Raw genomic sequence first — 144,179 nt, 5'->3', positions numbered from 1 at the left:
TCCACTGCACCACCTAGCTGCCCCTAAAAAATGTTTGTTTGTTGTTGTTTTTAAATTATTCCCCCTCCGCTATGGAATTTGAATTAGCATTTCACATGCAGAAATGGGATGTGGGGAGGAAATGGGACCTCAAGCACCTCTACAAAATCTTTGATTACTCACTTGAGACAATAACCCAAGTCTATTCTAAGAATTTACAGATAATTGTCTTGTGTCCTTCAAGTGTTAATTGTCCCTAACTTTTTTGTTTTCACCCCTAAAACCATCAAAGATCTCTCCCTCTTTTCATAATAACCTCATAGATATCATAGCACCTGAAAGTACCAATAAGGCCCCACACTTCTCCCTTGTTAGTCAACCTTGAGTAAATCAGGGAACAGTCCAGTCTCATATTCTTATCCCTGTCAAACAACTATCGTGTGCATCAAATATCCCAGTGTAGCTCTGAAAGAAGTGGTAGCAAATAACACCTTGTTCCTCACCAATCACCATCATGGAACCTTGAAAAGAAGAGAGCGTTTCTAATATATATCAAAGATGAGACTCTCCCTATACTAAAAAGAGAAATCTGGGAAGCCATCTATGAAGCTATCATGTCACCACCCCAATTTAGACATGAATTTGAAGGACTATAACATCTCATTCCCATCTCCAGCCTTCCTCAGGCCTTGGTTGGCTGTATATAATAGACATATACATACACATATACATCTACATACATACATACCTGCACACACATAAGTCTTATGCATGGGTTTCCTTTTTCTTTCCCTAGTGACACCATAGATGCTTCTTTTAGAGAAGCATTTGCTGCAAATAAAGAAACTTAAGTGGATAAGAGAAACTGATCAAGCATTGTCATTTCTAAAATCAAACTCCAGGAGCCTTCATTCCAGCTGCTTCAGCAAGCAGCCCTAATTTACTCTACTGCATAACCTCCTTCACATATGTTCCCTTCTCTCTAGCACATGTCTTCATCACCTCCCATCTGGATAATTGTAGTAGCCTCAAAATAGGTCTTCTCTTCACTTTCTCCCCTTTCCAAAACATCCTTCTTATTGATGAATTAACCTTCATACATAAACCTGGTCACTCCTCTGCTCAAGAATTTTTAGTAGCCTCCTTAATTTCTACCAATTAAAATTCAAACTCTTCTGCCAGACATCCAGGGCCCTCTACAATGACAGCAGCCTAACCTCAAATACCAAAGTTTGAGAGTTGGAAGCAGTCATGTTATCCAACCCACAGGAACCACACCACTCCACCCTGTTGCTAACTGACTTTCTTTGGACCCTGACTGACCAGGTCCACAGGACCTCCTCTCCCTATACTTTTGCCTGTCTGCCTCCAATAACCCTGACTGGCAACCCTAAAACCACTGATTCCCTGGTCAGCACAGCAAGGGAGCCTAGATACATTGTACTTTTTCTGTTGAACACTGTAAGAAAAAATAGAACAGCTTTCACATATAATTACAGAGTGGCTTTGCTATTTGATGAAAATAGTTACATCTTAAAATATGGAAATCGTGACCCCTTTAGAATTTGAAAACCTTACTTTCAGTCAAATTTCACTGCTACAACAATAACTTTGTTGTGTCACCTTTTGCTGTTTTATATTTTCTATTTTAAATGCTTGTCATTTTTAAGAGTTGGCCATGGTAAAAGGATCCTTTAATGAGTAAAATGGGACTGGCTTCCCACATGCCTCTTTCAATGCTGTTAGAAGCACTTCTGTAGAGTATTTCTGCTGACATACAATTAACAATTGTTCTGAAGAGGGGGAAAAATGTGTTCAACTATTTCTAACTGTTTCAAGCTCTTGAATTTGGGAACATTTATAAACTGTGTAAAATGAGGAGGTTGGACTAAATCTTTAAGTTTCCTTCTGGCTCTAACTCCCATGACTTTTGTAAGACTTGTTCTCTTTGTGATTCATTTCCATGTAAATAGTATCTATGCACTAAGAACACACCACAAGAAGTTTTGGGGGGAGAAAAAAGTGAATCTTCTCTACATTCACTTTAATAGACAGAAGTAAGATTTAATCTAACATTTTCCGAATGGCATAAGGCAGTGGGGAAGAATTTTATATCAAAGGCTACTGAATCACAGTTTATATATGACAGACCCAAGACAAGTAAATATCTACCTATGTGTATGTGTCCCTAAAGAGAGGCAAAATGGAATAGAAAACCAAAATCTCCCCTTGGAGATGCCATTCTGGCTTCCAATCCTACCTCTGACACATACTGGCTGTGTTACCCTGGGAAGTACCTAATCAATGCTTGTAGACTTCTCAACTTGGCTCAGTACTATCAAATACTATAAGTTGCACAGATGGGGCTTATCTAAATTCCAGATGTCTTTATTTCTTAATCTGGAAGTTGCCAATGCCAATGTGGCAACAGGTCCAGGCACACACACACACACACACACAAACACACATATATGTGTACATGTAGATATATGGATATTGTAGGAGAGAGAGGAGCACACACAGGTTCAAGCCTATCTATATGTGTGTATGTATATGTATGCATGCTATGTGTACCATATATATATAAACATGTTTGAGATATTATCTATAGTATATATGTGTGTGTATGTATATATACATCATATGTATAATATGTATAGTATGTTGCTGGAAAGGGAATATGTATAAGTATGTGGATAGGGCCTGGACCTTTCATTGCATTTGTATAGAGAATTTCCTAATAAGGAAATCTGTAACCAATTTCCTCCATATCCACATATCTATTTGGATAGGAATGTGTGCATGTATAAATACATACAAACATATTTAAATGATATAGATATTAGAGATGTATTATTTATATATAAACATGTGAATATAAATATGTGTGTATATCCCAGACGGTTGTAGTTTTGTGTGTATATGTGTTTGTATCTGTGTATACATGTATATTTGTATGTATGTATAAAGCCATAACATCTGGGCCAAAAAAACCCCTTATCTATTGAAATTACAGATAGATAATTATTAATGTATGTATACATATGTTTGTGTATACATATACACATATGTATGTGTCTCAGAGCTATAACTAGCAAATGTAGCACTTTGGCACCTGGGGCAAACAGCATGCAAGGACCCCAAAGGTGTCTAATCAACTGTGTATTTCCTAAAGTGAAAATAATACAAAACATAAAGAATTCCATTGAAATAAGGGGGGATTACTTTCAAGCGTTTACTTTCTCTCTTTCTCCAGGAGGCAGCTCCATGCATTTGGAGGTAGGCTCAATTCAGTCCTGGAGTCCTAGTCCCTAAAGAGAGATGAGACTCCTTTTCTCACACCCTACAATCCAAAGACCCAGGAAAAATTACTTAAAACTTACATTTGGATAATGTCTATGGTCTTCTCAAAATTGGAGAGTAGTAACCTCTACACAAAGAAATAATAAATACTAAAAACTCACAAGTACACATTGACAAAATGCTTTAAAGAAGGGTTTAAAATGATAAAAATGCACAGTCATTTATGGGACTACTGACATGGAACTTGACATTTAGCCTCACCTCTTCACAGTCCAAATAGTTCCCAGTAGGTCCGTATCTTTAGACAAGCTAAACCAGGAGTTGGGCTCATTCTCATGCCACCTCCTCCAATGTGCACTATAATAGATGTAGAAAGGTTGCCTGATACAGTGCAACCATCACTAAATGAGGACCCAGGATCCAACCTCTCAAAATCACAAGGCTGCCTTCAAGCCTGGACACATCCATTTTAGGATTACTGTTCAGTCAAGTCAACAAAGTCACAAAAGTGACTTTGAGAGCTTTTTGTAATCATTCTGAATCTTGACTTGTCCAGATCCCAGTGAGGAACCTGTCACAAAAACCTAGAAAGAAGAGAGTCAATGAGAAGAGGCTGATTGACTAGGTAGCCAAGAAGAATGAGGACTGAGAAAAGGCTATTAGATTTGATGATTAAAAGATCGTTGGTAAATGGTCAAAGGATATGAACAGGGAATTTTCATACAAAGAATTCAAAGCTATCTATAGTCATATGAAAAAATGCTCTAGATCATGATTGATCAGAGAAATGCATATTAACACAACTCTGCGGTATCACCTCACACCTATCAGAATGGCATATATAACAAAAAAGGAAAATATTGGATGTTGGGGGAGATATGAGAAAGCTGGGACACTAATCCACTGATGGTGGAGTTGTGAAAAGATCCAACCATTCTGGAGAGCAATTTGGAACTATGCCCAAAAAGCAATAGAACTGTACATACCCTTTGATCCAGCAATACCACTGCTAGGTCTATATCCCAAAGATATCCCCCAAAAGAGAAAAAGACTTATTTGTACAAACATTTATAGGAACTCTTTTTTTAGTGGTTAAAAATTGGAAATTAAAGAATGTCCATCAATTGGGGAATGGCTAAACAAGCTGTGGTATATGACGGTGATGGAATATTATAGTGCTATAAGAAGCAACAAGCAGGATGATTTCAGAAAGGCCTGGAAAGACTTGTATAGTGAAGTGGGCAGAAGCAAGAGAACATTGTACACAGTGACAGCAATGTTGTTTGATGAAGAACTGAATGACTTGACTATTCTCAAAAATACAATGATCCAAGACAATCCCAAAGGACTATTGATGAAACATACTGTCCACCTCCAGACTGAAGCATGCTATTTTTTCACTTTCTTTCATTTTTTCTTTTATTCAAATTTTCTTGTACAAAATTACTAATATGGTAATGTTTTACATAACTCCACATGTATAACCCATATCTGATTTGCTTACCACCTCAGGGAGGAGGGAAGAGAAAGAGGGAAGGAGAGAGAAAATTTGAAATTCAAAACTACAAATAAAAATATTTTTTTAAATCATTGGTAACATTGAAGTTATCAACATCAGTTCTGATGAAATCAGGACCCAGACTGCAAAAAGTCTCCATTAATTGGGCAAAGAAACCAAAGAAGAGGCATCCAAAGGCCCAGGCTTAAGTTCACCTTGACTCCCTGTTCAAACTACCATGTGGAAGTAGTGCCATAGAGATGAAAAGGCTACTTTCACAATAATTATAATGACAGTGGGGATGGGTTATTGTTGTTGTTCAGTCGTGTACAACTCTTCCTTACCCAACTTGGGGTTTTCTTGGCAAAGATATTAGAATGGTTTGTCTTTTCCTTCTCCAGTTCATTTTACAGATGAGGAAACTGAAGCAAACAGAGTTAAGTGAATTGCCCAGGACCACATAGCTGATAAGAGCAGATTTGAACTCAGTTCTTCCTGAATCCAGACTCAGCACTCTGTCCACTGTGCCAACTAGCTGGAGATGGGTTGTCTAAAGAAAAAAAAATTGAGGACATAATTGCTTATTCAAATATTCAAAGGGCTGTTCTTTGGAAGAGGAATTAAACTCATTCTTCTTGAATCTGGAAAGAAGAGCTAGGAACAGTGGGTAGAAATTAAAAGGAGGTACTCCTCTCTGACTCAAGAAGGGAAAAAACAACAATTATAGCTGTCCAAAAATAGTATGCTCTTCCTCATGGAATATTGAGTTTCCTATTATTGGAAACTTCAAGTGGAATCTGGGATGTTGTAGGCAAGGATGTCATGGACAGGATTCATATTTTGAGTTCCTGCAGACCACACTTCTCAAAGGAAGCTGTGGCCTTGTTTGCAAGCTGGCCTGTTCCACATAGGTTTGTTTCACTTTTTCCATTTGTTTGATCAGTGTTAAATGAGTGTCACACAACTCATGGCAATGGTAACTAATGAAGGGTTGAATGGGATGAAATGTATGAGACCCCTGACTCCTAGTTAGGTGAGTGGTGAGAAATGAAGTAAAAAATACCAGTGACTGAAGCAATCACCAACACCGGAGGAAAGACTCTTTCATGGGGGAAAAGGAATGTGGTCCAAGCCATGATATGAGAGAGGATAAATGAAAGGACATACGAGATCACTGGAAATGCCTAATCTAATGGATAAGCCAAAAGGAGGGAAGTAGGGCATAAAGCAACAGTCTAAAGCTGGGGGAGTTAATGGGGAATCAATAGGTGTTGGTGAAATAATGTTTTGTCTGAGGCAACTTCCTTCCCCAAGGCAGTGTTCCTTTAAAAGGTTTGTGGCTATAAGCCAACATGCTTGCCACACCCTTTCCTTGCTCTGCCACATGAGTAATGCTGTGAGATCAGACATGATACATTGGAGGATGAAAACTGTAGTCCACAAAAGGGGGGGGCAATAGGATGAGGGAGCTATGAAGGGTAGGGGGTATATGAGGAATATTATGGAAATTTCTGAGAAACCAGTCATCCTGCCTATACCTCCAGGAAGCTTGAGCATCTGATTTACTCTCCATCTGTCCACTCACTTGTAGTTGGTAGGTAGATTTTGAACAAATATATATGTGTGTATGTCACAACACACATGTGTATGTATATAATACACGCACATATACATGCATATGCACATATACACATAGATATGTATATGTACATGTGTATATACATTGCACACACACACATAGACACACAAAAATATGTAACCTATTCCAGAAGCTCAAAGCAAACATTGGCTTTGACTGGAAAGGGTATCTTGAAAGGATGCATGCAAGTAAAAGCCATATGTAACAATACCACCATGCTCATGGCCTTCCTAGTTTCAAGGGTTTCTTTACTTCTGAGTCAGTTCAGTTCAGTTTAGTTCTCTGACCCTTCTATCTCTCAGCTGGTATAAATGTCCAGGAGAAGGACATGTGTGTATGTTTCCCTGTGATGTGTCTTGTCCGGGGCCACAGAAGTAGGCAGCTTGAACATGTAGACAAAGCAGACACTAAGAGGGAATTAACCAGCATGTGTTGTAGCAGAAATATTGGGCTTGGATTTGTTGTCAGAGAACCTAGGCTCCAAAGCCAACTATATAACTGCTTTTTGATGTTAGATAAATCATTTAATCTGTCTTGGCTTCAATTTCCTCATCTGAGGGAGGACAAGGTAAAACAAAAGAATTCCTGTGGTTACTTCTAGCTCCAACAATCTATGAATCTATGGAATAGATTCTTATGGCCACTGGTATGTGCCAGAGATTAACAAACTGGGAGAAAGAAAAAATTTATTTAAGGGAAAAGTGCATGGTTTCAGTAAAATGTCCAAATATCAAGAGGCTAACCAACTAAAGATAGAAATCCATGAAGGCAATAGGCACCTAGGCAGGGCAACATGATAACAATAATAATGAAATAATTAAAATAATATACATTTATATTCTAGTGTTTTAAGATTAAAAAGCACTTTCCTCACAACCACTCTATAAGTTAGGAAATATAGTATTACCATCTCCACTCTGCAAATAAAAAACTGAGTCACAGAGAAGTTATATAACTGGCTCAAGATCATACAGAGCCAGCACCTGGGTCTGTGAACAAGAAGACCAAAACTAGTGGGGAGTTGGGGCACATTCCACACAAAGAAAGATCAGGAAAGAATCAGAGGATTCTATAAGCAACTAGTAATTTGTCTCACATAACATGTCAACCTATGACAAATGTTTTATATTGCCTTTGAAACATACCTCGGGGCTTAGATGATGTATGTACCATAGGTCCTGGAGTTCCCTGCACTGGGATAGGATCAAGCCAGTGACTTAGATAGAATCATCTTCCTTTATCCTGAGTTACCAAGTGGGACAAGATGGATGGTAAGTTAAAAGCCATCTTGAGTTAGGTAAAGTTGACCTAGGAGTTAGGATTTACCAAAAACATGTATTTTGTTTAAAGAAGTTCAAAATAATCTCAATGACCTGAGAATGCGCATACAAAATACATGTAGAAATTTGATAAAGTTGTGAAAGAGCTTGTTGAACTTAATGTATGTTGGTTGGCAAGCCCCATTTGATTACTATAGAAATATTATGATGTCCAACTTCCACATTTCAGGCAAGATGATATATACTAGGAGCTCTTCCATCCCATAGATAAATAAACATTTTTTCAAACTTCTTTGTGTAACAGATATTCCCAATTTGTGTAAAGGTGGGAAAAGGCAAAAATCAGAGGACATATATAGGAAAATGTGGTTCAGGAAAAAGAAATTAGAGAAACCAAAGATATAGATAGAAAGACATCTTGTGCCTCTCTATATTATGAAAAAAAAAGGAAGTGGAAGCCAAAGAATATGCTAAGTGTCAAATAACATAATAAAACAAATTATATTATAATCGGTTGTTGTTGTTCAGTTGTTTTTTAATCATATCTAACTCTTTGTGACCCCATTTGGAATTTTCTTGGCAAAGACACTGGAGTGGTTTGCCATTCATTTCCTTCTCCAGCTCATTTTATAGATGAATAACTGAGGCAAACAGGTTTAAGTGACTTGCCCAGGGTCATGTGTCTGAAGCAGGATTGAAATGAAAAAGATAGTCTTCTTGACTCCAGGCATGGCACTCTATCCATTATGTCACCTAGCTGCCCATAATAGACAGGAAAAGACTTCTAATGGGCAATCCAACTATAGACCAGCACCACTGACTGCCATGACAGAAAGCCTCAGATCTTCCTCATCCCCAACTCAACACCCATTGACTGGTTTCCACCAGGTGCTGGATGCCCACCCACATCCCTCGCATACTAACCTCTGCCCAAGGTATTCCAGAGCTCCAGTGGCCTACTCCATCGTCACACTGGATTCACCATCCCCTTAGTCAAGGACTATATTATACCCTGACATTGCTTCCCAAGGTTCTCAGAGCCTGGAAATCTACCCTAATACTTTGCCTGAGAAACCTAAGTACTTCCTGATCTCTCAATCTTCCATGCAATTGAAACCCCCTTTAAGTGCTATCTTACTCTTTTAGGGAGTGAGCTCCATAAGAACAGGCATGATTTCTATTTTCTGTTTGTATTTCCAGAACTCAGCACACTTTCTGGCACATAGTAACAGTTTAACAAAGCCTTTTTCATTCTATTCGATTGTGCGTGTCAGTTGTCTTACAGAGTCAGACAATCCTCTTGTCAGAGATAAGATCAGAATTTGTAGGAGCACAAGAACAATACCATAGTTCATGTTACTGTCCCAACTCATACTTGCACTGATGAGCCAAAGCTCCTGAGCATTGCTATTAAGTCTCAGTCTGACTCTAGTGTAATCCTTGAGGGGTTGAGGTATCTTTCTGATGAGCTTCCTTCGATGTGTTCCTCCTCTCCCATGATTATCAGTTGATTTAGACAGTTGGACATAATTAGCTTCCAGAAAAGGAGTATTTACTAAAGTAATGTTGCTACAATTTGTACAAACATTTCCCCTAAAAGTCTGACACACATGCTCCCACAAACATATACAAAGCCCAGGGAAAAGTGAGCTCAAACTTAGAGAGCACATGCTCACAAGAGTAATACAGTTGGGGCAGCTAGATGGCGCAGTGGTTAAAGCACCGGCCTTGGATTCAGGAGGACCTGAGTTCAAATTCAGCCTCAGACACTTGATACTTACTAGCTGTGTGACCCTGGGCAAGTCACTTAACCCCCATTGCCTGCCCAAAAAAACCCAACAACAACACAAACAAACCAAAAACAAACAAACAAAAAAGTAATACAGCTTTTGGAAGTCCTTTGGCTGAAGTCTTACAGAGACTAGATCACTGGGGTGAAACTCAACCAGAAACAGGAGCTACTCAATCATACAAAAGAGCTTAGCACACAGGGGCAGCTAGGTGGCTCAGTGGATAAAGCACCAGCCCTGGATTCAGGAGGACCTGAGTTCAAATCCAGCCTCAGACACTTGACACTTACTAACTGTGTGACCCTGGGCATGTCATTTAACCCCCATTGCCCCAGAAAAAAAAAAGAAATAAAGAAAAGAGCTTAGCCATAATGCCTGGCACATAGTAGGCGCTATCTAAATGTTTATGCTCTTCTTCTCCCTCTCTCCCTTCTCTACTTGAGGATTTGAACAAAGTATGTCAGAGCAGAATAGGGGAAATCATATAGTGATGATAGCACCACTTGGTGTGTGATAAATCTGAAGACAAAGAGGCTACTGTTGATGCCCTCTATCTCAGTGAGGGATAACTTTGGAACTTGATGACTGTAGCCTTCACAAACAGGGCATCTGTAGTTACCTGAGGTTCCTAAATCTATCACAGCTTGGGTGAACACAGGTTCCCAACTCAGAACAGGCTGACTAAAGGAGACAAAGGGTTTTTAGGATTTAAGTCCAAGCAGCTATACCCTGTCAAAGCCTATGTGAAATGTTTCCTCAGGGATAGGACCCTGAGGCCACACCAGGCAGGATCTGATCTAATTGATGGACTGCCTTCAATATAGATAGAGGTCTAGGGCTAGCAGCATGCCTCTCAACTTTCAAAGGTGGTTTGGTTGTTGACCACAGTGGAATCTGAAAACCAAGAATGATCACAGACTTTGAGTGGGTGGGTGACAACTAGAATAGGAACAATGATCTTTACACTTTGCAATGTCCTTCCTCCTCCCAACCCTCCATGCATAGTCTTTGACCTAGTGGCACTGGTCTTGAACAAAACATTCCATCTCTTGGATCCAGGCATGTTCTCCCTTGGCTTCCTTCAATACCCAGCTAAAATCCCACTTTCTACAGGAAGACTTTACCAATCCCTCTTAGTTCTAGTGCCTTCCCTCTATTAATTATTTCCTTTTTACCCTGTATATTGCTCGTTTCTACATATTTGTGTATTGTCTCTTCCTTGGATTGTAAGCTCCCTGAGGGCAGGGACTATCTTTGCCCTTTCTTTGTCTCCCCAGTACTTAGTACAGTGCCTGGCACAAGGTAGGTGCTTTAAAATGCTTACTGGCTGATTGATATCCTAGGACAGAAGCTATTTGTCTTAAGGACTATTCTTGATGTTGCTGCATAAGGGTTAACAGATAATGTGCTGCTTTCCAGAGTAAGATGTAGTTCTTTTGATGTTGGTGGCTAGTGATAATAAGCACAGATGGAAGACAAAGTCCTCTAAGGAGTCTTCAGAGTTTGAAGTTGCTTGCATAAAACTTCAGCTGCTATCAGTTATTACTTCAATTAACTCTGTATGTCTTATGTCTTCATTTTACTCTTAAGGGAGAATCTTTGACTCAGGTATAGCCAAAAAGGCCCTGGCTTTGTCCTGTTGACAGCTACCTAAGAACTTTTTTCTTTAGTATGCTTTTCCTGATGCAGGTTCAGTATTACAAGAAACAAAGAAAGAAAGAAACAAACAAACAAACAAAGAAGGAAAGAAAGGAAGAAGGAAAGAAAGAAAGGAAGGAAGAAAGAAAGGAAGGAAGGAAGGAAGGAAGGAAGGAAGGAAGGAAGGAAGGAAGGAAGGAAGGAAGGAAGGAAGGAAGGAAGGAAGGAAGGAAGGAAAAGAAACCCCACAATCCTATGATTGCAATTTACTAGAAACTTACATTTGTTGGTGGGAAACAATATGATAAGTAAATACAGAATACAGAATACAAAGTGATGAGAAAGCAGTAACAACTGAGGTAATTAGGAAAGACCTCTTAAGGGAGGTAGTACTTGAGTTGAGTCTTGAAGTGAGTTAGGGGTTTCTTAAAGGCAAAGATGAACTAGAAGAGCTTTATCTGCATTGGGAGATAGCCTGTGTCAAAGAGATGGAATGAGAAGGCAGCCAGGTGATGGAGTGAATCCAGAATGGGACCCACAGTCAAGAAGACCTAAGTTCAAATACAGCCTCAGAGACTAATAGCTATGCGATTGGACAAGTCATTTAACCGGTCTGCCTCAGTTTCTTCAAATGTAAAATGGGGATGATAATATCACCTACCTGTAGGGTTGTTGTGAAGATAAAATGAGCTAACAAACTATAATGTGTTTAGCAAACCTTAAAGGTAGCATATAAAGGCTAGTTATTATTATGTAAGGTAAATCAATCCACAAACAGTTATTAGCTCCTACTAGGCTCCAGGCAGCTAAGGGCTTGGGATACAAAGACAAAAATGAAAGTCCTCCCCCTCAGGCAACTTCCCTTATAGCTATATGTAGGCTGGTTTGGCTGTACCACAGAGTGAGGGAGGGGCAGTAATGTGTAATTAGCATGGGAACATATATAGCCAGATCTTCAGCCAGATTGTGAAGGGTTCTAGTTGCCAAATAGAGGAGTTTGTATTTTATCCTTGAGGCAACAGCCACTGGGGCTTTTTGAATAGTGGATTGGAGAAGGCCAAATATTGGATATGGGGAAACCAAGCAGAATAATGATGATGATGGTGATAATAATTAATACTTAATAATAATAATAATAGCTAAGTTTATTTTTTATATATTACCATCTCACCTCCCATTCATTTCCCAGATCCTTAGTTTGCCTTTCTTAGGTAACAGCTAGGTGATTCAGTGGATAGAGTGCTGGGTCTAGAGTCAGGAAGACTCATCTTCCTGAGTTCAAATCTGGCCTCAGACACTTAGTAGCAGTGTGACCCTGGGCAAGTCACTTAATCCTGTTTGCCTCAGTTTCCTCATCGATAAAATGAGCAGGAGAAGGAAATGACAAACCACTCCATTATCTTTGCCAAGAAAACCCCAGATGGGAGCACAAAGAGTCAGACATGACTGAAAACAACTGAACAACAAAAACATTTATATAGCATTTATTACGTGCCTGGCACTGTGTTGAGCACTTTACCATCATTATTTCGTTTGATATTGCAGTGGTCTGGATAATAGGTGACGAAGATCTGAATTTTGGTAGTTGTAGTGTGAGTGGGAAGAAGGGTCTAGATGTGAAAGGTGGTGAAGAGGCAGAATATACAAATCTTGGTAATGATGGGGTTGGTGTTTAATAAGTGAGAGTCAAAAGTTGGGAATGACTCCAAATTTGAGTGATTAGAAGAATGTTGGCATCTTCAATAAATAGGAAAGTTGGGAGAAAGCATTTAGGATGAAAGGTTATGAGTTCTGTTTTGGACATGTAGAATTTGGGAAACCTTTGAGAATCTAGGTGGAGATAGTCTAACAGGTAACTGAAGAGACAGTGTTGCTCAGCAGAGAAATAAGGGCTGGATATATAGTTCTGAGAGTCATCTGTATAGAGATGACAGTTTAATCCATAAGAGCTGATGAGATCACCATGAGAGAATGTAAAGAGAAAAAAGGAGGAGACCTAAGAAATGGGCTCGGGTATACCTAGGGGATGATGCTACAGAAGAAACTGAGAAGAATCAATCAGACAGGTATGAAGAGAACCATGACAAAGCAGTGTCACAGAAACATGGGGAGGAGATAATGAAGGAGGAGAGGGTGATGAACAACATCAAACATTACAGAGAGGTTATGATGAGGACAGAGAAAAAGTCATTTGGATTTAACAACAGAAACATCATTGATGACCTTGGAGAGAACACTGGGGAGGAAAGGCAGATTGTAAGGAGCTGGGAAATTAGTAGGGGGTGAGATAGTAAAAACAACTAGTGTATACAGCTTTTTTTTTTTCTGAGAGTTTAGCCATGAAGGGAGAAAAGCTATGGAATGGTAGGACACAATGAAGGTTTTTAAAGGATGGGCAAAATCTGGGCATATTTGAAGGCAGCAGATAAGTGAATGGGCAAGAGAGGCTAAAAATGAGAGAGAGAAGATGAAGGGAGGCAAGGAGGAGAGAGAGAGAGAGTGAGAGAGAGAGAGAGAGGGAGGGAGGAGGGAAAGAAGGAGGGAGAGAGATCAAAGGAAAAGAAAGGACAAGGGGGGGAGGGAAAGGGAAGGAGAGGAGAGGAAAGGAGTTTGGAGTGACTACTGTGAGGAGTGGGGCAGAGAACCAACCAGGGAAGAGTAAAAAACTTTCCATGCAATGAGGGCCCTGTTAAGATTGGATAAAATAAATTTTAAATTATTTCCTCCCTTTTCCAACCTCTTCTTCCTCCTTGTCCTTCCCAAAACTTTGCCATTTCGATTGAGGACACTATAATATTCCCAATCACTCAGATTCCTAACCTTGGAGTCATCTCTCATTTCTTCCTCATCACCCCCATCAAATTAGTTATCCAGTCCTGTCAATTTTATCTCTATATCTCTCATACCCAGATCTTTTACTATAGTCATATAGATACCATTCTAGTTTAGACACATGTCAGCATTCACCCAAACTATTGTAATATATTCTTATTTTGTCTCCCCAACTGGAACAATCTTCTAGTCTCTTCTATCTTTATTCCATTCTCCATTTAGCTGCCAATATAATCTTCGTATGTCACCCTCTTGGTCGTGACTTATTGCCTCCCAATTGCCTCTAGTATATCAAATATAAATGTCTTAGCCTGGCCTTTAAATCTCAACCAAAACAGAACTCAATTTATGGGTTCCTCCAGGCAGAAGATATTACTCTGGTTCCCACTTACCTTTAGAGCTTCCCCTTCCTGAACTCCACATTCCAGCCAAACTGGACTGCTTTTTGTTCCTCAAACTACATACTTAATTTCCTGCCTTCATGCATTCATGCAAACCACATTTCATGCCTAGAATGCATGCTTTCTCATCTGTCTTCCTTGAAGGTTTAGCTCAAGGAACACCTCCATGATCCTCCCAGTTAGTACTTTCTCCCTCAATTTTTCTTTTACTATATAGTACAGTTATACCTCATATGTAGCATGAACAGAGGGAGAGGGATAGAGGAACCCAGAAGATAGCCCACATGACAAAACCCTTTTCCTTTCCCTCTTCATCATCAGGGAAATTTATGGCTTTAGATTATAAATCTTTTTCTCTGCTTTCTTGACTCCTGCTTATCACCTTAGTTTGGCTTAGAAAACTGTTGCAGGGAGCATTAGAAGAGAGAATAGATGCAACTTTTGATCATATTTGAGATTCATCTTTCCTATGGCTGCCACTCAACTAACACCAAACATACATATTATTTGTTTTCTTTCTAATCTGGTTATGGGATAATCCATAGTATGTGTATGTGGGGGGGGGGATAGAAAGTGAAGAAAAGGACAAAAAAGGCCATCACCATCCACTGTAAATACACCTGCCAAGAAGATAAAACTGATAATTTTGATTATATAAAATTTAAAAGATTTTGTACAAACAAAACAAATGCAGATAATATTAGAAGAAAAGCAGGTAAATGGAGGGGGAATCTTTGAAGCAAATTTCTCTGATAAGTCTTATTTGTAAGATATGTAGGGAACAGATAACAATAAGAACCATTCCCCATTTGATTAAAGATCAAAGGATATGAACAGGAAGTTTTTAGAGGAAGAAATCCAAGCTATCAATAGTCATATGAAAAAATGCTCTAATACATTATTAATTAGAGAAACTATAATTAAAACAATTCTGAGGTTCCACTTCACACCTATCAAATGGGCAAGGTTGGGGGGCAGCTAGGTGGTGCAGTGGATAAAGCACCGGCTCTGGATTCAGGAGGACCTGAGTTCAAATCCGGCCTCAGACACTTGACACTTACAGGCTGTGTGACCCTGGGCAAGTCACTTAACCCCCATTGCCCCACAAAAAAATAAATGGGCAAGGTTGACAAAAAAGAAAATAATAAAGCTAGAGGGGCTATAGGGAAATAGGTACATTGTGGTAAAAATGATTGGAGTTTTAGCTGACTCATTTGGGAGGGGCCACACCTGGCCTACCCTGAAGTTATGTATGCTACTGAGGTCAGAAGGAGAAACCTCTCCTTAGGCAGCTTTTTGAAGGACCTCCCCTTTTGGGGAGGGAGATTGAACGCTCACTGAGGGGAGGCTGGAGTCGCTTCCAGAATGCTCACACTCACCCTCTCTCTCTCCTCAGTTTTCCTGGTGATGTGAAAAACTAGCAGATGTCCCGGGTGTGGTGAGTGAACACAAAAGCCTTGCATTCCTTTGAATTAGCTTAATTGGAAATAATTTGGAGATTGTATAGACTTAGGTTAGAGTTAGGAGGATTTATCTATATTTCTTTCTCCCTATTTCCTTATCTTTGATTTTTTATTAATTTCCCCTTTCTCCTTTTTCTGTATTATTATTAACATATTGTTTGTCAGCATAGGGTATTATATTCTATTATTTTTGACTGTTTCATCAAGCAAACCACACGTGCTTCTCGAAGAAACAAAGGGGGGAATGTGGTAAAAATTATTGAAGTTTTAGCTGACTCATTTGGGAGGGGCCACACCTAGCCCACCCTGAAGTTATGTATGCTACTGAGGTCAGAAGGAAAAACCTCTCCATAGGCAGCTTTTTGAAGGACCTCCCCTTTTGGGGAGGGAGATTGAACACTCGCTGAGGAGAGGCTGGAGTTGCTTTCAGAATGCTCACGCTTGCCCCCTCTCTCTCCTCAGTTTTCCTGGTGATGCGAAAAACTAGCAGATGTCCCAGGTGTGGTGAGTGAACACAAGAGCCTTGCATTCCTTTGAATTAGCTTAATTGGAAACAATCTGGAGATTGTATAGACTTAGGTTAAAGTTAGGAGGATTTATCTGTATTTCTTTTTCCCTATTTCCTTATCTTTTATTTTTTATTAATTTCACCTTTGTTGTTTAATTAATTCCCAAGTAATAAAATTTGATCCTTTTTGTGGAAAAGAAGCTGTAAGGCTCCTTTCTTATTGGCCTGGGAGAAATATCTAAAAGGGCAGTTTGGAGGGGAGGGAACTTTGAACCTAGAGGTCCCTCATTATTTCCAGGACCCCAATGTTTGGAGAGTCACACAATTAACTCTCTATATATTAAATTCAGCCCCTACAACATTAATGTATCAATGGTGGGGCTATGAACTGATCCAGCCATTCTAGAAAGCAATTTAGAAATATCCCAAAAAACTATTCAACTTTGACCCAGTGATAGTAATAATAGGCCTGAAAGATAGAGGAAAATATAGCTGCTCTTTTCATGGTGGCAAAGAATTATAAACTGAGGGGATGACCATGAATTGGGGAATGGATAAACAAATTATTGCATATGAATATGATGAAATATTATTATGCTATGAAAAACAATAAAGGAAATGGTTTCAGACAAATCTGACAAAATCTATATGAATTATATGAACCTTCTGACCTCCTAGATTTCATGATCTCTAGAAACTCATCATTTTGCAAGATTGAAATCAACTCTGAATCCCATACCTCCTTAGCACTCTCTGCCCCTGGGTGTCCCTCCCTCTGGAGAAGGCAGGGGTGGTAGATATCTGGGAGCTCCTCTCAATCCCTCTGTCTGAGGACAGCAGCCAAGGAATTTCCCTTATCATTTCTCACCCTGCTGAACCTTCTGAATTTCATGATTTCCAGGAACATATCATTCTGTAAAATGGCTTCTTTTTATGAGTTGTGAGTCCCATTAGATTGTGAGCTCCTTGAGGGCAGGGACTGCCTTACACCTGTTTGTTTGTTATTTGGTATACTCAGTGCTTAGCACAATGCCAGGCACATAGTAGGTACTTAATAAGTGTTTGGTAATTATTAATGTTTGTTGGGTTGTTTTTTTACTAACTGATGAATAGTAAAGTGGGCTGAGCCAGGAGAACAATCTATACAATAACTATATTGTAAAGACAATCAACTGAAAGTCTTAGGAAATTCAATCAATACAATGACCTGCCACCTCCTGAGAGATAAGTGAAGGACTTGGAGTACAGAATGAGACATATATGGGGGAGGGGGTGGTGAGGAAGGGGAGGAAATAAGCATTCATATAGTGCCTACTTGATATAAGCAGCAGCTACATGGTTCAGTGGATAGGGCCCTGGGCCTGGAATCAGAAAGACCTGAGTTCAAATCCTGCCTCAAACACTTACTAGCTAGCTGTGTGACGCTGGGCAAATCACAACCCTCTGTCTGCCTTAATCCACTAGAGAAGGAAATGATAAACCGTTCCACTATCTTTGCCAAGAAAATCCCATGGACAGTATAGTCCATGGTGTCATGAAGAGTCAAACATAACTGAACAATGACTCTGTGTGTGTGTATGTCTATATATGTATATGTATATATGTGCATATATATACATATCTATGTATATATAAATGTGCAAAGCACTGTGCTAATTGCTTTATTTTTTTGTTTGTTTTTGTTTTTGTTTTGTTTTGTTTTGTTTTTGGTGAGGCAATTGGGGTTAAGTGACTTGCCCAAGGTCACACAGCTAGTAAGTGTTAAGTGTCTGAGGCCAGATTTGAACTCAGGTACTCCTGATTCCAGGGCCCGTGCTCTATCCACTGCGCCACCTAGCTGCCCCTGCTAATTGCTTTATAAATATTATCTCATTTGATCCTCACTACCACTCTGAGTTCAATGCTATTATTATCCTTATTTTACAGTTGAGGAAACTGAGGCAAGCAGAAGTCAAATTACTTGCCCAAGATCACACAGCTAGTAAGTATTAGAAGTCATATTGGAACTCATCTTCCTCACTTTAGGCCCACCACTCTATCCACTGTACTCCAATCACACTAGCAGCAAAGATGGACAAAGCAGGGGTGTGCTTTGCTTTGATTATACATGTTCATAGTGGAGGACTTGGGTTTTCCTTTTTTCTCAGTGAAGAAGTGAAAAGTTGACAGAGGGCATATCTTCATTTGAAAAAAAATAAAACAGTTTAAAAAATACAGGAGCCAGAACTAAGTTTCTAACTAAATGGACAGGAAACACATTTCCTGCTGAGAAGGAGGACAGCGAATGCAATGACTTCCTCCATAGCTTAGAGTAATAGAAGGAGGGAAAAGGTCTCCGTAGGATTAGTCTCCCCAAATTGGGTATATTCAGCACTACAGCATTTCATCATCCTCAACCCAGAATCAGCCATTCTGCAGGGACAGAAAGCTCATCATCATAGTCAGTTGAATGAAAGAACTGAGGTGAACAAGCCTGTTTGCCAATATCTCCCCACATATTCCCTTCTTTCTCCCTCTCTTTCGGGTGCCTCTCTCATAGAACTCTGAAAAATTCCAAAAGCTTTCCCTGGGTTCTTAACTTTACAAGCCAGTGGAATCTCAAGAGAGCATCTATAGCTTCATGGCCACCTTGATTTTATATATATATATATATACACACACACATACATATATACATGTATGTGTATACATACATGTACACATACGCACATATACATATATGTATGTGTGTGTAGAGAGAGAGAGACCATATTTTGTCACAGGTTTACACCTGTAAACATGTTGTATTCCTCCTGTAGAACTGAAGCTCCTTAAGGTACAGACTTGCTTTTTTTGTTTGCTTTTGCATTCCTAGCATCTAGCCGGCTTACGCATAGTAGGTACTTAATAAATGTTTGTCAAATTGTATTGAATTGAAGAATCTCTTCTTGAACTTGAGGTTTCTACTTCAGTTTCCTCATCTGTATACTAGGTATGGTAACAGCATCTATCTCCCAGGGTTATTGTGAGAATCAAATAAGATAATAAAGTACTGAGGACAGTGCCAGGCACATAGTAAGTGCTATATAAATATTGTTGCTGCTGCTGTTTTGACTATTTTCTTTTGCATAAGCCAACAGAAAGAATAGAGAAAGATCATGTTATATAACTTTCTCTGGGTCTTTGTAAAATCCACAATGACATTTTTCCAATCAGGAAAAGGTTACTCTGGCAACCATCCTTTTAAGTCAAACAGCTGATTTTTCATCAAAGCTTAATTTACAGTGAGAATAATTTCTTTAATAAGCTTTGCCATTTTATAAGCTAAACCTTGCCAGAGATCGCTTCTAATTTTAACTAGCACGTGAACATAAAACCATAAAATTATAGGTAAAAGGTACATGGTTTTGTTTTGTTTTGTTTTGTGGAGCAATGAGGGTTAAGTGACTTGCCCAGGGTTACACAGCTAGTAAGTGTCAAGTGTCTGAGGCCGGATTTGAACTCAGGCCTTCCTGAATCCAGAGCTGGTGCTTTATACACTGCGCCACCTAGCTGCCCCCTAAAAGGTACATTGGAAACGATTTAATACAACCTTCTCATTTTACAGATAAGGAAACTGAGGCCCATTCTTTAAAAGGTCTTGACTTTGATTTTTCCTCTGAACATTCTAAGTCTACTTGAACAGGTTTTGCAGAATAGAGATCTGAATAGTTTTGAGAAGAAAAGAGACAGTTTTCTTCACAGGACTCATCACAGTTTTTGATTACCTATAACTAATGGCTATTCAGTGAAATATCTTACAACAGATTCTTTATGATATAATGTGATATGTTCCTCGAGGTAGCTAGGTGGCTCAGTGGAGAGAGTGCTGGGCCTGCAGTCAAGAAGACCTGAGTTCATTCCGGCCTCAGATACTAACTAGCTATGTGACCCTGGGCAAGTCACTTAACCCTGTTTGTTTCAGTTTCTGCATCTGTAAAATGAGCTGGAGAAGGAAAAGGCAAACCACTCCAGTATCTTTGCCAAGAATATGACTTATGGAGTCATGAAGGATTGGTCATGACTGAACAACAATAAATGTGTTCCTGCTGGTAGCAATTGTTTCATTTTTATCTTTGAATTCCCTGTGCTTGGTACATTGTAAGTACTTAAATACTTTTTGGTTGCTTGCTTTATTTATTCTAGTAGGATAAGGAAACATTGTAGTTTAATAAGTTGCCTGATACTTCTCAGGGGAATAGAGTTCTTTTGTTGTGGCTAAAGCAGAAGTATATAGTTGATATTAAGAAAAAAACAGTAAGACACAGTGCCTGCCCTCAAATTAACGAGCAATTATAGAGTATCTATGTGCCAGGGACTGTGCTACGTGTTAGGGTTACAAAGAAAGGCAAAACTGTCCCTGTTCTCAAGGAGCTCACAGTCTAACAGAGGTAATCTCAGGGAAAGGCAATAGTATGAAGGGGGATTGGGACAGGTTTCTTGAAGAAGAAGGAATTTTAACTTAGGCTTAAAGGAAGCCATGGAAACAAGGAGAAGATGAGGAGGGAGAAAATTCCAGGCATGAGGGACAGCAAATGAAAATACAGATAGTGAGGAGATGGGTTGTCATGTGGAAGGGAACAGCAAGGAGGCCAGTGTTACTGGATCATAGAATATGTGGAGAGGAGTAAGGTAAGAGAAGACTACAAAGGTAGGAAGGGGCCAGATTATGAAGGGCTTTAAAAGCCAAACAGAGGATTTTTAGATTGATAATTGAGGTGATAGGGAGCCAATGGAGTTTATTGAGTGGGCTACAGGGATGGAGCTGGCATGTTCAGATCTGTGCTTTAGGAAGATCATTTTGATAGCTGAATGGAAAGAGACAAGGCAGGGAGACCAACCAAAAGGAAATTGCTGTTGTGTTGAAGAGACAAGAATTATACAGATGAAACAATCATACTATAACATAAGATATATAATAGATTGCTAAATTGTGTGGTTCAGATTATACATAATCCTTCCCCTTACAGGGTACAGTAGAAAGAATTTTGGTTCTGGCATCAGAGAGCCTGGATTCAAATTCTGTCACCTTGGGCATGGGCCTCAGTTTCCTCATCTATAAAATTAGTGGGGGTATGTGGACTAGAGGGAGTCGGAGATCCTTCCTCACTCTAGAGCTACAACCTTTCTTCTTAGTAACTTGTCAGGATGACAACAGCCCAGCTAGCTCAGTCGGTAGAGCATGAGACTCTTAATCTCAGGGTCGTGGGTTTGAGCCCCACGTTGGGTGCCAAAATGTAAAGGGGGAAATGGGGCATGGGGTTTGGTTAGGGGTTGGGGTTCTTAGGAATTCCTCTTTAAAGAATTATACCCTCTTGCACACAAAAGTAGTTAAAATAAGGTGGTAGTTTATTTAGGGGCAAGGGACGGGAAGGGGTGGGGAGGGAAACCATGAAAGAAATCCTTGGACTTCTCATGGGGAGAAAAGCACGTGGCTCAGAGGTACTAATCTCCTGGAGCAGGAGAATGGCAGGTACTGTTATAGAGGACTGATGGGGGGAGGGGTGACCATTTGACTGTGGAAAGTTCCTTTAGTGAGGGAGGACCATCCCCCACTTGAAGTGACTGGAGGAATTGGGTGAGGGGTGGCTACTATCACTCTTCAGGACACAAAGGCCGCAGCCACACCCAAATTTATCTCCCCAGGGGTAAGGGAGACCAGAATGAATGGCGGAGATGGAAGCTAGCTCTGTCTGATTTGGTTCTGCTTATCTCTCTAGGTGTATTTGTCCTCTGGTTTAGTTTCTCAAGGAGAAGATTCCTTGATGTGCCCCAGAGAATTTCTGGGGTGCTCTGCACCCCATGACAATTCTTTATAAAGAAAACCCAAAACAATTTCACTACTAGTAGTGAAGATTTATGAGAATACAAATTATGTATAGGTGGACAATACTAGATTTATGGACAGTTTTGTACAACTTAAAGGATGTCTTACTGTGCATCCTCAAGTTATGGTTCTCTCTGATGTCTTGGGTTCCCTGCTCAGAGATCCATGATGGCTTTCAGTTACTTATAGGATTAAGTCCAAACTCTTTTTCCTCACATGCTGGTCCTGCTGTGCCTAACAAATTATTCCTCCACATAATCCTCTGTTTCTGTAGCAAGTTTCCTCACCAAACCATGTTAATTTTTGTCCATGAAATGCCTTCTACAAAAAACCTTACCCATAATTCACTCCTCTCCCACCTCTGCTCTTGACTTTCTGGACTTCCCCTCCATGTCTTAGCAGCTCTCACCTTAGAATATGCTTCTACTCTGTAGCCTTTTCACCCTGGAAGATCCCTCCTGTCCTGTGGCCCCCTTCTCTGATTGGTGAATTTCTCCTGGGCGGACCTCCATTTTGAGGAAATGTCCAGGACAACCATGCTCACTCTACTCCTTTCCCAGCTCTGACCTCTATTCTTTTTTTTTTTTTTTTTGCAGGGCAATGGGGGTTAAGTGACTTGCCCAGGGTCACACAGCTAGTGTCAAGTGTCTGAGGCCGGATTTGAACTCAGGTACTCCTGAATCCAGGGCGGGTGCTTTATCCACTGTGCCACCTAGCCGCCCCTCTGACCTCTATTCTTCCATAAGGTATCTTGTCTCCTGAACCCTCACCCCCACTTACTTTTCAGCTCCTTTTAATGTGTTCTCTTCCTCCATTAGAATGCAAGTTCCTTATATGCAGGGATGGTCTTTTTGCTTGTATTTGTATTCCCAATATTTAGTATAGTGCCTGGCACATAGTAAATACCTTATAAATTCTTGTTGACTCAAAGTCTGAATCAAATCCTTTTTCTTGTATTACTGAGTACTCTGGCCTACACTGATTGCATCTTTTAAAAAATTCTTTGTAGCACACATAATCTGAACTCCCAAATTAGGAACATATATACTATATTGTATTGTTGTTGGGTGATTCTTATCTTCTCAGCCACACAGCAAGTTTCTTGAGGGCAAGGACTTTGTCTTGATCTTCTTTTGTATTAATTACAGTGTACAATATAATAAAAATGGTATCTGATTCATATAAAAAGATCAAGGGTTTTTGGTTGAGTATAAACTTCATATGAGTTTATTTTATGAATCACCTGCTTTAAAACTTAACGAAATAGTGGAGTATATATTGTTCAGATACCAAAAAAATTAGTTTTATTATACTCTTCGTTGGCCAAAATATTTCTGGAGAACTGTGTTCAATTCTGTTTGGGGGAGCAACATTTTAAGAGGGATATTAACAAATTGTAATGCAAACAAAGGTAGTAAGGGTAGTAAGGGGTCTGAAAACTATCACATATGAAGAATGGTTTAAAAAATTGTAATTGGGGGCAGCTAGGTGGCACAGTGGATAAAGCACCAGCCCTGGATTCAGGAGTACCTGAGTTCAAATCTGGCCTCAGACGCTTGACACTTACTAGCTGTGTGACCCTGGGCAAGTCACTTAACCCCCATTGCCCCGCAAAAAAAAAAAAAAAAAAAAAAGAATTGTAATTGTTTAGCCTGAAGGGGATTAAGGGAAAACATATCTGTCTTCAGGTAGAAGAAGGGATACATTTGTTCTCAGTTGTTCCAGTTATCAAAATAGTACCTTTGAATGAAAGTTGCAAGGAAGATTTCAGCATAATGTAAGAAAGAATCTTCTAACCAGAGCTATTCAACAATGGAGTTACTTTTTCAGAAAGTTCTTGTTGACTAGAGTTATTTAAGCAGAGGTTAATTAAATATTTGTAAGCGATACTACAGAGAGCTTTTTGTAATCAATTTGAGGTTGGATTTATTGTTGTTGTTTAGTCATTTTCAGCTGTGTCTGACTGAACCCTCATTTGGAGTTTTCTTGGCAAAGATACAGATTTGCCATTTCCTTCTCCAGCTCGTTTTACAGATGAGGAAACTGAGGCAAACAGAGTTAAGTGACTTGCCCAGGAACACACAGCTAGTGAATGTTTGAGGACAGATTCGAATTCAGGAAGATAAGTCTTCCTAACTCTGGGTCCAGTACTCTATCCATTGTACCACCTAGCTGTCCCTAAAGTTAGATTAGTGACCTCATTGGATTCTTCCAACTTTAAGATACTGTAGTTCAGGGTAGAGTGGTAGGGAGTAGTGTAGTGAACTCTCACCCACAAACTTCTCAGAACAGATCTAGGAGATACACCAGAACAAATCCTGATAAGGAAATGCAGAAAAAGTCAGAGAAAGTCATTTATACAGCCCAGTATGCATAAAGGAAACAGACAAGGAGGTCTAAGGACAAGGTGGGCTAGGGGCATGCCATATGAGCTCTCTAGTGCCTAAGGAGAGACTGTGTACCAGGGCAAAAGGAGGTCTCAGACTCACCATAGCGCCTCTAGACTCATACTTAACATTGAGATGGGGACAGGTGCAAACTCGCAGCTTTGTCACCCACTGCCCAGTTCTGAGTCATTAAAGAGACCCAGAGTAGACTGACAAGAGGACCTGCACAGGGGAGTGGCATTGCTGGACACTGAGGAAGGAAGAAGCTAGCAGCAGCAGCAGCAGCAGCAGCAGCAGCAGGAATGTGGCTGAGTCCTCAGACTAAGAGTAGAATTTGGTCTCACTTTTAGCATCTGGAGCAACCTGCAGAAGAATAACCAAGGAAGGAATCCCAGAAAAGGGAATCTACAATTCTGCCACTCTGAAGCAACAAAACTTTCCAACTGGTTAATAGGGGTAGATTCCAGTAGCAGTCTACTCTTGCGCAGACCCAAACCCAGCTCTGGAACTTACAGAACTTAGACTGGGGAGAAAGAAAACAGTTCTGGATCACACCATTTGGGGAGTACTGAAAGCTTCCAGGTCCCTAGCCTGTCCATGAGACCTTGGAATAACACAATATTCAATACTCCAAGAAAGCAGCAATAGGACCAGCCCAGACCATCTCTCCAGAAGTGGGGCATAGCCGTACCCTAACATCAAGTCTGAAGTCAGGAAGTAGGCTAGGAGAACTTGCAAACAAACAAAAGGATCCCATCATAATGAGCTATTATGGTGGCAGGGAAACTCAAGATACATAGAAGAGAATATGACTCAAAAGCATCTATAAGCAATGCCTCAGAGAAAAGCATAACTTGGGCATAAACTCAACTAGAATTCCTGGAAGAGATGAAGAAAGAGTTCTTTTAAAAAAAAAAAACTTTTTTTTTTTGCAGGGCAATTGGGGTTAAGTGACTTCCCCAAGGTCACACAGCTAGTAAGTGTCAAGTGTCTGAGGCTGGATTTGAACTCAGGAACTCCTGAGTCCAGGGCTGGTGCTTTATCCACTGCACCACCTAGCCGCCCCCCCCCCAATTTTTTTTTAAATAAATGGAATGAGAGCACTTAAGGGGGGAAAATGGAAAAGAAATGAGAGCTATAAAAGAATTGGAAAACAAATTAACAGCTTGGTGCAAGAGGTTCAAAAAACCTAACCCAAGCAACAAGCTCCCCCCAAATTCAAATAAACCAAAAAGAAGCCAATGATTACAAGAGGCAACAAGAAGTCAAAAGACCAGAATAAAAGTCAAAAGACTGAAAAAAATAAAGAAAATATAAGGTATCTAGTAGCAAAAACCTGGAAAACAAATCCAAGACAAAAATATTTAAGAATTATTGGACTATCTGAATGTCATGACTGAAAAAACAAGTGCCTAGATATCGTGTTTCAGGAAATTAGAAACAAACAAACAAACAAACAAAAAACTGCCCAGAACTCTTAGACCAGAGGGCAAAGAAGAAATAGAAAGAATCCACCTCCTGAAAGAAATGCCAAAATGAAAACTCCCAGGAATATGTCAGTGAAAAAATATTGCAAACAGTCAGAAAGTATTTGAGTACTGAGGAGCCACAGGTAGAATGACACATGATTTATCAGCCACCATTGTAAAGGAATGGAGAACTTGGAATAAATATGATATTCCAGATAGCAAAGGATATGAGCTTATAGCCAAGAATAACCTACCCAACTAAACTGAGTACAATGCTACAAAAGGGAAAGTGTATTTTTTCTTTTGCAGGAGCAATGAGGGTTAAGTGACTTGCCCAGGGTCACACAGCTAATAAGTGTCAAGTGTCTGAGGCTGGATTTGAACTCGGGTGCTCCTTAATCTAGGGCCAGTGCTTTATCCACTGTGCCACCTAGCTGCCCCAGGAAAGTGTATTTTTAATGAAATAGAAGACTTCCAAGCATTTCTGATGAAAAGACCAGAGCTGTAGAGAAACTTTGAAGGTTAAATATAGCAGGAAAGAGAAATGTAAAAAGTTAGCATGAATGAAAAATGATAAAGGGCTAGACAAGCATAAACTGCTTACATTCAGATATGGGGAGATGATACATGTCCCCTCTGATCCCTATCATCATCAGGACTCATACAGGGAATTCAATTAGACAAGGTTTAAAAGTGGTTATATTATATCTTAATGAATTTAAGAAAAAAATAAGAGGGAAAGAGAAATACACTGGGATGGGGGAGAAGGGAAAGGAAGATTAGGGGAAATTGTCCCAAATAATCAGGGTGCCCATGTGGATATCTATACAAACAAGTGGGGAGGTGGCAGAGACTTGAACTTTACACTCTTCTGAACTGACCAAAATAAGAAAGAATACACACACTCACAAGTGCAGCATACAGAAATGCATTTCACTAAACAAGAAAATAGAAGCAAAAGAAGAAACTGGGGTGGTGAAATTAAAGGGGGGGGGCAAATTAAGAGAGGGATTCATCCTAAACAAAATAAAGTCTAAAGATGTACAAAAATATGTATAGCTTTTTTTGAGGTGGCAAAGAATGGAAATCTGAGGGGGTGCCCATAAATCGTGGAATGAAAAACAAGTTTTGTATTTAAATATGGTGGAATACTATTGTTAAACTCTTAGCAATGTAATGACCAACCAAGATGCCAGAGGCTTAATAAAGAAACGTGCTACTTACTTGTTGATAGAAAGATAAAGAACTGAGAACATGACAATTTTTTTTTACATAGTCAATGTGGAAATTTGCTTTAATTGAGTATACATATTGGTAATAACTTGTTTTTCTTGTGTTCTTAGTAGTAGGGGAGATGGGGTTAGAGGATGAGAAGATAGATCTTGATCTTAAAACAAAATATTTCTTAAAATTAAGAACCTAAAAGAGATTGTGGTTCTATAACTGACCTTGTAATTTAAAAATAATTTACTAAATAAAAAAGTAATTGTCAGTTTGATTGCCGTTTAGAATCTTGGGTCCTAATTAAATAGCTAGAATTTATATAACAATTTAAGGTTGCAAAATATTTGCAAGTATTATCTCATGCTAACCTTATAACAACCATAGGAGGTAGGTTCTATTGTTATTCCAGTTTAATAGATGAGGAAACTAAGATTGAAGGAGACTAAGGGATCTGCCCAGGGTAACACAGCTAGTAAATGTCTGAGGCAATATTTGAACTCTGGTCTTCCTGATTTCAGGTCAAGTGCTCTATCCACGGTACCACCTATTGACAATTTGCAAGTGTCTTTGCAACAGGGAACATTAGAGGATAAAGGGGATCTCCCTCCCTCCACTCAGTCAAAGGGGTTGAGTCTAGGAAAACTGACTCCTCTTTTCCAGGTCTGAGCCTTTAGCTAGGCAGATCAGAAATATCAAAAGATCCTAGCATTTAGATCTAGCTAGAAGAGACCCTAAATATCCTTCCGTCCAACCCCTTTATAATGAACAGTTTGTGAAGCAATTATTATAGTCTACAAAAAAAGAAACGTTCCTCTTCCTTTCTTCTTTCCTTCTTTTCCTCCCTTCTTTCCTTTTCTCCCCTCCTCCTCCTCTTTCTCTCTTACTTCCTTCCAACACCTTTGGAGCTCAAATATTTGTTAGATGAGTGAATCAATAACTTTTCCTTCTGCTCCGGGTTAGGGTGTGTATAACAAAGGTATTTGAGAGGCCTGAGGGCATGATTTCCCCAGGAATAAATTAAAAGGAACTATGTTGAAACGTGAACGGAGGCACTCTCGGAAACACCCCAAAAGACTCTTACAGCAAACACTTTCCAGGTAGAGCTTAGCTTGGAGGGGCCAATGCTCTTTGATGTCTACGTCCTTTATCAGACCATCCCAAGGTTGGTTCTGCGGTGGCAGTTTCAGCCAGGTCCATCTCTGTGGAACGAGTCCACCTCTGGGGTTTACCTGGCACCTTGACACCTCTGGTGCGCGCCGCCTCCGGGACCTTGGCGCAGGTAAGCCCGAGGCCACGCCGCCGCGGAGGGAGGAGGAAGCTTTAGAGCCACTTCTCGCCTCTCGGGGGCTGCCCCCTCAGTCCGCGCGCTGGGCCCCTCCTCCCCCCCAGCGGAGGGGGGCGGGCGGCGCGAGCCGGACGGGGGCGGGGCAGGGGCGGAGCGCGGCGGTCGCAGCAGCTTTGGTGGCGCCGGGGGCGGCAGCGGCGGCGGTGTGACGGCTGGGACTGTGGTGGAGTGTGGTGCGGGTCGGGGAGCGCTGTGGGCCTGCTCCGCCGTCGCGGACCACCATGGCCACTTCTCCCGGCGGCGGCGGCGGCGCCTTGGGGGTTTCCTCGCTAAACTTCCCGGGCTTTGGCTTTGACTCCGGACTGGAGATCAAAACTCGCTCGGTGGAGCAGACCCTTCTTCCGCTAGTGTCGCAGGTAAGATCGCGTCCCGCGCGAGCCCAGACCCCCCTGACCCTCTGACCCGCGCGCGGCCTCGGGGCCCCCTTACCCCCCTCTCGGGCCCCGGGGCCGCAGGGCCCGGGCGCCGGAGGCAGAGGAAGCGGGCGGGCGATGGCGGCCGGCCGCAGAGAGCGCGGGGGCGCCCGATTCCTCCCCAAACTCCGGAGGAGCCGAGCAGAGTGGGAGGGCGGCGTGACTTTTGTCCATCCCGCCCGTGTCTTGTCTCCTTAACGGTCTCCGAGAACCCCGCACACTGTGTCGTGTGTGTGTGGAGGGGAGGCTTCCCTGCTGGAGCGGGGGCCCGCCGAGCCCTAAAGTTTCCTGTGGGTCTCTCGAGTACGCGAGACTGGAAGGCACGCAGCCCTGCAGCCCGGGAGGGCGGGCGGGCGGGTGGGGGGCCGCAGGCAGCGGCGGAAGGGAGGGGAGGTGTAGGCGGGGAGCCCCGGGCTACGGGATCTGCTGCCCAGACTTAGTGAAAGTGGTGAAATCTTCCTGTTAGTTCTGTCTTTTTCTTTGTGTGCCTAGAGGGCAGGCAGCAAACCGCAAGCCAAAGATGGTAATCACCCTGAAAGGTACACCCCAATGGCATAAAATAAATGTATAGCCCTTGGAAGAGGTGTGTGTGTATGTGTGTGTGTATGTATGTATGTATGTGTGTATGTATGTATGTATGTGTGTTTAAGGGGCCATCTTAAAGTGGAAATACATTTTGGGGGTACTGCGCAGGTTGACCAAATGAATGTATGTCCCTTGGAAGAGTGTGAGTGTGTGTATTTGTTTGTGCGCGCTTAAGGTGCAGTCTTAAAGCGAAAAAACGTTTGGGGGGCACTGCGTAGGTTAACAAATAAATGTATATCCCTTGGAGGGGTGTGTGTGTATGTCCGAACGTGCGCGCGCGTATGTGTGTCTGTGTCTGTGTCTGTCTGTGTGTGCGCGCGCTTGCGCTTGCGCTTAAGTTGCAGCCTGAAAGTGGAAATACATTTGGGGGCGGGGGGCATCCAGCATGTTGACCAAGTTTTAAAAAGGAAATCTAGATAATAGGTAAAAGGGAGGGTAGAGTGTGGAATGGTTTGAACTGAAAGAAAATGTGCTTTGTGTATCTCTTTGTTATTTGAGTAAATATGTTTTAAAATTCAGATTTTAAAATTCTGATTGCACTTTTTTTACTTATTACTTATTGTCTTGGCAGTTGCTTAAGGCCTCTGAATATTCAGAATAATTAAATTCTGTTTAGCTGTCCAAACATATTTATCATACCTGGTACATTTTGTAAACTTTACCAAAGAAGGTTCTGTCTACCCATTTCTCTTAATCTCCAAATTTCTCAGAGTAGTGATCTTTTGTTTTCTATTTACTACTTGGTTTTTCCTTAAGTTTCTGTAATTTGGCTGCCATCCTCCTGTGTCTTTGAAACTACTGCATCTAGTCGTTATTGATTCTTCCTGGCCAAATCCCATACATAATCAGCTGTCTTGACCTTTCTACTGCCTTTGCTAGTGTTGACATTCCTTCTTTATTGAAACTCTTTAGACTTTTAGCTTTCTAAAGGTAATGCTGCTGTATCCATTCTTAGATTTCCCTGACCTCTCTTTCTTTGTCTTCCTTCCTTCCTTTTCTTTCTTTTGTGATCTCCCCCCCCCCATAAACTATCTTTGAACTCCAAGGCTTTAGTTTGGGGTCCTTTTCTCTCCTGCTTCCACACAGTGCCTTGGGGAATTTCACAAAAATGCGTCTGCTTACTTAGTAGACACTAAATACTTTGCTCCTTAATTTACATCTTCAGCTTAGCCCTTTCATGCTATCTTTTTAGTCTACTTGGATGTCCCTTTGACATTTTAAACTTACTGTGGGTGGTATCTTTATCCTTTCACTTTGCTTACTTAGTTGATACCAAATACTAATGTTGCTCCTTAATTTACATCTTCAACCTACACCTTTCTCACTGTCCTTTTACCCTACTTGGATGTCCCATTACCATTTTAAACTTGTTGTCCTCAGTATCCTCATCCTTTCACCATCTTTTATCACTAACTCCAGTCCTGAAAGCTTAAAATCTCTCTTCGGCAAGTTCTCTCTCAATTCTTCCTCCCCACTTTTCTGTTCATAAACTATGACTTAACACCTACATTAGATTGGAATGGAAAGGGGGGCTTGGTTGAGAGTCTTTAAGACCAAACTGAGGAGTTTGTATCTGATAGCATCATATTGGCTACTATAGGTTCATTAGCAGGGAGGTGATTTGATAAAACAGTATCTGAAGAAAATTTAATATAGCATCTCTTATAAGAAGGATTATGTCCTGGAGATGGTAGAAGCAAGAGCAGTAGTACTGTTAGAGAAACAAGACTTAGAACAAGTTGGTACAGGCACACCCCACCCGATGACATGAATTGATTCCATAAAAACAGGACACTAGGCAAAACATCACAAGAGACAGTGCTATAGCAACAATGTTATACGATGGAGATATGTTCCAGGACAGCCAAGATTTAAACTTAAAATAAGTCTTTACAGAGACTTGAGACCAATAAGGAATTGAAACATTGATGCAGTATTAAGAGAAGTTAGAGATAGTAGGAGATGGATAACATTGGGGCTAACTAAACTTGGCAGGGAGAAAGAGATAGTTGTGGCATGAAAAAAAGAGGTAAAAATGAGAGCTGATGCTACTGTGGCCACAGCCACTGTAGGCCCAGCTTATCAATAGCAAAAAATTGAAGGAACTTCAAATTAGGGTTTTTGTACTTCCATTTCCTTTGTCTTGGCAGGAAAATGAGCCCTGCACTGGAAGGGGACAGAGGAGCAAGAACATCAGTAGAACCAAGCACCTTTGCAGTATTCCCCTTTCCTTCCCTAACCACCCCCTTCTCCAGTTGGAACATCATTATTTGATGGAAGGAGAGCCTCAGAGAGACCACACTACTAGGTATAAGAAGTAGTCAAGTAACCATGGCAGATGATTTAGGATTTTAGGGCTTAGAACTGGAAATGGCATTAGAAATATAGTCTAGGGGGCAGCTAGGTGGCGCAGTGGATAAAGCACTGGATTCAGGAGGAACTGAGTTCAAATCCAGCTTCAAACACTTGACACTTACTAGCTGTGTGATCCTGGGCAAGTTACTTAACCCTCATTGCCCTGCAAAAAACAAAACAAAACAAAAAAGAAATATAGTCTAACCCTTTTATTTTACAAGTGAGAAAACTGAGGCCCAGAGGGCAAATAACAGCCAAATAGTAAATGGCAGTCAAATTTGAACCCAGGTCTTCTTAATCCAAATTCAGTACTCTTTTCCCTATGCCATGTTAAATATTTTGGGAATGCTGAATGTATGTTGACATTGTCATAGTGTCCCAGCAGGTTCAGAATATAGAGAAATCTTTCAATTAATAGACCTACCGTTTCCAGTTGATTTATAAAGCAAGAAAGTGATGATCCAGTTTGAGTCTTAAGTGCTTAATCAAACATTTTATCAACTGGGTTTCCTAACATTGCAGTGGGATTTGGTTAGCATGTTTGTACATATTATTGTTATCATTTTTATTATTTTGAGATCGAGTCTCCCTGCCTTACCTCTGCTGGAAGTATAGCAGCCACTTGGGCCTGGTTCAAATACTTTTTATTTTTATTTTTTTGCAGGTCCTCCTGAATCCAGGGCCAGTGCTTTATCCACCTAGCTGCCCCTCCAAAACTTTTTAGCTTTAACTTGCTCATAAACTGGGTTGCCCCTCCTTAGACAGCTTGCTAACCCTCAGTTCCAAGGAGCTCAGCATATTAGTGACAGGCTTAATGTGGACGCCAATTGGTTTTAGCTCAACTGTAGCTCAAAACTCCAGAATTCGAGGAATCCATCAGCCTTAGCCTCAGTCCCTGTATTCCCACATCACTGGCTGATTAGCATGTGTTGCTGTTTCTGTTATTCTTAACAATAATGCTAGTATATGACATAATACTTTAAAGTTTACAAATTTAAGTGATGTTGGTTGAGTCAACATTTTGCAAGCTATACCTAGAAGGCTTCAAAGGCCTAGAAAATTTTAGAATGTAGAAACTTAAAGCTGGAGGGGTCCCCAGGTTAGATGATCCAACCCTCTTGTAAAGGAGGAATCTCTTCTAACATTCCTAACAGTTGGTCATCTAGGCTTCACTTCAGCACTTCCATTGTCAGTAAGCTCACTAATTATTTGTTGTTGTTGTTCAGTCTTTCAATTGTGTCCAACTCTTCATGACCCCATGGTCATACTGTTCATGAGGCTTTTTTTCTTGGCAAAGATACTGGAGTGGTTTGTCACTAATAGGGAAGTTTTTTTCATTGTTGGGAAACTCTAATTGTTAGAAAAGTCTTATCCCACCTTCCTGTAACTTTCACTCTTGATCCTAATTTTGTCCTTTGGAGCAACATTGAATAAATCTTCCTTTCTCCATGACAGTCCTTTAGATATTTGAAGGTAGCTATTCATTCAACAGGTACTTTTTGAATACCTACCATGTGGCATAATGGATAGAGGGCCCACCAAGGTATAATGAAAACTTGGATTCAAATTCTGCCTCTGATACTGAGCAAATAAATTACTTAACTCCTGAGCTTTAGTTTCTATAACTGTAGATTGTAGACAGAATTGTCTACTTCAAAGGCTCAACTGAAATAATGTATGCAAAGTGGTTTGTGAACTATATATATATGTGTGTATATAGACATATCTGCATGTATATATCTATATATATGTCTACATATAGATGTGCCCATTGTTTTTTGTTTTATTTTTATTTCTGCACAACTTGTAGTTTCAGGAATTTCTGGCATGGAAACTCTCTTCACCTGTACAGACCATTAGCAATTTTTCTAACTTATAATTATACAGAATTGCATGTGGCACCAAGAGATTAAACTATTTGCCCATAATTACATAGCGAGTATATATCAAAGGAAGGAGCTGAATCCAAGTCTTCTTGGCTCCATGACCACCCCTTTATATCATGCTGCTTTTCATAAATGCCAGTTATACTCATAATAATCATATTATTGCCATTTGTAGGAAGATACTATGCTAGACATTATAGCTATTGTCTCCCTTTATTTTGGGGGGGGGTGTCTCTTCCTCAAGCCAAATATCCTTGTTCTTTCATTCTTTCTTTCTTTCTTGGTCAGGGCAGTGAGGGTTAAGTGACTTGCCCAGGGTCACACAGTTAGTAAGTGTCAAGTGTCTGAGGTCAAATTTGAACTCAGGTCCTCCTGAATCCAGTGGTGCTTTATCCACTGAGCCACCTAGCTGCCCCCTATCCTTGTTCTTTCAACTCTTCCTTTCACATCAGCCTTCCAGAATGAAGTCTAGCTTATCAGTGTTTCTCTTAAAATGTAGTGTCTACCTCCAGAGAAAGAACTGATGGAGTCTGAATGCAGATAGAAGAATACTATTTTTCACTTTCTATATTTTTTTCATTTTTGTTTCCTTTGGGTCTGTGTCTTCTTCCACAACATGACTGATATGGTAATATGTTTCACATGATTGAACATGTATAACCTATAGCAAATTGCTTACTGTCTCAGGGAGTGGGGGAGATGAATGAGGGAGAGAGAAAATTTGAAATTCAAAATATTTGAAACTAAATATTTTAAATTGTCTTTACATGTAACTGGGGAAAATAAAATATTATTTTTTTAAAATGTAGTGTCCATAATAAACATTACTATTTTACATATTGTTTGATCAGTGCAAAGTACAGTAGGTATATTTCTTACTGCCCTGTGAACACTAAGATGGGTTTAATTCATTTTTAAGTAGTACCATCTCACTTGTTGGCCAATATTGAGCTTGTGGTCAACTAAAAAGCCTAGATAAATTTAACATGGACTGTTGCCAAGCAAAAATTCTCTTCTAGCTATCCTATATTTTTGAAAGTGATTTTTGAATCTAGCTTTTAGCCCCGATAAATGTAATCTTTGTAATTTTGACCCAGTTTTGAAACTTTTTGAAATCATTTTTTGAATAGTACTAAATTTGGAGTCAGAGGACCTTGGTTCTCTCAGTCTCTGCTGCTTAGTACTTGTTTGATTTGGGACCAGTTACTGTACTTCTCTGGGTCTCAATTTCCTCCTCTTACTAGATCAGGGATCAGTCACTACCCTTTTTCTGTAGGGCCATGAGGTAGAAAGGGTTTTTACAAATTTAAATGAGGTGTTATTGTGTTTAAAAATGTAAAAACCACTGGCACCACACACCAGAATGAGCTTTGGGGCAGATTCCATCCTCAGGCTGTAGTTTGGTAACCCTTGCACTAGATGATCTGTGGTCTTTTCCAACTCTATGATCCTATGAATACTGATTTTTGTCATCTGTTATATTAGCAGCAATTCATGTGTGAAAAGACCCAAGGATTTTATATGACTTTGTACAAATTTAATATGAGTCATAAGTTTGAGGCAATTGCTTATTAAAAACTAATGTAATCTTGGGCTGTATCAACTCAATTCAACAAACATTTATAAAATGTCCATCAAGTACAGAACATGATGTCTATGATAAAAGAGGTAATAGTCCTATAGTACTCTGTACTACTCCGGCTACATTTAGAATATTGTATCCATTTCTGGCTTTCATACTTTCAGGTGGGATATTAACAAACTAGACTGTATTTGGAATGCAACCAAGATAGTGAGGGATCTAAAAACTATGTCATCAGGGAAAAGTTGAGAAAAATGGACTGGATGTGAGCTGTCATGTAGAGGGAATGATTTTTTTCTATTATTTCAGAAGACAAAACTAGGACCAATATGTGGAAGTTGCAAAAAGGTAAAGATTATTTGTGTGTGTATGTGTACACACACACTTTTAACAATTGGAGCTGTCCAACAATAGATTGTGCTGCCTCATCCAGTAGTGAGCTTCTCAATATTGGAAATGTTCAACCAGAGACTACTACCTTTTATGAGTTATTCTTTCCTTGAAAGAGTACCACCACATTGTGAAGGAGACTGGACTAGATAATCTCTACATTTCCTTATAATTTAATATTCTATAATTCTGTGATAATCAGTTGAATAAAATTAGCATAGTTTCTGAAAGGAAAAATAATATCACTCTAATTTTTAAAGTTCTTTGGAAATGATGAATAAGTATGTAGACAAGAAGAACTAATGACTTTATTCAGATTTTCAAAGATCTTTTGATAAGAATTCATGCTAAAAGTAGCTTTAAAGAAAAACAATTTTTAAAGAAACTGAGTAACCATGGTTCGCCTTGGGTAAACAATATACTATTATATAGTAGTAGGGATGGAGAGAGAAAGAGACAGATGTGAGATACATTTAAAAAAAAGACTCAGCAAAACTTAGTGATTGGTAAATGGAGTCAAATATGAATCTGTGATGCCAGTTTAAAAAATATCAAGTATTTATATAACATTTTAAGCTTGCAAAGTGCTTTATATATGTTGTCTCGTGTGATTCATGTTTAAGTCCGGAAACCATTAAGAGAAAAAGGAGTCTACCGTGGGAACTAATTTTGGTGGATCAGAGTTCATTCATCAGATATTTATTATATACCTTCTTTTGTACAAAAGGGGTGGAGAAGGAGTGATGTAGTACAACCACTGATCAAGGAAAATATGCTTATTTGTATTTCAGCATATGCCGTGTAATTAGCAGTATACTAAAGGAAAGGAAAAGGGGGAGGAATTGTTGGTGGCTGGGGAGATATTTAATATGCTTCCCCTGGAAGAGGGAGAAAAGGATGTTTCTCTACAATACCCCATTTGTGCAGTTGGTAGTTAATAATGTTTGAGGAGTCAAATTGAGATTATGGAACTAAGGACTATTTTGGGAAAGAAGTCTAGAAACTTTTTTCTCTGAAACAGATGGAAAGATAGGAACACTTGGGCCTATTAGCCCCTATCTCTTCAGTCTTATTTTCTTAGGTTCATAATTACAAGTATCATTAGAAAAAAATCAATGGGTCTTTTATTTTTTCAAAGATAAGCTTAGATTAATAAAAGCAATTTCCCTAAGCAGTTCAACAACCCCTTTTCTTCCTTCTTTTCAGTTCTGGACCTGGTTCATTGCTCATTCACAGTGTCCAAGATGAACTGAAGGAACTCTGGGTCATTCAGCTATGTATCACAGACTGGGAAATAAACATTCTTTATCCGCTTGGTTTTTCTTTTGTGGAAAATTAGAATGAATGCTTTCAGATAATTATGGTTCTCCTTTGGGAGGTTCTGGATGATTCCTGAGCCTCGTGCCAGTCAATGCCTTTTCTTTTGTAAATATTCTAGCTCTGCTATATGGCTGTGAGGCATGGGATACTGTAGTATCCAGTGAATTCAAATTGATGGTTACCAGAAAGGCAATAGAGAAATAGCTGGTGGACATTAATAGGCATTACCAATTACAAAGGAAAAGCAACATCAAGAATGTCATTAGAGATCTGTATAACCAGAAAAGAAGATGGCCTGATCAGGTAGCTGGTGTGAGGGGTGACCAGTGGGTGATCTTTGTGCTCCATTGGCATCAGCTTAGTGTCAAAAACAACAACAAAAAACCTAGAGGAAAGACTTCAGCTTGTTGGTGGTTTGCCAGGAACAAAAGACGCCAATATGAAGGGCTAGTTGGCTTGATGGACATCGGTGTGGCAGAATAGCCTGCTTCTTTCCCTCAAGATCTATTTAAATAAATAAACATTTTATTGACCCTGCATAAAGGTAAAAGATATGACATTAATTTTATATCAATTGGAAAATGTTCTCCAAATCCAGAAAAAAAACACTGTGGAATCTAGATGCAGATCGAACCATACTATTTCTACTGTTTTTTGTTGTTGTTGTTGTTTTTCTTTTTTAAGGTTTTTCCTTTTTGCTCTGATTCTTCTCTTATAACATGACTAATGCAGAAATATGTTTAATGTGATTGTACATCCATAACCTATATCAGATTACTTGCTCTCTTGGGGAGGGATGGAGAAAAATTTGAAATTAGAAATCTTATAAAAACAAATGTTGAAAACTATCTCTAATGTAACTGGAAAATAATGAAATATTTATATGGAAAAAATAAAATAAAAAAAAGTTTAAAAAATTTATATCAATAAAATATGTCCTGGCTACTTCACTCTGATGATCCAATACTAGGCTAGAATTTAAAATTCTACATGAATGAATAGTTACCATGACTTTTAGACTATTTTAAATATCAGAGCCTTTGATCACAGTCATTTCACTATCAAACTCTCTTAAGTTCCTATAAAACAAATATTCTCAATTGTTCATTAAAGTACAAGCTCTGTACCTTAGCTACTACTCATGATGGTATTAAGATTTTGTTCCATGACTATTCACTTTAGTCATGTCACTGAAGTAGGTGATTAAAAATGAAATCACTGGTGAAAAGTTCCAGAACTAAACTTGTATTCTCACCCATATAGGCCAACCTATTTTAAGCTGGGGCCATTTCCTGCAGCTCTAGAGATATTATTTTTCACAGAAGAAAAAAACAACACCCTTGTATCTTTTCAAGCATTTGTAACAAATATACCCCCACATAATGTTGCAACAACCAGGGTCATTTTTTTCCAGTGGCATCATTAGTACCCTATAAATAAAGCCCATTCTAACATTGTAAAGCTTTGACTGTAACCTTGAGCCAGTTCTCTGAAATGCAGATCAGTTAGTAATGATGTAAGCAAGCACTCCAAGGCATTTAACTCCTCTACCAGTCTACTTATCATCATCAAACTCCTTAGAATTTGTGCATAAAACATTTTTTCCTATAGAAATAACTATGGAGATTCATGATCTTATAGGGAGATTCAAGATTTCATATAGAGAGTATCCTAGAAGTCTTAGTGCAGTTTTAAGCTATTAAAGGGAAAGCTGTTAAAGTTTTAAACTGCACTAAGATTTTTGGGACACACTCTATAATCTTTTCCTATTCTACTGTGTATATGAAAAGTGTTCTCTTCTTCTGTTTAAGATCAGAATTAAATTAGTTGTCACCATGACATTGTTTTGGCTAATGTATTTTAATATAATCAATAAATAATGTTAGGTTGTACCTCTACTTGATTGGAACCCTAGAGTTCTGCACCATTAGCATAGAAGAAGTATCTTTTTTTTTTTTACACTTAGAACAAATGAAGAATTTAATTTATTGAGTTTATACTTGTTACGTTTTTTTAAAAAAAAAATTTTATTTTTTTTCAATCAGCAAATATCCATTTCCTCCCTCCCACTCTAATGCCACCCCCCTCCCAATTCAGAATGAAAGAAAAACAAAACCCTGGTTATATCCAAGTATAGTCAAAGAAAACATTTCTGCATTGGCCACATCCCATAAAACATATCTCATTCTGCATTGAACGTACCTCTCTATTAGGAGGTGGGTAAAATGTTTCATCATTAGTTCTCAGGAGTTGTGGTTAGTCATTATGCTGATAAAGAGTTTCTAATTCTTTCAAATTTGTTTGTCTTTGTCATATTGTTATTATATAAATTGTTTACCTGGTTCTGTTTACTTCACTGCATGAGTTCACATAAGTCTTCCCAGGTTTCTTTGAAACCATCCATTTCATCATTTCTTATAGCACAACAGAATTGCATTACATGTACATATTGTAACTTGTTCATCCATTCCCCAATTTATGAGCATCTCCCTCAGATTCCCATTGATTGCCAAATCAAAAGAATTATTTTTGTACATCCTTAGTGTGTTTTTCTTAGGATTAACCTCTCTCTCAATCCACTTTCCTTCTAATTCTCCCTTTAACCTTCTCCCTTTTGAAGAAAATGTATTTTGGCATCTAACTCTGTGTGTATTCTTTCCTACTTTGACCAGTTAAGATGACAGTGAGATTCAAGGGTCAACAGCTTTCTCATTTGTATATATGGTTATTTGTTCACCCTCATTATGTGAGATGAAGAAGTATCTTTAATCTAAATAATTATTAGGATAAGAGTTACCAGTTAACTATCTTTAACCATAAAAAACAATCTCTTTATATCCTTTAAAGAACATCTAATTTTAAGAAAAACTGTATAATATTACATCATCTAGGATGTTTGCTGTGAAATGTATTTACAGATAGCTGAAAGAGTTGACCTGATAGATAGGGTTAATTAAATGGTTAATGCCTACAAAATCCAGTCAACTTTATTTTGATGTAGTTGATGTAATTCAGTTTCTTTTTCTGGCAATAATTAACCTACAATTCCATCTGTCCTATTCAGAATGGGGGGGGGGGGATCAGATTTGAAGTTAGCTAACAGGACTAGTGGTTACTTAATAAGTGAGGTAGAACCAAAGTGGGAAGAGACTGAAATATGACATTTATCAACATGGCATATTAGAAATGGTAGTCCATAGAGGCCTGATGAAATACCAGAAAGACTAGAGAAAGAGGTAGAAGGTCACATATTGTAGCTCCAGTTCACAAAATGAAAAAAAAAAAGCAGTTCAGGGCACTTGGTTTGCTTGGTGTCCCAGTAGGATGACATTTTTTTTTTAATGCAGGCAATAAAGTTCTCCCCTCCTAGGCCTTGAAAATCCAGCTACCAAGCATCATATACCTGAAGGCCAGGACATGTTATGGGATCTGTACCAAATGTTGACATTTAGGGGTTTATGTTGGAGGCATGGTCCTTCTGTCTGTAGCCCTTCCATTTAATTTAATGCTGGGATTCTCCCTTTCATGATGAACTTTCCCTGGGTTTTAACTAAAGAATGAAAGTCAGGATTGAGATGGGCTGATGAAATATGAAATGTGCTAGCAGCAAGCCAGGCTACAGAACTATAGAGACTTAGAGCTTATGGAGCAGGAGGAGAGAGAACATTGAAGAGTAAAGTAGGTAACTAGGTCTCAGTGGGGGAAACCACTGGTGGGCTGTTCTGGTTAACAAATCCAATACCACTATTATGGTATCCCGGACATAATTTTGTGACAAAGTCCAGTGTGATGTTTAAAATCTAAATGTGGGTCCTAACCTGCCCTCCCCCAGTTTTTTGGGGAGAAGCTGGCTAAAATCCCTGATAAATTCAGCAAGAGTTTAGGCTTTTGTATTAGAAGTTAGTGAAGAGAGAGTTGGTATAGCCAGAGAGAAACCCTTGCTTTTTCTAGCAGCCCATGTGAAGTCCCTCACAACGCCAAAGTCCTGGACGGAAAGGGGGGCCCTCCTGTTCTCCATCTCCTGCCACCAAGCCAGTTCTGGACAAAAAGGGAGAGATCCATCGAGCCAGCCTCCGCTTCCTACTTCCTGTCTCCCTCCCCAAAAAGGGAGGTCTTTTAAGCTGATCGGTTGAGGGTCCTCTCCTGCTGACCTCAGTAGTCCACAGCCTCTGAGAACAACACCCCACTCAGGGCTAGTCAGGCATGGTCTCGATTTAATCATTCTTAAGTAGATATTCAGTCAGTTTCTCAGTCTCACCCAATTATTCTAAATCAATCTTCAGGTGGGGCCCCTGGGTGTCGGCCAAATCCCATTATTTTATCATACCAGTGACACTGAATGCTACAGTCCCTAAGAACTGACTAGAAGTTGTAGATAGCCCATAGCTTTTCCTCCCAAGTGCTTCACTCAGGGTAGGTCTCATACTTTATTTGTATGTATATGGTGATATGACATCTAACCCATGGCCACTAGAAATTTTAAAATGATCAAATGAAATGTCTTGAATATCCTAATGTACCTTGTCTACACTTCATTTTGGCATAAGTAGATCTCCTCCTGGCTATGTATAAATGAATTCTTCCATTTATAATCCCATGCGAAGTGTGGAAATAGAGTTGGTTTTCAAAGTAAACATCTGGATCTGAGTATAGGAATCCTGCAGTTGCAGCTGCCACACAAAGCCTGTTCTGCATAACTATAAAGATTTTGGCATGCAGAATAGTCTTGCTTGTGGCAGTGGATTTCCTCTTAGACTTCAGAATCCTAATTATTAATTCAATCCATTGGCACATTAGTTCTTATGTCTTGGAATGCAAAAGATTCTGAAATCAAACTAGCTAAAAAGAAATAGGATTTACCAGGCCTGAGTCTAGTTTTCAGACCAGTGTAAAGCTTTCAAGATTCTGTTGATATCTTTATGTGATGGTAGACTTTCCTGAAATAATGCTTTGGGAGAGACAGTCACCAATCAGGGCAATGAGATTTCAGGGCAGAAAGGTAGTTGGTGAGATGTCTGTAGAGTAGCAGTTATTGAGTACCTGCTATGTATCAAGCATTGTGTTAAGCACTAGGAATTCAAAACAACCAAATAGGAAACATACAAAACAGCACATTATGGGTAGAACATAGAGTGTATGAGGGGAAATAATAGTAAGAGCTAACATGTATATAATAGTGCTTTAAAGTTTGCAGAAATACATACAGAATCTCATTTGATTTTCACAACAACTGTGTAAGATAGTTGCCACTATTATTCCATTTTATAGATGAGGAAACTGAGGCTGAGAGAGTGACTTGTCCACACAGCTCTTCTGAAGAAGAATTCAAACCCACGTCTTCTTGACTCCAAGTCTCTCTCTTTCTAGAAAGATAGAATGGAGCCTCATTGTGAAAGACTTTATATATATATATATTTGGTAAGGCAGTTGGAGTTAAGTGACTTGCCCAGTAAGTGTTAAGTGTCTGAAGCCGAATTTGAACTCAGGTCCTCCTGACTTCAGGACCAGTGCTCTATCCACTGCGCCATCTAGCTGCCCCATTGTGAAAGACTTTAAATGCCAAACAGAAGAGAATGTGCAATCAAAGACAATAAATCATATCATCAGTATAAAGGAAAGTATTCACCTACCTGTTTAATGCAGAAAGATATGCATCATATTTACTTAGTTTGTATCAAGCTTTTGGAAATAGATGGTTTTATTTCTGCCATTTAACAGTGAGATTATATCTGCCATGAAATCATTCCTGTTTATTTTGATTTTAGCAGTTGTTTTTTTTTTATATGGATTCCAAAAAAAACATCAGTTACCCAAGAACTATATTAAATCTGGACAATTTGGTTCATGGCCATTGAACCAAAGACCATAGCTAATATGCAAATAGCCTAAAGTTGTTGCTAACTCTTTTTAATGAGGTCTAACAGAATGGATCGAGTATTGGACTTGAAGTCAGGAAGACCCGAGTTGGAGTACTGTCTCAGACCCTACCTGTGTGACCTTGGGCAAGTCGATTTACTACTCTCAGCCTCTGTTTCCTCATCTCTAAAATTGGGATAAAAATAGAATCTATTTCACAAGATTGTTGTGAGGATCAAATGAAATAATGTTTATAATTTGCTTTGTTAACCTTAAACTCTTATATAAATGCCAGCTCTATTGAACAGTAGTGGAATGTTTGTTGCTAAATTCTCCTTTCTCATGGATATTGTATTGGGAAATAGAATCCTGCTATTTATTGAAGAGAGAAACTGGCATATTGAAGGGGTTTTTTTTTAATTTTTTTTTTAGTGAGGCAATTGGGGTTAAGTGACTTGCCCAGGGTCACAGAGCTAGTAAATGTTAAGTGTCTGAGGCCGGATTTGAACTCAGGTACTCCTGACTCCAGGGCCGGTGCTCTATCCACTGCGCCATCTGGCTGCCCCTGAAGGGTTTTTTTTTTAAAAACACACTATAATCATTTTGGAAAATTTAACTTCTTATTAAGAATTATTGATAGATTTTATTTTTATTATATCTTATATTCTGAATATATCCCTTCTTGCTCCCCCATGCAGTGAACCATACCCATAATTATCTACTTCTTGAAGGAAGGGAGGGAAATACATTTTCATATCTCCTTTCTGGGGTCAGAGTTAGTCATTATAATTACACGATATTCAGTATCATTTTTTGTTCTTTCCATTTACATGCAGTTGTATGTATTGTTTTCTTAGTTCTTCACTCAATTTATCTAAGTCTTCCCATGCTTCTGTGAATTTTTCATATTTGTCACTTCTTACATTACATTAATATTTCATTACATTTAGGTCCCACAATTTGTTTATCTATTCCCCAGTTAATTAGCATCTACTATGCTTCTAGTTCTTTGCTGCCACAAAAAGTGCTGCTGTGTTTTGGTATTTGTGGGACTTTTTTTTGTCCTTTACCTCCTTGGGTTATAAGGCATAGCTTTTTTTTTAATTATAAAAATGTTTTATTATTTTCCAGTTACATTTAAAGATAGTTTTCAGGGGCAGCTAGATGGTGCAGTGGATAGAGCACCGGCCCTGGATTCAGGAGTACCTGAGTTCAAATCCGGCCTCAGACACTTAACACTTACTAGCTGTGTGACCCTGGGAAAGTCACTTAACCCCAACTGCCTTACTAAAAAACAAACAAAAAACAAAACAAAAAAAAAATAAAGATAGTTTTCAACATATGTTTTTTTATAACATTTTGGGTTCCAAATTTTTCTTCCCTCCCTCCCTTCCCTCCTCCCTCTCCAAGACAGAAAGCAATCTGATATAGGTTATACATGTACAATCACATTAAACATATTTCTGCATTAGTCATGTTGTGAAAGAAGAATGAGAACAAAAGGAAAAAACCTCAAAAAAGAAAAAGAAAACATAAGTAGAAATGGTATGGTTCAATCTGAATTCAGATGCCATAATTCTTTTTTCTGGATGTGAAGAACATTTTCCTTCAAGAGTCCTTTGGAATTGTCTTAGATCATTGTATTGCTGAGAAGAACTAAGTCTATCATGGTTGATCATCACATAATGTTGCTGTTGCTTTGTACAGTGCTCTCCTAATTCTGCTCACTTCACTCAGCATCAGTCCACTTAAGTCCTTCCAGGTTTTTCTGAAATCTAAGGCATAGATTTTTAAAGGAAGGATCAACAAGGTGATTAGTTTATAATTTTGAGATAATGGAGCATTTCTCTTTTTTAAAGTACTTTGGGTCTATTCTATTTTATTAAATTAGCATTATTATAATTGTAATTATATCATATTAATTTTATTAATACAATTCATTAAGGTTGATTGGAAGGTCTGGATTTTTGTACTTGGGACAAATTAAAAAGACTTATGGCAAAATTTTTTTCTTAAGACATCTTTAGTTTGATTAGTCCACAAACATTTCAAGTTATTAAATATTCACTTAGCACCCGTGATATGCAAAGTACTGTAGAGTATCTAGAATTATTGACTCCTACTTATAGGTCCTGCAGTCAGTTTTGTACCTCATCTTTTATGGCTCCAGACAGAGTACATTGCATTGCACAAGTAGTGTTCACTGAATTACATCAAAGAAACTCTGGCTTCCATTGTTAGCTCTCTTTTCTCTCCAATTCTACACCTCAGATCCCTTCAGAATTAATCCTCATTCTCTCTAGTTTTGTGCCAGTCTTGGAGGAAGCATTGGTCCTTTTCTTTGCTAGGTCCATCCTTCTACTTGTACCCTTGATCTCATCTTTTCTTTTTTTCCTCCAAGAGCTTTCTCTTTTGATTGTCATAGTAAGTACTGACAGAGACTATACATATCCCCTCTCTTTATAATCTTTTATCTCTCTTTATCCATTGGCTGCTTCTCTAAATACAGATATTCTCAGATTTCCTCCATCTTTTAAAAGCTTCACTTGACCCACTTCTTCTCTCAGGATATCAACTTTTATTTCTCCTCCTTTTCATAGCCAAACTCCTAGAAAAAAAGTATCTATTGGTTGCCTTTGCTTCACATTCCACTCACCTTTTCAGCACTTCAGTCTGACTTCTAACATTGCCATTGCACTGAAACTGTTATCTCCAAGGTTACCAGTGATCTGTTATATGCTAAATCTAGTCACCTTTCCCAGTCTATAATCTACATATCCTTATCCTTCTCAGCCATGCTGAAACATTTGACACTGTTCTTTTCTTATTCCTGGATATTTTCTCCTCCTTACATTTTTGTGACTCTCCTGGTATTCTCACTTGTCTAACACTCTCTTGATATACCCTGTGTGTTGTTACCTTCTCTATGAAAATCATACTTATTACTTACATTTATGTAATGCTTTGAAATATGGAAACACTTTCTATGTGTTATCTCAATTGATCCTTAACACTTTCCATGTATTACTTCAATTGATCCTAACAATTCTATGACGTTATTGTTGGTCTCATCATATAGATAAGGAAACTGAGACTTGGATTGAGTCACTTAGCTAGACAATGGATGAGCCCAGATTCAAATGTCCGCTGTCCTGATTCCAGATCTAACAGTCCGGCCACTATACTATACTCCCAATCTATAATCTACATATCCAGCCCATATCTCTCCCAAACTACAGTCCCACATCACCAAATGCTTACAGGACATTTCCAGTTGAATATTCCATAGACATTTCAAATTTCAAAAAAGATAAATTTGTAGGACTGTATAACCGAATAATTTTCTCTCATTATCTTTCTTACTTTTCTATTAGAGAGTGTCCTAAAATATGATCCCTGGAAGTTGAACCCAAAACCTTACACTGAAATCTATAGGGATTCAGTTTTTTCTTAGAAAGATATAAACTTATTATTAGTCCAAATATAGGCTACCTGAAAATATTATCATCACTCCTAAAATGAGGTTTCTTGGAAAGGTACAGATGATGTATATGAAGGTAGATACTGAAACACATAGGTCACACTTGTGTTTTATACAAATCAAATTTATACAACCATCAATAAACAAATACAAAACAGCATATATTTGGACCAATGTAGTTTAACTAATTTCAAATTGTAGTATTGTCTTGATGCTTCCTGACATTTGTTTTTCTGATAAAGAGACAGCTTGGCTAGTTCTCTTCTCCTCGCGGCCCCCCCCCCCCCCCCGCCCAAGGCAATAAGAAGTTTCTTTCAAAAGAAAGTGCTAGTCATGAACAAAAATATTTAGAGCTGCTCTTTTTTGTGGTGGGAAGGAATTGGAAATTGAAGGGATGCCCATCAGTTGGGGAATGGATGAACAAGTTGTCATATATGAATGTAATGGAATACTATTGTGCTATAAGAAACGATGAGCAGGCTGATTTCAGTGAAACTTGGAAGGACTTACATGAACTGATGCTGAGTGAGATGAGCAGAACCAGGAGAACATTGTGCACAGTATCAACAACATTGTGTGTTGATCAACTGTGATAGACTTGACTATTCTCAGCAATACAATGGTCCAAGATAGTTCCAAATGATTCATTTGATGGAAAATACTCTCCAAATCCAGCAAAAAAGGAACTGTGGAATCTAGATGCAGATCAAACCATACTATTTCTACTTTTTTGTTTTTGTTTTTTGAGGTTTTTCCCTTTTCCTCTGATTCTTCTTTCACAGCATGACTAAAGCAGAAATATGTTTAATGTGATTGTACATATATAACCTATATCAGATTGCTTGCTGTCTTGGGGAGGGGGGAGGGAGGGAGAAAAATTTGAAACAAGCAATCTTATAAAAACAAATGTTGAAAACTATCTCTACATGTAACTAGAAAATACTTTTATGATTAAAAAAGAAAGTGTTAGTAAAGTGCTATCAGATTTTTAGATTTTCTGTCATAAAATGAATTCTCATATCTTTTGCAGACAGATTATATTAAAGTCAGACAAGAAGGTTAGATCAGGAACTTTATTAAAAGCCATTTCCAAACAGATAAGTGGTCAAAGGATATGAGCAAACAGTTCTCAAAAGAAGAAATGCAAGTAATCAACAACCATCTAAGAAGTGCTCAAAATTACTACTAATAAAAGAAATACAAATTAAAATGACTCTGAGGTTGGCACCTATCAAATGTGCAAAGATGAAGAACATTCTGTATGTTGGTATATATGTATATATATATATATATATATATATATATGCACATTAAAGTTAACTGGTAATGGCAAAGGGAAATGCTCCAACCAATTTGAAAAATAAGCTATAATTAAGCAAAAAATTAAAAAATAAAAAAAAGACTAGATATGATAGACTTGATATTATTGAATAGAAATTATATAGAGTATAGCAGTTTAAAAATATGATACCTTTGCAAAATTTTATCATATATTGGGACAAAAAGAGCTCATAACCCATTCCCCAATTGATATAAATGATCAAAAGATATAAACAGTATTCAAATAAAGTAACCAAAGCTATCTATAGCCATATGGAAAAAAATGCCCTAACTCACTATTGATTGGAGAGATGCAAATCAAAACAATTCTGGGGTACTACCTCATACCTATTAGATTATCTAATAGGACAGAAGAAGAAAATGACAAATATTGGAGGGGATGTGGGGAAAATGAGACATTAATGCACTGTTGGTGGAGTTGTAAACTGATTCAACCATTCTGTAGAGCAATTTGGAACTATGCCCAAAGGGCTATAAAACCATGTATTCTCTTTGACCTAGCAATACCACCACTATGTCTGCATCCAAAAAAGAGATGAAAAACAAAAAGGAAAAGAACCTATATATACAAAAATATTTATAGCAGTTCTTTCTGGTGGCAAAGAATTGGAAATTGAGGGGATGCCCATCAATTGGGTAATGCTTGAACAAATTGTGGTATGTGATTATGATGTAATACTATTGTGCCACTACTAGGTCAGTATCCAAAAAGAGATAAAAAAAAAACCCAAAAAGTTGAATTCAAAGTTGAGAAGATGCCCATCAATTGGGGAATGGCTGAACAAATTGTGGGATGAGATTATGATGGAACACTATTGTGCTATAAGAAATGATGAGCAGGATGCTCTCAGAAAAACCTGAAAAGACTTACACGAGCTGATACAAAGTGAAATGGTCTGTGTATAAAGTTACAGCAATATTGTAAGATGATCATCTCTGGATGACTTAGCTATTTTCAGCAATACAATGATCCAAGAGAACTATGACGGACTTATGATGAGAAATGCTATCCAATCCCCACAGAAAGAACTGATGGTGTCTGAATATATATTGAAGCATAATTTTAAAAATTTTATTTTTGAGGTTTTTTGTCTATGTTTTCTTTCACAGCATGACTAATATGGAAATGTTTTGCATGACTACATATGTATCACCTATATTGAATTGCTTGCCTTCTCAATTGGGGGTGGGGGAGGAAGGAAGAGAGATAATTTGGAACTCAAAGTTTTAAAAATGAATGTTAAAAATTGTTTTTCCATGTAATTGGGGGAAAATAAATTCCTAAATAAAAATTTTTAAAAGATAACCAACATGGTGTTTTTCTTCTTTGAGGTTATTTCTTTTTGCTCTTATTCTTGTCTTATAACATGACTAATGCAGAAATATATTTAATGTTATTGTACATATATAACCTATATCAGATTACTTGCTGTCTTGGGGAGTGGGGGAGGGAGGGAAAAAATTTGAAACTAGTAATCTTATAAAAACAAATATTGAAAACTATCTCTACATGTAACTGGAAAATAATAAAATACTTTCATGATTTTAAAAAAAGATAACCAACAAAAAAGAGCTCATAACTAAATGCAGAAAAACAGGATTATTAAATTAATCCTTTACAGACTATGGAAAGCAGCATTGCACAGTTGATAAAAAAACTGGCCTTGAAGCCTGGAAGAATTGTGTTCAAATACCCCTCTCAGTGTACTCAGCAACTCTCTAAAATTCTTTAAGCTGTGGAGGAGCTTCCTCACCCAGAAACTCCCACACTAATAAAATCACATATCTGTTCCTTCTCTCTTTATAGACCACAATACAACAAAAACTGTAATAAGGAGGAGAAAAATGTACAAAGGACTCAGAGCTGAATGGAGACTAAATAATGCTATCCTAACTGTAAAGTGGATGTAAATAATGTTAAAAAGAATTGAAACCTATCAGCAACCATATAAGATTGCCCCAAATCAGTAATAATAAGGGAAATGCAAAACAAAAAAAAACTTGAGATTTCACAACAAAAGATAGAAATAGCCATTCTAAAAACAATTTGGAATTATGCTTTTAAAAAATTATTAAAATAATCTTAATGATATGGGGTTGGGACATATCAAGGAATTTGGGACTGTTAAAGTTTAAACTGGCCAGCTAAACTAAAGGATGGACACACCTTGAGAAGTAAGGAAGATATGCCCATGAGACATGGCTGCTGCCTGATCAAAGCCAGGGGACTGAGATAACTCCAGAAGTCAGGACTACCACCTCTCATTCATTTCCCCACCCTCAAAGGAAACTTTCCATTGTCAGGTGGTCATCCCATCATCCATCCCATCTACCATCAATAAAAGCTTTTGCCTTTCTTCTGTTCGAGAAGATAGGTATCTCAGAGAATCATGTCTCTGAACCATAGCCCCTTGAGGTGAAGTCTTTGACTTCCCTCTTGATCCCTTTTTCTAGCACCTAAAAAAAGAGTATTTTATTATAATTGAATTGTGTGGAAGAGAGGATATAATAATTTTTTTTTGGCAGGGCAATGGGGGTTAAGTGACTTGCCCAGGGTCACACAGCCAGTAAGTGTCAAGTGTCCGAGGCCGGATTTGAACTCAGGAACTCCTGAATCCAGGGCCGGTGCTTTATCCATTGCGCCACCTAGCTGCCCCGAGGATATAATTCTTTAAAGAAGAATACCCAAGGATCCCCATCACCTATTTCCCAGGGACATTACTCTGACCCAGAGATTTCACTGCTAGACATATATTCCACAGTTGTAAAAGACAGAAGGATTTCATGTGTGCCAAGACATTTTTAATAGCACTTTTTGTACTTGTAAAGAGCAGGAAGCAATGTATTTATCCATCAATTAGGGAATGGCTTAACAAATTGTGATACATGAATATAGTATTGACTGAGCTGGAAGAAGCTATGAATGAGAAGAATTCAGAGAAGCATGGATAGATGGAGAGTGAAGTAAGCAGAACCAGGAAAATGGTATAGATAGAGACTACAATAATTTAAATGGAAAAGACCAAAAAATGAAATAATGACCAAGCTTTTTTTTGGAGAAGAATTGAAAAATATACTTTCTTCCTCTTTTTTGTAGAGGTAGGGGACTAAGTTGTAGAATATTTCACACAATGGCAGGCATGATTGGTATATCAGTTTTGTTGAGCTGCCTTTAAATTAATTTTTTATTCTTTGCTATAAGTAATGGCTCACTTGATAAAATAATCAAAGCTCATATGAAAAAATGCTCTAAATCACTATTGATCAGCAAAATGCAAATTAAAACAACTCTGAGGTACTACCTCACACCTATCAGAGTGTCTAATATGACAAAAAAGGAAAATGCTCGATGTTGGAGAGGACATGGGAAAACTAGGATGCCAATTCACTCTTGGTGGAGTTGTGAATGGATCCAACCATTTCTGGAGAACAATTTGTAACTATGTCCAAAGGGCTATCAGACTGTGCATACCCTTTGATCCAGCAATACCACCACTAGGTTTCTATCCCAAAGAAATGCAAAAGAAGAGAAAAGGACCTATTTGTACAAAAATATTTATAGTAGCTCTTTTTGTGGTGGCTAAGAATTGGAAATCAAAGGATTGCCCGTCAGTTGGGAAATGGCTAAACAAGCTGTGGTATATGATGGTGATGGAATACTATAGTGCTATAAGAAATAACAAGCAGGATGATTTTAGAAAGGCCTGGAAAGACTTATACGAACTAACGTGTAGTGAACAGAACCAGGAGACCATTGTACACACCAACAGTAATATTGTTTGATGAAAGAACTGTGAATGACTTAGCTATTCTGCGCAATACAATGATCCAAGACAATCCCAAAGGACTAAAGATGAAACATACTATCCACCTCCAGAGAAAGAACTGCTATTGAACACAGACTGAAGCATGCTATTTTTTACTTTCTTTCATTTTTTTCTTTTGTTTGGGTCTTCTTATTGTAACGATTGGAATGACGCCACCTGCTGGAGACTTACTGTAGAAGAGTTCCACCCATGAAGCAAAGGTCTTTGAGGGCAAGACCAGGAGTCTTTTCTTTGACGTCAGGAAGTGACGCGGGCTAGTGGGAGGAGGAAGGAAGAGACTGGCGCTCTGTCTCACTCTCTTTCCTGAGGATGCTGGTGGAGAGGGGAGCTAGAAATGCGCTCTCCCTTTAATAGATAGGAATCTAGGCCTTTCTCTCTCTCTTTACCAAATTCTTATTCTCCTTAATAAACGCTTAAAAGTCTAACTCTTGCTAAAGCTTATAATTTATTGGCGACCACTCATTGGATATTTTAGGCAGACTAGCTAGATTTTAGCCTTTAACATTATACAAAATGACTAATATGGAAATGTTTTACATAACTGCACATGTATAACCTTTATCTGATTATTTATTGCCTCAAAGATGGGAGAGGGGAGGGATAGATAGAAAGAATTTAGAACTCTAAATAAAAATGTTTATAAAAAACAAAACTTCAGATATTAAAAAAATTAAGTCAATGTTAAAAAATCAGTAAAAATAAGTATAAAAATAATTAATGGGCCAATTGTGTGGATTTGTTTTCCTTGACTATACTTTTTTTTTTTTTGGGTAACAAGGGTTTGTACTTGGGGGGAAGGACAATAAAAAGTTACAGGATTATAAAAAAAGAAAGTATAAATAAAACTTTTTTTAAAAAGTGAGTCAAAGGACAAATCATAGAATTAATACATAAATTAATGAGACAACATAACAAAATGGAATTTTTATATCTCCCAACAAAAAGAAAGACAAGACAATGAATTGAGCATATGACTAAAATAAAAACCCCAGAGAATTAAGAAATCAACAATCATCATATAAGCACAAAAGTAAAAATTCTGAAAATTAACAAAGAGCTAAACAAAAAGACTTGAACTAATACATAAAACTAAGATCTGGCTTTATTTTTGGAGGGAGAAACCATTGAAATAGATAGACTATTAGTTAATTTGGCCTTTTTTTTTTTTAAGGGGGGGGCAAATTGCCAAAATTTTAAAATGAAGAATACACAATAAATGAAAAGGAAATAAAATGTATAGAAACTATTATATCCAATTATTTGCCAATAAGGAGAAAACAAACATTCTTAAGTACTTACTATGTGTGAGGAACTATACTACAGGCACTTTATACATATTATCTCATTTGATCCTCATAACAGCACTTCAAGGTGAGTAGTATTATTATTCCCATTTTATAGATGAGGAAACTGAGGCAGATAGTGGTAAAGTGATCCTGCCCAGGGTTATACAGCTGTAAATATCTGTTCCAGTGCCCTATCCACTGTGCCACGTAGCTAAAAACTTTAATAAAATAGATGAATATTTACAAAATTATAAAGAGAAATTGAGCAAGCCACAAATTATCTTTTCAAGGAGGGAAATTTGTCAGAAACAAATTCTGATCAGTAAGGATTTACAAATGAAATAAACTCCAAACTCTTTAGTCAAATATTTGTCCTTCTTAGGTCTTAGGGTCTTAGGACCTTCCTAGCTTGACATTAATCCCATTTATTAGTGCTACATACTCCAAGAATGTTAGATTCCTTTTAATTCTTCATTCATATACCCTTTTTAGATTGTAAGTTTCTTGAGGGCATCTTTAGTTTCTTTTTTTCCCCCCAGCACTTAGTACAGTATCTAGAGCATAGAAGGAGCTTAATAAATGTTTACTGATCAATATTACTTATTGTCTCATGGAATCATTAAATTCTGTTTGTTCCAAGGAGTCTACTATTTGAGTTAGCATTTCTACCTCTGTGTAACCTATGTATGTATTCCCCTATCAGTTTTTTCTCTCAAACCCTTGTTTAATTTCCAATTATGTTAATTTCTTGCTTAATTTCTTCTTGCCATTTCTGTAGCCCTTATGGTCAAGCCATTTTTTTTTTCTCTGAGACTGTAGTTGTAGAGGGGGATTTCTGGATTTATCTCTTTCTTATTTAGTAGTACTAAATTTCTGCATTATCTGGTCTTTTCTTGTTTACTCATTATTTTCAACTTCAATTCTTGGCTTGGGATTTTGTGCTCAATCCAGACTCCTCTGGCACTCTTGGATGGGTTGGGTAGATCTTATTTGGTTCTGTTCCCTTTGTGGTGTAGCTGCTGTTGCTGATCTAAATAGGGTAGCTGACATTATTAGGCCCCACCATGTACTTCAATCCCTGGATTCTAGCTCAGTAAATTGGTGATATGGATTCTAGTTGCAATTGAACTTGGACATTTTCTTTCGTGATCCCCACTTAGTAGGTGGTTCCATTCTTCTTGTTTCCCTAATAGGCCCTAAAGGGATGCTAGAGATTATCTTGGTATTAAAATAATAATAATCACTCCTGTCCTGGTATTGGCACTTGGGTACCGAGTTAGCCCTGCCTCCTGCAGTATTGTGATGTGATTAGGTTCCCTCTTGCTCAGAGCACTAGCAGACTTGCTTCAAGTCCATTTGGTGGAGCATATGTGGGCTTCCCTGGGGAGATTCCCTATTTACCTGTAATCAGGTTGGCTTCCCTGGTAAGACCCTTCTACCTGCTTCAGCCATCTTCTTCTGAGGTTTTTTTGTTTTGGTTTGGATTTTTGCTTATTTGTTTTGGTTTTAGCATTGGATTGGATGGTGAAGGTAATTTCTGATTCTACTTGATTTTCTTTATCGTTGGTCTTTTAGAATTCTTTAAGATATTTGTGGGGTAGCTCTGTGGCGCAGTGGATAAAGCACTGGCCCTGGATTCAGGAGGACCTAAGTTCAAATCTGGGTTTAGACACTTGACACTTAACTAGCTGTGTGACCCTGGGCAAGTCACTTAACCTTCATTGCCCCTCAAAAAAAAAAAAAGATATTTGCTAAGTTTTATGTGGAAGCCTTGCCTCTTTCTTTGTAAAGAACCATACAAGGGACAAAGAGAGGAACAGGTAAAAGAGGATGATGGAGGGTTGTTGTGGAGCTCAAATGACATAGCCCATGTAAAGCATTTTGTAAACTTCAAAGTGCTGTCCTCTTGGGAACCCTTCAACAGTTGTTATTTTTATCTTTTTTCATCGTTGCCAATCTATGTTTAGGTTCCTTCCTTTTTTTCTTTTTTACCATTTTAAGACTCACCATTTATGTATGTCATAGAATTGAGCTGAATTCAGATCTTGAAGGTAATCTAGTCCAACTCCTACATGTTAAATGATAAGGAAGCTGAAGCCCAGAGGAGTTAAGCAACTTTTCTGAGGCTCCACATATACAGGGTCACTGTTTGAATCTGGGTCCTCTGATTTCCAATCCAGTGCTCTTTACAATGCTGCACACTTAGTAAGTACCATCTTTGTGAAAGTACTGGTACAACTAAGAATGAAATTTACATAGTTCTTGTTTTCTCTCTCTTTTGGGGGGGGGAGGGGGGAATGAGGGTTAAGTGACTTGCCCAGCTATTAAGTGTTAAGTGTCTGAGGCTGGATTTGAACTCAGGTGCTCCTGAATCCAGGGCCAGTGCTCTATCCACTGCGCCACCTAGCTGCCCCACATAGTTCCTGTTCTTAAGGATATAAAGCATTTACACTCTCTCTTTTTTTACATTCTCTTTTAAAAGTTCAAAAACCTGGAAATTAGTCTCAAAAGTTAATTTTACTATATCCAAATGGAAATTTTTCCAGAGCTTGGGAACAATACAACAAATTCTCATTTTTTCATGCTAATTGGAAAGAACACTGGATATTCTGCATATTCTGAAATATGGTTAGTGTTATAGTCTGTTTTAAAGCCCTTCCTCTTATTATCATTATTGTTACTTACTAAGTAATAATAAAGTAAAACAGTTTTACAGAAAATAAGTCAAAACCATTTGCATCCTTCATAATTTTGTTCCTATCTTTAATGTATGTCTTTTTCAGTTAAAAATAGTATGTACAGACTGATTATTTTTAGTTTTTCACTTAACATTGTTTCATGTGTGTGTTTTTCTAAGAACCTTTCAACTAGTTGTGTCTTTGAAGAAACTAAACTTTTGTTTGTTTTTGTTTCCTTATTCCATATAGGATCATAGATGTAGAGCTGGAAGGAACCTCAGAGGCCATCTAGTCCAACTCCTCATTTTACAGATGAGGAAACTGAGGCCCAGGGAGGTTAAATGACTTGTGTCTTTGCTTCTGGTAAAATAAAATGAAACATAAATGGATAAAATATAAAACTATGTTAAAAACGAATAGCTCTATCGCATTGAAGCTGGATTTGGAACTATCAGGGAGACTTAGAATTTGAGTTTCAAAGAAAACATAGAAACTGGGAACTAAGGACAGCATTTGGTGATGACAGTTGTGGGTTTTATGAAGGTAATGAGCCAGCTTTCCTCCACCAAGATCCACCTCCTACCTAACACTTGTTATTACTATTTGATAAAGCAACAAAAGGGAGAATAGAGTTCATTGTTCCAAATGGTAGTTGGAGGATGGGGATGATGTCTGCAGTATAAGCTTTAATTTTATTTTGGTGGAGTAATAGTCCTGAAGTGTGATATGTGGTGATATTACTGGTAAGGGTCCAATAATTAACTTATAAAAAACTATATGCTATGTAATATTAATAATAATTATTAACCATTACTATAATCATGTAAATGCATTTAAGCTTTAAAAGTAATTGATATACAATTCTAACATAGTTTTTCTCTTATATTTATAGATAACTACACTTATTAATCATAAAGATAAAACAAAACGGTCAGATAAGACTTTGCAAGCAATTCAACGAGTGGGACAAGCAGTCAACTTGGCAGTTGGAAGATTTGTCACAGTAGGGGAAGCTATAGCCAATGAAAATTGGGATTTGAAAGAGGAAATAAATATTGCTTGCATGGAAGCAAAACAAGCAGGTATGTGAATATTTACATTAATGCTTTGTACAAAGGTTGACTCTAGTCAACCTTTAAAAATAATCTTCACTTGGGGCAACTAAGTGGTGCAGTGGGTAAAGCACTGGCCTTGGATTCAGGAGGACCTAAGTTCAAATCCAGCCTCAGACACTTGGCACTTAATATCTGTGTGACCCTGGGCAAGTCACTTAACCCTCATTGCTCTGCAAATAATAATAAAAATAATAATAATAATAATCTTCACTTGACTGTGTTATTCCTCTCAAGCGGTAATCCTATAGCTTTCCCTTCCATAACCAAAATCCTAGTAAAAGCAATCAGTACTAATTTCCTGACCATAACAACTTAACTTCAACTCTCTCTCCAATGAACTCTTGATTTCTTTTTTGGCCTATATTTTAATAAACTTTTTATTGATGGGTTCTATTTTTGAATCATCCATGTTTCTAAATGCATCTCTTCCCCTCTCAGAGAGTTACCCCTTATAAAAAAAATTAAGAAAAATACAGCAAATCTAACCAACACAGAAAAAAGTGGCATATTTTTTGCACTATGTTTGGTCCATCATCTCCCACCTCTGCAAGGAAAAAGGAGGTATCTTCTCATAGTGTCTCTTTGGGTTGTAGTCTTGGTTGTTTTGTTCTTTCCATATATACTGTTGCATGGGAAGACATAAGAACTTATGCAAAGTAAAGTAAGTTGAACCATGTTTCAAAAGTCTTGGTTTAAAAACTATTACAATTTAAAATTGTACCAAGGCTTTTGGGGCATCCTCTATTTTTACATTTAAATCTTGTCTCTCTGAATGGAAAGGAAATTATTTTTCAGTAGGGAAGAAAATCTAAGGGTGTTTTTTTTACTACTTCAAATATGTGTATTTCTTTTTTTCATTTTTTCCCAATTACATATAAAGATAGTTTTCAGCATTCATTTTTGTAAGATTTTGAATTCTGAATTTTTCTCCCTCCCCTCCCTTCTTTCCCCCCTCCCCAAGACAGCAAGCAATCTGACATGTACAGTCATGTTAAACATATTTCCACATTAATCATGTTGTGAAAGAAGAATCAGAACAAAAGAGAAAAACCATGAGAAAGAAAAATGAAAAAAAAAGTGAAAATAATATGCTTTGATCTGTATTCAGACTTTATAGTTCTTTCTCTCTATGTGGATAGCATTTTCCATTATGAATCTTTTGGAATTGTCTTGGATCATTGAGAAGAGCTAAGTCTATCACAGTTGATCATCACACAATGTTGCTGTTACTGTGTACAATGTTCTCCTGGTTCTGCTCATTTCATTCAGCATCAGTTCATATAAGTCTTTCCAGGTTTTTCTGAAATCTGCCTGCTCATCATCTTCATCATTGTGCTCTTTTCTTTTCTTTTTTTTTTTTGCACAATAGTATTCCATTATACCCATATACCATAACTTTGAATTCTTGATTTCTAAATTCATTGGCCTTCTTTTAGTCTTCATTTTGATCTCTCAGTAACTTTTGACACCATTGCCCACTTTCTCCTCCTGGATTCCCTCTCTTCCCTTGACTTTCATGATACTGTTTTTTTTGTTTTCCTTTTACTTGTCCAATCATTCCTATTCAGTCTTTTTTGCTAGATAATCATTCATCATCCCCTAACTGTGGGTGTCACTGAAAGCTCTTTTGGGCCCTCTTATCTTTTTGCTATATACTCTTTCTTTTGGAGAATTCCTCATCCACTAATGATACTTATACAGATGATGTGTATATGTATGTGCATGTTAAACACACACACGCTACATTGTACATATATCCATTATGATCTCTATGTAAATGACACATGTGCACACATACACACATGTGCACACATACACACATGTGCATGTATATCTATATATGGGTGTATATATAGATATGTTATATCCACAATCACAACATTTTCACTTTGATGTCTTATAGCTATCTCAAACTCAACACATCAAAAATGGAATTCATGACTTTCTTTCATTCTGGCCCCTTCTGTACCCTGTCCATCCCAAGGAGGCACAAGCCAGACAAATAAGACCCCAAACACCATCTTCCTCTTTATTTCCCCCTCCACATTACTTGTCATATCCTCACACAGCCAGAATGAGCAATCAGGTGACCCAGAAACACCATCTGTGGAGACTGAATAATACACACTTCTGGTTAAGTTGGCAAGATGAAAGGTTGTAGAGATGCCCAGCTCTCCCACATACACTCCAGCAAAACAAGGAGAAACAGAAATAAGTTCTTCTATTCAGGCCAGAACTACATAAAAAAAGACAAACAGCAGAGGCTGGGGCGGGGTGGGGAGGGATCACAATAGGGCAGCCAACTCAAGCCTCTCTCTATAAAAGGTCTGAAGTCTGTAAGTGCTGATAGAAGAGTCAAACTAGGGAAAATAAGACCAATCAGAAGATAACAACAAACACAAGGAAGAAATACTGTAGATTAAAAGAAGCATAAGAGGGGGCAGCTAGGTGGCGCAATGGATAAAGCACCGGCCCTGGATTCAGGAGTTCCTGAGTTCAAATCCGGCCTCAGACACTTGACACTTACTAGCTATGTGACCCTGGGCAAGTCACTTAACCCCCATTGTCCCGCAAAAAAAAAAAAAAAGAAGCATAAGACAAAAAAAGTAACTTCAGGATAAATATAAGCAATGTCTTAGATAAAGAAGTGGCTGGACACAAGGACTATAAGAATGGCTGCAAGAATCATCCATGTTTCTAAATAATTGGCGAAATATTCATTGGTAATTGGTAGACCAAGTCAATGTAATAAAAATAACAATGCTACCTAAATTAATTTACTTTTAGTATCATACCAATCAAAGTGCCAAAGGATTACTTTATAGAGCTAGGAAAAAAATTCATCTCAAGAAATACAAGGGTATGAAAATCAAGGGAATTAATGAAAAAAAAAAGGTGGTAAAGAAGGAGGCCTTGTGATACCAAATCTCAGATTATGCTACGCAGCAGTACTCATCAAAACAATTTGGTGCTAGTTAAGAAATAGATTGATCAGTGAAACAAATTAGGTACACAGAATACAGAAGCAATTGAGCACAGTAGGATAATGTTTGATAAACCCCCAAATCCCAGCCCTTGGGGTAAGAACTCTCACTATTTGACAACAACTGTTAGGAAAATTAGAAAACAGTCTGAGAAATTAGGTATACACTAATATCTCCTACTGTATACCAAGATAAGCTTTAAATGGGTATATGATTTAGCCATAAATGGTGATACCATAAATTAAGAGGAGAAAGAAAAAAATTACCTGTCAGATCTATGGGTAGGAGAAGAGTTTATGACCATAACATATAGGGAGGATCATAGAAGGTAAAATGGACAATTTTCAGTAAATACATTTTCAGAGAAAGAAATCCAAGCTATCTATAGCCATATTTTAAAAATCTCTAAATCACCATTAATCAGAGAAATACAGAATAAAAAAACTCTGAATATATACCTCACAGCCATGAGATCAATGGAGTTGACCAAAAAATAATGACAAATGACAAAGGCTGTGGGAAAACAAGTATATTAATACACTATTGATGGACCTGTGAACTGGTCTAGCCATTAAACTGTGCAACGTCTTTGACTCAACTATACCACTACTAGGTCTCCATAACTCTCAAAATCAAAGAAAAAGGAAAAGGATCCATATGTATAATCTATAGAATGCGAGAAAAATTTATACAACAACAACAATATTGTAAAGACAATTCTGAAAGACTTAGGAACTTTGATCAATATAATGAATAACTGTGATTCCAGAGGACTCATGATGAAACATGCTACCCACCTCCTGACAGAGAAATAATAGGCTCAGAATACAAATTAAGACTTTTGGTGGGGTAGGAGTTCAGGGTGGGGGCGTTTCAGGAGTAATGGCCAATTCAGGAATTTGCCTTAGCAGGAGTTTTATTTTTCTTGTTTTCTTAGTTAGTAAAAGGGTAGGAGGAGAGAGGCATCTTTTTATTTGAAAAAAAATTTAAAGAATGGAAGAAATGAAGCATAAATGCTGTAAGGCAGAGAATGCAAATGTTAACCATACTTTCACAGACTCTCAGAGTTGGAAGGGATGTCAGAGGCCATCTAGTGATTCCCATTCAACCCACACCTGAACAAGAATCCCGCCTTATCCTCTCTGACAAGTCCTCATTCAGTTTCTGCTTTCAGACCCCTTCTATTTTTGTATAGTTCTAATTTTTAGAGATTATTTTCCTTATATCAAGCCTAAAGTTACCTCTTTGTAACTCCCACCTATTGGCCTTCTGGAACCAGCAGCACAAGTCTAATTCCTTTTCTACATGATAGCCCTTCATATCCATGAAGACTTTCCCTAATTCTTCAGATCTTCTCTTTTCCAGGCTAAACATCCTTAATTCCTTGCCTGACCAGAGCATCACTACTAATGAGGAAACCAAGACACAGAGTGATTTATCCAAAGTCATGTAACTAATAAGAAATAATAAGCCCTAAATGCTGGTTTCAAGATTCTTCATACTGTGTTCTTTTATTGGCATGAATTATTTCTATAAAATCTGCAGCCCAGGGGCAGCTAGGTGGCACAGTGGATAAAGCACTGGCCCTGGATTCAGGAGGACCTGAGTTCAAATCTGGCCTCAGACACTTGACACTTACTGGCTGTGTGACCTGGGCAAGTCACTTAACCCTCACTGCCCCACCAAAAAACAAAAAGCAAAAATCTGCAGCCCAGATAGACTTTTTTTTTTTTGGTAGGGCAACGAGGGTTAAGTAACTTGTCCAAGGTCACACAGCCAGTAAGTGTCAAGTGTCTGAGACCGGACTTGAACTCAGGTTCTCCTGACTCCAGGGCTAGTACTCTATCCACTGTGCCACCTAGCTACCCCTCCCCATACACTTTTTTTTTTTTAGATGGGGCAATGGGGATTAAGTGACTTGCCCAGGGTCACATAGCTAGTAAGTGTCATGTGTCTGAGGCCGGATTTGAACTCAGGTACTCTTGAATCCAGGGCCAGTGCTTTATCCACTGTGCCACCTAGCTGCCCCCCCCCATACACTTCTAACAACAAACTGTAATAGACATTTTATTTTTTGTAATAGACATTAAAAAAAATATCTTATGTAAAGTAAATAGCATACTAAGTACTAAAGAGGATACAAAGATTAAATAAGACATAGTCACTGCCTTCATGGAGATCACAATCTAATATGAGGGTTGTGTTGTTCAGTCTTTCAGTTGCGTCCAGCTCTTCCAACCATAGCATACCAATACTGTCCATGAGGTTTTCATGGCAAAGATCCTAGAGTAGTTTGTCATTTCCTTTTCCAGTGCCATTTACTTTAGTGAGGGTACAACATATATTAATATGTAATATTAATATACTATAATACAAAATAATACATGATAAATGCATAAGAAGAGTTCAAAGTAGAAACTATTTAAGGTCCCTGGGCAGAAGTAATCTAGTTTGGCTAGAACATGAAAGAATGAGTAGTATGGAACAAAACTGGCAATAAAGAGTAAAATCTTATTGTGGTGTGCCTTGAATGTCAGGAATTTGAGTTTTATTTAGTAGTAGTTGTCACTGAGGAGCTTTGAAGAAAGGAATGACACAATCAGATCTTTGTCAAAAGAAAGGTAGAAGGGTAGAGAGACTGGAAGTGGGAAGATAAAAGTCAGATGCCTATTTTAATATTCCTCATGGATTGCAATGTGGGCATGTAATAGAAGGTAAATAATGAGACTAGAAAGGAAGAAGGAGATGACAACTGATCAGATTTAAGAGGTCAGAGAGGGAGAAGAAATAGATTTGCCACAAGCTTTTGAACATGGCACTACAGAAATATGGAAGCCAGAAATTAAGATGAGTTTTAGGGAAAAGATAATTTTGGTTTTGAATATGTTAAGTTGGAGATGCTGGTGGGACAGCCTTATCAGTATTAGTTCTTATACTTTCCTATAGATGTAGAAGGTATGGTATTTGAGGCTAAATGGTTAATGAAACCAGGAGATACATGGAAACTTTCTTTCTTTAAGAAATCTCTTTTAAAGGAAAATGATGAATGTTGGAGGGGAATATGGGGAAATTGGGATACTGATGCACTGTTGGTGGAATCGTGAACTGATCCAACCATTCTAGAGAACAATGTAAAACTATGCCCAAAGGCCTATAAAACTGCATTCCCTTTAATCGAGTAATACCACTGCTGGTGTGTATCCCAAAGAAATAAAAAAAGGGGGGAAAGGACCTATTTGTACAAAAATATTTATAGCAGTTTTTTTTTTTACAGTGGTAAAGAATTGGAAATTAAGGGAATGCCCATCAATTGAGGAAAGGCTGGATAAATTGTGATATATGATTGTGATGTGTGAGAATTGGAATGACACCCCCTGATGAGAGGGACATTGTGAGAATCAGGCCTAAAAAGAAAACATGTGACTTGGCGTCCAGAAGTGACCTTTCTGGGGTTTTTGAAGGTCAGATTGGCATCTGGAAGTTGTGTCTAACGCCTGTGGGTCATGTCAATCAGTGCTACCAGCCAATTAGCATGGAGCTGTGACAGCCCTGCTTCCTGTTTCACAGGGGGCTTCTGGGAGAAGGGGCAGAAAAATAGCTTTCTTTTCGTATGGGATTTTGGCGTGGTGGCAGAACTTCATGTGGACTGCTGGGAAAAGCAAGGGTTTCTCTCTGGCTATACCGAATAGATCTATCTAAACTAGGATTTTCCATGCCATAAGGGATCTGTTCTCAACCTCTCTCTCTCTTCACTAACTTCTTCTTCTTTTTTTTTTTTTTGGTGAGGCAATTGGGGTTAAGTGACTTGCCCAGGGCCACACAGCTATTAAGTGTTAAGTGTCTGAGGCTGGATTTGAACTTAGGTCCTCCCAACTCCAGGGCAGGTGCTCTATCCACTGTGACACCTAACTGCCCCTCTTCACTAACTTCTTTTTTTTCTTTTCTTTCTTTTTTTTTTTTTTTAGTGAGGCAATTGGGGTTAAGTGACTTGCCCAGGGTCACACAGCTAGTAAGTGTTAAGTGTCTGAGGCCGGATTTGAACCCAGGTACTCCTGACTCCAGGGCCGGTGCTCTATCCACTGCGCCACCTAGCTGTCCCTATTCTTCACTAACTTCTAATACACTTTTATAAATACTTAAAAGCCTAAACGCTTGCTGAATTTATCAGTAAATCTTAGCTAGTTTCTCCCCAACACTGGGGTCAGGTCAGGTGACCACACATTAGATTTTAAATATCACAGCTAGAATTTTAGGCTTTACAGATGGAATACTATTGTCCTATAAGAAATGATGAGCAGGCTGATTTCAGAAAAACCTTGAAGGACTTATACTAACTAATACAAAATGAAGTGAGCAGACCCAGGAGAACATTGTACAGCAATACTGGGTGATGACTGTGAATGACTTAGCTAATATCAGCAATACAGTGATCCAAGAGAGTTCCAAAGGACTCATGATTTAAAAAAACAAGTTATCTACCTTCAGAGAAAGAACTGATAGAAAGAACTGCATCCAAATGCAGATGGAAGCATACTATTTTAAAAAATTATTAATTAATTAATTAATTTTTGTTTTCAACATTTGTTTAGATAAGATTTCAAATATTTCTCCCTCCTTCCCTCCCTCCCCTAGACAGCAGGTAATCTGATATAGGTTATATATATACATATATATATATATATACATATATATATATATATATATATATATATATATATAACATTAAACATTTCTGCATTAGTCATGTTATACGAGAAGAATCAGAACAAAAAGGAAAAACCTCAAAAAAGAAAAACAACAGCACCAAAACCAAAAGAAATAGTATGGTCCAATTAGCATCAATATTTCACAGTTCCTTTTTTCCCCCCTGGATTTGGAGAGCCTTTTCCATCCTGAGTCCTTTGGAACTTTCTTGTACCGTTGGATTGGTGAGAAGAATCTAGTCTATCACAGTTGATCAACACATGATGTTGATGATACTGTGTACAGTGTTCTCCTGGTTCTGCTCATCTCACTCATCATCAGTTCATGCAAGTCCTTCCAGGTTTCTCTGAACTCCTGCTCATTGTTTCTTACAGCACAATAGTATTCCATTACATTCATATACCACAACTTGTTCAGCCATTCCCCAATTGATGGGCATCCCCTCAATTTCTAATTCCTTGCCACCACAAAAAGAGCAGCTATAAATATTTTTGTACATGTGGGTCCTTTTCCCTTTTTTATGATCTCTTTGGGAAAAAGACCCCAAAGTGGTATTGCTGGGTCAAAGGGTAGGAAGCATACTATTTTTTACTTTATTTTTATCATGATTTATTGTTTTCCTTTGGGTCTATGTCTTCTTTCACAACATGACAAATATGGAAATATTTTTGCATGATTGCATACTTAAAACCCATATCAAATTGCTTATGATCTCAAGGAGGGAGGAAAAAAATTTGGAATTCAACATTTAAAAAACTGAATGTTAAAAATTGTCTTTACATACAAATTAAAAAAACCTGACACCTATCAGATTGGCTAAAATTACAAAAAGGAAAATAATAAATGTTGGAGAAGCTGTGGAAAAATTGGAACACTAATGCATTGTTGGTGGAGCTATAAGCTGATCCAACCATTCTGGAGAGCAATTTGGAATTATGCCCAAAGGGCTATAAAGCTGTGCATACCTTTTGACCCAGCAATACCACTTTTGGGTCTTTTTCCCAAAGAGATCATGGAAAGGGGAGAGGGACCCACATGTACAAAAATATTTATAGCTGCTCTTTACGTGGTGGCAAGGAATTGGAAGTTGAGGGGATGCCCATCAATTGGGGAATGGCTGAACAAGTTGTGGTATATGAATGTAATGGAATACTATTATGCTATAAGAAACGATGCACAGGAGGTGTTCAGAGAAACCTGGAGGGTTTTGCTTGAGCTGATGATGAGTGAGATGAGCAGAACCAGAAGAACATTGTACACAGTATCATCAACATTGTGTGTTGACCTACTGTGATGGACTATATTCTTACCAATGCAATGGTACAGAAGAGTTCCACGGAACTCATGATAGAAGAGGATCTTCAAATCCAGGAAAAAAAAAACTGTGGAGTATAGATGCTGAATGAACCATACTATTTCTTTTGTCTTTGGTGCTGTTGTTTTTCTATTTTGAGGTTTTTTGTCATTGCTCTGATTTTTCTCTTATAACATGACTAATGCAGAAATATGTTTAATGTTATTATGTGTGTGTGCGTGTGTGTATATATATATGTGTGTGTGTGTATGTATATATATATATATATATTTATATATATATATATATAAAACCTATATCAGATTACCTGCTGTCTAGGGGAGAGGGGAGGGAGGGAGAAAAATCTGAAATTGGAAAGCTTGTATAAACAAAAGTTGAGAACTATCTTTACATGTAATGGGAAAAAAATGCTTTATTAAAAATAAAAAAAATTGTCTTTACATTAAATTGGGGAGAAAATAAAATATTTATTTTTAAAAAGTCTCTTTAAAAATTATTTTATTATTATTTTTTTTTGCAGGGCAATGAGGGTTAAGTGACTTGCTCAGGGTCACATAGCTAGTAAGTGTCAACTTTCTGAGGCTGGATTTGAACTCAGGTCCTCCTGAATCCAGGGTCGGTGCTTTATCCACTGTGCCACCTAGCCACCCCCTTAAAAGTCTCTTTTAAAAATATCTTTTGCTGCTTACTTTTTCATCATCATCCTCCTCCTCATGTGCAGTAGAAAATGTACAGCTCCATGATGCCCAGGACAGTATAATATGACTGAGTCTAATTTAAATATGTCACATATATACTTACCTTTTTAAAAGTTTCATTTTTATTTGTTTTTTTTAAACAGGAGAAACTATTGCAGAACTTACAGATCTAACCAGCTTAAACAATGCAGAATCGGATGGACAAATAACAATTTTTACAGACAAAACAGGAGTTATAAAAGCTGCAAGGTTACTTCTTTCTTCAGTGACAAAAGTGCTATTACTGGCAGACCGAATAGTGATTAAACAAATAATAACTTCAAGAAACAAGGTATTTGACTTTTTTACTATTCCACAAATATAGCTGTGAGAATTGTTAATGTTTTCTAAGGTTAGTTAATAGTATATAGTATAGCATAATATATAGTAAATTAATATTTGTATCAGCACAATATTTTGTCTGGCAGGAGTGATAACCAAGTGAAGTAGGTCAATCATAACAATGCTTCAGTGTACTTTTCATTAAACAATGGTTACTCTCCTTCAATATATATGTTCTCCTAGCAAAATGTGTACTAAGATCAGGAAAAATTAAACATTTTATTGCATATTAGGGTCTCATTAATATCTTTGGGAATATTCTACTTGGTTGTTTCAAGTGATGTGGACATATCTTCCTTTCTCTTCAAACTAGGGTTTACAGAATTGCTCTACAACTCTAAGCTTGTTGCTGTCATGAGTACATTTGTGATGGCCTACACCATTCACAAACTGTTTGCCCCAGTAAGGATTAGCATCATGTTATTTTCTCTGCCACTAGTTATCAAATACTTTCAGAAGGTGGGTTTTTTTTTAAGCCTGAAGGGAGCAAGCCTTGATTCATGAACATGGCACAAAAACTTGTGTGTGTGTGTCTGTGTGCACGTGCAAATCACTCATTACCATCCCTGGTTTTAAATAGTTGTACTTAAAAAGCAAATCTCCACTTCATACTGACAACTGTAAGAGTTTGGTATAAAACACACATCCAAAATCTGCCAGACTGGAATTCAGTGGCATAGCTGAGTTGAGTACCTAGGTTGTGACCCAGAGCAAATCACCTTTTCTGGCCACATTTCCCTGTCAGTAAAATGAGGGGGTTGGACTAGATGATCTCTAAGGTCCTCTGTCTCTTACACTTGGTGATACAGTGAATGTTTGTACCTCCTAGAATATCAACAACCAACTCTCGGAAAAAAAGTGAATCACCCATTTTTCTAACATTTTCTAACTTTTACTAACTAAACTAACATTTACTAACATTTTCATTTGCTAACATTTTTCTCCATCACTATAAGTCTAAACAAACTATAGTGTATGCTGATTTCCAAGGTATTTAAAAATTTAACAATCAGATATCATTAAAGCTGGATTTAACATACCCCTACCTGAAATCAAGTTTTTCAACACAAAAGAAATTTCTTTTGAAGAAATATTAATACCTTAAATGTGTATAATATTGTATCTTACCTTTTATAAAGCCAACTTATTGAAATGATGAAGAAGAAAGGCAGAAGGCCAGTCAAATGTGTAGTGAATACTTGCCTGTTTTGACAACTGTTGAAAACACTGAATGAGAGTTGAGTCACAGGAGCAAAAAGATGGCAGACTAGACATTTTCTCTGATTCCTACAACTTCCCAGACCTCTTCAAAGCAGAAATGATGTGACAAAGATAAAGCAGCTCCAGCTGTTTCTATATTCTAGGACACCCATGATTCAAAAGAAGGTTTAAAAAAAAAGAAACAGGAACTGATGCTCACTTACTCTGAGTTTACTCAGCACCTCTTCTCTACTTCCCATGCTACAAGCAGTGAAGCTGCACCAGCAGACCAAAGGACATGACGCAAATTTACATCAAAACCCACCCCTATGACCCAATCTCCCCCTCCCCACTATAAGTGGTGGGCTACATAATCAGGCACACGGTGGGAGAGGTGGCCTACCATGGGACAGTGTCCTTTCTGACACTTGCAATAATTTTCATTGTTCTGGGAGCCAGGCACAATGAGAAAAATGGAATCCATGGGACAAATCCTATAAGGTAGTTGCAGAAAGAACCTAGAAGGCAGAACCTGGAATAGATACCTTGGAAGCTTCAATTACAAGAAGAAAACAGGGTGGGGGGAGGGAGAGACTAGATAATTATAGGGGTCATGAATCAGAGAATAAGCAGAATAAACAGAAAGAATTTGGATAATCAGGAGCATGAGAAAGTCTTTTTGGAAAGGGGTGCAAAAAATGAAACTTCAAAACTAAGGAACTAGACTACCTGAAGAAGAGGAGATGAAGGGAGAATCTACTTGACTAAGTGAAAAGAAAAAAGATAGGGGGCAGCTAGGTGGCGCAGTAGAAAGAGCGCTGGCCCTGGATTCAGGAGGACCTGAGTTCAAATCCAGCCTCATACACTTGATACTTACTAGCTGTATGACCCTGGGCAAGTCACTTAACCCCAATTGCCTCACCAAAAAAACCCAAAACAAACCAAACCAAAAAGATAGGGAAAGAAATATACAACCAGATAAAAGGAAGAAAGAAAAAGGAACCACAAATTCCTAAAGGGAAAGTGGTATTACATGAGAAGACATCAGGGTTGAGGAGAATAGAGCTAGTGGGAACAGGGTCACCTTAAAAAAAATGATTAAAGTAAAGTGTTTACATCAAAAAGAGGGAACTTGAAACTGAAAAGCTTCTGCACAGACAACATTAATGCATCTAGGATAAGAAGAGAAGTGAAGGGGCAGCTAGGTGGCGCAGTGGATAGAGAACTGGCCCTGGATTCAGGAAGACCTGAGTTCAAATCCAGCCTCATACACTTGATACTTACTAGCTATGTGACCCTGGGCAAGTCACTTAACCCCAATTGCCTCACCAAAAAAAAAAAAAAAGAAGAAGAGAAGTGATCTAATGGGGGAAAAACTTTGTATTAAATTTCTCTAACAAGGGTTTGTTAACTTTCCTATCTATCTCTTTATCTGTCTCTCTATCTATCTATCTATCTGTCAATACTGGAAGGGTTGTGGGGAGATAGGCACACTAATTCATTGTTGGTAGAGCTATGAAATGGCACGACCATTTTGGAAAGCAATTTGAAATTATACAAATAAAATACACAAGTTGCTCATACCCTTTGAACCAGAGACCCCATTACTGGGCTTATACCCCAAAGAGGAAGCCATCGATAAAAAAAAGTCTACACATACACACACCCCAAAATATTTCTAACAGGACTTTTCATAATAGCTAAGAATTGCAAACAGAGTAGATGTCCATCATTTGGGGAATGGCTAAACAAATTGTGGTACGTGAATGTAATGGAATATTACTGTACTATAGGAAATTATGTATAATTAATACATAGAAGCATGGAAAAATCTATATGAAGTGATACAGAATGAAGTAAACTGAGCCAAGAAAACAGTATACACAGTACTACAACAATGTAAATGGAAAGAACCACACTAAAAAAAAAAAGTAAATGTGACAAAATTATAAAGATCAAGTAGGACTCAAATGAAGAGATATGAGAAGATACCTACAACCTAACCCTTCACGGAGGTGGGAGGTCCAGATGTGTTACAAATTGGGCATGTTTGTGGATGTTTTCAATGTGTCAAGCAGTTGTGTTGACTTCTTTTTTCCTCTCCAAAAAATAGTATTTGTCATATGGAATGGCTCTCTGGGAAGGGCAGGGAGATGGATGCATGGGATACTATGATCATGTAAGAAACAGGAAAACATGAATTAAAAACTTATTTTAAAAAAAAAAACATTGAATGAATTAACACTTTTATTCAAGCCAAGCAAAAATTGATCTTACTTGGAACTCTATTTAGCATTTATTCATGATGATAAAATTTGTGCATGCTGGGTTCCCAAATATTAATGGATAATCATAAAACTTGGAGAATGGCATGCAGTCCTATTTTGTTCAAGAGAATTGAAATGAAAATTTGCTTTGCCTTGACCACATTGTGAAAGATGATGAAACTGTAATCTCTGTGTCCGTTCATCCAATGGAACCTTCCAGGGGTCACCTTGAATCACAAAATTGAAGATTGCCTCGGTTGGCAAAATGATGGTAATACCTTTTGGAGATCAAAGTTTTTTGCAAGCTGAATTCATCTAAACAAAATTACATCTAGTGAGGTCAAAATAATTGTCAAGAAAAGCATCCTTAATTTGCAACTATGCCCAAAGGGCTATAGAACTGTGCATACTCTTTGATCCAGCAATACCACTGCTAGGTTCCCAAAGACATCCTCAAAAAGAGAAAAAGACCTAATTGTACAAAAATATTAATAGCAGCTCTTTTTGTAGTAGCTAAGAATTGGAAATCAAAGGAATGCCCATCAATTGGGGAATGGCTAAACAAGCTGTGGTATATGATACTGATGGAATATTATTATGCCATAAGAAATGACAAGCAGGATCATTTCAGAAAGGCCCGGAAAGACTTGTATGAACTAATGTATAGTGAAGTGAGCAGAACCAAGAGAACATTATACACAGTGATAGTAATATTGTTTGATGAAGAACTGTGAATGACTACTATTCTCAGCAATACAATGATCCAAGACAATCCAAAAGGACTAATGATGAAGCATACTATTCACCTGCAAAGAAAGAATTGATATTGACTGAACACAGACTGCAGCATGCTATTTTTCACTTTCATTTTTTTCTTTTATTCAAGTTTTCATATACAAAATGACTAATATGGTATTGCACACATATAACCTATATCTGATTGCTTATGGCCCTTAGGGAGGGGGGAGGTGAAGGAGAAAAGGAGGGATAAAATTTGGGATTCAAAACTTTAAATAAAAATGTTTATTATTAAAAAAAAAAAAGAAAAGAAAAGCGTCCTGGGTGGCATAGCAGGTCTAATGTTCTTTCATGATAGTTTGTCACACTGGGACATGATGAGACAAGACTAGAAAAGTGGGCTAGGATCTTAAAGGTCCAGCTGGTCATGCAAGTCTAGCAAATTGTAGGTCAAGGAGAATGTAGTGAGGGAACAATGAAACTGAGTCAAGTCTGAAAGGTCCCATCCAAATAACAGTTAGAATGCCAACAGGGTTAAAATCTTACCCTGCATAAGACGGCTATTGAACTCCTTCCTCAAGAACTAGCTGGGTGAGGGTAGTTTGGTACTTGGAGATGTCGACTATAGTCCAGACACTCACCGTGAATTCTTACTCCCTCTGTCATGAGCCGGGAAGATAAAGGTGCTGGAATTATCACACAATGTCTCTCATTAGGAGGTTTGCTAACCCTTTAAGTCCAAGATTGTTAAATACCACTAAATGAAAGACCATACTTATCAAGAGTATGAGGTTATTCCATTTTCATAATATTGTCTTGGTAATTTAATCCCTCCCAGATAGAATAACAGCCATTTCTAAATCCCAAAGAAAATTAGGATACAGTGCAAAAGATATTCTTTGAAACATCACTAACTTGAATAGGGGTACTGAATCTACCCAGAGCAAGACTTCTCCTAGTTGGGTTTGAAAAGAAGACCTCGAACACCAAGTGAATCTGAATCAGTCAGCTTATATAACTTGGTGATAAAGTTAAGGAATTCTATTCACAACAAAATGAATGTAAAGTTAATAATCAAGTTTGGCAGGGAGCATGATTAGTTGGATGGTATCCAACCTATTTTTGTTCCTTTTGGAAAATAAGATTTTCGCTTAATGTGGCAGATTGCCTGGTCTTTTTTCATCTTGTTTGAACTTCCCAGTCTGTTGGGTCAAGTAGATGTTCATTATGGCAGGTGATCTCCCAAAGCAAAAGCCAGAATTGGTGTGACATACCTCAAACAAAGATCAAAGGATGATAGATTAGTGCTAGAAAGTTATCTAGACTCCAACCATCTCATTTTAAAGATGAGGAAAACAGGAACCGGAAAGTTAAATGACCTGCTCAAAATCACACAAAGAGTAACTGAGAAAATCAAGATTTGAAACCCATTATTTTCTGACTCCAGATCTAGTGTTCTTTCCACTGTACCACCCTATATAATCCCAGAATGAAAGGGACCTTCATCAATCAAGTTCAACTCCTATCTGATATGATTCTTCTACATTTTAAGTAATCTAGCCTGCTGGAATATTTCCAGTATAGATGGGAAGAGTTAAGCATTAGGCCTATTGGTAGTGAAATTCTATAAAAGTTAGACTGAGGCATGTCTTCAGAGCACGAAAACATTTTATTAAATGTTGCACTACTCACTAATAGAATGAATGGGATAGTGGGTTGTCTCAGTTAAACCAAACACCCCAGAGCAAAAGAATAGCTCCTTTTCTATAGTTTTTGGGGATTAAATAACAAAGAATAGGACTTCAAGATGGGAAAGAATACAATTGGTTACAGGGTTGACAGCATTATGAGGGTGAGAATACATGATTGGTTATAAAGTTAAGGTGTGGGGAACAATAGGATTGGTTGGAAGTTGAGGTGTGGAAAACAATAGATTGATTAGAAGTTGGGAGTGAAGGGCTAGCAGTAATCCCTTTCCTTCTCTCTGAGCCTAAAGAATGTTCTTTATTTGAATTCACCTGCTAGGTCAGAGATAGTAAACCAGATTTCTTTGGATAGCAAACCAGACATCCTTAAAGGATAGTTTAGTGGTGTAAAGATACTAGACCAGACTCCCTCGTGTTCCTACCCCTTCCTCAGAGATAGCAGATTTCCTTCAGATAAGAACTGAACTGTGATTAAGCAGGAGAACTAGATTTCTTTGGGTGGGGGGAGGGGGTGGGGCAATGAGGGTTAAGTGTCTTGACCAGGGTCCCACAGCTAATAAGTGTCAAGTGTCTGAGGCCAGGTTTGAACTCAGGTCCTCCTGAAACCAGGGCCTGTGCTTTATCCATTTCACCACCTAGCTGCCCCCAAGAACTAGATTTCTAAACTTGACTCCTTATAGACCCATTTAATTTCTACACTAAGTTAAGAGATCATGACTTGAGCAATTACAGGGAAAAAAATGAATGTACAAAGGAGCAATAAAAAAGATTACAGAATTAACTTAATAGATCTTTTATCTGTAGGTTTGTTCTATTTGTTTTTGTGTTTATTGTTTGTTTGTTTGTTTATTGCAGGGCATGAGGGTTAAGTGACTTGCCCAGGGTCACACAGCCAGTAAGTGTCGTGTCTGAGGCCCAATTTGAACTCAGGTCCTCCTGAATTGAAGGCCAGTGCTTTATCCACTGTACCACCTAGCTGCCCCCTGTAGGTTATTCTATAAGATTTTAATAGTTATCATTAACAAAACATTCTGACATCAGTTTTTCTGGTATAACTTTAGAACAGGCTTTAATAAAGCAACTAATTCAAAGTCCAAAAAAGATTATAAAGGCAGAGGGCAATAAATGCCCATTTACCAAAGGTGGCTAACAGGTTGATTCCTTGCAGTCAAATGAATCAAAAGGAGAAATTCCACCAGGGGTCACCTGAGGTAGGTCGTTGTGTTTCTGCAATAACTTACTGGATCCTATGTAATCTTTTTTTTAAAAAAATTTTATTTTGTATTTTTTGATCCTATGAAATCTTATCACACCTTCTGCTGACTGGTTAATGTAAGAACAAACTAGATTAATCATAGCACAAGCCATGGTAATATGTGTGTGTGTATATATATATAAAAAACGGACAGGTTTTAGACAGTAGATTACATGTCTCCAAGGTAGCTAAGAAAACTCAACAAACCAAGATATGGTGTAACAAAAGCTAAAGTAATACAATAATGATCATCAACAGTAACTAGCATCAATTCTCCTTATAGCCTAGTAACCCACTCCCAATGTCCATTTAATCAACACATTTCATCTTGGATCCCAGATATGCTATGTAGCCATCTGGTCTTCTAAAAACATCTTCTCTTGGACTTTCTGGAATAGGTCTCATTCTCAGGGCGGTTCTGAAGGGGGCTCCTCTCTAGTAGATTTGCTCCTCTGATTCTCTGTCACTTGTAGATTCTTAGATATTTCTGTTAAAATATTTTGCAAAACAGATCTCAGTACAATTTAGTACACTCTCTTAAATTTTGCTTCTCCAATAACTAATTCATGTGGTGAAAACCTATTCAAACTTTGTGGTTCTAATCTTATTAACAATAGAGCTATAAGATGACCATCAAATTAAGAAACCATGGTTCACTTGAAACTTAGAGAACATTAGTTCTTAAATACCCCTTCTGTTGCTATCTTTTTCTAAACCCTATACTTGATATACTGCCAATAATGGGCTAAAGATTCTTTTTTTTTTAATCTAAGAATCTGACTTGTCATATAAACTTTTTTTGGTTAAAGATTTAATGTTTAACAAAGCTACAGTTAACAGCGTTTTTCTAAATTGATACTGACTCATTTTAATTTCTATGATGTAGGTTAGTAAATTGTTACATTGATATATTTAAATTCAAATAACAACCGAGAAATCCAAAACTAAATATTTTAAAATACCATAGACAGCAGAACTTTGAAAACCTTTTAAATCCCATATATGTTCTAGTACTCCAATTAATTCCAATTGGAGTAGAGACTTAAAAATTAATTGGAGTAGGGGGCAGCTAGGTATCGCAGTGGATAGAGCACCGGCCCTGGAGTCAGGAGTACTGAGTTCAAATCCGGCCTCAGACACTTAACACTTACTAGCTGTGTGACTCTGGGCAAGTCACTTACCCCAAATGCCTCACTTAAAAAAAAAAAAATAAAAAATAAAAAAACAAAAAAACAAAAGTTTAAGAAGCTAAAGTTTACAATATGGTTTTAGTTCCATCTTTCTCCCACCTCTCACTGGTAAAACAACAATCTCCAGCTTCCCCTCTCTGTCCCCCAGTCTGTGAATTCCTCCCAGCCAAAGCCTGATCCAACTGCCTCACTAAAAAAAAAAATTAATTGGAGTAGAGACTGTAAGGATCTAATCTTTAGATAAAAACACAGGAAGCTAGATAGTCTTTGTAGGTAGATGACATATTACAGAAATACATTTACTTAAAAATTGTTAATTCAGGAGCAGCTAGGTGGCACAGTGAATAAAGCACCGGCCCTGAATTCAGGAGGACCTGAGTTCAAATCTGGCCTCAAACACTTGACACTTACTAGCTGTGTGACCCTGGGCAAGTCACTTAACCCTCATTGCCCCACCAAAAAAAAAAAAGTTGTTAATTCCATTTCAAATGTGACAAAAGTCTAGGGATGGGATGTGTAAATATACTAAGTAACTAATTTCAAATGGTACACAGAAACAATGTATATTGCAATTGATCAGTATACATGTAAAATACCTGTACTCCAGGACATACTCTACAAATATATGCTTAATCTCAAATCAAAATATAAACCTAAATAAAATTAGAGTTCCCTTTGAGGTAACACAGGATAGTCTATAAATTACTCTCCTCTAAGATAATTGATTGCACTGAATTCTTTTCCTTAAAACAGAAAATGTTTCCAATTTTAACCTTAAATTTGTATCTTAGTCCCACAAATGGCTACAGCATTGTCTAATTTTTCCACATCATTTTCATCATTTACATGAATATAACTATTAAGAGGCAATGATTAGCTCTCATCTATTTAGTTATTAGGATAACGAAATGACTATGGGGGCAGCTAGGTGGAGCAAGTGAATAAATTGCTGGCCTTGGATTCAGGAGGACTGAGTACAAATTTGGCCTCAGACACTTGACCACTTACTAGCTGTGTGACCCTGGGCAAGTCACTTAACCCTCATTGCCCTGACCAAAAAAAAAAAAGGAAGTAATTACTATGATCTCAGATTGAAAACAGTAAGAGAGGTGCTAAAGCATTGCAACAACAAGATTCATATATGTGTGTATGTGTACATAAATATATATGTGTACATAAAATTATATATATATGTATATGTGTGTGTGGGAGAGAGGGGAGAGAAAGAGCGAGAGCGAGATCGAGATCTTGCCCTGGTTAGAGAGATTTGCTATAAAAGGAAGAAACAGGGATATTACTATAACAGCATCAATGCTGGTCCTCTAGGCCTGTACCTAAGGGTACAGAACAACTTAACAGATATAATAGAAGGCATCCTTAGTTCCATATAATTTCAGGTAAGAGTCATAGTTAAGTTCTGGAACAGCCAATTCAACAGCAAAGTTCCACCTCATTTATAGGTGTAATAAGACTCAGACCAGGTAGGAAACATTCCTGTTCAAAAAGGAAGTAACACAATGGGAAAAATGAGTCAAGAGGATTCTACCTCCCAGGGATATACATCCACCTGTAGCAATTCTCAAAGCATTTCCTTTGAGCAGCTTGTGGCATTTTCCTCAATTGGTGGATTACTGACTTGACCAATTAGCCAATCAGACCTGAAATCAAAACTTAGAATAATATCCCATTAGAGTCACATGAGTTTTTACCTCAAATAGCAACTTTCACTCATCACTCTTAGGGCTGGAGACAGTTGTAAATACTCTCATGTTGCTGCAACAAATTAGTTTAGCAATAAAAATTTATTAGGTCTCACACACAAAAGAAAAATTCATCCCTTCTAGAGTTTAAATTTATCCTCCTGTAAAAAGCAATCATTAGAAATCAATAAAATAATTACATTCTGCAATTCCATGTAGATGGTGGATATGTAATCATTTATTCAGAAACCAGTGGGAAAATGCTGACAAATTGCTATAAACCTTCAGACTAATGAATATTCTTTTCTTGGGGGCAGGTAGGTGGCACAGAGGATAAAGCACCTGCCCTGGATTTAGGAGGACCTGAGTTCAAATCCACCCTCAGACACTTGACATTTACTAGCTGTGTGACCTTGGGCAAGTCACTTAACCCTCATTGCCCCCCCCCCCAATTTAGGAGGACCTGAGTTCAAATCTACCCTCAGACACTTGACATTTAGTAGCTGTGTGACCTTGGGCAAGTCACTTAACCCTCATTGCCCCGCCCCCCCAAAAGCTAAACAAATATTCCTCTCTTTAGTTATTGTATATTAACCCTTTAAGCAAAAATAAATCCCAAGACTGGAGTCTGTTGAGACTAAGATGGTACATACAAGATGTAACTAAAATACATACCATTCCAGGTATAACTTCATAATTTTCATAATTACAAATTATAGAAATCACTTCTATATTACAAACAGGCTTTAAAATTCTCCTCCTTTGTCTAGGACTGGAAGACAGAGTGTCCCATGTTCATAATAAACCAAGTCATTGTTTAAAACCTTACAACATTCAGCAAATTCTTTCACAGGGTTGATAAGATGTTATGACCTTGCTCAAGCAAAGTTACAAACAGACAATTTTTACATAGTGGTTTCCCACTTTACAATATTAGAAAATTTAGAAACTTAATAATATTCACAATACCATGAATTTAAAACATGAAACAAAACATTACTATTGAGACATCAATTCTGTCAAATGCATTGTCAAATTATCTTTCATAGAAATCATTGATTTTTATCACCTTTAGTATTTTGTACCAGTCACATTTAAAACCCAACAGAGAGTATGGAATAAATGCATTCAATCAAAGAAGCAACAACATACAGTGCTTACTATATGCCACATCTTGTGGTAAGCACTCCACAATCACTTTATCATTTTTGATCCTCACAACAACCTGAGAGGTAGGTGCCATTTTTATCCCCTGTACAGATTACTAAACTGAGGTAAACAGAGATGAGGTTACTTGCCTGAAATCACATAGCCAACAAATTTACAGGGACAGGATTTTTAACTCATGTGTTTCAGAGCCATGCCCTTTCAGCATTTTGCCTTATTGCCAAATTGCATTATATTATTAGGATTGAGACAGATCTTTACCACAGAAAATCTGCAATTATAATCACAAAATCCCAATTTTCCCCAAGGGCTATGTATACCTGGTACTTTACACTATAGGGCCTGTTACTATCAGATAGTAACAGATTTAAAGAGGCAGTCTTATATCCATTTCATTATAAACCTATTGGTGACTTATTACCAATTTACCCAATTAAGTTCTGTTATATTATACCCAGAAGTAACACAAAGCAGTTTTCCAAATTAAATTTCACTTACATCTAAGTTACTTAAATAAGCTTCTCTATTTTGCAGGCAAAAAGCAAGGCTCTTTGTTTTCCCCTCACATATACATCTATGATAATGTTTACTGAGTTCATTTATAGCCTTCTTATGCCACCTATGGCAGAAAACATAGATGGATAGATGATAGATTATAGATAGATGAGGGAGAGGGAGAGGGAGAGAGAACTTAATTTCTGGCAGGGAGTGAGTAACAAAAGCAGAGTTAATAACTTACTTATCACCTGGTTTGAGTGGATCTAGTCCCAAATCCTGCCTAACACTTCTAGATATGCTATTATAAAAATGGGTAGAAGTCTCATTTCCATCTTAACAAGTTGTCCAAAATCTATTCCAGTTAATATCCATACCCAAATCAGGGAATCCAATATAATGTACAGCAAAATGTCTAATTTCAAAATGCACCAATTTGAAAATTTCTTTCTAAATTGATTTGCACTTAACATTAATTTGTAAAACTCCCAAATATCTAATTAGATGTTCTAATAAAACTTAATACTTTTTGGCTGTCCCCTGATTTACATAAATGTTTCTCCTTTTTATTGGGGGCGGGGGGAAGAAGGACCAGGAAGTAGTTAATAATAAGCAGGTAGTTTTTTAAGGACCATAGCTATTTAAAATATAAGCTGCCACATATTTTTCCTTCACTTTGAAATTTCACTGATACCATTTTCAAATCAGTTTTTTTTTCAGTTTCCTCATCTTTTAAAAATAATAATAGGGGCAGCTAGATGGCGCAGTGGATAGAGTACCGGCCCTGGAGTCAGGAGGACCTGAGTTCAAATCTGGCCTCAGACACTTAACACTTCCTAGCTGTGTGACCCTGGGCAAGTCACTTAACCCCAATTGCCTCACTAAAAACAAAACCAAAAAACAAACAAATAATAATAATAATAATAATAATAACCATTTTATTTAAAGTTTTGCGTTCCAAATTCTATCCCTCCTTTTTTCCCTTCCTCCCCTTCCCCCTCCCTAACGCAATAAGTAATAAGCAATAGGTTATATATGTACAATTATGTAAAACATTACCATATTAGCCATTTTGTATAAGAAAACTTGAGGGGCAGCTAGGTGGCGCAGTGGATAAGCACCAGCCCTGGAGTCAGGAGTACCTGAGTTCAAGTCCGGCCTCAGACACTTAACACTTACTAGCTGTGTGACCCTGGGCAAGTCACTTAACCCCAATTGCCTGACCTTAAAAAAAAAAAAAAAAAAGAAAAGAAAACTTGAATAAAAGGAAAAAATGAAAGTGAAAATAGCATGCTTCAGTCTGTGTTCAATCAGTATCAGTTCTTTCTTTGAAGGTGGATAGTATGCTTTATCATTAGTGCTTTTGGAGTGTCTTGGATCATTATATTGCTAAGAATAGTTGCCATTCACATTTCTTCAAAGAAAAATATTGCTGTCACTATGCACAACATTCTCCTGGTTCTGCTCACTTCACTATACATAATTTCATATAAGTCTTTCCAGGCCTTTCTGAAATCATCCTGCTTGTCATTTCTTATAGTACTATAATATTCCATCAGTATCATATACCACAACTTGTTTAGTCATTCCCCAATTGATGGGCATTCCTTTGATTTCCAATTCTTAGCTACCACAAAAAGAGCTGCTATAAATATTTTTGTACAAATAGGTCTTTTTTCTCTTTTTTGGGATATCTTTGGGATATAAACCTAGCAGTGGTATTGCTGCATCACAGGGTATGCACAATTTTATAGCTCTTTGGTGTTAGTTCCAAATTTCTCTCCAGAATGGCTGGATCCATTCACAAGTCCTTGCAACAGTGAATTAGCATCCCAGTTTTCCCACATCCCCTCCAACATCCAGTATTTTCCTTTTTTGTTATATTTGCCACTGATAAAACCAGTTTATTTCTAATCAGCAAAATGACCTTCCTCTCTTAGCTGCAAAACAATAAATCTCTCTATAGCATTGGCATTTAAGTTCTTAATTTCCTTAAAACAAATTCCAAAGAATGTTAACTCAAATATTTCAGCATTTATAAAACCATTCAAACTACAATTTATAGATTCTCAGGAGAGAACTTAAAATTTAGTCACAAGTCAATTATGTCCAAATTTATAAGCTATAACCTTTTAATACAAAACAAAACACCTAAAATTTTTCCCAATAAGGTACTTACTTAACACCCTCTTCCTGAGAGAAGTTTTTGACTGGTTAGTGTTCAAGTGAAGAACCTATACAAAGGCACAGATTCCTTAACATAAAACTCTCCCTTTGTGGGAAAATTTTTTTTTTACCTGGATCCAGAAGAGGGGAGAGATTCTGTTAAGAGTCTAGGGGGAGGGGGCAGCCAGGTGGTACAGTGGATAAAGCACCAGCTCTGTATTCAGGAGGACCTGAGTTCAAATCTGGCCTCAGATACTTGACACAAGCATGCTATTTTCAGTGTGACCCTGGGCAAGTCACTTAACCCTCATTGCCTTGTCCCCCAAAAAAAACCATTTACAAGACTCTAGGGGGAAGCTTTTTCTCCTTGATATCACCCTTGCCACCAAACTGTCATGAGCAAAATTCTACAAAGGTAGACTGAGGCACATTTTTATTTTATTTTTTGTTAACAGGGGTGCTATCTGCCAATAGAATGGGGAAATGTTTTGTCTCAGTTTAGCCAAACACCCAGAGCAGAAGGATAGCTCCCCTTTTATAGTTTTTAGGGAGTAAAAAACAAAAACCAGGATTTTGAAGATGGGGGAAGAATACAATTGGTTACAGGGTTGGCAGCAACATGGGGTTGAGGTAAACATGTTTAATTTCAGAGTTGAAGTGTGGGGAACAATATGATTGGCTGAAAGCTGGGAAGGAGGGCCTAGGAACAATTGGGTCTACCTGCAAGGTCAGAGATATGAACCAGACTTCTTTGGATAGCAAACCAGACATCCTTGAAGGATAGCTTGATGGTGTAAAGATACCAGACCAGACTCCCTGGTGTCCATACCCATTCCTCAGGGAGAGCAGATTTCCTTGAGGCAAGAATAGAACTGTGATTGATTAACAGGAGAACTCCTAATATAGATCTCCATATAGACCCTCTTAATTTCTTTACTAAATTCAGAGACTATGACTTGGGCAATTATAGGAAAAAAATCAATTAATTGTAAATAGGATCAATTAAAAATATTATAGAATCAATTTAAACTTCAGGTCTAGGTTAATTTCACCAAGGAATGTGTAGTATCACCCTGAGGCAAGTGACTAGATTTTGCTTTAGTCCACAGCTTTGTGGAACTTAAGCTTCTTTAGGGGCATATTTTATGTCTGGATCCTTATGTTCAATGGTCTGCATCTGGAGATAGACAGGATTTCTTAGAATCATATGATTTAGAGTTAAGCAGGACTGAAAGGTCATCCCTGATTTCAGTACCTTGCCAAGTTTTTGGGAAGATCAGGTAATGAAAATGAAAGTTCTTTTTTATGTTCTTGAATCACGTACAAGTCTAAGGCTTATCATCATCATCATCATTGTTAGGGTGGGAAAGGACCTAGGAAGCAACCTAGCCCTTAGTTCAAAGGAACACAGCCTCTTGTCCTGAACTTTACAAGTATTCAGTTCTTTCCTTCCCCACCTCCAATCCATACCCTTGCTCTATCCTGTTCCAATCATCCATCTGAGGAAAGAAGTTGGTGGGGAAATGTAGGGAGAGACTTTTATCTGTGAGGACCTGGACAACTTTGTGCCTATGTAATGAATTTTAGGGATTGACTTTTCCTATAGCTTTAAGAAAATTGTCACTGACTCTCCCCAATGCCTGTGGCTGCTACTACAGAACTCTAGTCTGGCCATAAATGTTTCAGAATGCTTCTTAATTCTGTGCATTGTGACAGGTGGAGGATTATCAAATGTTCTAGCAGGCTAGCACAATCCCCAGTTTCTTGTCATTGTCTGTTGTAATAAAACTGACAGTTGGAGTCATGGTAATCTTGGGGCAATATATGCCTTTGTCTAATTTAAGAGTAGCCTTTTGGGAAGTGGGAAATTTGTATGCACCTTCTCCTCCCCCCCCCCCCCCATTAACTATTATGTGGCAAATGGATCCTGTGGCAAGATTGTGGGATTTGTGAGGAAAATGTTGGTTCCCTCCTGTAGGTCAAGAGAGATGTAGATACTGTATCCTTATGCATGTGAGAGGTGTTCTCTCCTTTCCCATTCACAGTGCACCTTTTCATTTTGGGTTTCAGACATAAGGAAGAATAAAATTAGACTGTCCAAAATAAACAGGGCCTACCATTCTTGGAAGATATTTAATTAGCTGATGATTTGGAAGTATACTTGATTTCAGTAGTATGTCATGATAGCTTTTATTTCTAAAAGCTCCCTGACCCAAATAGGTATGTTTCTACTCTACAATAGTCATTTGATAGTGTATAAAGTGAGTTTTATGAAGGATGATTGTGTAATTAGAGCCCATTTAAAAGACATGCCTTTTTTCAGTTAGTCGTATTAGGGGCCATAATTTTGGGAAAAAGTTAATTTAAGCACAGGCAGAATTTATCATTTCAGAAAGATTAATGCACCATGTGTTTTTTGGTTCAGTGATAGATACCTTTGGCTACAAAGCCTCTGACGATTCTAGCTGAGACAAAAGCTGTAAGTGGATACTACAACCAGGCACTGACTCACACTGACTATTGGAGCAGCATCTGAAAGTAACTATAAGGCCAAGGTCAGAGGGAAGACATTAGTGCCCAGAAGCATCAAAGGCATGAGTTTCCCCTCCTTGCACATGCCTTGGCCACATCTGTTCCCAATGTACATACCTCTTCCCACAAGCACCCTCGCCATACATGATCCCTACATGTCTGTCCTTCTATTTGTGACCTCTGTGTGTGTTATCTCTCCCTAAAAATGCTGAGTGTATTTGTGGGATATGCCCCAGGTTTATGGGAAAGATATTTTGTTACTACTTTCTTACTATGTCATTTAAACGCCATTACTTTGAGCTAACTGCGGCCTTTGAATGTTAAAGGTAAACACCTCAGTGGGAGTTCATGGGCTATAGTTTTAGTAATGTACACCTGCAGAGTACCATAAACCCAGAGTAGTTCTCCAGGACACCTGACTGGTGAGTGCAGGTTGGGGATGGTGGTGGCAGATTTAGAGCTAAGCAGGACTGAAAGATTTTAAAGAATCCAGAGGTAGAGCTGACCTTAAGTCAGCCAGTCTTTGGAAGTATCCTATTTCCTGTTAGTTGCCTTTTTCCAGAAGCGACAGTCCTCAAATGTGATCAGTTTATTTAGGAAACTTCCCAGTTGACCAAGAATTTCCCTGATTTGTTTCCTTTACAAACATTTTTTTAAAAAATTTAATCCTAGAGTTTTACAAGTAAATCTGATTACTATTAAGATTATAAAATTATGTTGTTTTACAGGTCCTTGCCACTATGGAACAACTGGAGAGTGTGAGGAGTTTTCAGGAGTTTGTGCAAATATTCAGTCAGTTTGGAAATGAAATGGTAGAGTTTGCACACCTAACTGGAGACAGACAAAATGTACGTATTTTCTAGGTCTTAGAAATTCATAGTATAAAAGCAAAATTTATTTTTCACATGAAATTATGTTCTTTTCTAAGTAAATTATGTGTCCAAACTTTGTTTGGAAGCCTTTATAGATGTCTTTGGGAAGTGTCAGGATAAGGCAAATAAATAGCTGTGTTTTGTTTTTCCCATAAGAATGTATAAAAATAGTTGTTAGGTACCTAGGCCAGTTCACAAATGGCTGAAGAATATTATCCAAAATGTCAAACATCTTAAATTTGTTCATTCATCAAATATTTATTCAATAAAGAATTCATGTTTCAGGTATAGATTGGATCAGATGTGAGATCTGATCAATTACACTAAGATTTGATGATTCTTTGAGTGCTTTTTATTATTGTTAATAATAACAATAATAATAGCTAGCATTTATATAATGCTTTACAGTTTGCAAAGCACTTTATAAAAATTATCTTATTTAATCCTCACAACTCTGGGAGATAGATATTATCTTCATTTTATAGATGAGGAAACTGAATCTGATAGAGGTAAAGTGATTGCCCAAGGTCATCACACAACTACTAAGTATTTGAAGCCTCAGGTTTTTCAGGATTCCAGATCCAGGACTCTGTCTACTGGGCCATCTAGCTGCCTAGCATATATTTTAGTTTTCAGTGAAAAGATTAATAATTAGAAAAACAGCAAAAATTGAATGAGAAAGTTTTTATTCTGTTGAGTACTCCTACTTAAGGAAAACAGCTTTAATTAGAAGTAGAGGAACTGGGTGATGGAAAGGTGATGGACTAGAGGTACAAATGAGGTTTTACTTACATATAGAGTCCCAGGACTGGAATCAGGAAAACTCATCTTCCTGAGTTCAAAGCTGGCCTCACATACTTATTAGCTGTGTGACCCTGGGCAAGTCACTTAACCCTCTTTGACTCAGACTCTTCATCTGTAAAATGAGCTGGAGGAGGAAATAGCAAACCACTCCAGTATCTTTGCCATGAAAATCCCAACATGACTGAAACAGCTGTTCCCCTGGACTTGGAATGTTATCCTTTTTTACCTCTGCTTAACTGTTGATTTCCTTCAGTATTCAACTAAAATACCACCTTTTGTAGAAAGACTATTTTCAGGGCAGCTAGAGTGGATAGAGCACCGGCCCTGTAGTCAGGAGTACCTGAGTTGAAATCTGGTCTCAGATCCTTAACACTTATTAGCTGTGTGACCCTGGGCAAGTCACTTAACCCCAATTGCCTCACTAAAAAAAAAAAAAAAGACTATTTTCAGTCGTCTCCATGCCCTCCCCCTACCCAGCTGCTAATGTTTTCCTCTTTAAGTTTACCTTATATCTAACTCGGTGTATCTTGTGTGTATGTCTGTGTGTACACACATATATATGTTCCTATTATCTCCCTAATTAGAGTGTAAACTCCTTGCGAGTGGAGAATTTCTGTTCCTTCTGTGCATTCTCAATGCTTAACACAGTACATGGCATTTATTAAGTGTTTAGTAAATACTTATTGATGGGATTGATTAATTTGGAACTGGTTGACTGACTGGGCCCAAATAAAAGTTGATTGATTATTGTTCTTCATTCTCAAAGGATCAAAATGATATCACTGTGTTAGAGTCAATGTATCCAACTGTGGCTGGTCAGACCCAATGAGTTCAGAATGCTCTACCATAGGTTGGGCACAAGTTGTCCATGTGAACATTTGGGGTGGATTCTCTAAATTAGTGCATCTCATATTTCTTTCCAGCTATTTCAATTCTACTTTGCTCATAGAGCACAGTACCTTCTCTGATGAGGGCACTCCATGTTGGGCAGTCCTGTGCCTGTGTCTCCCATGTCATGAAATCGGTTCTAAAGTTCTTAAGAGAAATCCTTGAGAGTATCCTTGTATTGCTGCTTCTGACCACCATCTGAGCACTTTTCTTCATTCCTAAGGTTTACCTCTCTCCTCAGGGGAGTAAAGTATATATGTCCTTATGAGTTTTCCAGGACTGAAATTGTTCACCATAGTTCATCCTAGTTTGAGTTCTTTTAAGTAGTATTGTAATTAAATAGGCCCTTGGAGGCTGGCCCTATAGTATTTGTAACATTGTTTCTATTTGGAAAATACATTCCAGATTTCAGTCAACCAAACTAAAAATAAGGCTTTTGGAACACGACCTGTTGATAATTTTCAAAAATTTGTATTTCCTTTAATTATGACATCCTTAAGTCATTTTTCTTAAGTGAAGAAAATTTTCAGGAGTTGAATTTGTTTCTGTTGTTATTCAAAAATATGAGTAATTTCATTTTCACTCCATTTTTAGGATTTAAAAGATGAAAAGAAAAAGGCAGAAATGGCAGCAGCTCGGGCAGTTCTTGAGAAGTGTACTATGATGCTTCTCACAGCTTCAAAGGTAAGATGAAAATTAGTGATTTTAATGTTTATGTATTGAGAACTTAAAACAGTGGTAGTTTGCATAGTTTTTTCTTTTTATATCTTTTAGAAAACTTTACATTTTAAAAACTGTACTCTGAAAGGTCAACTTTATTCTAAGAAATGTAAGAGATGAAAAACATAGGAAAGTCCTTGTTTTCTAAAATCCCTTGGCTTATATTGTGCAATTGTAATTATCCCCATTTTACAGATCAGGAAACTGGTAACACAATAAGTATCGGAGGATTTGAATCCAAAACCTCTAACTCCAAGCCCTATCTGCTATATATGCTTACTCTTTACATACATGTCTACTGAGTACCTGTTATGTGCCAAATATATGAGCTGCATACATTGATGTTCTGATATCAATCCTTTAATTCCTCATATCACTACAGGGAGATTTTACTAGAAAACTAGATATATTGAAATCAATTACAAAATTGATATATTCTTCTGCATATTATGTAAGTATTCACCTAAGAGAAAATTCACATTTTTTTAAAAAGACATGTCTTAGGCATCCTAATTGTGAATCAGCTCGTAAAAATAAAGGGGGAGTATTTCACCGAATGAAACTGGCTTTGGAACAAGTAATTGAAATTGTAACAGACTGTAGACCAAATGGAGAAAATGAAATATCATCTATCAGTATATATGCTGGCATAAAAGAATTTAAGGTAAGAATAAAAGAGAAATATAATTTTATTTCCATTTCCATTTTATTAACAATCTCCATGGGTTCATGTTTTAGTATAGAAGCTTTACAAAGATAGGTAATATCATTGTTTTTAATTGACTATATTCTCATTTCTGGGTTCTCAGTAACATCTGAATTTCTCTCTTTGACCAAAAAGTTGTTCACTTTCTATTTCTCTGATGCAGTGCATATGTAGGTATGTATATGTATGTAATATGGCTGTTGTTAGAGAATTCATTCTTGCTTGAAGCCATTATCCCCATTATGTACCAATAGTTAATTTTTTGTTTGTTTTTTTGGGGGGGCAATGAGGGTTAAGTGACTTGCCCAGGGTCACACAGCTAGTAAGGGTCAAGTGTTTGGGGCCAGATTTGAACTCAGGTCCTCCTGAATTTAGGGTCTGTGCTTTATTCACTGTGCCACCTAGCTGTCCCACACACATCACTATTGATTAGATAAGTGCAAATTAAAACAACTCTGTAATACCTCACATCTATCAAGTATCAAAATGGCTAACATGACAGAATGTTTGGTTTGGGGGTTTTTTCTGGGGGGGAGGGCAATGAGGGTTAAGTGACTTGCCAAGGGTCACACAGCTAGTAAGTGTCAAGCATCTGAGGCCAGATTTGAACTCAGATCCTCCTGAATCCAGGGCCTGTGCTTTATCCACTGAGCCACCTAACTGCCCCCTCAGCTAACATTACAGAAAAGGAAAATGACAAATGCTGGAGGGGGTATAGAAAAATAGAGACATTGATATACTGTTGGTGGAGTTGTGAACTGGTTCAACCATTTTAAAGAGCAATTAACTCAGCCCAAAGGGCTATAAAACTGTGTATACCCTTTGACTCAGCAATATCACTACTAGGTCAGTATCCCAAAGAGATCAAAGGAAAAGGACCTACATGTACAAAAATATTTATAGCAGCTCTTTTTTGTGATGGCAAAAACTGAAGGAACGCCCATCAATTGGGAGATGACTGAACAAGTTGTATATGATTCTGATGGAATATTATTGTGTTATAAAAAATTATGATGGGGGCAGCTAGGTGGCGCAGTGGATAAAGCACCGGCCCTGGATTCAGGAGGACCTGAGTTCAAATTTGGCCTCAGACGCTTGACATTTACTAGCTGTGTGACCCTGGGCAAGTCACTTAACCCCCCATTACCCTGCCAAAAAAAAAGTTATGAGGGAGAAGGTTTCATAAAAACCTGGGAAGACCTACATGAATTGATGCAGAGTAAAGTGAGCAGAATCAGGAGATCATTGTACACGGTAACAGCAATATTGTCATGAGGATCAACTATGAAAGACTTAGCTATTTTTAGAAATATAATCATCCAAGACAATTCCACAGGACTTGTGATAAAAAATCCTATCTTCCTCTAGAGAGAGAACTGACTTTGAGTGCAAATTGAAGTATAATTTTTTTTTTCACTTAAAATAAAAGTGTAAATATCTCAACAGCAAAAAAAAAAAAAAATCAGTTAATTGCTTTGGTGAGCATGGTCTCAAGAAAGGAATTTGTATTTTTTCAAGGAGTGTAAAATTAAAACCTAATCATCAGGGCAGCTAGGTGGCGCAGTGGATAGAGCACCGGCCCTGGATTCAGGAGGACCTGAGTTCAAATCTGGCCTCAGACACTTAACACTTAATTAGCTGTGTGACCCTGGGCAAGTCACTTAACCCCAATTGCCTCAAAAATAAGATAAAATTAAAACAAACAAACAAACAACCCCCCCCCCAATCATCATCTGCCATCACAAAGGACATAAGGATGTGTGTGTGCATTTGTATATCTCTACATAACCAGGTTAGATCCAGATCAGGAAATACTCTCTTGGATTTTAATGGAAGAATGTTGACCACAATAAGACTGACTTCAAACTCTCAAGGTCTGGTATTAGCACAGCCTTTCCCTTATGGTACTAATAAACCAAGATTCCAACTTCAAAAATGGGCAAGTCTTGCTTTATTTATATGACCATATCTTTTCTCCTGTTAGCTGTTTTTGTTGTTGGTCACAAAGACTCACCAACATTTACTGGCATGGGAAACTTAGTACAAATCAGTCTCTTCCACTGGATGAATAATTCCAGTCCAAGCACAGGCCATACTAATAATAGGTTACCATCATTTCATAGATGATGGACACTGTTATTACCATCAGCACATTAACTTCTTCACATTGAAACACATTTGTAATGTTTTATTTTACTATATACAATTTCCAAACCTGTTCTTATTTTTACCTCATTTAAAGAGTTTAATCTTAAGTGGGTCTAGGCAGGTTTTCTTTTTGTTCTAATTATTTATTTCTTTTCTTTTTTTTTTTATTCTTTTTTTTTTTTTTTAGTGAGGCAATTGGGGTTAAGTGACTTGCCTAGGGTCACACAGCTAGTAAGTGTTAAGTGTCTGAGACCAGATTTGAACTCAGGTACTCCTGACTCCAGGGCTGGTGCTCTATCCACTGTGCCATCTAGCTGCCCCTGTTCTAATTATTTATTATCCAGGTAATATATTAAGCTTAACAAAGATATTCAAGGATAAGTAAATATCCTGGATATTGCCTTCCATTGAAGGTTAACTATGATTTCCTATTTCCCGTTATATCAAACCCAGACTCTTCCATCTGGCTGTAAAGTTCTTCCATAATTGGGTTTTACTCCAATTTTTCTGTGCTTCTCTTAATATACTCAGTGCTTTAATCAGATCGATTTCCCCTCTATCTCTCACATATATAATATTCACATTTCGACTTCCATTGTGTCTCACAGTCCTTTGCCTGTACTATCCCTTAACACCTCCTAGTTTATCCTACAAATCCTTCAAGGCCCAGCTCAGGTTCCATTTCATCTATGGAACCTTCTCCATTAGCCCATATTGATCTCTCCTCCCTCTGGACTCACATTCTACCAGTAGTTATAAAATTCTAGAATTGAAAGAGACTTTAGAGACCAACTTGTCTAGCCTCCAATATAATCTGTCCCCGACAGTCAGCTATCTACTGCTTAAACACATCCAGTGATGTGGAATTAATTACTCTCATTATTTTCAAGGCAGCCTCTTCTGCTATTAGATAACCATAATCTTGAGGAAGTTCTTCCTTGTGTTAAGCCAAAATCTTTTCCACAAAACTTCTACCAGTTGTTCCTCATTTTGTTCACTGGAATAAAACAAGATAATAGCTTTGTATCATTATAATAACAACTTACATTTATATAAAACTTTGTAGTGACAAAATAATTTACATATATTATCTCTTTGGATCCTTGATATAACCCTATGTAAAGGGTCATTTAAATAATATTATTACTGTTTTACAGAAAACTGAAATTCGAAAAAGTTAAAAGTATTTTCCAGTGTCACATAGCTAGTAAACAGCAGAAGTGAGACTGAAACCTAAATGTTCTAATTCTAAATTCTGTGTTCTTTCCACTAGTCTATGCTACCTCCCATTACATTTATAGTTATTTCATTCACTCTTATGAACCTTACTATATTGTAAGCTCTTCGAGAGCAAAGACTAATTTACCTTGTCTATATTCCCACTATTCACAACAGAGCAAATAACATGATAAATAGGTATAAGAACTGGATCTGTGATTTCATTGATACAGGGGACTCCCAGTTAAGGAAATTCCTTTGAATCAATGCAAGTTAGCCTCTTTTCTTTAAGAAGACTTACAGTCTGAAAGAATTGCCTGGAGCACTGAGTTAAAGGTTCAGTGTCTCATATAGAGTCATATAGTCAGTACATATCAAAGGTGGGACTTAAATCCAGGTCTTTCTGATTCCAAAGCCAGGTTTCTAACCACTCCCACAATGTCTTTCACATAATGAATATCTGTGTTATTTAATAAATTCAGTCAACACTTATTAAGGATACCTACTACACTATATTAAGTCCTAAGGAAGATTAAAAGTTTGGATTAACCTCATGAAGCTTAAAGTCTATTAAGGAGATATGATACATTGGCTGTGATAATATAAAATGGTATTTACATGCATCAGAACTGTGTAAGATAAAGAGCTATGTGAGGTGGGAGGAGGAAAAAGGAAAAAGTAGACTGAAGGTATCAGAACAGCCTCCTGGCCAAGGTGATATTAAGTTTGGGGTATGAGAATTCTGGGTAATGATTCAACAAATAATGAGAGGGAAGAAGGAAATTATAGGCATAGTTCCCTATGGGAACATTTTGGTTAGAAACTACTATGTATGTAGGGCAATAACATAACACAAAGCTGGAGAAGTAGGAACATGCTAGTTTCTTGTGGTTCTTGATCATTAAGCAAAGAAGAATATGCTTTACTATTGATCAGAGAAGAGCTACTGTGACTATGGCTATGCATAGAGAAGATTTTTCTGCTAGTAATATGAGGGATGAATTAGAAGACAGAGAATAGGATGATGATACCAAGGCCCAGAGAGGTTAAATTATAAATGAGGGTCACACAGATAGCAAGTATCTGAGGTGAGATTAGAATTAGGAAGTCCAGTATCCTGTGTGATACACTGCCATAAGATGACTGATACAACAAGGTACCAGAGGATATGATAGATGTCCTGAGGATGACATGAAGGATGGATATGTTAGCTTAGATTAGGAAAAGCACCATTTTTCCTCTGAGACTAGGAGGAAGAAAAAAAGGAATACTGTACATATAAAGAATTCAGAGTAATGGAGATGGGGAGCTAGAAAAGTTCAAGTAGGATATTAATTCATCTGCTGAATCTTTGGAGGAAAAGGTAGAATTGGGGTCTTGAGAAGGAAAAAAGTCTGGAACACTCATTAGAAGATGTGATATATAATAAAATAATTTATACGTGTATACTATATTTATAATATTTATAATTTATAATATATTTATGCTTATAATAAATTCATAATAAACTATATAATGGGTTGAGTATAATTGGATAATGTTGTGTTCAATCACATAAAATATGGAAATAAAACTTAACCCATTTTGTTTTGTGCCTATATATATAAAATTTATTTGTGTATTAATTTACATAAGATTAATATTATGTATAAATTCTACTTTTCAGATGACTATTGAAGCTCTTCGAGAGAATCTTTATTTTCAGTCCAAGGAAAATCTTTCAACAATGTTGAAAGTTATCTTGGAACATACAGAGGATTTTACTGATTCTGCCTACACCAGCCATGATCACAGAGAACACATCTTGGAGCTATCAAACCAAATTAAAATTGAATTGCAGCACCTGGTTTCAGTGTGGATGCAAGCAGTAAGAATTTTTTGTATTAAAATAAAATCTATATAACAATTCCCCCCTTAAGTATTAGATCATGGGGAAGTTAAACTTCATTACAGGACTGCAGGTTTGGACCCCATAGTGAGACTAGAAGGTTTATATCCTCAGAAATGATCCTTAGTGGTCTAGAAAATGAGGTTAATTTGACATATCCTGTACTTGATGAAGTCATGGGAGACTCTTAGGAAATACTGTTTCCTTTAAACCTTAAAACTGCACTAAGATTTTTGGAACACCCTGTTCTTGTTTGAAGCTGTTACTTAAACCCAGGCCTCTTGACTCCTAAGTCAATGCTCTTTTCACTGTATTCCTGTGTTTATTAAAGGAGTTTATAAACAAAGGGTTGATAATGTAAACAGGAGAATAACAGAAGAGGTATGCTTTAAAAAGATTAATATGGTGGCAGTGGATTGGATGGATAACTACAGTTGGGGGAGAGAGTAAGCAGGGATATCAGTCAGAGAATTACAATAGTGCAGTTACAAATGAGGACCTAAATTTTGGTTGGTGATAGTGGAAATAGAAGAGAATATATGGGAAAGATACTGAAGAAATAAAACTGGCAGGATTTGGTAAATGAATAAATTTGGAGAGTCATGAAGTGTAAAAAAGTCAGATTACTTTTAGGTTTTGAGCCTGGGTGACTGGAATAATGGTAGATGGTGATGCCATTAATATAAATAGAGCAGCCAGGTGGAAAAACTAATTTCAGAGGGAAAATGAGTTTGGCTTTGTACATTTTAAGTTTTAACATTGGAAATTTGAAGAATGATAAGCTTTTAAACTTAAAAAAACCCAACTCCATAGCAACTTTGTAACATAACTCACTAAATTCTAACATTTAAAAATTCCAACCTAAAATTAAATTTCATAGAACTAGAATTATTATTGGTTTAAAGGGATAATAGGAATACATTTTTTCATTTTAGCAAAACAAGAAGACAAAGAATATTATGGAAGATCTGGAACTAGCTATATTAAAAATAAGCCAGAGCATGAATGAATTTAAAAGAGAGGTAAGTATAGTTTGAAATCTAACCTCTAATCTAATTGTTCATTCGTGTAGGTATATGCTAAATAGCAGTATGTACTACAAATTTAAGTGGCTTTTAAGTTGTTTTACAAAAAAAAAGAATAATAAAACCTTAGAATCTCAGTTAGAAAGGACCTGTGAAGTCATCTAAGCCTATGTTCTCTAACTCAAATAGAAACATCCCTGAAGCATTCATAGTGACTTAGAAAACCACAAATTAACATCTACATTGTGTTTATTTTTGTTTATTTTGTTAAACATTTCCCATTCATGTTTTAATCTGGTCCTTCACTCTGGAGTTTTGCTCTGGCAAGTCTGACACTTCTGAATTCTAGAACAACTCCTATCTGAACAAGAATCTACTGTGCAAACAGTCTACTGTACAAATCCTTAGGTTCATTATCTGTTAAATGGGAATGATGTAGCACCTTCCTCATAGGTTGTTGTAAGGAGCAATGAAATAATGACTTGTATAAAATGATTTGCAAACTTTAGTGCACTATATATGGAAAAGTCAACTATTATTACTTTTTACTGTGGGTTTCAACTCCTAGTCCAAAGATTATTGTTCTTAGAGAAAACAGAAGCTTAGATTACATTTGTTTCTCACAACCTCCCTTTGGAATAAATACTTTTATTCTTCCCATTTTATAGATGAAGAATCCAGAGCTTCAATAAATTTAAGTTAACCAAGTTCAGCTAAACTACATCCAGGATACTGAAAAAAGTATCATATGATTTCTGAGCCACTGTCAGTGATCTATTAAAGGTCATGTAGAATGAGAAAGGTGTTATAGGACTGGTGAAGGGTAAATGTCTTAAGAGGAAAAAAGGAAGAGATTAAAGCCCACAGACTATAAACAAGTGAACTTAAATCCTACTCCTATCAGAATTCTAGAATGTATTATTAAAAAGATGGTTTTATTGAAAAACAGTTATCAAACTTAAAAAGTTCTGAGTTCCCAACCCACCCCCCCAAATCTGTGTTCCAACCCCAAGTTAAAAACTCCGTGTAACTCACATGTTGGTTCACAGATTCAGGTTCTAAAATGTTGTTCATAAGCTAGAATGATGGGCAATATCTATTGATGAAACTTAATAGGGATAGATGTAAAAACCATATACTTGAATTAAAAAAATCAACTTCACAAATACAAAATAGGGGAAAAGTTCATGTGGAAAAGATGGGGGGGGGACTAGTGAATTATAAACTCAATATGAATCAACAATGTGATGTGATCATAAAAAAAGCTAATGCAGTCTTTGAGCTGTCTTAAGAAAGGCATAGTAGCTAAAGGCTTGTGAGGTGATAGCTTTGCTGTACTTTACCATATTCCGAGTAAGCTGGAGCACTGTGTTCAATTGTAGGCATCACGTTTTATGAAGGACATCAACAAGGTGGAGTACACCCAGATTGGGGCGACCAAAATGGTGAAGGACCTCAAGATCATGCCATATGAGGACTGGTTGACTGAGGAATTAGGGAAATTTAATCTAGAGAAGGGATGAGTTAGGAAGAAGGATTAGATTTGTTCTGCTTGGTCCTATAGAGCAGAACTAGGAACAGGGGGTGGAAATTGTAAGGTAAATTGTAAGGCAAGATAAGGAGAAGCTTCCCAGCAATTAGAACACTGACCTTCTTTGGAGCTTGGCTTAGTGGGCTGCTTCTCATTGGAGACCTTTTACTAGAAAAAATGTAGTATCATATAGAGAATGTTCTATATGGAGTCAGAAAAAGCTCCATTTGAATCCCACTTCTAATCTTTATTTGCTGCATGATCCTGGGCAAGTCACTTAACCTCTCTGAACTTAATTTCTTTACCTTAAAATAAGGATAATAATTACTATAGTAATACTTAATGAAGTTTTTGTGAAGCTCAAATGAGATGCATAAACTTTAAGGCATTATAGTCATTTATTACTAATATTCAAGTGCAAGCTAGGTAACCCCTCATTGGAAACATTGTAGAGAGGAAATACTGTTCAGGTACAGTTTGAACTAGGTGGCCTATATTTGTATCCCCAGTGTCTAGTACCATGCCTGGTTCATAGTTGTCCCTTAATGAATAAATGATTCATTGATGGCCTCTCAAAATCCTCCTACCTCTAAGATTATATATTAAAGTATAAATAATTCATATTTTATGAAATTAAAAACATATAGAATGATATATATTAAAAATAAAGAAACCATTTGGATTTGTCTTGCAGTTTATTGGGGGAAGGTCAGAAAAGGATCAAGCTTATTAAATTAATATAATCTAGCCCACAATGTGGCTGAATTAATAGTTTACAAGCAATCTCAAAGGATATAAACCGCATTTAATTTCCTGAAAAAAGTCTGCAACATAGCACTGGAGAGGCAGTACAGGGGAGTGGAAAATGTTAGAGGAAAGGGGTTCATAATGATACTTTGGAAAACTACCACCTTCATGATCTTAGGCAAATCAGGTACTATTTTGGGGTCTTGGTTTTCACATATTTAAAATGGAAGGGTCGTATTAGATCATCTCTAAGCCCCCTTCCAGTTCTAAAACTTATGAAAATTTAAACTGTTTAAAAAATAAGCCTAATGAAGCCAGCACAGCACAGTGGGGAAAGCATTGTCTAGCTTCCTTTAGCAAATGTTAAAACCCCTGCAGCTTTCAGTTCAGTCACTTACAGACTTGAACTGAGACTTCTGACCCAAATGAGACTTTTACTGGTTCTCAGGAAGAATAGGTTTCAAATCCTTCCTCTAACATATAATGGCTCCATGAGCTTGGACAAATCATTTAGCTACTCAGTGCCCTCAAGAAACTAAGATTATAGGTTGCAGAAAAGTTCCAGATTTGCTTTGTAGAGGCAGTTTATACCTTCCTGGGAGTGCCTTACACCAATGAAATCATAAATGCATTCCCTGAAAAAAATCTCAACTTGGGGTCTAATCAAAATCTTGCATTAACTTTGTTTAAGGAAAGTTTCACTGATGCTTTATGTTTTTTATATCAGTCATTTCCCAATATATCCTTCCCTCATTCATCCCAATCCTTGCCTGTTCCCTAATTGGACCATCCCTTGTGGTTCATCCTTTTCACTGAGAAAAGTAGAGGTAAATAGTCCTCTATCACTGGTAAAATACCCCTCTGGGTCTTATGGACAATCATCATTTCTTCCAAGAGAAGCAAAAGAACGTGTTAACTCTCCTCTCCTATTGGCTCTCCTTAGATTGTGAAAAGGCTCCTAGGTGGCCTTTGGCCACCGTCCTTTTTGGATTCTTGTCTGTTCTTAACAATTGCATCCTTCAGGACACATTCCTCAAGCACTCTGACAGGTGTGGCAGTGTTTTGGCTGGAAGGTGAACCATGTAAGAAAGGGCTCATTGGAAATAAAATGGAAGTTTTACCAGAAGATGCCACTTTACCAATTTCTCTACATAGCTTCTCTGAAATCTAGGTGGTGCAATGGAAAAAATTAATATATTTGGTTTTAAAAATATTAATGAAGGGGGCGGCTAGGTGGTACAGTGGATAAAGTGCCGGCCCTGGATTCAGGAGTACCTGAGTTCAAATCCGGCCTCAGACACTTGACACTTACTAGCTGTGCGGCCCTGGGCAAGTCACTTAAACCCCATTGCCCTGCAAAAAAAAAAAAAATATATTAATGAATGGTCAGTGAGCCTTACTAGTCTGTCTGTCTCTCACTATTATTCCAACAAACGAAGCTCCACAATGCAGCAACACTGCTTGCAACAGATCTTCTAAAGCACCATGCGGATCATGCGATTTTGAAAGCATTAAAAATTACTGGAGTAGAAGGAAACTTAGAAGCTTTGGCAGAATATACCTGTAAACTATCTGAACAGAAAGAACAGCTTACTGAGGTGAGTTCCTGTATTATTTTTTAACTTTACCTTCTGTCATTTTGTCCTCAGGGACTAGAAAAAAAACACATTTTAAAATTCAGTATCATTTATTACTGTAGTGTCTTTTTATGGTAAGAATTCCAACAACCTAAGGGGGCAGCTAGGTGGTGCAGTGGATAAAGCACCGGCCCTGGATTCAGGAGGACCTGAATTCAAATCCGGCCTCAGACACTTGATACTTACTAGCTGTGACACCCTGGGCAAGTCACCTGACCTTCATTCCCCGCCTGCCACTCCCCCCCCCCCAAAGAAGAATTCCAACAACCTCAACTGTCTGGAACACAGCCATGAACTTGTTTTTATAATGTTTTATAAGTTTCATATATGTGATCTTTTATTTTTTACTTATACTTAATTGAACCAGATCCTCACAATTCTAGCCCTAATCCCCATTTGAAATGTGAATTTGTAAATTAAACTACAGAAATGTTGTTGTTTTTTAGACTTGTCGATTGTTGAGACATATATCGGGGACAGAACCTCTTGAAATTACTTGTATGCATGCAGAAGAGACATTTCAGGTTACTGGTCAACAGGTATGATTGCCATTAGTTTTTTTTTTTCCTAAATAACATTTTTCTAGAAAGCAAAAGTTTAGTCTTAAATTTTCATGCCAAGCAAGTTAAGAATATTTGCCTGAAGGAGGGAAATTTTAGATGTTATCTGTCTAAGTTCAGAGTAACTGGGAAATATTTTATTTTCAAACACAAAAACTATGGGATTATTCTGTCACCGTTTGCATGGGTATGACTTTGATATCTATCAGCTGGCTAACTGTTCTTCATGTGCAAAATTTGAGATTGCTGTTTTTAAATGAGGTCTTAATTTAAAAACACTTTCTGGTTTTGTCAAATTAACTTAGAGACCCTGCCCCTTCACATTGTTCTAAGCTGTAAAACAAAGTTATCTTGTCATGAAATCTCAACATATAATTTTCATTGTCATTTTTATATAATATGATTAATCAGTCAAAGAGTAAAAATTTACTTACTATAGGTCAGGCACAGTGCTAAGCCTTGGGAATAAAAGAAAAAGAAAAGATTAGCAACTCATTCAAAGATTCTTGGGTCACTGAGAGACTGAATGACTTACCCATCATAAGACACTGCAATAGCTTTGTGATTGTTAAATTTTCATTGTAATGGGAAGTAAGCTTTAAAACAGCAAGAAGTGCCCACTACAGAGTACTGAAGTCACATAATATAACTTTACACTTGATGAAATTATTTCCAAATTTTAGAGCCCCAAAACAGGAACACTCTTTTTGTAAGGGCTTTGATAATTATGACTGCCATGCAATTATTTCAACTAGATGCCACCTTGAAGATAATCAGCCAGGGTGTAGCTCTAAACGTCCATTAGGGTAGCATAGGGAAAGTAGGTATTTCAACACAGGCAAAGGATATAATTTAGCCTGAGTATTCATTCCACTACCTCTCCCTAAATTCACAGTCATATAAAGCCCCTGTGTTCTTTCCTTTACCCATGACCCAAGGAAGGCTTTTTTAAAAAATCATGTATCGGGGCAGCTAGGTGGCGCAGTGGATAGAGCACCGGCCCTGGAGTCAGGAGTACCTGAGTTCAAATCCGGCCTCAGACACTTAACACTTACTAGCTGTGTGATTCTGGGCAAGTCACTTAATCCCAACTGCCTCACTAAAAAAAATAAATCATATATCACAACATATACGCATAAATTTCCATCAACTTCTGTAAGACCACTCCTTACAGGCTGAATGCTGAGTTGGGATGCAATGAAAGGGTATACGTCAACCTACCTGGGATGTCATCTCTTCTTATCGAACAAGCACCCCTAAAACCCCAGGGTCATTCTCAGGCAAAAATGTTTTCCACTTTTTAAACAGTCTATCCAGATACTAACCTTTGGTTTTTTTAAATCTATTTTTGTTTTAAGTAGCAGTATTTCAAGATTAATGGCATTTACAGGGAGGTATTGTTTGGATCTGAGCTATTTCTTATTCCTTCCTACTTCAGTTGCTTCAGACATTCCATTCAATTTAAGCCTTAGGTTACTATAATATTTGAGTACATTGAAAATACTCATTTTAGTTCCACAAATTTTATTTAGTCCCTGATGTTTGTGAAGCACTGTGCTATGTGCTGGGAATATTAAGACATACAAAAAAGCCCCTGCCCCACAAAAGCATATTATACTGGAAAGGACACACCATAAAGTCAATACAAGATAGTTTAAGAGGGGATAGAGCACTCCCAACTGAGGAGACTCAGAGAAAGTTTCAGAGAGGTAGCACGTCAACTTAGTTGACACTTGAAAGAAGATAAGGGTTCTGAAAGGTCAAGATGAGGAAGAAGTACATTTCCAATATGGAGAACAGCCTATATAAAGATATACAGAGGTGGGAGGTAGAATTTTAAATTCAGAAAGTCCAGTTTGCCTAGCACATGGAATGCATGAAAGGGAGTACTGTGAAATAAGGCCAAAAATGTAGATTGGAGCCAGATTGTGGAAGACCTTAAATATAAGACTGGGGAATTAGTATTTTATCCTAAAGGTGATAAGAAACCACTGAAAGTTTTTGAGCAAGAAAGTAACATAGTCAAATCTGTGCTTTAGGAAGATTATTTTGGCAGCTATATGAAGGACAAATTGGAGAGGGGGGAACATTGGATCTCAGGAAGGCTAATTGGGAGGCTATCCTGGTGAGAAAGGATTAGGGCTTCAACAACAGTAGTAACTATATGAATGGAGGAATGAATGTAAATGGATGGTGTATTGTGGAGGTAGAATTGAAGCCATGGAAGTTAATGAGATCAACAAGGAAAAAAGTACAAAATAAGAAAAGGGCCCAGACTAGAAACCTGGGGAATGTCTAAGGGTGAAAAACAGAGTATGAGCCTGCAAAGAAGGAGCACGTGTACTGATAGGAGAACCAAGAGAAATGACTATCATGGAAGCAAAGAGAGAAAATAGTTTTCTGGAGTTGAGGCTGGTTAGCAGTGTGAAGAGTTGCATTAGAGGTCAATAAGAATGAGGACTGAGGAAATACTATTGGATTTAGCAAGTGAGAAGCCACTGGCAACCTTTGAGACAAAAATTTCCATACAGTGGTGGATAAAAGAAATCTGAGGGAGTGTATTTAAAGGACTGAGTCAAGAGTGGGTTTTTTTTTTTAGTGAGGCAATTGGGGTTAAGTGACTTGCCCAGGGTCACACAGCTAGTAAGTGTTAAGTGTCTGAGGCCAGATTTGAACTCAGGTACTCCTGACTCCAGGGCTGGTGCTCTATCCACTGTGCCACCTAGCTGCCCCTGAGTCAAGAGTTTTGATAATGAAAAGGAAAGAAAAAAGGATTATAGTTTGAGAGGATGGCAGGATCAAGTAAACGTTTGGGGAGTCTGAGGGAGACCTGATCATGTTTGTAGTAATTAAGAAGAGATGGAACCTGAGAAAGAGAAAAAACTTTTTGAAATTCACTTACATATCTTCAGATAATTTCAGCTGCTGAAACTTTGACACTACATCCATCCAGCAAGATTGCTAAAGAAAATCTAGATGTGTTTTGTGAAGCTTGGGAATCTCAGATTAGTGACATGTCAGCATTACTAAGAGAAATAAATGATGTATTTGAAGGAAAACGAGGTAAGTCAGAATGCTGGTAACATGTTTAAATTTTCAATTCTAAGTTTATAATTTTTGTTTTAAGCTTCATCAGATATGAAATGAATTCTGTCACTCAGGTTAACTCTTAAACTAAAATATGTAAATTTTCAGAAGTTATAGATTAGAATTATTTTTATCTTTGTTAAATCAACTATGGTATGACTGATGAGAAATGATAGCATTATCTGTAATTTTTGTTTACCCCAATCATTATTTATCTAGTATTTAAGCAGTTGAAATCTTCATAAGCATAACTGAATAGAAATTTTATTTTATTACTTGACTAGTATTGTAGAACTTGTTAAATTTAATATTTCACTTTATCATTAAAATTCAACTGTACCAATTTTCTCTTATAACTATCCTTTATTCTTGGAACCCCTCCCATGCGTTATTTAGTGCTATTAGCTTGGATTTTAGACACTTCATAATGTAGTGAATGTAGCTATTTGATTTTTGAACTGCTGTCCTTCCTCTTGGATGGAATCTCTTTACCTGATGACTACACAACCTTGGAATATTTCCTGTGGTTGGTAAGTTTATTGGTATTTTTACAACATATAGAACAGCACCATAAGATAGAAAGTAATAAATTATTTTGATTCTTCATTTTAATTTCATCTGAAAGCTTATTTTTCATTAGTAGTGAGTTTTGTTATACTTGCTATCAGAAAAAAATCTAATTGTAGTTTTAGTCATGTTATTTCTTACAAGAAAACCTGTTTCATATAGCTTAATTATATCACTTATCAGGGTCCTAGTATTATAAAATTTCATTTAAAACCATGATCTTACTGAATTTAATGTTTATTCACTATATGCAACTACTACATGTTTTTAAATGATCACAGCATAAATGCTGTGTTCTTCTTGTTAAATTGTATCCAATTCTTTGTGACCCTATTTGGAGTTTTCCTGGCAAAGATAGTAGTGTTTTGCTAATTCATTCTCCATCTCATTTTACAGATGAGGAACTGAGGCAAAGTTAAGTGACTTGCCCAGGATCACACAGCTAGTTAAGTGTCTGAGGCCAGATTCAAACTCAGGAAGATGAGTCTTTCTGACTTCAAGCCCAGCACTCTATCTACTATGCCACCTAGCTTCCCAAATGCTGTGTATGTTTGCTTAAAAAAAATCAAAACCAATTTTTTAAAAAGCCATATCATTTGTGAAACATTAAGTTCAACAAGCATTTAGGAAATGCCTACTATTTTCATGATTGAAATTTAACAAAAGGGTAAATGGAGACATTTCTCTGAGCAAGATAACATTTGTTAATAGGGGCATGCTGCTTGTCAATAAATGAATCAGTGGATTGCTTCCATTCATGCCAAAGATTCCAAGCAAAAGAACAATTCCCCTTATATAGGTTTTGGGGAGTACAGAACAAAGACCAGGGTAGATGACATCATGGAATTGAAGGTAACATGATTAGTTTCAAAGCTGAGGCATGGGGAACAACATGATTGGTTGGAAATTTGGTAATAGGGACTAGTAATAACCCTCTCCTTCCCTCCTGAGAATCCAGATGCAAGATAACAAATTAGACATACTTGAAGGATAGCTTGGTAGTATAAAGATATTAGACTCCCTTATGTTCACATACATCCCCCAAACTCAGCTAAATTCCTTGAGGCAAGAATAGATCAGGATTAGAAAGAGAGATGGATTTTTAAACTTAACCCATTATAGCTGAATTCTGAAATAAGTTCAAAGACAAAGAACCATGACTTTTAGCAGTTATAGGGCAAAATCAGTTAATAGGATCAATAAGAAAATGCTACAGAATCAGTCTTAACCTTCTTACTATGTACATGCCACGTTCAGGGAAGAGATTGACAGTATTTCTACCCTCAAGGAGTATACAGTCCAATAGGAAATATAAGATATACAGAAATATATAATACAAGATAAAACATGATGAATGCATTAGAGAACTAAAGAATTTGGTGTTGTTCAGAAAAGGGGAGATAACTTTCAGTTGGTGAAAATAACAGAGGACTTCATGGAAGAAATGGTTGTTTCAATGTGACTTCAAAAAAACAATGGAAACAGTTGAGTAAATGAGCCTGCAAAGAAATCGGTGTGAGATTCTGTTTAGCCAGAGCATCTCAGGGATATATAAAGGTTAAATTAGAGTTAGGTCTTGAATGAAGAAAGCCGTTTTAATAGATAGGGTGCTAAGGGTTACAAATCTACATGTCCAGCCCTAATTTGTCTTCTCAACTCCAGTCCTGCATCTTCAACTGTCTGGTTGAAATCTCCATCTGGATTCCTTGCTCAAACTCAGCATGTCCAAAACTGAACTCATCTTTTCCCCTAAACCTGTCACTTTACTTCCCTATTTCACTTAAGGATACCACTATTCTTGCATCCACCCAAGTGAAAAACCTCAATTATCAGTGCCTCTTCCCTCCCTCACATCCCTATATCCTATCTATTGACAAAGTCTGTCAATTCTACCTTCATGGTATTTTTTAGAAAATAGACCCTTCTGTACATTCAGATTATCAGCTCCCATCTGGACTTTTGATTGTAATAGTCTCCTAATTGGTATCTCTACAGCTAATCTCTTCCTTCCCTGATCCATTCTTCATACAACTGACAAAATAATTTTTCTAAGGTATTGATTGTCCTGTCCAAAAACCTTTAGTAGCTTCCTTTTGTCTCTAGAACAAAATCCAATTAGAGAGTCAACAAGAATTTATGAATTATCCATTACTTGCCACGCTCTATACTAGACACTAGGAATACAGAGACATAAATGCCTTTAGGAGCTTAAATTCTATTCAGAGAAACAATATGTACACATATAAATGTATGTAAAATAAATTCAAGGTGGTTTTTTGTGGGAGAAGCACTAGGACCTGGGGAGATCAGGAAAGGACTCATGGAGATGGTGACACTTGAGATGAATCTTGAAGAAAAGAGGATTTATTTTTATTTTCATGAAAAAAAAACATTTCACTTTAATGACTGAAAATTTCAGAGTAGCATTAATATAGGTAGTAAATGGCAATACTTGTACAGACATTACCCATTCATTCCCAGACATTTGTTTAAGCACAACCATAGCCAGGAGACCTAAGTTTTTATCCTGGGTTGGTAGAGAATTCCCCCCGCCAGGGTAATGAGGGTTAAGTGACTTGCCCAGGGTCACACAGCTAGTAAGTGTCAAGTGTCTGAGGCCAAATTTGAACTCAGGTCCTCCTGAATCCAGGGCCAGTGCTTTATCCACTGTGTCACCTAGCTAGCCCTAGAGAGTTCTTTTTAAAAAATTTAATATTTTATTTTTCCCAATTACATGTAAAAATAATTTTAACATTCTTTTTTCAGATTCTGAGTTCCAAATTCCCTCCCTCCATACCCTCCCCAAGCAATTTGACATCGGTTATACATGTGTAGTCATGCAAAACACATTTTCATGTATGTCATGCTGGGAATGAAAAGAGACAAAAACCCCTCCAATAAAAGTAAAGAAAGAGTATATTCTATCTGTATTCAGATATCCTCTACCAGTTCTTTCCTTGGAGATGGACAGCACCTTTCAAAATAAGTCCCTCAAAATTGTCAGATCATTCTGTTGCTGAGAATTGCACATTAGATTGTGCTACAATATTGCTGTTACTGTGTGCAATGTTCTTCTGGTTCTGCTCATTTCACTTTGCATCAGTTCGTGTCTACACATTTTTCTGAAGGCATCCTGCTCATCATTTCTTTTTTTTTTTCTTTTTTTTCTTTTTTTCTTTTGGTAGGGCAATGAGGGTTAAGTAACTTGCCCAGGCTCACACAGCTAGTAAGTGTCAAGTATCTGAAGCTGGATTTGAACTCCTGAATCCAGGGTGGTGCCTTATCCACTGTGCCACCTAGCTGCCCCTGCTTATCATTTCTTTTTTCTTTTTTTTTTTTTGGTGAGGCAATTGGGGTTAAGTGGGTCACACAGCTAGAAATTGTTAAGTGTCTGAGGCTGGATTTGAACTCAGGTCCTCCTGGCTCCAGGGCCAGTGCTCTATCCACTGCGCCACCTAGCTTCACAATAGTATTCCATCACAATCATATACAACTTGTTCAGCTATTCCCCAATTGGTGGACATCTCCCTAATTTCAATCCTTTGCCACACTAAAAACTATTATAAACATTTTTCTACACATAGAATCTTTTCCTTTTTGTTTTTTATCTCTTGGGGATACAGACTTAGTAGTGGTATTGCTTGGTCAAAGGGTAAGCATGGTTTTATAGTCCTTTGGGCATAGTTGCAAATTGCTCTCCAGAATGGTTGAATCAGTATACAACTTCACCTACAGTACATTAGTGGAAAAGAGGATTCTAACAGGCAGAAGTGAAGAGGTGGGGCATCTCAAGCTTGGGGGATAGCTTATACAAAGGAGAGAGTAACTATTATGTATAGAGGATAGCAAAAAGACCAATTTTGCTGGACCAAAAGAATAATTAAGCGGATTAATAGATAATAAATATGGAAAGTTAGAATGAAGCCAGCTTGTAAAGGGCTTTACCTGCCAAAATAAGGAGTCTGATCCTAGAGGTAAAAGGAAGCCACTGGATTTTATTAAATAAGTGAATGATATGGTAAGAACTAGGATAAAGATGATCACTTCAGCAATCTACAATAATATATCTATAATAAATAAATGCTTGTTAGCTAAGTTAAAGAAACTGGAGATATTTATCCTGAAATAGACTTAAGGGGAATATGATTTGTTTACAAATATTTGAAGGGTGGCCATGTGGAAGAGGTATTAGCCTTTTTTTTTTTTTTTTTTTTGGCCTGGCTTAGTCTTAGCAGAACTAAGACCAATGGATAGAAATTACAGAAAAATGTGTTTAGGCTCAATATAAGGAAAAATTTAACAGAACTGCTCAGAAGTAGAATGGGTTGCCTCATGAGGTAGTAAATTCTCCATTATTGGAGGTTGTTGTCTGCTGTTGTTAGTATGTTATAAGCAGGATTATTAATTAATAAGTGAGTTGTTCTAGATTACTTTTGAGATCCTTTCCAACTCTGAGATTTTATTGGATGTTAAAGTAACAGACTAGGATGTTAAAGTAACAGTGATAATGGAATCCAAAAGATACCAGAAAGGAAGAAATTGGTAATCGATATAAGGGATGAATTAGTGGGAGGGCTGAAAATAGCTTCCAGATTTTGAGCCTGGGTGACAGGAAGAAAGGTGAGATAGTTGACAGAAATGGGAAAATTGGGAAGGCAGCAGACAGTTTACAAAAGAAGACAGTGACTAAGTTTTTTGTGTGTTGAGATTGAGGACAGACCATCCAAATGGAAGTTTTCTGAAGGCAGTCTGAAGTACAAGACTAGAGATTAGAATTTAAAATATAGATTAGGGACTCGATATAGATAAAAGTGATAGTTCAAAGCTGATAGTTGTTACTAATTTGAAAATTAAAGAGAGAAGAGCAAGAGCGTCAAGTTATGAACCTTAGATTATATCCACAGTTAAGGGCATGAGAAATAAGAGGAGCCAAAGAATAAGTGGTAGAGACATAATAAGAGAACCAGAATAGTATCACGAAAACTGTGGGAAAATTTCAAAACAGAGGGGCAACTCAATAGTTAAAGAGAATGAAGACAGAAAAGACCACTGAATTTGACAAGAATTTTAACACTGACAAAGCCATTTCAGTACTGTGATAGGAGCCAGGTTATAGGGAACTTAGAAGGTGATGAAGACGTAGAGCCATTGAGCGGAGAATATTAGTATATCATTTATTAGAGTACTTAAATTCAGGGTATTCTATTAAGTGTTCATTATACTGGATACTGTAAACGATACAAAATAAATAATCCTTGAAAAATTTACTATCTTATCAGGGAAACAAAACATGATGTAAAGATGGGGGCAGCTAGGTGGCGCAGTGGATAGAGCACTGGCCCTGGATTCAGGAGGACCTGAGTTCAAATCTGGCCTCAGACCCTTGACACTTACTAGCTGTGTGACCTTGGGCAAGTCACTTAACCCCAACTGCCTCACCAAAACAAAAACAACCCCCACCAGATTTACAAAGGTATCTTGTATAAACTGACTCTTACATGATGCTGAGAGGTAAGCAGGAGAGCCATTTTGAGAATCATCTACATATTGGTGGCAGCCGAAACCACATGAACAATGGAGCTGTAATGATTGGAATGACGCCACCTACTGGAGACTTGCTGTGGAAAGCTCCACCATGAGGAAAATGCCTCAGAGGCATTGTGGCTTTTCCTTGGCGTCGGGAAATGACGTTTGCTCATGGGTGCTGTCTATCAAGGCTACCAGCCAATCAACTTGAGGAGCCTCCTATGGTCTGGGAGGAGACAGGAAGGAGGAAAGGGAGCCTGCACAGAGAGCGCTGGCCTTTTTGGCTTCCTGACTTGATGGTGGTGGTGGCAGAGGACTTCACAGGAAATTTGAGGAAAGATAGGAATGCCAGACTGTTAGAATTCTGTTCTCAATCTTTTTCTTTCTATTTTCCAATAAACCCTTAAAAACCTAAACTCGTTTTATCAGTGATTTTTAGTCAGTTTCCCCCAAACTGGGGGAACAGATTAGAATCCACATTTAGAATCTTAAATTACACAGAGCTCCAAGAAGAAATATATGGTAGAGGAAACAGAGGTATTAGAGGAAAAAGGATAAATTGACAAAGGATATTGAGGAAGAAGAGTGACTAGGAAATCTCACATGTTTATATATATACACATACATACGTACATACATACATACATACAAACAGCAATTCAGCAACTATTTTGTTTTATCTAAAGGAACACTTTTCATTGACAGGGTAAAAGTGATACTACATTGTCAGCAAAAGAGCTCAAGTGGTAGTAGGAAAAGCCAGACTTTAGAAGGTCAAGACCAGGAATCCAAGTGAGCCCACAGGATTAAGTAAAGGCTGGTGGGGGTGGGGAAAGAGTATCATTTATTCTAGGAAGAGGTACCTAACAAAAATGGGAGTTTTTAGATGAGTCTTTCCACAGGTAAAGAGAAGTGAGGGATAGGTGCTGTTGCCTGCAACAATGCCCAGATAATGCTGAATTAGAGAGAGAACTCCACCTTCCTCATACATAATTCTTTTTGTTCCCTCTGTCTAGTTCAAGTATTAGTGATCAAGTCCGAGGAGAGACTGAACCTACAACTGGTAGTTAAGTTCAACTACTATGATTGAGAAGATATGGAGTCAGGCAAACTATTACAACTTTCAGTATGACCCAAGCACATTTGCCTCTTGACGGGAATCATCAGTTTTAGTTTTGGTTTTGGTCAAATTTTATTTAAGAAATGTAAGCTGGTTTTAAATTAAGATAAATATATACTTGAAATATTTTACTTCCTCCCCCAGAATATATCTAAAGTAATTGGCTCATATAAGTTTAATAAGAAATGATGCAACTTTTCAATCTTCAGGTTCATAAATGAAAGAACTTTGTTTCTAAATGCATGTGATTGATAGAGTATACCATTACTACTTAAGTATTCCTTAGTAATTTATGTAATAACATGTGAAGCATAACAGTGAGAAACAGTACATTTATGAAATAATTTTGTTTACTAATACATATATTGGTTGTAGGAGAGAAGCGTGCCTACCTTTCACTTCCAAAGCCAGTGGTAAGTGTTATAAAGCTTTGAGTCCTTTTTCACTAGTCTCCTGGGCAGTTAATTGCCTTTCTTAATATAGAGATTCAGCCTTGAAGTCAGGAAGACCTGGGTTCAGGTTGCCCTTTTGACACATATTGGCTGTGTGACCCTGGGGACATCACTACCTATGTTTCTTTCTCACAATCACATTCTTTTTGTCCACTTCCAAATAGTAGAATGATATAGTCTTTTACCTTCACTTCCTTAAAATAGAATCATAGACATATAAAATGTTAGAGTTGGAAGTTACCTTAAATATTACCTAGCCCAACTCACTCGTTTTACAGAAACTGAGACCCAGAGAAGTTGTATTACATACTCAAAGAAATAACCATGAAGTCGACCTGAGACCAAAAAGTGTTTCTGAGGGTCTGTACCAACAGTTCGCCATCTCCTGAACACATGGGGCCTTCCCTCTCCCAGCTCTCACCCTTTCTGGAACCCTTTTCCCAGATCATAGATGCTACCATCGGTGGCTTGGAGCCAAGTGAGTCTTTCTTCCCATTACCTAGTAGATAGGGTCCTTTGGAGAGAAGTTGGTGGGTTCCTAATATTCCAAGCTGGAACTCTTAATTCATTTTCATCTAGAAAAATTTTGCTATATAGTGGTTAATTTCTATAAGTCTATATACTTCAGAAACTTCAATATCTCAAAAGTCTTTTATTTATGTAATACAGGAACTTGCTCTACTGACATAGGTTTCAACCTCCCTATAATTAGTAGATTGTCTTTAAGAGCTGCTGTAGTTTAAAAAAATCATTAATCTGGTGCTGTCTTTTTGAACCTTAGGCGACTTTCAGTAAAACAGCCATACAGTAATCACTGGGTTCATAATTGAAGCTTTTTCAACTTGTTAGGACCTTGCAAAGCATGTGCTCTGCTGGTATAACTTTCAAAAACAGAATTATCTGCACACCACAACAAAACTTCAAAATAAGATTTTTGGGGAAGCCAAAATGTATTTCAGATACACTATGGCTCTTGTGGGCTGTCCTGAAATCCTTATCACCATTTGTTATATGAAATATACATTTTTAAAATTCCAATAATTCACTTAGAAATGGGTGTTTGGAATATAATACTTTCATAAATTTGTATATTACCTTAATTTTTGTTTAAATTTAATATCGGAAAATCAGAGTTCTTTAATACAAATGTAGTCCTCTACAAAATTTGGAAAATAGGATTAGGAAGGGTATACCCCATTCAAATTTGACTTACTAAAGGAAGGTAAGCTATTAGGTTTGGAGAGACATTTAATAAACTGAATTCCAAATTCATAAAAATAAGGCAAACATGAATTTCATATAAAATGTTATGGGTCTGACTAATTTCATAATAGTAAGCATTTCATAGTATTAGTTCAAACATTAAAGTCTTATTGCAAATACTTTGTTTTAAAGAATGAATTTATTTTCTTTAATTATTGACTATCATATTTCATGATCAAATGTACTATTTTTAAAATTACCTTAAACTTTCTTTTATTACAACAGAAGAATAATGCAAACCTGAAGCCATTTAAGCCAAGCAAACTTGATTCTGAGGTGAGACCATTTCCTATTGAATCGTGTTGTATTTTATACTCCTTAAAATATTTTTAAAGGTAATAATGACCAAAAAATTAAAATGTTATAATTTATAGGAGCAAGCAAAGATAGCAAAACTTGGACTTAAACTTCGTTTACTTACATCAGACGTAGACTGTGAAATTGAAAAATGGAAGAACCAGGAGAATGAAATTGTTCGACATGGACAGAACATGTCCAGTATGGCCTATTCCATTTACTTATTTACTAGGTAAATACAAGACCATTTTAATATCCTAAATCCAACCAGTATCTTCCATGTTAAGAAAATGTGAATATTAAATTGCTGATGATTATTTGTTATCTATTATATCAGTATCAAGATCTGGTAATTAAAATTTACTTAAGTGAAAGAAGAAACTTTTAAGTGTTCTATAAACATAACCAACTATTAAGCAAGAGTATATAGTGCTGGTGAAGTAAATGTCATCCAATATTCCAACTGTTATCCAATGAATCCAGTGAATATTATCCAATATTGATACTCCAGTACTATTCAATTGTGGTCAAATGAATAGTTATTGAATATGTGTAAGTCCAGGTCTTACACTTCTAGAGTCTTATATTTCTGACAGTATAGTGATTACTGTATCTACCTTGCATTTCCCTTCTGCATACCTACTTTTGTATGTGCTGTTGTACTAATGGTGCATTTTAGAATTTCCCTTGGAACCTATATTAAGCAATAGCCTTTTCCTTCTTACACTTTCAGGAAAAAATTAACTCATCTTTAGTCATCTGGTACCTCTTCATGATTTCCCAAAAATTACCCACTGTGCTTCTTAGATCACATCTGCAAGATTTTATAGTACCCAAAGATGTAATTAACCTTGACCTAAAGACTTGAATTCATTTTTTAAAATAGGTATTCTCTTACCATCTCTCTACCATCTTAGGGTTCAAGTCCCTCTTTGTGTTTGTTCTCCCCTTTCCAATTTAAACATCCTTCCACTCAGTAGAGAAAACAAGTGTGAGTTATATTATTCTTTCTTCTATCATAAGAATGTAAGCTCATTTCAAGTAGGTATTTCATTCTTTGTATTTCCAGTGCCTAGTGCACAACAGATAACAATAAATATTTGTTGATTGTTAAAAAACATACCATATCCTCTAGGAAGTTCTTCCCTTCTCTGCCCATTGTTTTCTTCTTACTCTGGATACCATTTTTAAAAAGACTTTTTGTCTTTAGCTTTTGTAACAAGGCTTTCTGACAGACAGGTTCTTCCCACTGTCTTTGGTTATGCCTTCTCAGCTCATGCATATTTTAAAAATCCTTTCTTCTTCAGAGAGCTTCTCATGCAACCACATTGGTTTCTTTAGTGCTTCTATTTTTATCACATTTACTCACAATTATGTGGGCAGAATTTTGTCCTTAAGAATTCTGTCCCCATCTTGAGTATTCTCTTTAGAGCCCTTGGCTACGGAGTCCTACCTGTTTTTTCATCCTAAGATAGCTTTCTTAAATTCTAGTATGCAGGTTGGACTGTGTCTAAGTTCCTTTCCTTTGTATTACAACCTCCAACATAACATAGTCATTCTCTCCAATTATTTTTCACCTTCCACATAATCAGTGTTTTATTTTGGTCAAAATTAAGAAGCAAGTAGCTGTTCCCCAACAGCTTCCTAAAAATGAAATGAGCAGAGTAAATCTACTGCTCTACTTTAGAGTAGTTGAAATCTTCCATCATGACTTTTTTGCATATTTCAGTTTCACATTTTTTAGGAAAGCATCTTCCCTATCCTCCATCCAGATGGATTGTTTACAGTACCTTCCCACAGAGAGATCATTTTGCTTTTTCTCTCTACTTCAGCTCTTCGGATTCATTGGTTTTCATAACAAAGCCATCAATAGGTTAGATTGTCCATAAAGTCCTGTTATGTGTTAGGCTCCAGAGATGAAAATACAAAAATGAGTTTCCACTTTGATTAAGCTTGCATGTGATTAGGGGAGATGGCCAGTACATGTATAAGTATATACAAAATAAACACTAGGTAATTGGTGGGGGGGAAACACTTATAGCTGAGAGTATCAGGAAAGGCATCAGGTAGACAGTGACATTTGAAACAAAGGAACTTTGAAACAAACTAGGAATTTTATGAAGAACAAATGAAGAGTGAGTGCATTTAGGGCATCAAGCAAAGAAGGGAGTTGGAATATCCTATTCGAGGAATAACAGTAAGATAAGTTTGACTAGACTGAAGAATGTGTGAAGGATTGTAAAATGTAAATTGTAAAATGATAAAGTAGGAAAGGTTACAACTGTAAAGTATTTGTATTTTTATATCTATATGCCTTTTTATTTTATTTTTCTGGGCAATGAGGGTTAAGTGACTTGCCCAGGGTCACACAGCTAGTGTCAAGTGTCTGAAGTCAAATTTGAACTCAGATCCTCCTGAATCCAGGGCTGGTGCTTTATCTACTGTGCCACCTAGCTGCCCCTCCATATGCCTTTTTTTTTTTTTTTTTTTTTTTTTTTTTTAGGCAATGGGGGTTAAGTGACTTGCCCATGGTCACACAGCTAGTAAGTGTCAAGTGTCTGAGGCTGGATTTGAACTCAGGTACTCCTGAATCCTGGGCCGGTGCTTTAACCACTGTGCCATCTAGCTGCCCCCCCATATGCCTTTTTAACACATAATATTTATCTTCCCCATTATATATATAAATTTTGAAATAGAAAGTTAAGGGGGCAGCTAGGTGTCACAGTGGATAAAGCACCAGTCCTGGATTCAGGAGGACCTGAGTTCAAATCCGGTCTCAGACACTTGACTCTTACTAGCTGTGTGACCCTGGGAGAATCACTTAACCCTAATTGCCCTGCCCTTCCCCCCCCCAAAAGAAATAGAAAGTTACATATTTGTTCAAAATAATATATACCATATTCCAGTAGAGTCCCCCAAATATCAATGATTCTTCTATGGAGTCTTACTTATCTCTTGTGTTAAAATTTGAGTTTGGTTTGGTACCCTTGGGATATAAAAGTGTATAAGCATCTAATGTCATAGTATTTTTCCCAACCCACTTTCCTCTTACATGAACCTCATCTTTTAAAGTATTCCTTTCTGTGTCATACTTGTGGGCCTTTAAGTATTGCTTTCAATTTTATCTTGGCATTTTTCTTCTCATTCAAAAAGTCCTCTTGACTAGGGAGTGAGACTAATGTATAACACATTATTCCTACCCTTTGTGGGCTCTACTCTTTCCCAGACCATTGTTCCAACATTTGGTCCAGAAAAATAAAATTCTATTCAATACTGTCTTTTGTAACCATTTGTTTACTTAGCATATATATTTTTTCTCTCTCAGAGGTATGACTTTCAACTGCTAAGACAAAGTAAGCACATAACATGCTCTCGAGTTCTACCTAGAATTTCAAAGGCATTAGAGATATATTGGCGGGAGGAATGTTTGTAGGGATAGTTTGTTTTGTTTTGTTCCTGGAGTTATCATTCACTCCCACATAAATTAACAGAAGTGAAGAGAAATTAGTGAGCTTAATGAGTCTTAAAAGGCTCTCTTTTATGCCTTCGATACACATTTCAGGAAGATTATCTTCCAAGTTGCTGTAATATGTCTATATACATTTACCCAACATGCCTTAGTAGAAAGTTATCAGCCATCCTAAAGACATTTCCTCTTGGGAACAGGATACTTTTCACCTGACACTGATAATGATACTGATACATGTATCCTCCTTAGTGTTCTGAGTGATATAGCTATTTTCTAAAGTAACTATGCATATGAAGAATTTCACATTTGCTTTATATTTCCAATGGTGTAGACCTTTTTTTTCCATCAGTTCCCTACATTCTTCTGCTTGGTAACCTTTTGACATTGAATTTGATTCTCATTTGCCCCCTTAGAACCTTTCTGTGGTTTCCTGTCTAGATTATTTCTTCCATTCTATATAGAAACCCTTACTTCTTCCTAATAAATGAGAGAGTAAAGGTGAGCATCTACTTTGTTTCTAGTTCTTTACTACCACAAAAAAGTGCTGATATAGATATTTTGGTGTAAATAGCGCTTTTATTTTTGTTAATGACCTCCTTGGAATCTCTAGGTCAAAGAATATGGACATTTTAGCTAGTAAAGATTTAGAGTGCAACGAGGTCCAGCACAGCAGGTCTCAACTCTCCCAGGATCACAGTGCTCTTAAGTATTTTCTATGTACAAGAGACTGGCTAGGCATGAGGGGAAGGAAATAGGGGAATAAGCTTTTATATAATACCTATTATGTGCCGAGCACTGCACTTAAGTACTTTACCTCACAATAACCCTGCAAAGCAGGTGCTATTGTCATTCCCATTTTAGATTTGAAGAAACTGAAGCAAACAAAAGTCAAATGATTTGCCATATTTTACCAGTATGTGTGGCCTTAAGGTCACACAGGTAAGGAGACTGTGGTGGCATTTGAATTCAGGTCTTTACTTTATCCACTAGCTGCCTAGGCATGAAAATACACATTTGAAAAAAAGACTGCCTGACCCTTAATGACATTAAAATTTATATCCAGAACTATGGCGTGTACCCAAATAAGTATAATAGAAGATAGACTGTGTTAAGGATAAGGGCAAAGAAGAGAATAGTACAAAATACTGTGTGAAAATTTGAAAAAGGACAGATCACTTTCAGCAGGGGATAAAGAAAGGCTTAATGGAAGATATAGCACTAACTTTAACGAAGAAAAACAAAGAACTGGAGCAAATATATTCCAGGCATTGGTAACAGTCCCCATGAATGTATGGTGGTATGACGATTTTGGTAGAGCTTGACTGTACAGATTGATTGGAACAGATAATGTTAAATGGAATGGAGGGGGAGTGCCTTAAATACAAAGCTAATGAGTTGATATTTATGAGTTTATGAGCAACTGCTGAAGTTCTTTGAAGAGCGGAGTCAGATTTGTGTCGTGGGAAGATCACTGTGGCAGCTGAGTGCAGGATGTGTTAAAAGGGGCAGATGCTGGGAGACTATTGTAATAATCTCAGTAAAAAGTAAAAGAGGGTTTGTACTAGTGTGGCGAGGAGCAGGCAGGTATGAGAAGAGAGACTCCACTGATCAGATGTGGGGTGTAGGAGGAGAGGAGAAGCAAAGACGACTGAGATTTTGACCTCTGTGACAAAAGATTATACTGTCATCAATTGAAACAAGGATGCTGAGAGGAAGAGCAGATTTTGGCAGGTGACTACCAGCATTAAATGGTTGGTAAGGATGAAGACCAAGAAATCCTTTGGATTTTGGAATTATAAAGTAATCTTAAAGAGATCTGTATCAGTAAAGAGAGGGGCCAAAAGACAATTTACAGATTAGGATTGAGTGGTGAGGAAGCAGATGCATAAGTATAGATTATTTCCCAGAAGTTTAATAGGGAAAGAGAGAAACACAATGATAACTTGAAGTCATAAGAATACAGTGTCAACTTTTGCCAGGTGGGTCTTGGAGAATTACATTCAAACAATAGGTTAATAGGAAAGCCTGAAACTGTAGGTAGAAAAATCCCCACATCTCCATGTTCTTGCTCAGGCTTTTTTGCCTGCAAAATCCGATAGCTTCCAAGTTTCAGTTCCTTGTAAAGCTAAAATAGACAGTGAGATTAGGGCACTAGTGCTCAAGTATTTCTTCCACTGATTTGCAGCCTGAAGTCAGAAGTACCAGCTGGTAAAACTGCCTTGCGTTTGTAATTACCAGCAAGTACCTACAGAATTCATGTTCTCCTATTTCTCTTCGACCACTTGGCCAGTACTGTGCTTCCCCTAGTGTACACCGTTTCCCCCACCCCTTTAATCTGTTCTGTTCTTTGAATAAAGTATACTTCTCACATTGCCATTTTTAGCCATGAATCTCCCCATCCCGCCAAGGTTCAGGGGTAGCTTTGAGGTCAAATTTGCTTCCTTTGATTAGGATCTCAATGTACCCTTTTTGCTACCCATTGTCTATGTATTTATGTACAGACATCTGATGCCATGACTTTTATTGCTGATTCTCTATGGTATGTGATGTGGCAAATGTATATGGACAGTTTTCTCCCTCCACTGTATTTTCAGTTTTTAAAGCTCCCTTGGTCAGATTTGCAAGACTGGGAAAATGCATTTTTACTGGCTCTTGTTAGGTACACTCTATCCTTGGTCAAGAGTACATCCTCTATTTTAAATGATGATCTAAAATTGAAATCCAATTTTCTCATACCAAGTTTTAGCCTGCATTTCACTTCCTAAGGCTGGCTGCTTTTCTCTTCAATTGTCAGTAGTGCTTAAAAAAAAAAAAAACCACCACCACCACCACCAATACCTACCTCTTCAAGACCTTCAGGTTTTTTACCCAGGACTTAAAAATCCTTAGAAATGCTGTGTTTGGGGGTGGGGGGTAAGGTTGTGTGTGTAGGGGAAGGTTAGTGGGGACTATCACCCATCTCCTCTTCCACTCATCCTTCTCAACAGTTCATTCCTTGAAGCACAAAAAGGTTGTTTCCTCCTAATAGCATTTAGCTCTCTCTTCCAAGGGAAGAGTTTTGTCTGATATTGGCTCTAAATCAAGATCTTTCTTTCCTTCTCTTTATGTGCCATATTCTTTTTATCCTCCCACAACCTAACATGAATCAGGATTCTTTTTTTCCTTTGTTCCTACCTCAAAGTTTTTTTCTTTTTTTTGCGGGGCAATGGGGGTTGACTTGCCCAGGGTCACACAGCCAGTATGTGTCAAATGTCTGAGGCCGGATTTGAATTCAGGTCCTCCTGAATCCAGGACCAGTGCTTCATCCATTGTGCCACCTAGCTGCCCCTCTTTTTCTTTTTAAAGAAAAGATTTGATCTTCCCTGATAACTTAAAAGTGTACATTCATCCAGCTTCACCTCTAGGAAAAAGGCCAATATGTACTTTGTGCATGCATGGGTGTTATATATTCAAAGAAACACAAAACCTTTCATGGCCTTAGTTTCCTCAAATGTAAAATTATGTGGTAGTACCAGATGACCAAAGTAAGGGCCCATCTAAATCCTAAATCTATGAGCCTGTACACTGCAAAATTACCTGTGTCCTCTGTACTTGCTTGAAGCAAGAGCTTCAGTCTTATTCTTTGGGAACTCTCATGACTAACTATTCTGATAAACTATCTGGATACTATCTATCTACACCTGTTTAATTGGTTAGGGACTCAGGGAGCAACCAAACAAGTATTATTTAAGGTAAGCTTCCTAGCTTTTCTTGCTTTACAAGACTCATGTACTTTGCAATCAAACTGCCAGGCTCTAAAAGAAACAGAGCCTCTGGATGAGGTTCTTAAACAGTAGAGTAATTATCTGAAAGGTGCTATCTAATTTCTTACTTCGTTTCTCTTCTCACTTTCTTGCTTCTCTGGCTACACCTAACTTTTTTCTTAGTTGAGGTTGGCTTCATTTATGGTTGGCTTTCTACCTTTCCTTGTCATATAATATTCACCTGCCTTTGGCAACTAGCCCTTTAGTACCAATACTTCCACGCCCCAGGGAAAGGAGAAGCTGCTGTGAGTTTGAATCTGTTTGGAATTCTCAAGCTGGAATTCAATTATCACCAAGGTGTTAATTACCCACATCTCTTCAAAGTTCAGAAATCTTACCACTTATCTGGTACTCTATATACTATAGTCTTTTTAAAATAAAGGCATTTAAGTTTATTAAAAGTATAGGTATGATATATAAAACTTACCTAATTTAGTTTACACTGATTTTAAAATTTTCTTCTTCGTGTAAAATGTATACTTAAGTTAAATGGATTAACCATAAGAATTCTTTAATTCTTTAAACTGTGATTCATTAAGATTTTAGAGATTTCAATTAATACATAATCATTGAGAGCATTAATAATGTATAAAATAGACCAATCTCCATAGAGTAACTTCTTTTTTTAAAAAAAAATTAATGTTGTTTATTTCAGGGGGGAAGGGCTGTTGAAGAGTACTCAGGATTTAATTTATCAAGTAGAGGTATGCTATGTTCCAGTTTACATTACTACATAATATTTTGTGCTAAGAATATGTAACATCTATGTTCTCACCAATGATTTCCTGTTGTCACTTTGAGGGAGAATATAGAATTAGGACATTGTAGTGGTCTTCTGCAAAGTATTTCTGAAAATACTTGATAAAAATTCCTGGGAATAATAAGAATGAAACTTAAAGGGTTTTGAAAATTAATACAAGAGTATCTGAAGTTTCTAGATTTTCATGGATAAAAATCTGCCCATCAGGTACCTATTTACACTATCCAGAATGTCTTTATTTTTTTTTACACTATCCAGAATTTCAGAAAAAGTTTGGTCTACCGCATTTTAAGGGCAACATTTAGTCACAGTGGGGAAGTGTTAATCCTATGCTTCCTTTTTTTCCTTCTTCCTTTTCTTTTTCCTAGGGCCAGAGTTGAACCTGAGCTACCTATCTTCCCATAGCCTCCTAGCCCTAATATTCAGTGATTCTAAATTTAGGAAACTTCAAAGTTGTCAGAGATGCTAGTTTGCTTAGAACCAGTGGACCACTCTATCCTTCACTCCAAAGCACCCTCCCTTGATCTAAAATTGGAATTATCTTTCAAGTTGGGAATCCCCTTCAGTCAGTAAGTCAATAGTCATTGCTTCACAACCAATCCTCACTGGGAAAGACATTCTGAGTTGGTCTGAAGAAGTGAGGACAGCTAATGACAATGATGGAAAAATGAAAGTAAGCCCCCTTTTAGACTTGATTTTTTTAAAAAGGCTATATAAGAATCATTTCCCTTCAACTAGACCAAATTCTCTATTTGTCCTGAAGTTTTAGACTGGGGTACAGGTACTTTCATTCCACAAAGCATCACCTGTCTATCCCTTATGCTGGATGATGAACTATCATATGCCAGTTATTCATATGGCCCCTGCCAGTTGGCTTCTTGCATCTGTGACAAATAATGCCCTGTCCATTTCTAATGCCTACTTTTTTATACTACCCACATGAAAAGATGACTTTGTCACTAGAAAACCTGTTAATAGTAAAGTTTCTAAGCTCTTTGTTCCTAAGAACAAGAATCTTAATTCTTAATTCATTCTCCTAACACCTTTACTTTTATAGTTAGAATTTTATTAGATAAGCTTCATTTAGAGCTCAAATTTTATCATGTACTTGATTTAGTACCAGATAGATATGATTCTTCATGTAAACTGTAAGCTCCCAGATATCCCAGAAGGGACTCTAGGTGAAAGGTAAAGAAGCAAACTAGATTCAACTATAGTTCAATTTCATCCGGTCTTCCTTTAAGGAGAATTATAAAAACAAACAAAAACTCCACTTTTGCTTGATACCCATTGGCAAAGCAACTGCTCTATATGATTGGCTGCCCTACCACCTAACTTTATTGTTTTATGTGCCCTAACAGGGATCGAGTTCTTCCCCATTCTCTAATGCTCAACATTCTGACCAAACATCAGAGAAAAGCAGTTCTTATCCTTAAGAGCAAATGTATCCATATCTGGCCCAAATGAGCAATTTTTCAGTTTTGGCCTTGCTTTTTATCAACTCAATTTCAGAGGGGGGGGGGGTCTTCATTTTATAGATGTAGAGTGGCTTGCCCATGGACACACAGTTTGTTAGAGGCAGAATAATTCTGTGAAGAACACTGAATTTGGAGTCAAAAGACCTAAGAGTCCCAACTCTTTGACTTTTCATACCTGTGCGACCTTGAGCAAGTCATTTCGGCTGAGTCCCAGTTTCCACTTCTTCAAAATGGGGATAGTATTGAACTACTTATGTCAGTGTATGTGTATTAGTAGCAGAGCCCAGAAAAGAGCTTAGTCTCTTTCCTGGTATACCCATCTCTTCATTTTGATCAACCCTTACCTCTTCATATGGGTAAACTGCTTCAACTATCTCCTACACCAATGACCCTCAATCAGGGTTGGGGTGTTTGGGTTTTGCCAAATTCTAATACTATGAATCCAATGTACCTACCTAAAAAGTCCTGTCACTTCAAACCCAACATATCCAAAACCAAATTTATTAATTTTCTTCTACCCCTCAAAAAATGTCCCCTTCCATTCTTCCATACCCTAGATTTGGACATTTCTTGTTCTTAGTCACACAGACTTAAAATGTCCAGGCTGTCTTGATTCATCTCTCTCCTTGTTTCCCATAACAAATTAGTTTTCAGGTCCTATTCATTCTTTCTTGTAATATCTTACTTCCGTACCGTTGTATTCCTACTGCTATAACCCTAGTTTGTCTCATGCCTAGACTATATAGCAAGTTTCTTTCCTCTAGTCTTTTACTTTTAATGTGTTCATTACACTACTGCCAATTTATTCATAAACCCTAACCCTATTTATTCATAAGCCCTAACCCACCCTATCCCACTTTATTTCTGACTACAGTACTTTCCAGTTTGAACTCTGCTTAAATGCCTACTGCTAGTTGTTAGTTCTTCTGCCCCAGTCACTTTGTGTTTATTTTGTGTTTACTTATTTGTATATATATCCCCTAATAGAATGCATAAAGTTCTTGTTAGCAGGGACTGTTTCCTAGCACAGTGTGTGTAGCATAGTGAAGGCACTTAATAAATGCTAACCTGAATTGACTGAAATTGCTCCAGTCAGGCCAATCTCCCCACTATTTCCCAAACATGTTGCTTTTTTTACACTTTTGTTTACAACATTTAGGATACCTTCTCTCCACCAGTCCAAATCCTGCCCATGCTTCAAGGCCCACCTCCTTCATGAAACTACACTGACCATTCAGTCCCACTTATCTTTCCCTCCTCTGATATCCTAAAGCACTTGCCTGTCTATGTTCCTCGTCATTTAGAATCATACATATTTACATAGGCAGACCCCTAATTTACAAATAAATTGTGTTACAAGAGCCCATTTGTAAGTCAGTTTTGGAATTTAAGGTATATTTTTCAATAGAAACTAGAATGTATCTAATCTATAATACTAATACTAACCTAAGTTGTAAGTCAGGGACCTTTAGTTACCTTCCAGAGGTTTATTTTTTCATACATGAGGAAACTTTTAAACACATATTAATTGGTAGATATTCAGGCAGAAGTGAGATATTTGTGGGGAGGGAGAGTGAGAAAAATTGATACTGCCACATAAGCAGGCCAGAACTATTACATTCCCATGCCTGCTGGGGCCCAGGCAGTTCTTTAATTTTGATAGGGAAAAAATTACATTTTAATTTCAATCTAATTGATTTCCCTTATAATCCTATGTATTTTATCTTTTGCACTTAAAAATATTCTGAGAAAGGGTCCTTAAGCTTCTGGCACACAAAGTCAAGCACACCTGCCCTAAACTATTTTGCTTTTCACAGTCTCTTCTCTTCCTCTACTTCTGAACTCACAAGTTCCCTAAAAGCTCCAAATTTTTTTCACTATGGCAAACAGAATTCTGACCCATCACTATGATACAATGCAAAGACTGTTGGATTTGGAGCCAAAAATCCTTGGTTCAAATCTCAGCTCTGATACTTGCTCATAATAAAAAGTTCCAGTAAGGATACAGCACTGAGATGGATGCAACTACCCTCTTCAATCACACTTTATCACAGAAGCCGCCCTCAAAAGATGTGCTGACTCCAGCAATAGGGATTCCAATAAGACTGAGAAGACTTTTCTTAAGTTAGGCCTTTTATGACTCAAGTAATCAGGAAACCTCACCAACCACTTGAACCCCATTTCCTGAACCAATTAAATGTTAAGAATGATTCCCCTCGGGGCAGCTAGGTGGTGCAGTAGAAAGAGCACCGGCCCTGGATTCAGGAGTACCTGAGTTCAAATCCGGCCTCAGACACTTAACACTTACTAGCTGTGTGACTCTGGGCAAGTCACTTAACCCCAACTGCCTCACAAAAAAAAAAAAAAAGAATGATTCCCCTCCTCTTTAAAGGTGAAACAAATGTTGCTCGTACCACAAACATTAAATTTCATACTCCTTCAAATACAACAATGTATGTAGTTTTATAATACATGTTATATGATTGTCTATATATAACCTATATCAGATTGCTTCCCATCTTGGAGAGGTGGGAGGGAAGGAGGAAAAACAATTTGGAACTCAAAATCTTACAAAAATGAATGCTAAAAACTATCTCTACATGTAATTAGAAAAAGAAATACTATTAAGGGGGGAAGAGTATGTTGTAAATGAGGTTATAAACCTAATCTCCATATGGTCCATATGACCTGTGTACTGGTCAGCCTTTTTATAATTTGCTACAGGAATGTAGAAGGGCAATGTATGACATATCCATTATAACATACTCAAAATTGTATGCCCTTCTTACAGATCATTTGTATCTTAATTATTATTATTATTATTAATAGGGCAATATATAGGCTTACCTTACCATTAACATTGAATCTATGAAAATATCAGGCAAAACAGTGTTATTGGAGAGCAGTTAGCTTAATAGGAACCCCATGCCAGCAGTTTAGTGGTTCTGGGATTCAAGCATCGTTGCTGATGTTTCTTGCGTTCATCAATTAAATAATGTTACTTATTGTAGGACTTTGCGACATTATGGTGAGGTTTGGTTATACTACATAATGTATAACAACATATAATAATGTATAATGATACATATTGGTGTTATTTTGAAACTAGATTTTTGAAGTATGCCTGTATTGCTGTGGATTTTGAATATACAATTACTGATAACCCATACTAACAGTCTTATTTTCATAAGTTGTTAGAGGGGCAGCTAGGTGGCACAGTGGATAGAGCACTGGCTGGGGAGTCAGGAGGACCTGAGTTCAAATCCGACCTCAGACACTTGATACTTACTAGCTGTGTGACCTTGGGCAAGTCACTTAACCCCAATTGCCACACACACATACAAACAAAAAAATCCCCACCTAGTCATAAGTTGTTAGAAAAATAATGGATATTCAAATTATAAGCTCACCTTTCTTTGTTGTTTATTACCTCTTTTAATAGGAAAAATATTAGTGCCCACTTACAACTTTTAAGCTTTCTTGAGACTGCATAAAAATTAAAATATTGTAATACATTTACTATAAAACATGCTTAAATATAGATTTGAGAGTTCTAAAATAAATTGTCTTTTCTCTGTTCCACCAGGTTTTTGCTACAGAGGGTTTAAAACTTGCTTCAGTTCTCCAAGGTTTCTCAAAACAGGTAATATACTTCTGAAGATTAAAGTAACTTGCATCTCACCTTTTGAAGGTACAGCTTTAGGTATAAAAATTGAAGCCATTACTTATTGGGATTATTATAATTTCCTAATTTGCATTTCAGCTGAAAGACGATGATAAGCTTTTACTTCTACTGGAAACAAACAAGCTGATTCCTCTGTGCCAGCAGCTCCAACTCACAGCTAAGGCCCCCATTCAGAATAAAATATTTACAAAGGTAAAAGGGATTATTTAGCTAGAAGAATAAAATGTTTTATTCTGCTTATATTAGTATAGACTTCCCAGTCTTGTCCGTTATCACACAGGAGGGTGATTCCTCTCTTCCCCAAGGCTCAGCTACCAGAATAACTTTTCTCTTCTTACAACTGTTGACAAAAAGCTACAGCAGATTGACTCAGATTAATAAGGAATTTCTTTAATTTAACCAAAAATGACTTAGCCACTTTACAGATTTCCCTCCTACTGTCATTTGTCCTAGCAAACCTAGGTCCAAGAGCTTGAAAAGGTTTCAAGAAAGGAGTCAGGGCTCCCTAGTTATCTTAATACCACAGTGAAGAGAGAGCTTTGCTTTCATTGCAGAATTGTCTCATTCTTGTTATAGAGAATGGAGCTATGGCTCGTCTGAATCTAGAATTTGGGAACAAAGTGCCTAGCGTGTTTAAATTATTTTTCTAGGCAAGTGCCCACGGACCCATTGCCTTTACCTGCATTAGAAGCTTCCTGATTTCCCTTATGTAAAAAATGCTAACAAATTTGAAGCTTAAACTGACAGTCTTTCTGTAATACAGGTTGACAAATGTATTCTAAAAACAAGATTTGTCATGGCTACATTGGCCCAGCTTCTCCCACTTTGCTATAAACTGATGCATAAGGTGAGTTAGTTGTTCCATAACAAACCTTTATCTTTGTACACAGAGAAAGAATATACAGTCAGTTCTACTGTAAAGTGACATGTGCATCCCTGAAAATCACCATGATGTGCAAAATCATGAAATAAAAACCACAGGGCATTCAGGAAAAATGGGGTAAGGGAAACAATATATAAAAATCTCATCAGTGACACATTAAAAAAAGACAGGAGCCTAGACAGACATCAGTTTTATACATGTTAAAAGGTCAAATACATAAATACTACAATAGTGGAAGCATCCATGACCTCAGGCTACTGCTCAGCCTGAACCCAGGGTTCACATGGGGGCCTAGACTAGCAAAGCTGACTTCTGTGGGTGAGAGGGTAAAACCTTGTGGGGTCCCAGGGCCATAGAGGAGGCGGTGATCAGGGAACAGAGCGTGACTCTGGTGTTCTTATTGCACCAGAAGATGGTACTTAACCTTGCAAAGGACCTGAAGTTTGCTTGTGGAAGTGGGTGCTGGAAGGGCTACGGCTTGCAAGTAATTCTGAATGTTGCAGTATTTTGAGTTCTCACCATTTCTCAAAGATGAAATTGCAAATTTGAAATCTGGGTTGTGCTCAAAATTTTCCCTAATATATCAATTGCATTGGAACAAATTTGAATTTTCAAAAGAAGTTTTATAGCAGAACTGACTGTATCCAAAAAAAATGCCACATTTAACTTTATAAAATTACTTTTACAGTGCAAATCAGAAAATGATTGTATAAATTCTCTTCAACCCTGGATGGAAAGCAGATGGCAAACAGTTACAACTAAAGATAGCATGGATGAAAAAACTGTAGAAGCTTTTGGGGTCAGATCTCTGGAACATAACATAGCAAACCTGACATTCTTAGAAAGCAAATAATCCTCAGATTTTTCAGTGCTATGAGAAAATTAATTAGGCGCTTTCTACTTGGTTCCTCCCCCCCATCAAGATTTCAGATTATCAAACCTGTTGTGACAATTATTAGCATCTAATAAATGCCATGGTAGTTTTCAAAACTTTAACTGCAGTGTGATTTTGTAATGGTCATGTATATCATTGCTAACATTTAAGAATCAAAACCATTTATTCAGAATGTCTTAATCAATCTTCAATCCAAAGAAACAACTATGAAGATAGTCTCACTTCTGACATACCATGTTACTTATGTTCTGCTTATGTGTTTGCAGTTTTTAGTACCTTAACTTAAATGTTTTTAAAGCAGTTTCATTTCTGGGAAATTCCTCACTGCTTTGCAATACCTTAAATCTCTATAGAAATCATTTATTTTGGAATATGCCTATACGATTATTAAATCACTGTTTACGGGTATTACTTAATGGAATAAATATGTTCCAACCGAACTTGTTGTAAAGTGAAATGTTTTCCTATATCCTAGATCCTCCATTTTATAGCTGGAGATACATATTTATGGAGAAAATCCATTAATAAAATAAATGCATATGGCAACCAATAGGAAAAGATATAGCAGCCAAATCTGTAGTATTCTGGGTATTGTAGTACTGTGAATATTTTTAGAACACTTTAAAAACTATAGGATCTTCACCTACATCCATCTTTTTTCAGACCCCAGATTTTCTCCCATGCCCCTGCATAACAAAGTCCCAAACTCAGCTCTCAGAACTCACCATTCACTTTCTCTTTGGATTTTCTAAACTCTTTAGATTTCAACATTAAACCTTACCTATACTATAATATAGTAGAAAGGGTTCTATGGAGAGTCAAATGATCTCAGTTCTAATGACAACTGTGTAAACTTGGGTAAATCATTTCCCCCATCTGAATCTCAGCTTCTTCATCAGTAAAGTAAGAGGGCTGGCTTAAATAACCTCTTATTTTACAGATGAGGAAAGACCTCTGTGCAGATGACCTTTTACAGATGAAAATGATCTCTAAGGCCCATTCCCAGCCCTAAAATTATGTATTTCACTAAATTGATTACATGATATATTCTCCCCTAAAAATTTACTCACAATAAAAAAAGTAAGGTTGGAAAAAAAAATAAGGCTTAAAAATCCTTAGTGTGCCTAGAAGCCTTGCACATGCTTATAAAGTAGCCATGCAATAAGTGCTCAAAGATTGAATTATCCTATTTTACCAGTGAGAAGCAACCTGGCACAATGTAAAGGGAGCTGACCTCAAAGTCCCAGCTACAACAAATAAAGGCTTTTTAACCTTGGGCAAGTAACTTTTTCTTTTTCTTTTTTTTTTAAGTGAGGCAATTGGGGTTAAGTGACTTGCCCAGGGTCACACAGCTGCTAAGTGTTAAGTTGTCTGAGGCCGAATTTGAACTCAGGTACTCCTAACTCCAGGGCCGGTGCTCTATTCACTGCGCCACCTAGCTGCCCCAAGTCACTAACTTTTAATACTCTAAGCTACAAAGCAGTTGCCAGATCTACATTTGTAAAGGGAGTTTCTTCAACAAAAAGCATCAGTCAAAACCCCAAAAAAGAATGATCAAACATTACACATTGTTTAGCATTTTATATTTTTTTTGTAAATACTTTCACATATACACTAAAACTCATTTGCTAACAATTTTAGTGAGAATTCACATACTTGAATCTTAGTCTCTCAGCTCTGGGCCAAGACGAAGAACACCTTAGAAACAAGGGAGGGATGGAGATACAAAAAACTTTACTTTAGATCAGATGACAAGGGAAACAGCATGGTGGATAGAAGGAGTTGGCTTTAGAGGCAGAAAGACCTGGATTCAAATCCTGCCTCTGACAGACAATTTTGCCCTGGGCAAGTTCCTAATCTCTTAGGACCCTAAGAGCTTTCTTAGGCTCTATAAACTGAAGAGTATATGGCCATCTGCAATGGGAAAGATAAGAGCCCCATCAAAAGCTCCCCACAGATAAAATGATAGGTCTGGCCAAAAAAATAAGTAAATGAAGAAAAGACTGTCTAGTTTCTACCTCCTCTCATTCCCAATCTCTACTTTTCCAGATCAGGCAATCAAGGAGTGTTCTTGGAGGGGCAGCTAGGTGGCTCAGTGGATAAAGCACCATCCCTGGATTCAGGAATACCTGAGTTCAAATCCGGCCTCTGACACTTGACACTTACTAGCTGTGTGACCCTGGGCAAGTCACTTAACCCCCATTGCCCCCCCCCCCAAAGTGTTCTTGGGCAAAATATACTACCTTGTCTACATGTTCTGGTGAGAATAGTGAAGTGGGAGGCCTGGGGGGGGGGGGTCTTTTGTTTCACCAAAGTGAACCCAAAACAAAAACAAAATATTTGGCAAATAGTGTTTACAGCTTTCCAATTGTTTATGTTTTGTTTGAATAAGTGAGAAGAGCTAGGGAGAAATGAAACATACTTGGGCAGAGCCAATCTAAGAGGGAGGAGATGAGCTAAGCAGAATAAATCAAGATGGACTGACAAAGGGGGCAGGTAGGCGGCGCAGTGGATAAAGCATCGACCCTGGATTCGGGAGGACCCAAGTTCAAATCTGACCTCAGACACTTGACACTCACTAGCTGTGTGACCCTGGGCAAGACACTTAACCCTCATCCCCACCCCTGACCCCCCCAAAAAGGACTGCCAAAGATCACCAATACTGAAGTGGCCAGGAACTGAAGCAAAGCCATCTCACAGTAGGGTGAGAACTATTCCTACCACTACTTTCTTGTCCAGTCATATGCTTTATGCCAGTTGGTCCTTTAACACATGTAGATTTGTGTGTTTCTTTTGGTTTCATTTGTCTTCATGATGTTTCTTGTCTGTTATTAATTCGTTTCACCACGATTTCTTCATATTCTTGTTGTGTCAATAATCCCTCAGTAACACTCTTGCTTTCTTCAAATTTGGGTAGGACAACAGCAATATATCCCTCAGTGGATGGCTAGAAAATAAATCCAAAATCTGACATAGCTGAAATGACGAAAACCCAACAAAAAAGTCTGAATAAGGTGTTTTAGGTTTTTTTACCTTTTCCTGCAAAATGGATGGCTTATCTAGAATATTTTCATTCACTTCCATCAACCGTCCTCTCACACAGCTGTAAAAGGGGGGGGGGGGGGAAAGTAAGACCTTTTTAAGAGAAAACTGCTTCCCTTTTCTTTCTCCCTCAAGTTTTTCAAAAGCAACTGACCTTGACACAGTATATTCTTCTCCATCTGAACAGGATATCCTACAAAGAGGTGCAAGTTCTGTTAGAAACTGTGCCCCCTGGATATAAAAGAAAGAACAAGAATTCATTTTATATTTTAATCTCTTAACATGTAAGCAGTCCTTATATTTAAAGCTAAAAATTTAGTAAATCTTAAAGCATTATATAAATGTCTATCTATATTAAAAATGTGTCATATTTATTTGTAATTAGTTACATTCCTATAAAAATTTAATAACAATAAATGAAAATCATTCAACTTAATAAACATTTATTGAGCATATTCTATGTGCAAGGCACTGTACTAGAAATACACAGATGGAATTTTAAAGAGTCCCTGACTACAAGGAGTTGAAAATCTAGTAAGGGAAGGATAATATATTTATACACAATTGTAGAGTGGGTAGACCATTGGATTTTGGCATCAAATACCTGAATCTGAATCTGGGCTTTGCTAATTATGTGAACACTGGAAAGTAACTTAAATCCCTATTAGCCTTAGTTTTGTCATCTGTAAAATGAAGGGAGAATAAATTATCTCAAAGATCCCTTCTGGATGTAAATCTCATGATCCTCTAAACTAATACAAGTTAGGAGTTCAATCAAGTGCACAGAAGGAGTCCAATGGAGTGTTGTGAAAAATCTAAAGAGGAAGAAGCTATAGTGTTTAAAGAAGACTTCATGGAAGAAGTGACAACTCAGAAAACTGGGGCAAAGTAAGATAACTTGCCTAAATTATACAACTAATAAATTTCTGAACCAGAACATAATTTAAGTTTCTCTATATTTTTCCAGCAATTTTTTTCAACACCTGCATTTCAGACACTGATCTGAGATGAGAGAATAAGAGGGAGAGGGTCTTTGACAAGAAAGAGATCTTTGATTTAAACAATCTTTTCTCTTTTTATGGTCAGAAATATCAAGGAATGGTTAATAAGCTCTATTTTTTTCCCCTTCACTCTGGGCTTACTTCTAAACTAGCTGCTTTCCTTCACTGCTCTAGAACAATGGAGCTATCAATCTTCAGGGGAAGTGTCATCTACCTTTAACTTGTATAAAATATAATCCTTATTTTTCCTTAAAAAAAATTCTACAGAGTAGTACCCCAAAACTTACTTAAGATATTTCAGAAGGCAGTGAGTTCCTGAAATTACCACAAACCTCAGAAGTTCTCCTCTGTACTCTAAAAATGATCTTCAAACTCCTTAATCTGCTGAAATGTTTTTAGCAGTTCTACAAACTTTAATTAATTATCTGTAATTTCAACTTGGCCAATGCTGAAATGACAGAAAAAAAATTATTTTAAAGGTTTTTCCTCTTTTCTTATAACCTATTCTCCCACAGAAAGCCAAAAGTGGGAGTTAGTACTGCCTACTGAGACAATTGCTTCAATAATGAAAGTTCATTAATCTTTCCCAGTGTCCTTAACTCTTTAGCGACAGCCCTTAGAAGTTTTCCTGGCTGGCTGCTTTTTTTTTTTTTTTAGTGAGGCAATTGGGGTTAAGTGACTTGCCCAGGGTCACACAGCTAGTAAGAGTTAAGTGTCTGAGGCCGGATTTGAACTCAGGTCCCCCTGACTCCAGGACTGGTGTTCTATCCACTGCACCACCTAGCTGCCCCAACTGGCTGCATTTTAAATCTTTCAAGCTTACAGAATCTAAAACAGCACAAACAGGACACAAACATTGTACAAAGATACTCAGACAAAATACAGACACAAAGCTTGCAGTTTCACACAAACACAACTTAAACGACAAATAAGCAGCATTCCACAAAAACAAAACAGACCATAAATTCACAGAGTGGACAATTAAGATCTCAACTTTACCTTAGATTTAACCTGTTCAAGAGAAAGCACACAGTTGCAGATTTTAACCAAAGAAATGCCTGAGAAGCCTGAGGCACATGGTTTGCAAAATGTTTGCAAATGGTGTTGAATGAGTCATTTACAAAAAGGAACAAAAGGTGTGCTGGCATGCCATTATAAAAGGATATCGATCTTAAATGTTTTACATGACTGCTCATGTACAGCTTATATTGAATTGCTTGAGTTCTTGGGGGGGGGCACGGAGAAAGAGAATTTGGATAAAAATTGATGTCAAAATTTCTATTTTACATGTGTAATTTGGGAAAATAAAATTCTAAATATATATATTTTTTAAAAGAATGAGTAGGGGCAGCTAGATGGCACAGTGGATAAAGCACCAGCCCTGGATTCAGAAGTACCCGAGTTCAAATCCCACCTCAAACACTTAACACTTACTGACTATGTGACCCTGGGCAAGTCACTTAACCCCAATTGCCTCACCAAAAAAAAAAAAAAAAAAAAAGGAATAAGTCAAAAAAGAATAAGTAGCCAAGCTAAAAAAAAAAAGGGATATCCATCTTACCACAGTGATCCCAGATGAATCACCAGAGGGGCCCAGGGGTTTTTCCTCAGAAAGAAAAGGCAGGCTCAATCAATGACAAGAGCTCAGAATGGATTGGAGCAGGAAGAGGCCTCATGGACTACCAGACAAGGAAGAGCTAGACTCCAGAGAAATCTCTGGTGGTGCCTAGTCCACTCCCACTGGTTCTGGAAGGTCCAATCCTACCCCTACCACTAAGATGACAACTGGATTTTTTCCAGAACCAGTCTCTAACCTATGTGTGCCCAGAACTGCACAGAGTAGGCCAGAGACAGGTGTCAGAAATTAGAAAGAAAGTTTATTTTCTAAGTGAGGAAAAAGGTTTACAAGCAAGGTGGAGCTATAGACACATGTGTCAGGGCCCCCCCCTTAGTGGGGGGACCTCAGGGCAGTGTGGGGAGATCTCAATACTTATACTAGTGACTGTTCAATGAGTGGTAGCCCTAACAATGAGGGAGCAACAAGCATGTGACAAGTTTGATTCACTGCAAGACATTCTGACTTCAGTGTTTGTCTTTGACCAGAGAACACCTAGTGAATTGTGTGACTAGCCCAGAGGGTGAGATCATCCAGAGGGTGAACACAAAGGATTGTTGTCCTACCAAGGTCAAGGCACAGCTTACTTGCTGGGCCTTAGCTCTGGAAAGCAGGGAGTCTAAATTTTACTTTGTCACCAGCCTTGGAAAAAAGTAATTTCAAAAGGCCAAGGGGCAGCTAGGTGGTGCAGTGGATAAAGTACCGGCCCTGGATTCAGGAGGATCTGAGTTCAAATCCGACCTCAGACATTTAACACTTACTAGCTGTGTGATTTGGGCAAGTCACTTAACCCCAATTGCCTCACCAAAAAACAAACAAAACAAAACAAAACAAACAAACAAACAAAAAAAAGGCTAAGACCTGGGGAAGGGATATACCAATACACAGAAGTGGGGATGGGTGAGATAAAAAACAAGAAATGGTGACTGATCCAGTTTGGCTCAAGTATGTATGAAAGAATACCTGTGAAATAAGGTTAGAAACAAGGGCACAATCCTAGACTCCTTGACAAGGAGTTTGTATTTGAGGTAAGAGGAAACCACTCAAAATCTTTTGGCAGGGAATAAGATTTAAATTTTATTTCATTTCTCAAAAGTGTCATAAATAAAGAACCAAGGGAAGGGTACCCACTTTTAATCATCTATTTTTTCATCTTTTTGTCCCCAGTACCAAGCACAGTGCATTGTAAAAGATGTTCAATGTTTGCTGAGCTGAAGTGTAATATTACTACTTTCTAGGATAAACTTTCTAAAGTGTACATAAATCAAAGTTGCTGTAAATATTATACATAAGTTTTACATAATGGGTTTTATAACACTGTGCAAATTTCTATTTTGCTTCCTAATTTCAGCTTCTCTCTTACTAAAACAAATCAGAAAGTGAAGATCATAACTGTCATGAAGTTTAGAAGGGCTTTCTCAGCAGATTTTTAACAGACCTGGGGTTATATGACTTTTTGAGAAACTCATCTATGTATGTATACTTGTCATCCTTTTAAAAATATTTTGTTTCCAGAAAAAAGAATTGTGGAATCTGGATGAAGATTGAAACATACTCTTTCTCCTTTTTTTTTTTTGTTTTTGTCTTCTTTTTTGAGGTTTTTACCTTTTCTGATTCTTCTTTCACAACATGAGTAATGCAGAAATGTGTTTAATGTGATTGTACATATATAACCTATATCGGATTGCTTGCTATCTTGGGGAGGGAGAAAAATTTGCGACTAGAAATCTTATAAAAACAAATGCTGAAAACTATCTACATGTAACTAGAAAATAATAAAATACTTTTATGATAAGGAAAAAAATTTTGTCGAATTAAAAACATTTAAAAAATTGTTTTAAAATGTTTAACACTGAAATATCACATGAAACATAACTAACGTGTTAAAATGCTTCAATGCACCTTTGTGTTTTAACACCCTTCATTTCTTTACAGGAATTTTTCAGTAGGGGTATGAAAGAAAGAGTGGTTGTGGTAACCAGGGATGTGGTTACGTTGTGTATGCTTGTGTATATATAAAATATGGTTAGAAATAGAAGATACTGGATTCGCAGGTGGCTGGACTGAATATTAGGGAGATGAAGATGGGTAATTTTCTTCTCGTTGTGCCCCATTAACTTCACAAACACATCAAAATAAAAGTTTAATAAATGCTTTAAAAATGTAGTATGAAAAATTTGGAAATCTACTTCAGTCAGGTTATAAAATACTCCCAACTAAAGTTGCCAAAATCTTGCAAGAATTGGTTTTTCTGGTACAAGAGTTCATTCACATAGATGTTAAGCTTCTTAAAAGCAAAGAAATGATAATCTACCTAACCCAGTAAGACCTGAAGGTATTGGATACCACTTTTTGTCATAACACTCTTCCCATCATGTAACAACACTAATAGCATGCACCCTCTAATCACAACAGATTACATGGAAAAACAAGGACTAGCCAATGACTGGGGATGTGCTCTCCAGTCCCAATACTTCTCCCTCTATCCCTATAATTCACTTGCAAATCAAAAGCCACACCACTAAATTATTCATTACATGGCAACAAGCACTAATAATCTTTTGTCTTTTCACCTTTACAAAAATAATTTTGTCCTAGTTATGGACACAGTACAGAGAACAAATTTTTTCCTTATATTATCAGAAAGGATTTTTTTATATCTGTCATTCAACCAACATACATTCTCAATGCCTACTTGTTTTTATATTACTATTAATGGTAAGGATGTAAATAGATAAAAAGAACTATCCATACCCGCTTAAACTTCCCAGAAACTTTGTTCTGAAGTCTGCTACAGTTGGCACTGATTTGGTAGTTAATACTCGTAATTGTTTTTCCATTTTGAAGAAGTGGATGAGATTCTGCCAAGGTGATCACACAGATCCTATTAAAAAAAAATTCATTATTTATTTTTTTCATCTCACCCATGACCTAGTATTGCTCAAGTACAATTTCTCTTGAGTTTACAATTGTACTAATCAACACCGGTCCAGAAGCAAGGATTTTTATTCCTCTATGGTTGTTGCTGGATGAAGGAAAAGAAGGTAGGATTAATATGCTTCAGAAAACAGCTGTTCCTAGGACAATACAAAAATGTTAGAAAACAGATTAAATCTCAGAATATCTAATAGAACAGGACTGGAAACGACAGGGTTACTAAAAGGTGGAAGGCAGAAAGTAAAATAATAACAGCTGATATGTCACTTTAAACTTCACAAATTCCTTCATATATAGTATCTCATCTGTTCCTCATAAAACTAGGTACAAGTATTTATTTATTACAAATGAGGATGGTAGACGTACATACACACACTCAGATCCGGAACAGAAATATACATATAGTTTTTTACCTGGAATCATTCTTATCTTCATTTTTACAGAGACTGAGGAGACTAGAATGACATTTGTTAATTTTGGTAAAGTTCTCTTTATAGGATACTCCCAAATGAATGAGATGAACCACTGAAGAGACTGACTAAATAAACAAACAAATAAATAAATAAAGGACACAATTAGAGCAAAGGGAGTTTAATGTTTTTGAGGGATTTTCATATGGTTGCCTGAAGAACTATCTTTCTTTTCTAAACCTTCTGAAATCCCACTTCCAGTGTCATCATTCAACTGCAACTGCTCTTTCCTAAGTTTCTAATGGCTCTTAATCAATAAATCTAATGGCTTATTCTCAATTCTGATCCCTGCTGACCTCTCTAGTATTTGATGCTGTTAATCATCATTTCCTTCTAGATAATCTCTCCTAAATTTTCAGGATTATATATGAAATTGCTCTATATGATGTAAAGCTTTTTTTTTTAAGTATATAATATAGCTTTCAAAGCTTTCTTTTCTGCTTGGCCTTCCTTTCCATCCTTTTTTATTTAAAAAAAAAAAAAAGACACCTTAATGGCCCACTTTCTTTTGTTTTTTTCTATCCTATCATCTCTCCTTGCACTTCTATTCCCCATCCCCCAAACAGAGGGGGGAGGGGTGAAGCCTTTATAACAGTAAAAAAAAAAAACCAACAAATTCCCATATTAGCTATGTCCAAAAATGTATGAAAATTGTGTAGCAAGTTTTATCAACTATCTTCTGTAATCATGGCTGGTCATTGTACTGATTGGAGTTATCAAGTCTTTCAAAGTTATTTGTCTTTACAATGTTGTTACTATATTTGTTGTTCTGCTTCTACTTACTGTACTCTGCATCAGTTCATAAAAGTCTTCCCAGGGGCAGCTAGGTGGCACAGTGGATAGAGCACCGGCCCTGGAGTCAGGAGTACCTGAGTTCAAATCCGGCCTCAGACATTTGACACTTACTAGCTGTGACCCTGGGCAAGTCACTTAACCCCAGTTGCCCCCCCCCCCAACAAAAGTCTTCCCAGTATCTCTGAAACCATCCCCTTTAATTTCTTAGAGTAATATTCCATTCTTAGAATGATATTCCATTATATTTATATGCCATAATTTGTTTACCCATTCTACAATAGATGAACATCTCCTTAGTTTCCAGTTCTTTGAATGCATGGTTCATTTTCTTCTTTCTTCCATCTGCGGCAAATGCCTAATAGTAATATTGCTCAGTCAAAAAGGTATGCAGAGTTTAGTGACTCTTTGGGCATAGTTCCAAACTGTTTTCCAGAATGGCTGCACCAATTCATAGCTCTACTAAAAGGGCATTAATGTGCCTATTTCCTCGCACCTCCTTCAACAATTGTAATTTTCCTTTTTTTGTAATCTTTGCCAATCTGATGGGTGTGAGCTAGAACCACAAAGGTGCTTTAAATTTGCAGTTTTCTAATTATTAGGCATTTGAAGTATTTTTTCAAATTTATTGATAACTTGAATTTCTTCCTTTGAAAACTACCTGTTCTTATCCTTTGACCATAAACTTATCTATTGGGGAATGACTCTTTGCCTTATAAACTTCAATCAGTTCTTTATAAAGAGTGTGTATATGTTGATATGATAGCTTTTTCAGAGAAATCTGCTGCAAAGATTATTTTCCCCAGTTATGTTTCCCTTCTAATCTTAACTGAATTAGTTTTTGTGTGGTTTTGTTTTGTCTGTGCATATACTTATTAATTTTATATAATAAAAACTGTCCATTTTATCTTCAGTAATCTTTTCTATCCCTTGTTTGCTCATTCTCCCCCATCCACATATCTGAAAGGTAATTTCTTCCTCCTTTAATTAGTTTATGATGTCACCCTTAATGTCTAAATCACATATGCATTTGAAGAAGTTAATCTATACCTAATTTCTACAAGACTCCTTTCCAGTTTTCCCAGCAACTTTTGTCAAATTATGAGTCTTTATCTAGAATCTTTGGGTGTTTTGAACACTAGGCTACTTCTGTCTGTTATATATCAAATCTGTTTCACTGACTTACCTCTCTATTTTTTAACCAGAACCAAATCATTTTGATGAATGCGGCTTTGTAGCATAGTTTGAAATCTGATACTGCTAAGCTCCCTTCTTTCCCACTTTTAAAAACTTCTCTTTAGGTTCTTGACAAGATAGGTCTGACTGTATCACTTCCCTGCTCAATGAGCTCCCGTGCCTCCTTATTACCCATGGGATCAAATATAACCTCTTGTTTATAATTTAAACCTCTTCAAAACTGAACCCTTATTATCATTCCAGGTTTCTCACACCTTACTTCCCACCATGTACTCCCTGATCTGTCTACACTTGCCTACTTGGAGTTTGCGAACATGATCCTCCCTCTCTTATCTCTGTACATTCCCACTGGCTGTCCCCCCTGCCTAGAATGTTTAGTCCCTTCACCCCTACCTCTTAGTTTCCCTTGTGTACTTCAAGACTGTGTTCAAAGTCCAAATTCAAAAGCCATTTCTGTTCCCCCAGGTGCTAATACCTTCCCTTTCACGTTACTGTAAAGAATTAATTTTTATTTGAGGTTTTTATGACCCCATCTTTTGGCTAAAATTAAAAAAACCCCAGAGATTGCAGTGGCCTGGGGCTCAGGTGCAGTGCCCCCGCAAACCAAACAGCATGGTGCTCCACCCAATGGTTGTAGCCGTTGCCATGGCACTGGTACCTCAAGTCATCACCACTCCTACATGGGCCTGGCCAAATTATAATGACTGGAAGCCTAGTGAGGGCAGTCATGTGACTGTCAGTCAGGGCTGCCAGCCAATTGGCTGGGGGCTGTGTGTGGTGAGCCTGGGATCTGCTGGGAAGAAGGGAGGAGGCTCGTCATTCTAGCTTGAAGCTGGAAGGCTTGTGTGTTCTCAGCAGATTTCTGGGTGGTGGTGTTTATTCAGGTTGTATCATTTCCCTTCCCCCATTTTATTTCCTTTCCCTTAATTCTACTGATCTTGCTTGTGTTTTTTAAGTTCATTCTTGTTAATAAGTTCATCCTGTTTTTCAGGGAGGCTGTTGGTCTCCTTCCTTGCCCCAATATTGTGGTGAGCCACATAGCTAACACTCCCCAATTAAAAATTGGTCCCTACATTACCTTCATCTGCTCTGTATATATCTTGCATGTACCTAGTTATTTATATACTTCCCCATTAGAACATATGCTTCTAGGGGCAGCTAGGTGGCATAGTGGATAAAGCACTGGCCTTGAATTCAGGAGGACCTGAGTTCAAATCCAGCCTCAGACACTTGACACTTACTAGCTGTGGGACCCTGGGCAAGTCACTTAACCCCCACTGCCCTGCCAAAAAAAAAAAAAAGAACATATGCTTCTTGACAGCAGGGGTGGTTTTTTGCCTTTCTTTGTACCCTTAAACCTTAATGCAATGCCTGGCACATAAGAACTTAATATTTATTTTTTTGACTGACTTCTTCATTCTCATGATACTTCTGTTTAAATAACCAGGCCAGTCATCTAGAATCAGAGACCATTCACCCATGGACAATGCTGGGGGAAAAGTGATATATTTTTATTTTCCAGCTTTCCCTTTCCTAGTCTCAAAGGCAGCTACTCTTCTATACATATTAGTTATTATATCTCCTGCACAATTTTAAATATAGCCTATGACATGTTACAATTTCCATCCAGGGTTACAAAGACAAAAAAAAAAAGACAGGAACTTCCTTCAACAGGAGTAACAACATATATAAACCTATAATAGAAAATACATACAAAGTAATTTAGTAGGGGAGACGGTACTACCACTGAGGTCTCAGATAAGAATTTATGTAGGCACTTGAACTGAGCTGAGAAATTCATTCCTGTGAAATGTCCCAGAAAGCAAAATCTAAATGCTAGCTGTATCAGGTATGGCGTCAATGCCTGAGGAGCCCACCAGCAGACCCCTAAGCTACTCTTACAACTACCCTCTCAAAACTGCTTCAGAGTTTTTTTCAAGTTATTACAGCAAAATGAGGGTGCTGTACTATCACCAGGAAAAATAAACCTCTGATCCTATAAAACAAAGTAAGGTTGTGCCAAAAATACAAGTAGCCAAGGAACCCTAGATTATATTACCTTCTAAGGTCCATTCTAGCCTCATAATTTGGATAAGGAGCAAAGACAAATCACTAAAAATAAAGAACTCTGGCAATCTGCAATAAGCAGGATCTACAACCAAAAGGCATTTGGAAATGAAGTGAACACAACCAGGAGAACATTGCACACAGTAAGAGCAATACTGTACAATGATCAACCGTGAATGACTTAGCTATTCTCAGCAATACCATGATTCAAGATAATTCCAAAGGACTTATGAAAAATGCTCCACCTCCAGAGAAAGAACTGATGGACTCTGAATACAGATTGAAGCATACTTTTTATACTTTATTGTGTGTGTGCAATATGTTTTGCAATATTGCTAATATGTAAATTTTTTTATGACTTCACATCTATAATCTAGATCCAATTGCTTACCTTCTGGGGAGGAGGGAAGGAAGCAAGAGAGGAAGAGAACTGGAACTCAAATTTAAAAAAATATATTAAAATTTTACATGTAACTGAGAAAATAAAAATAAAATTTCAAAAAATTTTAAAAGGCAATTGGTACATGCATTATTGTGACCTGAAGAAATGTATATAGGAAACATTACACACTTAGAGCCATTTCACACAAAAGATTACCAAAAATAATCAAACATATTGATGATAAAATGCCCTGTGAAGAATAATTAAGAATTCTACTCAATTTATAAACTGATGGAGAAAGATGGTAAGCATCTGCTCACTACAAAAGAGAAAATATTTGATACTGTAATGACCTTCTCCCTTCTAGATATTCTTTCTTCTTTGAGTTTTCATGACACTGCTCTTTTCTGATTCTCCTTCTGTGAAACCACTCCTCTATCTCACTGACTTATCATCTGGGTCATACCCACTAATTCTCAGTGTAGCCCAAGGATCTATCCTGGGTCCTCTTCTCTTTTGTCTCTGCATACTCTCTCTTAGCAACTTTACCAGTTTCCACAGGTTCAATTACCACTTTTATTGAGATGATTCCCAGATCTGTAGATGTAGCTTCAATTTTTCTCCTGAGTTTCAGTCCCACTTCACCGACTGCCTATTGGACATTTCAAAAGGATAACCCATAGGCATGTCAAATTTAATATGTCTAAAAGAGATTTCTTTTATCTTTCTCTTTAAACTCATTTCTCTGTTAGCTTTCCCGGTAACTACTAAGAGCATCATCTTCCTTTCAGTTACCCAGGTTCAGACTCAGTGTCACCCTCAACTCCTCACTCACTCATACTACCTATCCAATCAATCAGGTGACAAATTCAAGTCTCCTCTATGTTCACTTATATTCTCTCCTGTCTATTCCCATAGCCGCTACCTTTTCAAGCCTTCATCACTTCTCCCTTAAAGTACTAGGACAATGTCCTAACTGGTCTCAGTGCTTCAAGTCTCTTCCTGACTCCAATACATCTCCCCACAACTGTTAAAGTGATTTTCCTATACCTCTGTGCCTTGGCAATAGCTGTCACCCATCCCTCCTCATTTTCTCTTTCAGTCTATTTTCCTTTAAGATTTAGCTCAACCACCTTCTACAAGTCTTTTTTGATTCCTTATAGGCAAGTTCAGTATCTCCCCAAACTACCTTGTATTCTTTTTGTATAAGCTTATATATGTATATATTTCCTAAATTAAGATGTAAGTTCTTTGAGGAAGCTCCTGGTTTGCCTAGTTCTTAACTTAGCACAATTGAAATAGTTTTTACCATTTCCCAAGAAAATTAATTTTGTATACCCAAAGTCAATTGCTTGAAGGCTTTTATGACAATTTAGTAATTTAAGGAGCAATTACTGACTCAAAAGCTTCAAACTGGGATGAGGCATCATTGATGAATGATGCTACATGTAAATAAAATTAACATAAGCATAATATCAGGGTTCATACAACTTTTAACTAAATAATACTCAACATGACAATTGACCTTTCTCGGCTATAAAATGCAAATTCCACAATTGTACAACTTGCCTCAAAGTTCTTGAGAAAAACACAGTAAAAATTAAAAGTATACCAGGTGGGCCAAAAGTCATGGTTTTAATAACTGTTTTAAATTATTTTTAAAATTTTTCACCATTTACGAGATTTGATTTTTCACACATAATGTAAATTCGTTTCCTATATATACTTTATATGATGCTATGGTATTGTAAATTTAAAACAAAAAATAAAAGTTACTAAATATCAAAACCCCTTTGTGACTTTTGGTCCACCCTATACAAATACATGCTATTATGACTGTCAAGTACTAGAACTTTTTCAATAATTAAAATAACATAATTCAGATTTACTTGCCTGTTAGAGTGTTGCAATATACAGTGATCCTCACATGGCTTTCCCTTCACATCTAGGAAGCATAGAAGAAATAAAACAAGTATATCAAAGTTGCTAAATTAATACTTGCTATATTACTACTATCTACTTATCTGCTATATATCTACTTAAGAAACCACCTATTATTTCAAAGACAAGTGATCATTTTGACAGGCAATCTTAGAATACAGTTAATAGGATGACAGGTTTCACTGTATAATCAAATTTTCTATACTGCATATAGTTTCTTATGATGTACCAACCCTCCAAAACACAATAAAAAAAATAAAATCTGGGTATTAAAAACTGAATACTTTTTGGGGGGGGGCAATGGGGGTTAAGTGACTTGCCCAGGGTCACACAGCTAGTGTCAGGTGTCTGAGGCCAAATTTGAACTCAGGTCCTCCTGAATCCAGTGCCAGTGCTCTATCCACTGCGCCACCTAGCTACCCCCAAAAACTGAATACTTTTTTTTTTTGGTGAGGCAACTGGGGTTGTGACTTGCCCAGGGTCACACAGCTAGTAAGTGTTAAGTTACTGAGGCCGAATTTGAACTCAGGTCCTCCTGACTCCAGGGCCCATGCTCTATCCACCGCGCCACCTAGCTGCCCCCTGAATATTTCTAATAAAGTATTTTAAGTGCCCAAGGTGGAAGCACTCTTCCGTTCTCCCCCCACAGGAGCAGATCGTCCCTCCCTACTACAAGGTTCTGGATAGAGGAGAAGCCATGATGACCGTTCTCTTGTCCATGTGGAAGGTTGGCGGCAGTAAGCCTCAAGTTTACACTTTGCATCATTTAGGAGGACACCTTATTACGTTGTTAACCCCATTCTCCCACCAGGATTGGGAGAGAGGGGACTGCAAAGTCTGCAAACTCAGGAGGCTCTTCCCTCATTGAGGATGCAAACCCAAAGTCAGACCCCACCCCCACCCCCCCCACACACCATCACAGCTATTTAATTAGGGAGTTACCTCTTGGTGATTTTTGCCATTTAGGACGACTTTTAAGAAATAAGGAAACCCCTCCAGGCGCCTGTCTTTGACTCGAAACCCCAGGTGGGGAATGCCAGTTCCGGAGCGGCAATAACACCCACCTCCCAGAGAGTGGGGCCCAGTCCTGGACTTTCGAGGTATCCGCTGCGCTTAGCACCGCGCCTGGCACACAGCAAGCGATTAATACATGCTTGCTGACCGGCGTGGTCGGCGCCCCACGGGGACTGGCCTGGGATTCTATCTGAGAGCTGGATCGACCTCTCCCACACCAACTCCACCGTCCACTACCTACCGGCCTTGTACCAGCGGGTGAAGTAGCGATCCACCAGCGACGGGGCTGCAGGAGAAACGTCCCCGGTACCAGTACTGGCCGCCATAGCGAGTTCGGCCTCCTACCAGATCTGAGGAGCAGACACAAGAGCCCGCATCCGCATGGAGAAGTCACCGCGCACTTCCGCCTTCACACGCGGAGCGGCGGCCGGCGCGCGCATAGAGCATAGTGCGCACGCGAGCGCCCCCGCTCCGGCAGCCAAAAGGGAGCAGCTGTGCAGCGCCGGAATAGCTTCTAACGCGGTACTTCAGCTAGCTATTCTGCAATCCTGGGATGAATAGATTGTTGGGATGAAGGGAAGGGAGGTTAAGGAGCTCCTATTAAAAATAAAGGAGGGAGGGGCAGCTAGATGGCGCAATGGATAAAGCACAGGCCCTGGGTTCAGGAGTACCTGAATTCAAATCCGGCCTCAGACACTTAACACTTACTAGCTGTGTGACCCTGGGCAAGTCACTTAACCCCAATTGCCTCACCAAAAAAAAATAAATAAAAAATAAAGGAGGCCAGGGAAGCAGGGTGCAGTGAATAGAGCACCCGTCCTGGATTCAGGAGGACCTGAGTTCAAATCCAACCTCAGATACTTGACACTTACTAGTGGGTGACCCTGGGCAAGTCACTTAACCCTCATTGCCCTGAAAAAAAAGAAAGAAAGAAAAAAAGAAAAAATAAAGGAGGCCCAGAGCACAGGACCAGCTCCTTTAAAGGTGCCCCAGATGAGATTCTCCATCACTTGATATATGGGGGGGGGGGCAGCTAGGTGTCGCAGTGGATAAAGCACCGGCCCTGGATTCAGGAGTACCTGAGTTCAAATTCAACCTCAGATACTTGACACTTACTAGCTGTGTGACCCTGGGCAAGTCACTTAACCCCCATTGCCCCCCCCCCCCACAAAATCAGTATATCCCAAACCATAGGTCAGTCCACGTTCCACTCCTGCTCAAAAAAAAACTTTCAGTGGTTCTCCAATGGCTTCGGATAAAATATTTGCTCCTCACCCTGGCATTTAAGGGCTTAACAATATAACTTCTATCAGACTTAACACAACCACTCTTCACAAATCCTTACCTTCAGCCAAACCATACTACTAGATGTTCCCAGAACTCAATACACCATTTCATCAACCCACACCTGGAATTTATTCCCTCATCTCTGCCTCTCAGGTGCCACCTGTTCCACAGAGCCTCAGTTTTGCCTGGGATCATACAACTAATAAGTATTCAAACCTAGATTCAATTCTCTGTACCCACTAAAAGATATTGGATAATGTTCTAGCAATAGAATCACTAAATCAAAAGAGCTGGTTAGTTTCCACAATATATTTTTCCACCTAACTGGAAACAAGTGGAGTCAATCTAAGTTTCAATGTAACTTTAATACATTATTAAATTAAATTAATCTTTCTACAAAGAGAAAGCAATCATACAGTTCTATAACAGTGAACAGACTTGTGGAAATACCTAGAAAACTGACATATCTAAAATTCCCAAATATGTTTCTTTACAAACATTCAAAATCTTTAGAATTCCACAAGGAAAGCTTGACTTCAAAAATAAAAGCAAAAGAACTCATTCCCATTTCAGATCAGGTAGAGAATTAGTTTCAAAGGGCAGTGAAACAAGGAATAACTGACTCATTCCCACTCCCAAACAAAAAACAATCTAACAACCTCCTTAGATTCTACTGAATTTCACCTTCTTTTAGCATATACCTTTCCTTGATTCTTTCTCATCCCTCTTCCTTTTATTCTCTCTCTCTAGATATAATAACAATAATAGTACCTTATGTAGGATAGTTCAAAGTCCAGGCAACTTATAGGTAGTCACATGTATTTAATAAAAAAAAAAAGAAATTTGGAACAAAGAATTAAGGTGGAGGACGATGTTCCAAAATGACTACATCTGGAATTTATTTTCCCTTCCCTTCTTCCATTTCCCTTTCATTTGTTCAGGAAACCAAAAAAATCTTGGTTTTAGCACCCCTGTGTTTGTTGTCTTCTCCTATTAGAATGAAAGCTCCTTGAGGCTAGGAACTGTCTTGCTTGTATTTGTATCCTCAGTGTTTAGCATAGTGCCTAGTACATAGTACTTAATAAATACTATATCTGTCTTGGGGAATGAAAGGTGGGGTATTGAAATAAATTCCAGAATACTTCATCCATGGATTTGTGGGGTTTCTTGATAGAGCCCTCTGAATGTGGC

At 37.6% G+C, this 144,179-nt stretch overlaps 2 protein-coding genes and 1 non-coding gene across 4 annotated transcripts; 2 read left to right on the top strand and 1 right to left on the bottom strand.

Annotated features, from left to right (window-relative positions):
• The first annotated feature begins 21,506 nt into the window (after nt 1-21,506).
• Nucleotides 21,507-21,579, top strand: TRNAK-CUU. The gene has a single exon. It is a non-coding gene; the product is annotated as a tRNA-Lys (tRNA).
• A 6,658-nt stretch (nt 21,580-28,237) lies between these two features.
• Nucleotides 28,238-125,338, top strand: CTNNAL1 (catenin alpha like 1). Of its 2 annotated transcripts, none has more exons than XM_043983052.1 (19): nt 28,238-28,535; nt 56,494-56,683; nt 66,561-66,748; nt 83,943-84,062; nt 86,373-86,462; nt 86,992-87,162; nt 92,237-92,437; nt 93,394-93,480; nt 97,201-97,359; nt 97,845-97,937; nt 100,871-101,021; nt 108,634-108,671; nt 110,199-110,249; nt 110,348-110,502; nt 118,198-118,246; nt 123,367-123,423; nt 123,544-123,657; nt 124,229-124,312; nt 125,037-125,338. In XM_043983052.1, exons 2-19 carry the CDS (start codon nt 56,665-56,667, stop codon nt 125,199-125,201), a joined length of 1,992 nt encoding a protein of 663 aa, XP_043838987.1. In that variant the 5' UTR covers nt 28,238-28,535; nt 56,494-56,664; the 3' UTR covers nt 125,202-125,338. The 2 variants fall into 2 exon arrangements, with proteins under 2 accessions (XP_043838987.1, XP_043838978.1); XM_043983043.1 differs by lacking the exon at nt 28,238-28,535 and adding an exon at nt 28,725-28,957.
• On the bottom strand, nt 124,522-142,121 carry ABITRAM (actin binding transcription modulator). Its single transcript, XM_043983065.1, has 6 exons — nt 141,943-142,121; nt 140,640-140,691; nt 133,656-133,785; nt 128,440-128,516; nt 128,277-128,346; nt 124,522-128,190 (listed from the first exon to the last, which is right to left on the bottom strand). The coding sequence occupies exons 1-6, from the start codon at nt 142,025-142,027 to the stop codon at nt 128,053-128,055; spliced, it is 552 nt and encodes a 183-aa protein (XP_043839000.1). The 5' UTR covers nt 142,028-142,121; the 3' UTR covers nt 124,522-128,052.
• Between the last annotated feature and the right edge of the window lie 2,058 nt (nt 142,122-144,179).

This window comes from Dromiciops gliroides, chromosome 1, assembly GCF_019393635.1.
Source record: "Dromiciops gliroides isolate mDroGli1 chromosome 1, mDroGli1.pri, whole genome shotgun sequence".
NCBI classification, from domain to species: Eukaryota; Metazoa; Chordata; class Mammalia; order Microbiotheria; family Microbiotheriidae; genus Dromiciops; species Dromiciops gliroides.
This window is presented reverse-complemented; position numbering and strand designations above follow the sequence as displayed.

Excerpts from the sequence above, each read along its gene's own strand:
- CTNNAL1 (XM_043983043.1), top strand. The coding sequence starts at position 28,823 with ATGGCCACTTCTCCCGGCGGCGGCGGCGGCGCCTTGGGGGTTTCCTCG. Across the intron at positions 87,163-92,236 it reads CTGGCATAAAAGAATTTAAG|ATGACTATTGAAGCTCTTCG; the intron begins GTAAGAATAAAA and ends TCTACTTTTCAG. Across the intron at positions 97,938-100,870 it reads TTCAGGTTACTGGTCAACAG|ATAATTTCAGCTGCTGAAAC; the intron begins GTATGATTGCCA and ends ACATATCTTCAG.
- ABITRAM (XM_043983065.1), bottom strand. The coding sequence starts at position 142,027 with ATGGCGGCCAGTACTGGTACCGGGGACGTTTCTCCTGCAGCCCCGTCG. Across the intron at positions 128,517-133,655 it reads TTTCTGGGAAGTTTAAGCGG|GGGGCACAGTTTCTAACAGA; the intron begins GTATGGATAGTT and ends TTTTATATCCAG. Across the intron at positions 128,347-128,439 it reads GAAGAATATACTGTGTCAAG|CTGTGTGAGAGGACGGTTGA; the intron begins GTCAGTTGCTTT and ends CCCCTTTTACAG.